We start from the raw sequence: 144,179 nt of genomic DNA on the forward strand, positions 1-144,179 counted from the left end.
TTTCCTGGATGTACATGATTTTGCTCTAATCGTTTTGTAATGTGTATGTAGTTTCTATTCTTTCATATTTGTTCCACTCTCTTCATGGTTTATAAATAATGTCTAAAATTAATCATTGCTCATCCCCTACCGGCAAAAGATAAGGAACCTTAACATAATTGAACTTTTCCTGGATCTCCTCTACACATTATTTCATTTTATTCTTATCTAGAATTTTCTATTCTAATCTAAATTTGTTCATATTACTACTGCATTTACTCTCACAGTAAGTAAATATTTAGGTTTGACATTTATTCTATTATTTTATTTGCAGGCTGTTGTTTTATGCTTTTTACCAAAATCATGTAGCTTTTTTTCAGGGATGGTCTATGGAAGTAAACTCCTACAGCCTTTGTATATCTTTATTTTACTGTCACTTCTGAATGATGATTTAATTGGGAATATAATTCTAGGTTGAGAGTCATTTTCCTTCAGCCCTTTGTTTTCATGTATGTATTTCTGTGGATGAGAAGACTTTTGTCAACTTAATCTTCCTTCCTTTATAAGTTATCTTCATATTTACTTATTTCTTTTAAGATTTTCTTATCAATGTTACACAAATAATTTCTTTCACTGTGTGTAAATTTATTATTTATCCTATTCAGCTCTCAGTAAACATCTTCAATCTAGAGTTAAATATTTGTTTCTAGAAACAAGAAATTATTTCTTGAATTATTTATTTTCCCTCATCCTAAAAAGTACTTTTGAAAAATGCCTAGTAAGCATACATTTAAGTTTATCAGTCTCTTTTCTGTTTCTTACCTTCTCTTTCACATGTCGCATTTCTTTTTACTGTTTCTGTGTGGTTTGCTTTGTTATACATTTAAATATACCATTTATCTTTAAATGAGTGTAGTTTAACATTCATCTCTTATATTGGTCACCCTCTTGTCCTGTAAGCAAAGAGTATACTTTCTATTTCCCAGACTTATTTAATTTCCTTCACCCATCTGCAGACCCTTGTTTGGTAACTTTCTGTTATTGTTGCAGGGACATTTTATCTCTTTAAGAACTACATACATATTAATTCTAATGTCTTTTAAATATAGTTTCACCCTGCAACCTTTAATTATCATGTCTAGTTTCTATGTAGACTTTTGCATTTTATATATATATATATATATATATACACACACATACATATATGTGTGTATGTGTGTGTGTGTGTGTGTGTGTGTGTATATATATATATATGTATACCTTTCATTTTGTCAGCAAGCTCATCATATTTGAGGCTTTATCATGAAAGTGTTTCCTGGTATACAATTTCCATTTGCCTGGGTCCATCTCTCCAGGTGGAACTGGTAATCATACATTGGTTGGTAATCCTGTGCCAGCATTGGCCAAGTTTCCAGTTCTAAATGGCTGCCTCTCTTTCTTCCTCAACTCTTGGGAGGTTATGAGAACCTCCAGCTCTATTTCTTTTTTGACCAAGCTTTGAGGTTTTTTTCTCCTTATTCTTGAGCTTAGTCTCTTCTTCTGATGGGCCATATGGTCACTTCTTATTTAAAACAGTATTTTTTTCTCTTTTTCTGGATGGTTGAGATGATTCTCTTGGTTTTATGCACACCTGTGCATTTTGAACTGATATGTGCTTGTGTATGTATGTACGAGTATAAACATCTTTTTATGCATTCACAAGAGAGAGAGGGAGGATTAAGTTTCTTTTCACTCTGCTATCTTAAGAAAAAATTATAGTTGATTTCTAACTTTTAATTTATAAGCCCCAACTTCTGACACTTTCTACAAATCTCATTATTCTTTCTTTTGTTCACTCATTGTATAGAACTTAATACCATCTGATATGTTGCATATTAATTGGCATATATGTTGCTTAAGGTTGATCTTTCCCCACTTAAAAGACAAAAGTCCTGAAGTTGAGAACATTGTTTACCGATATTTACCCACCTTGTAAGAAAAAGTACTTAAACATAGTAGGTTCTCAAAAGCTATGCCAAATGAAGAAATATATAAATTAAATCACTATAAACAAATTATGGTTATAAAGAAAATGTAAATGTCATCCACATTGGCATTATAAAAGTATAAATCCAGAGATTGGGAAGAAAGGAGAGTCAAACAATGAAGAAAATAGCAGATGCATTAGTATCCTCATCATATAAATTAAGGATCAAAGCTGCTGGCTACAGTTAAAGAAAGGAGAAGGAAAAGCACAAGTATAGTCCTTCATGTTGACAATTAATCAACAGAGGAAAAATTTTATATCATGGTATAGTGGTGGCATTAGGAGGATAGGAGATATTTCCCAAGTCAGCTAAGTTGTCTTCTATTATAATAAGAAGTTAATGTATAAAAATCAAGAAAGTATATTATTAATAGAAATGGAGACAGCCACCTGAAGAAACAGTTCAAAGAAACTATTGCTTAGACTATAGCTCACAGTGCTTCAGGTGAATGCAACTAGTAACTGGAAGTAGTGAAACTATGGACTAACGCTTTTCATTGTAAGCCCTTCGAAATACTTGATTCATTTTTAATATGTGCATATTTTATTTTGATAAAAATAAAGCAATGTTGTTAGACGCAAGGATGGAGCAGGAGAGATTGTGGAAGAAAAATGAAATGAAAAAATAAAAAGAAGAAAGTGTCTGGAGTATCTGGTTTTGTATTCCTTTTTGTTCTGATTTTCATGGTTGATATTCATTTAAAAACCTGAACATTTTTATTTGGGTTAGGGTTAAGCAGCCTAATGATCATAGGAAAACATCATCCAAGCAAGTATAGAAGTAAGCATCGTTTGCTCTTATAAGAAGGAGAGAAAATTCATGGAACGACTGAACAGTTAAAAAGCACAAAGAACACCATTATATTTTGTACATTAGTAGGCCAACAACAGAACAGTAATATTGATTCTTTCCCAACAGAAACCAAGATCAATTTCTTGCCCTGGAATAAATAGATTTATTTCCAACAGAAAGTAAGAATTAATTCTTGCATACAACATTTTCTTGACGGGTAAACTATCCTTTATTTTCCTCAAGTCTCATGATCAATGGCTATAAATTTACTAAACAGAGAGGCAGAAAAAGTTTACTAAAAGCAGCTTTGAAGAGGAAGAGAGATAACAAGCCTGTGAAGACTGCTCCTCTGACTCCCATACATCGCATTAGAGAAGGAAACGTTGTGGTGACAACAGTCAATTAGAAGATCAACACTAAGGCCTAGTGATTCATCATCATCATCAATCCATTGGAAAAGTCTGTTCTGGAACTCTCCGGCTGTATTTGTTCTGATTCATCTAAATACCGAGGTGGTAGGTATTCACTGTAATCATCTTCAAAATTGATTTCATTATTGAAAGCTTTAGCAGTATCATGAATATTTAATGACACTAGAGAAAAAAATAGGCTTTAAAATATATCTCAGAATTGCCAATGAAAATGCTTAGATGGCAAACAACAGTTTCCAAGGTGAAAAGTTTTATCGAATAAACGCAGAGACAGCTGTTTTCGGAAAATGACATTTTCGCCATTCCCAAGTGAGACATGTTCTTACACATCACAACATTAATAGTCACATTGTGTTACTTGATTTAGTGCAACATAATACAGTGTGACTAATGCAGCCCGATGGTACAGATTCATGTAAGAGAAAAATCCATCACCTAGGAAATGTGGAACAAAGATTCACTTTTCTGAAAACAAAGGTTAAATAAATCAAAGTTTTCTGAAGAAGGAAAAATCATGCAAAAGAGAGTTTTATTCTAAAACTCATTTCAATCACCTTTGCAATGATCCCTGGATACATTAGAGAAGGGAATAGGCATCAAACATGAAAGCCTTTAAGCTGTTTGAACTAAGCTGTACTTAGTGCTTCTACAATATTTTCCTCTGTAGTACCAATCTTCTAAAGCAATAGCTCCTTCATCAATCTTATCATGCATTGCCCAGATGACTGCTACACAGGCCCAGCTGACAAGGTGTAGTGTCCTTTCTCCATCAGCATCTCTAAAAATATACTTAGGCTATTGAGGAGATAACAGAAAACCACTTTTAAAGTCCACATTTTATGGCCTACTAAACAGATAGAAATATGGAGGGAAAAAGGGTCACTATAAGCCTATGGTTGGTTTTTGGTTACGTTTATTTATCTGTATTCTTTCCTTGTCAAGAATATATATGCATCCTTTTCTATCTAATAATATGCATTGGACAGGTAACAAGATATAAAAATTGGACCTCTCAGTAAATATTTTGAAACAGGAAAGATTTTATTTTACTTCTCAGGAAGCTGCATTAAGAAATGTAAGAGGAAAATGTCCCACATGGGTATTTGGACTTTACTATCAGCACCAAAGTCGTTATATTCTAACAAAATGAGGTCATTTTAATATCGTCACTTCAGGTATTGCTCAATGAATGTCTTCTTTATTTCCTTTATCTCAACCTGGCAATATTGCCAATTAACTCAGAGAATATTTTAAGTCCAAATGCTAATTGTTAGAAGCTTTTAAAAATTTGTCCTAGAATATATGCCCTTAAGCTTATTTTTCACAATTATTGAGCATTTACTTTTTTGCTCATTACTTTATATACATTATGCTATTTGATGCAGCAAGACTGAAATATGTGTATTATTATTTCAATTTTCCATATGAAGGGGTATGGTAGAGTTGGTATTTTAGTACAAATTTGTCTGGCTTCAAAAATACACTTTTGCATCACCTACAATAGAGTGCTTCCAACATTAGAAATATTCAATAAATAGTCATAGACTTTAAAAGTTGAAAGCGACTAAAGTCTTCATTTACTTCAATGTCCAAACAAGCTACAAAACATCTATATAACATTTTGACAACTGGTGATCCAAGCACAGTAGAGGATTTCATTGTCAGAATCTTATTTATTCAAGGTTATCTGTACTACTGGTGGGCAATTCCAATCAATAGAAAGTTCTTCAAGCTAAACAGAATTAAGCCTCCCCAGACAATGTCTAATGACATTTGCATGTTAAGTTCAATGCAGTCACTGAGAGTAAACTAATTTATTTATATTTATTTATTTATTTATTTATTTTTGAGAAGAAGTCTCACTCTGTCACCCAGGCTAGAGTGCAGTGGCATGATCTCGGCTCACTGCAATCTCCACCTCCCGGGTTCAAGTGATTCTCCTGCCTCAGCCTCCCATGTAGCTGGAATTACAGGTGCACACCACCACAACTGGCTAATTTTTGTATCTTTAATAGAAATAGGGTTTCATCATGTTGGCCAGGCTCATCTCGATCTCCTGACCTCAAGTGATCTGCCTGCCTCGGCCTCCCAAAGTGCTGGGATTACAGGCGAGAACCACCATGCCGAGCCAGATAGTAAATTAATTTAAACAAGCTCTGCCTGTGCTAGATTGTTACACTGGTAGCTTCTAATGAACCACAGCTCCCAGTATTCACGTTCTTGTATAGTCTCCTCTCACACAAAATCTCAGCTTGGTCATGTTACTTGATTTAGCCAAAGGATTAGTGGCAAGCATGATGCAATTGGAGGGTTAGCAAATTGAAACTTATTCTCTTGGAAGCCAGGGGCCATGGTGTAAAGAACCTGAGCTCATCACTGAATGAAGACAGGTCATGTAGCAAGACACCCTGGAGGATAAGAGGTAGTCTTGGACACTGTAGCCTTAGCCAAACTCCCAGCTGATTGCAGCCTTATAAGTGATCATAGCTGTATGATGAGAAATAATTTGTTTTTATTTGTCACTACTAAGTTTGGAGATGGTTTGTTACATAGCAATAGATAATTGGTACACTGCCTTTAAAGGCTCTCACATCTATTAAAGGAGAGATATCCGCAAGTAACTAAAACACACGTACACAAAAGAACAAAAATATATACATTATGACAATAAAATTAGCTTTGCGTTCCTCAAGGCATCCATCCCAACTTCCGTCATGAGATTTTCAGATCTTTTGACTCCCTTAGATGGTGTACCCAGAGTGTGTTATTGAATCAGTTGCATATGTAAGTGGTTCACTTAATAAAATTATCTTGTTAAAGAGAATGTTGATGATAATAATAGTATCTATCACTTATTGAATGCCTATTCTTATTAGGTACCAGGCACTATGCAGATTTATTTAAATTCCTTTAACAGCTTCCTATACATGTACTATTATTTTGCCTAGATTTTAGTTCCGAAAACTGGGGCACAGAGTTAGTTTGTGAGTTTGCACAAGATTATATAGCTATGACTGGCAACCACAAATTCAAACCTAGGTACATCTGGCACTGAAATTTTATCTTTATCCACTATATTCTCCACAGATCCACCTCAGGTAGTACTTTGAGGATACACAGTGAAGTAACCTCAAAACATATACATAAGTAAAATGAATTGTCTTCTGTGAGTTAAAATATGAAATCAATACATAACATATGATATAAAAAGTAAGCAAAGATACATTAAGGAGACAAGATGAGTTTCAGGCTCGAGCAAAATATGGTTGATAATTAATGTCATTAAATACACCTAAGGACAGAGTGGAAGCGATTTAAAGAACAGGCAAATTTAGAAACTGAAAAAGAGGTGTCAAAGAAAAGCAGTGGAAGAGCTAATTTAGAAACTATTCCAGGGGAAGGTATCCTGACAGCTGTATGTTCAATTGATGTTGTAGGTATTTTTCCATGGGGAGATTGATTCATAAGGTGAAACAGAATGATCCAAATATTGATTTGATCCATTCAGCTAATTTTCTTTGTTCTTCAGACACCGTTCTGATTATAATTTGACTTTTCATGACCCATGGCAGATCTGTAATTTGGTGTCCCAGTTTCTGTACTTCAGTCTAATTAAATCTAAAACACTAAGATAACCTTGGCTGACTCCATCAAGGTGATATTGCGCTGTGGTCTTTGGGTATTCAGCCAGTCTTGCCATAGAAATTTGACCTCTTTAAATGTCAAATTTGTCTTTAAATTAAAAGGTATTAGTCTAGTCAGTGCTTGTCTCATCTATATCCACATTTGAGGAAATCTCTAGCCACTGCCCCTATTGAATGAGCAGGGAACTACATACTCCTAGCCTTATTCCTTGCTGAATGAAATGAGGTTGCACAAATCACCTACATTAATAAAGTATAATATAGAGAGGAAGTGTCTGGGCTCCAACAGCTAGCTACCTCTGGGATTCAAATACGAGCTCTGCACAAAGTAATTGTGAATTTCTTTTTTTTTTTTTTCACTTTATTGCCATTTGCAGATACTGTGCTGTTTTGTTCTGGTTTTACAAATTGAAGGTTTGTGGTGAACCTGCATCAAGCAAGTCCATTGGCATGATCTTCCCAGAAGTATGTGCTCACTTCATGTCTCTGAGTTACATATTGGTAATCCTCATAATATTTAAAATGTTTTTATCACTATTATATTTGTTATGGTGATCTGCGATCAGTGGTCTTTTTTCATTTATGAATCATTTATCATGTACTGTTTTCTCTTTTTTTAACTTTTATTTGAGGTTCAGGCATACATGTGCAGGTTTGTTATATAAATTGCCTGTCGCATGGTTTTGGTGTACAGATCATTTCATCATTCAGATAATAAGCATAGTATCAGATAAGTAGTTTTTCAGTCATCAACCCCCTCCCACCCTCCAACTTTAAGTAGACCCTGTTGTCTGTTATTCCTTTCTTTGTGTCTGTACATTCTCATTGTTTAGCTCCTACTTATAAATGAGGACATGCAGTATTTGGTTTTCTGATCCTGTGTTAGTTTGCTTAGGATAATTGCCTCCAGCTCCATCCATGTTGCAAAAAGGGACATGATTTCATTATTTTTTAGGGCTGCATAATATACCATGGTGTATATGTACCACAATTATTTTTTCCAGCCTACCATTAATTGGCATTTATGGTCTTTGCTATTGTGAAGGGTGCTGAATGAACATGCATAGTTGTGTGTCTTTATGGTAGAATGATTTATATTCCTTTAGGTATATACCCAATAATGGGATTGCTGGGTAGAGTATTAATTGTTTTAAGTTCTTTGAGAAATCACCATAGTAATCTTGTGTGATCAGTGACTGAACTAATGACTGAGCTAATTTACATTCCCACAATGACTGAACTAAATTACATTCTCACCAGCAGTGTATAAGCACTCCCTTTTTTGCTGCAACTCATCTGTTGTTTTTGACTTTTTTAATAATAGCCATTCTGACTGGTGTGAGATGGTATCTCATTGGGATTTTGATTTCCATTTCTTTAATAATTAGTGATGTAGAGCATTTTTTCATACATGTTGGCCATGTATATGTCTTCTTTTGAAAACTGTCTGCTCTTGTCCTTTGCCCACTTTTTCATGGAGTTGTTTTTTTTTCACTTATTAATTTGTTTAAGTTCCTTATAGATCTTGTATATTAGACCTTTGTTGGATGCAATCATTTGCAAATATTTTCTCCCATACTGTAGGGTGCCTGTTTACTCTGTTGATGGTTTCTTTCACTGTGCAGAATTTGTTAGTCCCATTTATCAATTTTTTGTTTTGTTGAAATTGTTTTTGGAATCTTCATCATGAAATCTTTGCCAGGGCCTATGCCCAGAATGGTATTTCCTAGGTTAACTTACCGGTTTTTATAGTTAAGGTTTTATATTTAAGTCTTACATCCATCTTGAATTGATTTTTGTATATGGTGTAAGGAAGAGGTCCAGTTTCAATCTTCCACATATTGCTAGCCAGTTATCTTAGCACCATATATTGAATAGGGAATTATTCCCCATTGCTTGTTTTTGTTGACTTTGTCAAAGATCAGATGGTGGTAGGTGTGTGGCTTTATTTCTGGACTCTTTATTCTTTTCTATTTTTCTATATGTCTGTCTGTGTACCAGTACCATGCTGTTTTGGTTACCGTAGCCTTGTAATACAATTTGAAGTCAGGAACGTGATACCTCCAGCTTTGTTCTTTTTGCTTAGGATTGCTTTGTATATTTGGGTTGTTTTTGGCTCCATATGATTTTTAAATAGTTTTATCTAATTCTGTGAAGAATGAATGTCATTGGCAGTGTGATAGGAATAGCATTGAATCTATAAATTGCTTTGGGCAGTATGGCCATTTTAACAATATTGTTTCTTCCAATCCATGAGCATGAAATGTTTTTTCATTTGTGTCATCCCTGATTTCTGTGAGCAGTGTTTTGTAATTTGTTATAGAGATCTTTCACCTCCCTGGTTAGCTGTATGCCTAGGTATTTCATCTTTGACTTATTTTAAATGGGATTGCATTATTGATTTGGCTCTCAGCTTGGAACTCATTGGTGTATAGGAATGCTACTGATTTTTGTACATTGGCTTTGTATCCTGAAACTTTGCTGAAGTTATAAGTCATCAGATTCTCCAAAGTTGAAATGAAATTTAAAAATGTTAAAGGGAGCTAGAAAAAAGAGGCAGATCATCTACAAAGGTAACCCCATCAGGCTAACAGTGGACCTTTCACCAGAAACCCTAAAAGGGGAGTCTATATTCAGCATTCTTAAAGAAATTTCAGCCAAAAATTTCATATCCAGTTGTGAATTTTTTATTTTATTTATTTATTTATTTTGAGACAGTCTCGCTCTGTTACCCAGGCTGAAGTGCAGTGGTGTGATCTTAGCTCACTCCTGACCTCAAGTGATCTGCCCACTTCAGCCTTCCAAAGTGTGGGATTACAGGTATCAGCCACCGCTGCCAGCACCAGTTGTGAATTTCTACAAGTCACTAAACCATGCCCTAGTTTTCATGTCTACAAAACAGAAGTAATAACAGAATGCCTAGCACAAAGAACTGTAAACCTTAAATGAGTCAATACACATAAAACATTTAGAATAGTGCATGGCAGGTAGTAAGCACTCAGTGTTAGTAGTGATTATGGTGATGACGATTATGACGTTGATAATAATGGTATCTGGTTCATCTTGGCTCAAAAAGATGAACTGAGCTGTAAAGAATATGTCTTTTATCATTTACAAAAGAGACATAGAAAAGATCCACCAGTTTCTGATCTGAACTAGATCATGTCAAGCTTACTGTTTCATGAGTAGAATGAGAAAGCAGACAAAGGTGGTCAAGGAGAGGAAAATAAATCACACAAATGGAGACAAGCAAAACTGAAAGAAACCATGAAGCTCCTGAAGCATGAAGAAAGTATCCTTCATTCCAGATTTTCAGTTTTTGGTTAGTTCTAGTGCTTCTGAGGTAAAACTTAATTTGTTTCTTGTTATTAGATGATTATGAAATTGCCAGTTGTGAGTTGTGTCCTTACTGTACACAATGCCCTTCTCCCCAGAGCCATTTAGCTGGCTTTCTCATTCTCGCATCTGCAAAATGTACCTTTATGAAATGTGTATCATTGAATTTTTTTTTGCTACTCCAGTCTTTTCCATCTTGTTCTGCTTCTCTTGGCATTCGTCATTTGAATCTGCCAAATCCATAATGTGAATAGTGTTATAATTGGAAATAAAAAATGATCTGAAATCCACAGGAAATTAGATTGAAGTGAATATAGGAAATACAATCACCTCCCAGACACAGAATGGATTTTTATGGGCTCAGTAAGATATGCCCCAACCCCCAACAGGACCTAAACCAGAAGCATTTAATTACTTAGGGTTATCATTTCATTAACACAAATTCTTGACATTCATATCCAACAGCTGATCCTCAGCTTTCTGTTTATTTCTCTCTTTTTGTCGGCTCCTGTCTGTTCTCTGCCTCTCCGTCTTATCTCCTTTGTTTTTGTTTTTCCTTGGCTTCCGTCAAAGCTACCACTTATAAAGCACTGAATTTTAAGCTCCCGCCTCAAATCTCTAAGGAGTCTGTGCACACTTTCTGGAAAAAAATTAAACTGTATATCATACAGCTTAGATTCTAATGGTTAAAATTTTATTAATGGGAGCAGATTGATGGTATATTGCCACTTTAATTAAAGAGGGTTATGGAATGGCATTTTAAATAGCAACGTCATTTTCTAAATTGACATAGCCCCATTATAAGGGAAAATTCTTAAATTGAACCTCAAGTCAAACAGTCTCTCTTCCAGTAAGATAGGACATTTTAGTGTAAATTTTTAATCTGCTAACAAAATATTCACTACAAAATAAAAGGATTTTCTCTATTTTATTATTTTTGCCTGAATCTTAATACTAGAGAGGCTCTAAAATTATTTCCAGATACTTCAAAAAATAAATTCTAAGTGCTACATGACTAGAAGGAAGCAGAAATACATTTCTGAACAAATCTAGTGGAATAGCTACAAACCACATGTTTCTAAAAATAGTTGTTTCTATTTCTTTTGACAGATACATCATACCTTTTCTATGATCTCTCTTGCATCTTAGAAAGGAGCCTCGAGTCATTGAATCTTAGCACTAGAGAGAATTGTTTGAGATTTACCTAGTGTCAAACAATTTGGTCTGGTAAAGTCAGAACCACAATGCTGGCCTTTAGTTAACAATCTGAGGCATTTTTCAACCATACTTTGCATTATTTGCAAATCAGCTCCAATATCTTATACTACTTATACAAAGTTCTTGACTCAAAAACCTTAGGATGTGGAAGTTTCATTACGATTTTGGCAAGGACATTATGCTATTTTTAAGATAATGAAAAAATCCTCTCCTTTGTCATTTTTAAGATTGGTGTCCTAAAACAAATCTAGGAACATATTTTTTTACAGAAAACTTTTGAATTTTGAGTTTATTGAAAAAATAATTTTGTTTTGCTTTGTTTTCAAATTATAAAACAATTCAAATATGTATACAATAGTAGAGAACATAATACATATATGTTTACTAAATATCCAGTTGTATTAAGTTTTAAGACTTCAGTATCTGTACTTCAGGTTATTTTTAAGATAAAACACAGAGGTGAACCCTCTGTGTATTACTCTGATCCATTTCCCTCTTTCTCTGAAGTAGCTACTATCATAGTTCTCTCATTTATCATTTTCATGAATATTTTATTGGTTTACTGAATGTTCATGTATCTACAGGAAATATATAGTGCTTATATGGTAAAAAATATAATAATCTAAACAGAAGCATGTTGAAACTTTCTTGCAACTTGTTTTATCTTGTTGGTAAGTGTAGCTCTAGTTCATTTGTATAAATGACTGTCATTTCCCATTTTACAAACATGTTGCTGTTTATTTCTTCTACTATTGATAAACATTCTGATTGTCCTCAATTTTTCTTACAAATGATTCTACAATGAATGTTTTTATCACACCTCCTTCTGCATTTGTGTGGATTTCTCTGTGGTATGTACTTAGCAAAATAGTATTTAGGTTATTTGGGGTGTTTTCTCTTCAAAATGGCTATACCAATTTTAGACTCTATGTATACTTAGAGTCCATCAGAATGTACAGAAATTCTCATTTGTCTGCATCTTCAACTACACATGCTATTCCCAGGTTTGTAATTATTTGTGCAACTAATATATATATATATATATATATATATATATATATATATATTTGTTTATTTTACTTTTGATTTCCCTGATTACAATACAGGGGGAATTACTGCATTCGTTTCTCTATTATAATAACTTACCATGAACTTAGTGTCTTAAAACAACAATGCAACTTTGTTCCCTCACACTTATAGAGGTCAAAAGTCTAAAATGGGTTAGCTAGGCTGCATTCCTTCTGGAAACCAGGACAACTTTGCCTTTTCAGCTTCTAGAGTTTGCCTGCATCCCTTGGCTCACAACTCCTTCTTCACATTCCTCCAACCTCTGGCTTTCATCATCACATACCCAACTACTTTCTTATCCTCTGCATCCCTCTTATATGGGGGCCTAGTGATTACATTGTACCCACTCAGATGATCCAAATCATCTTCCCATTTCATTATTCACTTTTATAGAGTCCCTTCTACCATGTAAGATAGCAGTTACAGGTTCCAGGAATTGGATGCAAACAGCTTTGGAGGGGGCCTTTATTTAGCCTACCAGAAATAGAGATTGACAATTTGGAATTTCCTCTAAAAGACTTCATATTTATATCAAGATACCTATTCTTCTCCTAAGTTGTCTTTTGCCTAGGTGATTTGTGAAAGATTTTGTTTTTGAGGGAAAATTTTATGAATAGTGTCAATTATAGACACTAAAAATGTCTTCTAGTCTGTGGTATGTGTTTTTACTTTTGGTTTTGTGCAATTTTAAATTTTTTACTGTTTTTAATTTTTATTCTTTGTGGGTACATAGTAGGTGCGTACGTTTATGGGGTAGATGAGATATTTTGGTATAAACATGCAATGCATAATAATCACAACCTGGAAAATTGGGTATTCATCCCCTCAAACATTTCTCCTTGTGTTAAAAACAATCTCATTGTACTTGTTTAGTTATTTCAAAATGTAGAATTAAATTATTATTAAATATAGTCACACCTTTGTGCTATGAAATACTAGGTCTTATTTATTCTTTCTAACTATTTTATTTTTGTATTTATTAACCATCCACATCTTCCCCACCTCCCCTGTACTCCCCTTCCCTGCCTCTGGTAATCATCCTTCTATTCTCACTCTTCATGAATTCAATTGTTTTCTATACTCATAGAGATACCACTTTAATGGTCCTGGATAAGATCCAGAAGAATTCTTTGGATTACCAGACAGTGACACTTGTTATTTTATCTTACTTTCTCCCAAACAAACAGAGTCTCTCTCTGTGTGTGCTAAGCCACCTGGAACTGGGGATGTGGTGATGCAAGCACCCCTGAGGCTGCCATGACTGGCACTGTGCTAGGTCAGACCTGAAGCTAGCACAACAGTAAGCCTTGTCCAAGGCCCTTCCCTTCAGGGCAGCAAGCTCCCCTAGACCCTGGGAGTGTCCAGAGATGCTGGCTGGGACCCAGAGACTGGAGTAAAAAACATGAACAATTTACCTGATGTTCTATTCTAGTGTGGCTAACCTAGCACTCAAACCACAATACAAAGTCCTTTCTGCTCTTCCCTCCACTTCCCATAGGCAGAAAAGCCTCTTCCTGTGGCCTGGGCCCACCACCTCCAGTCCACAGTGAATTCTACCAGACCACCACCAACGTTCACTTAAAGTCCGCAGACTCTTCCATCAGATTATGGTGAATGCTGCCAAACCTGGGACTGACCCTTCAGGGCGCTGGGCTGTTCTTAGGCCCAGGGAAGGTCTGGAAATCTTATCTAAGAGACTGGGCCTGGACTCAGGGACCCCAAAAGCCTGCTAATTTCTCTGCCCTACTGTGGTCAAGCTGGTACCAAAGGTGCAAGAAAAAGTCCTCTTTACTTTTCCTTCCACTTTTCTCCAACAGAAAGAGGCTTTGACCATACCCAGCACAACTGGGATTGTGCTGGGTCACCCTAAACCCAGCAGATGTAAGAGCCCAAGGCTCACAATGTACTCCCTGGGAATTGCTGCTGGTTTTTCAGGGCCAAAGAGCTCTTCAGTCAGCAGGTGATGATTCCTGTTAGAATTGGCTCCTTCCCTCAATGCAGCGGGCCAGCATGTATGTAGAAATGTGTAGTCTGGAAGCTAGGGCCTCACCAATCTGCCTGGTGCCCTATCCTACTGTGGCTGAGCTGATATCCAAGATGTAAGACAAAGTCCTCTTTGCTCTTTGCTCTCCTCTTTTTAAGCAGTGGGAAGGAGTCACTTTCATTTCTGTGAGCTGCACTGTCTTGGATTGTGGGAGGGATGGTACAAGCACTCCCTTAGCTGTCCCCAGCTGGTAACTCCCTAGGTCATATGCCACCCTAGTCAACTGGCTCTGAGCCCAGCCCAACACCAGGAGTGGCCTAGGAATTGCAGGTTTGGGGTCCTACACTGCCTTTCAAGTTTACTTTGGACCCCAGAGCTCTTCAGCCCATAGTGGCAAGGCTTGCCAAGAAACCAAGTTCCGACTGCTGGGACTGGCAATTCCTCTCTGACTAGAGCTCATCTTAATGCTCCCTCCATGTGTGGGTGCTGACTGAGTCCAGGACGGCATTATTCTCCTCTGTGACCAGGGAAGCACTGAGTTCAATATAAAGACCCCCAGAAGCTGGGCCCTGCCTCCCCAAAATGCACAGATTCTCTTTCTGTGCTGCACAGCTGCTGCCGGGATATGGGGGAGGGGTGGCATCAGTAATTCAAACTGTCTCTCCTGCCCTCATCAATGCCTCTTTTAAGGATATCAAGTTAAAACAAATTAAAGCAAGATGCTGTGGTTGCTCACTTGATTTTTGGCTCTAGTGATAGTGTCTCTCTTTGTGCAGATGGTTGTTAAAATTTGATGTTCCAGTTGGGTAGATAAATGGTGTAGGCTTCTATTCTGCCATCTTGCTTTGCCCTCCCCCACAGTTTTTAATTTTATTCACTATCCCCTAGTTATTAATTTTATAGTCACCTTCTCCTTAAGAGTACGTTCCTTTCTTATTTTTAAAAATTAGTCACACCCCTTTAAAGGTTTTAATGTTCTATTTTCATATTTGTATTCATCCGTTCTCATGCTGCTAATAAAGGCATACCCAAGACTGGGTAATTTATGAAGAAAAGGAGGTTTAATGGCCTCAGTTCCACTTGGCTGGGGAGGCCTCACAATCATGGCAGAAGGTGAAGGAGGAGCAAAGCCTTACATGGTGACAGGCAAGAGAGCATGTGCAGGAGAACTCTCCTTTATAAAACCATCACATCTTGTAAGACTTATTTAGTATCACGAGAACAACATGGGAAAGACCCACCCTCATGATTCAATTACCTCCCACCAGGTCCCTCCCATGACACCTGAGAATTACAGGAGTTACAATTCAAGATGAGATTTAGGTGGGGACACAGCCAAACCATATCAACATTTAAGTTTTTACTGTTCCTAAATTAATTTTTCTGTATAATATGAATAAGAGTAATTTTTTTCCATTTGAATAAATTGTTCCAGCATTATTTATGGAATAATCCAGTCTTACACAGATAACAATGCTGCTTGATTTACATATATTCATAAAATTCCATACTGTTCCCAATGTTCTATTTGTCTTTTCCTGCATTGAGAATACACTATCTTAGTCATTGTAGCTTTAAACTAATTCTTGACCTCCAGTAGAACAACTCCTTCCACCTCGTTATTCAAATTGTGTTGATTCTTCTTGGTTCTTTCTTCACTCTTTCATATAAAGTTAGATGTCAGCTTCCTGGTTCCTTAAAAATTCCTGTTGGATTTTCTTTTTTTTTTTTTTTTTTGAGACAGAGTCTTGCTCTGTCACCAGGCTGAAGTGCAGTGGCGTGATCTCAGCTCCCTGCAACCTCTGCCTCCCAGGTTCAAGCAATTCCCCTGCCTCAGCCTCCCAAGTAGCTGGGATTACAGGCACACATCACCACGCACAGCTAATTTTTTGTATTTTAGTAGAGACAGAGTTTCACCATGTTGGCCAAGATGGTCTCGATCTCCTGACCTCGTGATCCACCCGCCTTGGCCTCCCAAAGTGCGGGGATTACAGGTGTGAGCCACAGCGCCCGGCCTCTGTTGGAATTTTAATTGGGATTGCATTGAATTTATAGATAATTTTGAGGAAGTATCAAAATCACTGTTATTGTAACTTAATTCATGAACACTCTCTCTACATATACATACACACACTGGTTGTTTTTTTCTTCTTATATTTTCAATGTTTTATAATTTTCTCCAGAATGGTTTTGCCATTTTTTTTTTTTTTGAGGCAAAGTCTCAAACCGCTCTGTCACCCAGGTTGGAGTGCAGTGGTGTGATCTCTGCTCACTGCAGGCTTCGCCTCCTGGGTTGACACAATTCTCCTGCCTCAGCCTCCCGAGTAGCTGGGACTACAGGTGCCCACCACCATGCCCCGCTAATTTTTTGTATTTTCAGTAGAGATGGGGTTTCACCGTGTTAGCCAGGATAGTCTCAATCTCCTGACCTCATGATCCACCCACCTCAGCCTCCCAAAGTGCTGGGATTACAGGCTGCCCCTCTGTAATTAAAAATAAGAGGTAATATTGTTTTTGTTCCACTGAGACTGGAATTTTTATTTTCCGCTTACTTTTTCTTATTATTATTGGTGCCTAAAAAACCCTTTTAATAATTTGTCCATAGATGCTATTTTAAGTTCTACATAGATAAGCATGTCTTCAAATAGGCATATTGTTATTGTTTTCTTTCCAATTCTTACCTCTCATATCTTTTCTTGACTCTGGTAAGGACTTCATAGTTTTTAACTGTAAGCACAATCTCATCATCTTCCTGACTCTAAGGAAACCTCTAAAATTTAATAATTGATTGTGATGTTTGCTTTTTTTGATTGGTATTGTTTGCCAAGTTCCCCTTTTCTTTTTTATTTATTTTTTGTTCTTTTTTTATTTTTCTAGTTCCCTTTTTCTTTTTTTCCTTTTCTTTTTTTTTTTTTTCCAGAAAACTAACTTTAAGATTTATTTTTCTAACTTTTTTTCAAGAGGGAAAACAACACACTCCTCGGGGAAAGGTGAGGGGTTGAAAAGACAGGCCCTGGGTAAAAATTCTTATGCCAGCACCTGGAGTTAACAGGCCTGCCTGGGAGAGAACACAGGCACTGCCACACCACCACAGGGAACAGCTGCTGTCTGGGGTCAGCAGACCAGTTCACACGCCACACAAGGTTGCTATAGATCCAAGTCATAAAAATCTTCCAGCTCCTCATGAAACAAGTTGCACTCATCTTCAGAGTCTGTTAGTTCCTCGTCCCCAACTGCAGCCAAAAGCATAAGCAACAACTCGCCCAGCTCAAAGGTGACAACCTCTTCTTCATCATTGTCAAAGGGGCTGCTCTTCTCTCTTTCCTCAATGAGTTCCCAGTAGCGGTTCCTTCATTGGGCCGGGTATCTGCTTGATGTTCCCACTTTCTGTCTCTGTAGCTCCTCTCTACGGCCATCAGGGTACACATGCTTATAAAAACTGTTCCCTCCAAACGGGCAGCTTCCATGTCCATCAAAATACCTGCACGCCTTGTTGCTCATTGCCTCCTTGTATTTCAGAATGAGTTTCTGCTTCTCTTCTTTCTCCTCCATACAGTACTCACTTGGAATTACAAAGTTAGATGTGATCCGACCTTCTGGGCAGGACTTTATGATCTTGCTCTCAAATTGCTTAGCACTCCTCCATTTGCGAATGCACTTAAGACAGTAGATGTGGTTGCAGTTGGAGAGGATCCCGAAGCGGTGCTCTCTGGGGTTGGCTTTCTCATAGATCATCTCCATGCAGATCTCACACACCATTTCCTCGCTGCTCTGCACAGCAAATGAGAGCTCCATGTCCTTCTCATGGGCCTCAAAGCACGATTTTATATGCTGTGATCTCTGGGCAGCATCCATCAGATGCAGGACCTGCAGCCACACGTCACATGAATCTCCATATACACACAAGTTCTCCCGATATCGGCACTCTCCCACTGCAGCATAAGGGCACAGCTGCTTCTTTGTTTCCACGGCAGTTTGCTCTTTCTCTGATTCTTCCTTGGTCACTGAGCCCTACAGGGGTGCTTTAGTGCAGGAAGGTGCAGTGCGGCCACAGTAGGGTTGCCCAGGAACAAACTCAATAGCATTCACCCAGCCCTCTGAACCTGCTCCTACAGTTACAAAGTTTGAATTTCTTGACTCAGCTTCACCCGTATTCATTTCAACAAGTGGTCCAACTATCCATGAGAGACTTGAGGAAGCAGCAAGGGATGACTTTGTAGTTAGCTCTGTAGCAGTTGCTTCTTCCTGTTTCAATGGCTTGCTATGTTCATATCTGCAGCAGTCGCCATAAATACAGTACCCTCACTGCAAACTCTTGTACACTACATTATACGGACTGTCAGAGAGGTCATGCAACTAGCAACAGTTATCTCCTTCCTTACAAACCCCATGCATAAAATACCTGCAGGTGACCTGTTTAGTCCAGCTGCCGCCGCTGCCATCGCTGCCGCCGCCCCCTCGCCTGCCCCCTGGGGACAGAATGGTGACTGAAGGGATCCTGGTAGGGGAGGCCGCTGCGCCGCCGCCGCCGCCGCCACCACTCCCGCTCCTGATGTTGTGGCTGTTGGTCTGAGAGCTGCAGCCTCCGCCATTACTGTTTATCCCACACAGCAAAGGCCCCGGAACTTCCGGGATCACATAGTTCCAGTCCAGCTGTTGGGAGAGGACTGAGAGGCCCGGCGAGGGGAGGGGTAGGACACTGAGGCACCTGCTCGGTCCCCGCCTGCTCCACGTCTAGTTCCCTTTTGCTAAATGCAAGTTTGCTAAAGGTTTTTATCCTGTATGGTAAACTTCATCAAATGTGTTTTCTGCATCCATCAAGATGTTTATTTCCTAATCTTCTTCAACCTGTTAATGTAACATCTTTAACTATAACCCATCCATAAATTCCTAAGATAAACACCTACATAGTATGATCTATGTAGTATATTTCCTTTGAAAACTGCGGAATTCATTTGCCAATATTTTCTACAGAAATCATAGGAGAATTTAGTCTATAGTATTTTTTTCTGGTCTGTCTTTATTTTATATGAAGATTACACTTGTCTACATTCTCTATTTTAAAAATATTTTTATATAAGATCAGGATTATCTGTTCTTAGAATGACTGGTAGAAAATATTTTGTAACAGTTTCGTATTAAGAAAGCTAGGAAGGATAGATAGATGGGTGATAGGCTTGAGCAGAGGGATTTTGATTAATAATTCATTTCTTCAATGTTTGATGATTTATTGACATTTCATGTATTCTTGAATCAATTTTTGTAATATTTTTCTACAAAATATCAATTTTACCTAGGTTTTCAAATGTTCGTACTATTCTCATTCTTTTTTAACCTGTACTATATCTGTAATTATATCCCTCTTCTTTGTGCTTCATATTTTTATACCTCAATCTTTTTAATGGCTTATTAAAATTTTTTTTTGTTTTCCTTTTTATAGACTGCTTTTATAGAACAGTTTTTGTTCCTGTTTAAATCTATATTTGTTTTTTGTTTTGCTAATCTCTACTGTCACTTTTATTGTTTCCTTTAAGCTACTTTCCTTAGGCTTATTCTATTGCTTTTCCCCAGCTTCTTAAATTGCATGTGTAACATATATCTTCACTCTTTCGTGTCATTTCTTTGCTGGAACTCATACATTTTGGTATATAGCAATTACCTTTAAGTTCAGTTCTAAATACTTTTAAATTTTTATTGAGTTGTAAACAAAAAGCTACTAAGAAGTGCAGTTTGTCCCCAAACATATAGTTTTGTTTGTTGTAAAATCATATTTCATCAATAAATCCTGATTTCACTTTTTTTCTGATGAGAGTATGTGGACAGTTATTTAAAAACGTTTTACAAACTAATATGTAGTCAATTTTTGTAAATGCTGCATAGTACTTGGGAAAAATATTTTTTACATGTGTTAGGTATATGTTCTAATAACTAACTGATATGGTTAGGCTTTGTGCCCCTACCCAAATCTCATCTTGAATTGTAATCCCATAATCCCCATAATACCCATGCGTGTCAAGGGAGAGACCAGGTGGAGGTAACTGAATCATGGGAGGCAGTTTCCCCCATGCTGTTCTTATGATAGTGAGTGAGTTCTCACAGATCTGATGGTTTTATAAGGGGCTCTTACCCTTTCGCACGGCACTTCTCCTTCCTGCTTCTTTGTGAAGAAGGTGCCTTGCTTCGTTTTTGCCTTCCATGGTGATTGTAAGTTTCCTGAGGCCTCCCCAGCCATGCTGAACTGTGAGTCAATTAAACCTCTTTCCTTTATAAATTACCCAGTCTCAAGCAATTCTTTGTAGCATATGAAAACAGACTAAAACACTAACTCACAGTTGTATTTTGCTAATTTGGCAACTAAACTATTCTAGTCTTGCAACAGCTTTTCTTTCCTGTTTCATCAAATAGTTTCTGATAAATTTGTGCTAAAACCTCTCCTTTTTCTTCTTTTAATTTTACATCTTTTCTGAGTGGCTACTCAGAATTGTATAAATTTTTATAACAAGGTATCTAATAATATTAAATATCTCTTTCTCCTAAATATCATAAAGGTTTTAGTAAACTTTACCCAATCAAATACAACCATTATTTTATTTAAGTTTTATTTTTACTGTTTCTAAGCATAAAATGGTGTATTGTTGTTCATTTAAATTTAAGTAACATACTTCATCGTTTTGGGTGATTGTGTTATTACTTTATTACATACCTTGCCTCTGAGTTTTCTTTTCCCGTGCTGATGCTAAAATAATCCTTAAACATTCTGTGAAGGTCTAGAGATGGTATACTCTTTTAATATTTACAGGTCTGAAAAGTAACTTTATTTCACCGTCTCTCTCAAATAATAATTTAGCTGGGCATATTATTATGGGTGACCACCATTTTTCCTAAACATATTGACTAGATATCTTCACTCTTTTTTCAGTCTTATACTGTCCCTGCTGAGAAATTTGATAAATTTTTTACTACCATATAGGTAATCTGTCACTTTGCTCTCGTAGCTTTTAAAATTCTAGAAGGCTACCTTTCCTTTCCCCCACTTGTCTACCATCAACTATAAAAATCAACTATAAAGGGAATTTTGATGGAGGGAAACAGACTACAAGATTCAAACTTTTAAACTTGTATTTAATAATAAGATCCAACCTGAGTCAAAATATCCCAATTTACTTAATAAATAATTATGGAGTATTATATTTGCCAGTCAAGCAGCTAGGTATAGGATATACTATGTCTGACATAGTTTATCAAGATACACGGAGGCAGGGGCATAGGCACACAGCAGTTACACTTTATGGTCCTGAATGGCAAAGTTAGCATACACCATTCGTTTCTTTAATGTTGTTTTGTTGAATAATTCTTATCTTCAATTTAAACATTTTTGACTTATTTATATTATGTGATAAGGTTTACCATTAAAGCTCTGACTTAATTTGGCCTAAGAAAAAATTGATGTATGTATGAATAAATCCAGGAGTCCCTGTAAAATAACTTATTTATTTTGCAGCTTTATTAAAGTATAATTGACAAATACTATTATAAATATCTATGATATACAACATAATGTTTTGATATGTGTATGTACTTTGAAATGATTACCATAATCTTGCTAAACTAACATATCCATCACCTCACATAGTTATCTTTGTTTGTATGCGTGTGTGTGTGTGTGTGTGTGTGGTGAAAACATTTAAGATCCACTCTTAGTAAATTTCAAGTGTCTAATATTTCTAGAATTTATTCATCCTAACTAATCTTAATTAATTTTGCAACAAAATGTCCCCATTTCTTCAACTCCCTTGCCCCTGACAACCAACATTCCACTCTGCTTCTATGCTTCCCCACATGTAAGTAAGATCATGCGGTATTTGCCTTCCTTGCCTGGCTTGTTTTACTTAGCATAAGGTCCTCTAGAATCACCCACCTCGTCACAAATGTCAGGATTTTTTTCTCTTTTAAGGTTGAATATTATTCCATTATTCATATGTATCACCTTTTCTTTATCTACTTGTTAGTGAACACTTAGGTTGTTTCCATATCTTGGCTATTCTTAATAGTGCTGCCATAAACATAGGAGTACAGATATCTCTTTGATGTACAGATTTTATTCCCTTCTGGTATATATACAATAGTGAAATTGCTGGATTATAGATATGGTAGTTCTATTTTTAACATTTTTTTAGAAATCTCCATACTGTTTTCTATAATAGCTATAAAAATTAACATTCCTAACAACAATGTACAAGGATTTCTATTTTTTTATATTCTGACCACACTTGCTTTTGTCTGTCTTTTTGATAATAGTAATTCTAGCAGGTATGAGGTAAAATCTCATTATGGTTTTTTATTTTAATTTCCCTTATGATTAGTGATATTGAACATTTTTTCATATACCTGTTGGTCATTTGTATGTCTTCTTTTGAGAAATGTCCAATCAGATTCTTTCTCCAGTTTTTAATTAGATTATTTTTTTCTTCTTATTGAGTTGATTTTCTTATATACTTACTTATTAACCTGTCATCAGATTATAGTTTACAACATGGTTCTTCTTAAATTCTGTGGGTTGTCTCTTTATTCTCTCAATTGCTTCCTTTGTTGTCCAGAAGCTTTTTAGTTTGAGGCAATCTCATTTGTTTATTTTTGCTTTTGTTGTCTCTGCTTTGGGGATTATATTAAAAAATTACGGCACAGACCAATGTCAAGAGGCTTTTTCTTATATTTAAGTCTTAAATAGTATGGTGCTGACATTTAAAAACACACACATATAGACCAACTAAACAGATTAGAGACCACAGAAATAAATCCATCTATTTATGGTCAATTGATTTTCATTAAAAATGTCAAAAACACACAACGGAGAAAGGACAGTTTCATAAATAAACTGTGTTGGGAAAACTGGATATCTACATGCAGAAGAATAAAATTGGACCTTTATCTCAAACTACACACAAAAATCAACACAAAATGGATTAAAAACTTAAACATAAGATGTGAAATGTAAGATTCAAAAACTACTAGAAGAAAGTATGCAGCCCGGATCTACTGGGGAAAGCCTGGATCCAAAATTCACTAGAATCTGAGGCCTTGGGGGCTGGCCTGGTACCAGGGTTCACTGGGGCAGGTCTGGTGCTGGAGTCCACAGCAAAGTTAGGTGCTCACTTTAATCTTCTTTTCCCACACAAAGGGTATCTCTCTCTCTCTGTCTCCATGCTATACTGCCTGGGCTTAAGGGAGAGGTGACATACATAATGTGATACTATCTTTCCTAATCTCTTCAATGCGTCTTATTTCTGTGCTCCATTCAGGTGCTATAATAGCTCACCTGGATTTCTTAGTTCATGTGAAGGTATTTTTGTGCACAGATAGTTATTTAAATTGATGTTTCTATGAGGGGGCAAGTGCTGGAAGTCCTATCCACCATCTTGCTGACATCACCTATAAGGTGATTTTTTTTTTTTTTTTTTTTTAAAAAGCTCTCAAACAAACCAGCGTTTTCTCTAAAATCATTCTGACTGATAATATTAAACACAGTTTAAGGTGAAGGCCCAGCCCATGAGCCACAGACACATAGAACTGCTCTCACATCTATGGATCTGGGACCATAGAGCCAAGTGATGCTGATTTAGCTCCAATTATCTTAGCATCAGCTGTGTGTACTTACGGAGGACATTTGACACAAATGAGGCAAATGAGGTTCTTATCTCCAAATGTGAATTCTAGTCCTAAACACTGCTTATCTCCTACTGCCAATTCTAACTGAAAACATGTAAACTTGACACCTGTGAAGAGGTCACATTTTTCCTTTATACAGAAAAGCAGAGGAAATTGGCCTATAGACACACAGAGAATCAAACATGGGAGATCATACAGCCTCTGAAAGAAAGCCCCAGAAGAAAATACTTGCCTTAGTTACTCTAGGACTTCCAGTAACTTGTCCCAGTCCCTCATCAGGTCAACAAATCATCTTGCCTTTCAGGTTGTGACAGAGCAGAGCTCTTTAAGATATTTATGTATTTTATGTAATGCAATTTAAGTAGATGTCTGCTATTGTCAATCTGAAGAGGCATAAATATATACCCATTTAGTCTACATAATTTTTCATAATAAAGTTCATTGATATTATTGATTTCTTAACAGCGCTATAATGCCTTGAGTTTATGCTGTAGTTAGACAACTCCATGCAAATTTCCCAAAGTGCTATATGAAGACACATCACTGAAGAAATATCTTCTACTCTCAGGGACGTTACAGTCTAATAAGTGATTGAATTAAATATGAAGAAAAACAAAATATTTTAAGAAGTATGTTATGTAAACTTTTCTCTGTAAGCATCAGCATTCCTAGTGCTCATATTTTCCTAAAAAATTTATTTGCCCAAATTAAAGATTCTTGCCAACTTAATACATTATTTGTGAGAGCTTTTTTGATGAAGAAGAAAATGAGATACGTTTTTGTTAATTCAAAATAATATCTCCTTTACTCTGAATGTCACACTTCTGTCAAAAGCTATTTATTTATATGTACCCTCTTAGTTAGCAATAAGAATAATACCATGAGTAAATTACTTGGCAGACGAAGACTTTGAGACCCAGTAAGGTTAGGTGGGTCTCTAAAATAGGAGACCAAGTATGTAAAAGAAGTCTTAAAATATTTTCAAGAAGTCCTTGAGATAATTTTTTCTTCTCTATATTTAAATAATAAAATTAATCACAACACAGAATATGTGATATCTATTACATAATGTTTCCTCTTTTAAAAGTATGTATATTTTACTAAAACCTTGTGATTTATGACTGCAATAGTATATCAAAATTCACCTAGCAAGGAAGCTTCTAGAAATCATATAGAAGAGTTGCCAAAGCTTAAGCTTAATTTTTAATTTTCAATTTTAAGCTATTTTTGAAATGTGTAAGTAGGAAAACATGTAAGTTTTTAAAAGCCATAGAATTCCTAAAATGATTCAATAGTATTAGGCCAGCCATTGGCAGTAACCAAAGGCAAAGAAAGAGGTATGCTGATAAATTCATAAAGCAAACAGTAAAGTCAAAACATTTTATGAATCAGTATCTATAGTCTGTACTAAGGAAGAATCAAAGAGTTAGGCTGGCAAAGAAATACAGAGAACAAGTAGATTTCCTAGAAATCTGGAAGCCTGAGACTTGGACAAGAAGAATCAGGTCAGCCTGAAGGGGATCTTGAAAACAAGAAAAGGCTCCAGCAAAAAGAGAGAGAAACAAAGCAAAGAGCCAGAAGAATAAAAATGGACAGAAGCTGACAGGGCAGGTTTTGCATGAAACATCTTTTCTCTGCTTATTAGGATCTTCAGAAGAAAAGAGCAAATGGCTTTCAGGCAAAGCTTGAGAAGCCAAAGGTTATTAATTCTCTGCTTTATAAGCTATACTCTCATCCTTTTCTTCAAAGGCCTAACATTTTTGTCACTTTTGTATGTCTAAAGACTCACACTACAAATTCTGCAAAGGTGTCCAAACCAACTCATTAAGGATGAAATTATTTTGTGTGAGTAGAACTTCACTCTAGGCTATCAAAGTAATGTGAAGGCAAGTGAAAAAAGTGTATACCTAGTGGCTTTTCTTTTTTTCCCATACTGGGGTGAGGAAACTTTTTTCAAATCCACAACCAACTGTGATCTAGCAGCTAATATTTGGTTTATGGTGGGAGAGATCCATTTTTTAGACATTACTGTCTACTATAGGGAATATAGGATTTTTTTCTGCTTAGAAATGTCAGTTTCTCAGCTTCTTGAGACTGCTTTGAATTCCCTTAGCTTCTGCAGTGATACTGGTGTTGTTTATTCTTCCTTAACAGGGAGGGAAAAGGGCAAGGACACACAGTGGTCCCCAAGAGTCCTTGTAATTGTGTCTGCAAACAAAGACCAGTTTGCTCAGTTTCCTCACCTGGGTACCCTCTCACCAGGTCAGCTAGGAGTTAAACTAACTCCAAGCATTGTCTCTCCATATTGCCTTTACCAAAGTCAAACGGTCAGGAGTCGAGATCTCATGAGAATTGCTTCCTCAGATCACTGATATTGACAGTAAATAACATATTCGCTCTTTTGAAAAGGGGGAATTTTTTATATTTCTTATTACCATCTGAAGATCTATTCCTAATCTTATACTTGCAAAGGATGTTTATAGTGCCAATTAGTCAGAGAAGTTGTGAAGCTAAACATTTACTTTGGTAATACATGACCTTCTTAAACTGGATTCTACGAGAAAATTAGCTCAGTAGGAGATTATTTGATTGGCTATTTTCTCAGTTTTCCAGTATCACATACCACCACACCACATGCATAGAAGAAACGAGAGTTCATGACATATAATAAGTGCATTGGGGCAATAGGGTTTAATTCTCCCACAGAATCCCTTTGGAGAAAGGCTGCATAAGGCTTCAAGGTTCACATGATTTTGAAGAACTGTGAAGGACAGGAGATTTTATCCTACTTGTAGGCTAACAAGTTCATTTGCCACAGTCATTTAGATGCTGGTATAAGACATGAGACTCCTGGATCAGAAGCACAGGACTTTACTACTCACAGCACAGCACAGCACAGCAGGCAGCATTGGTTTCATGTTTACATTGTGATCCTTCGCCCTCTAAGTTTCATGGGGATAATGAGGAGCAGTTCAAATGGGTGTACACGTTCTCTAGGTTCGTGTAACTGCTAAAGAACCCTAATTTTTTCTGCTAGCATATCTGCCCAATCTTTTACCCAGAGAAAAATATTGTCTTTACTATCTTGGCTAGGGAAAAATTCAGGCTTCTACTCCAGAGAGAGACAGTAACTCTGTCTTCTGAAACTATTTGCTATATCAATCTCCTTGCAAAAAAAAAAAAAAAGTTCAGAGCAAAAGTCTTCATGGCATCTTCACAAGACATGCAGAAACTCAAGCAACCCATGGAGAATTGTTGTCCAACAATGATCAGCCTCACAAGATGAAAGATGTTTCAGTCCCATGGGTATGCTTCCCCCGTTCTCTGATTAAAAAAAGCTATATAAAGAGGAGTAACTATGAGTGAATATCAGTCATGGCAAACAGTCGCTGTGCAGAAATTGTCTCTTACTTGAAATAACTGAGAAACATTAATCTTGGTAAATCCATAGCAGAAAAATTCAGGTTGGATATAGATAGTGCACACTCTAAACTATGTGTATTTTTTTAACCTCTTACCAAGAACAGCCACCATACTACATGAATAAATGAAACATTAGAGATAGCCTTCATAAGGCTACAGTGTTAATTTCTTGATTTGGGGGCCTATGACACAGGATTGCAGCTGTGCTAGTCATCAAGCGACTGAGAACTGTACACAGTTTTAGCAGCCTCTGCAGGCCAGCAGTGAAAGAAATCAAGTAAAATCTCTTGTTACTAAAGGACCCCTGGCAAAAAACTTGTCAGTTACACTGGGAGTCAGGGGAGAAATTTATTACAATTTCAGTTTCTGCCATAAAATTTTATTTGTGGTATTTTCCTTTTTTGGTTAATGAGTGAGATGTCTGAGAGAATTCTGAAGCCTGGGCCATATGTCCCATAGTACAGCGGAAGACACAGGAGTTGACCCTCATCGCTAAAAGAATAAACAAATAAAATTAACACAAAAACTAACATATGAATATAGTCCTTGTATTGAACCCCCAAAAAATTTTTTTAAAGACTTGAATTAAATGAATCAAAACTGATGAATGAAATTCTCTCATTATAACTTTGTTAACATATCCATTTAAATGGCAAAAATCAAACCTCAATATGTACATATTCGAGAAATACATTTATTGCTAACAGCCTGAACTACCTCACGTATTCTCTTTAGAAAATGACAACATAGTCATTAAAAGTATCCCTAGTTAAAAATTAATGTACCTCCTCCAAGATCCTGATATTGGCTATAATTAAATATCACATAGAAAAACAGTAGTTACTGCCCTTGTGAATCTATTAGTTTGAATCATTTTTTCATTCAGTATAAAATTTAACTGCCAAAATCATGTTAAAAGAACTCAAAGGGAGTATTAAGTTGATTCAGCCAACTCTTTTAATATAAATATAATTCTATTTCTCTAATATTTAGGATTATCTTTATCATTTTAAAATTACTTCCCTCTTAGAGTTACTGTTTTGCTATCGGAAACATATATAGGTAGATAAAATCCAAAGATAAGTTGTTTTATGTTTTCATAAATATATTATTGATAAATTTATCAAATGTATAATTAAGTCATACCATTCAAATAATACCAGGAAACAGTTAAGAACTAGAAAACAAATGAAAATTCTATACAGGCAGGTCATGTATATCTGACCTAATCTATGCAATAAACCATACATAGCCATACGTATGAGCACACACTCATTTTGGTTTATACACACTCCTAAGAAATTTAAATATGTGGTTTTCAGGATTGCAAAAAGATTAAAAGATCAAAATAGTAATAGGGAAAATCATATTGCAATGCAGACAAGTGAAAATGAAATAAAATAGGCCAACAAGCACGTGAAAATTTTCTCAGCATAATTAGCATCACAGAGAATTACCACATGACCCAACAATCACAATCCTTGCATATACTAAAGATAAATGAAAATAATCCACACAAAACATTATATATGAGTGTTCATGGCAGAATTCTTCATAATAATTGAAAAATGGGAAGAACTCAAATGCCCCATCAAATGTTGAACAGGTAAATAACATGGGTACATCAACACAATGGAATATTATTTGGCAATAAAAAGAAACAAAGTACTGATTCATAGGACAATGTGGAAAAACCTTGAGAACATTATGCTATATGAAAGAATGATGTCATAAAAGCCCACATATTGCTTGATTCCATGTATATAAATGTCTACAATAGGCAAAGCTACAGAGACAGAAAGTGGATTAGTGGTTGCTAAGGAAGGACTAGGGTAGTTGGGAGTAACCCAACTGACTGTTAAAAGGTTAGTACTAAAGATTTTCTTTTGGGGGTGGATAAGGTTGTTTTAAAATTGATTGAGTGCTGGACATGGTGACTCGTGCCTGTAATTGCAGCTACTCAGAAGGCTTAGACCAGAGACTGGCCTAAGCAACAGCAGAGTGAGACCCCATCTCTACAAAAAAAAAAAAAAAAAAATTGATTGAGGTCATAGTTGTGCATCTCTGTGACTATACTAAGCATCACTGAATTGTACACTTTTTAAGTGGGTGAATTGTATACTATGTGAATTTATCCCAACAAAGCTGTTGCAAAATAAATAAATAAAAATAGATTACATTACAAACAACAACAAAGGACACCATTAAGCTCTCTGTCCTTTGTCTAATAGAGTTTCTAAAGGCAGAGCATTTCTTCTATAATTGTATATTTCTGTTAAAGAAAATAATAATTATTCTTGTTGTAAAATATTTCTAGCATCCCATGCACAATTAATGTGATTTTTAAAAACGCCACCTTAATCTCCGTAAGTGAATTGAAAAGAAAAAATCTATACATTTCAAATAAGATATTTATAAATATCTCCTAAATAAAACCATATATACTCTACTTCCCAAGAATGTATAATAGAATACATTATTACTTACACTGTCCCTCTAGCAGTAAAAAACAATGTAAAAAAAGAAAAATGTTTGATGATGGTATCGTGTACATTTTTGTATATTCCATTGCAACTATTTTATTTGCTTCTCTAGGCTCTTCACTGAAAAGAATGCCAAATGCCTCTGGAAGTAATAAAGAGACTGAACTAATCTAAAATTCTGTTTGAAACACTCAAGTCATTTGGAACCAATATATGTTGTCATTATCCCATTCCAGTCTATCCTCATTCCTGTCCATCCTCAATTACTGTAAGTAAATGATACAGTGTTAGGAAAACTAGCCCTAGCAATTTCTGTAACACAGTGTGCTTAATATGGTTCCCCATAAGCTCTATCCTTTAAACATTTGTTAACTCAGCTTCCCTTAGTCTTTCTTTTAAGTGATTGAAATGGAGCAGTAGACACAGCCACTGTGTATTAAAATGCACAGTGAAGTATGATTCTTCTTTTACCAATGGTTTGCATTATTTAAGGATTAGAAGCATGGAAGCAATTTGCATATTTTAGAGAATATTAAGTAAGGATACATGTTTCTGAATAGATTGTAGATATATCTGTAGGAAATAGCAACCTAAACCTAATATACACACCTACACACACACACACACTCACAGACAGTATGCTCATACACACACACACATAGACCATTTGAAAAGAAGTAAGAATCTCAAAGGATGGGACCACCCCTGAGAACAAACCAGGCTGTTGTTCCCCAGGCTGGAGCACTGAAAGAATCTATGAAGTTTTCAGCCTGAAATAGCTAATGGCACCTGCAAACAGCTTAGAGCCTGAAAACTATCAAGCACTTGTCTGTGCTCTAAGGATAAGACTCTAAAAAAGGAGAATCAAAATCATTTACTCAGAGAACTTTTATATGCATCAGAAGAAAATGACATTACACAAATAAATACACAATACACCATACAAAATCTCTTAATAGTATGAAGAAATAAAGCAAGGAAAGAGAATGGAGAACAATGAAATGTGTGTGTGCACACATATGCACGCACACTAATGTATATAGGGTGCACAAGAAAGACTACCAGGAAAAGGGGTTATCAAAGTAGAAATCTGATGAAAATGAGACAGTGAGAAATGCAACACTACGGAGGAAAAAGATTGAAGGCAGTAAGGAGTACAAGTATAGTCTTTTTTTTCTATAAAACATTGATTTTTAATTTTATAATTAATGTGACATAGCGAAATAAGAATGTTTTTATTTCTAACAAATATTTTAGTCAAAGTTGCATCAGAAATCAAATATTTCTTTGACCTTTTGCAAAAGACTTATTAACTACCATTATAGTTGTTAGTATTATATAGTAATACATTGCTTAAAATACATTATAAACCTTCTTTCTCTTTATATATGACATAAAATTATGAATTTTGTAACATGATTCATATTTGAAAACATTTTAAATGGCATGACGACTTTCACAGAAAATGCCACTGGAATCACATAAAGTGTTCAAATGCTTGGAATGTTTCAAATTCTTGAAAGTGCCAAACATAATGCTTGACACATATTAGGTACTTCACTTTGTTCACTCATTCTCTCATTTACTCATGTACTTATTCTAAGAAATTCAGGATTAAGGAGACATTGTACCATAACAAGAATTACAAGCACAGTCTTTTATCAACACATTTGGCATTTTGACAAAGACTTTGGCAATGGAGTGTGGAGAAGATGAGAGGATGATGATCAAGATTTCAAACTGCTTGGCTAAATTCTACCAAGTAAAGCCCTGGTTAAATACTCATTGCATTTCTAAGTCCAAAGCCTTCATGGCAGAAAGAAGATTTGATTTCTTATGTAGAAAGGAAGGGCATTGTCACCAGAATGAAATCAACAACGGAGAAAGTAGTTGAAGGTGAAACTAGTGAAATATCAAAAAAAAAATAAAGCATGATTAAGATTTTGTGCTAAGTATAATGACAGAAGAATTTTAACAGCTTTTAGAGGACAACTGATACAAACTGAGCTTCACTTTTAAAAGACTACCCTGGCAATTTTGTGGAGAATAGACTCTAAGACAAGAGTGGAAAAAGGTAGATCAGTTAGAGGAAGATCTGGGCACACGAGAAGGATAGCTTGAATTAGGATTCAGAGGTAGGATTGGCAAGAACAATCAGGCTGGGTGTCTATTTTGTATACTGATTCAAAATCATTTATTGATGAATGGGAAGTGGGTAAATGAAATAAATAAGAAATTACACCTTTTCTTCCATGACTGATTGAGTGAAGGAGGGTGCTATACACTGAAATGGAAAAAACAAAGAAGAATGCATTCAAAGAAGAGTTAATCAATTGTTCTTATTAGCAGACATTCAAGTAACAATGTTGAATAGGCAATTGGATACATGTCTGGGATCCAGAGCAAATGTTAGGATTCAAGACAGTTTTACAGGGCATCAGTTTATGGTTGATACCTTTGTTAGGGTATAATCTAAGCTACTATTACAAAAAGATCTAAAAATATAATGACAGAAGTTAATTTCACTTTCATATAAACGTCCAGTGGCAAGGGGCTACCCATGTAACTCTTGAAATTAGCATATTTCTAGTGAGGCTTACTTGATTTGACTCACCAACCCTAGGCAAAGCCGTTGCTATTTTAGAGAGAAGGAAGTTCCTTTCCTGATTTGACCCAGAGTGCATCTCTTTGTCTTTGAACCATAGCCACTTTTCACATAGTGAGTCCCATCATCAAATTAGGTATACTGTTGTTACAGCACTTGTGTGTTCAAACTTATACACCTATACAGTGCCAGGCTCTGTGGTAGACTCTGAATATACAATAAATAAAAGAGATTTGGTGCTTGCTTTAGAGAGAATGAAATCTACAAGGGAGACAGAATAACATCAAAAAGTGATTCAGTCTACAGGATAAATGCAATGTTTAATAAAGATACCTAGGAGACAAATGCCCTTAAGCTCAACAGGTTTCAGCTTATAGATCCCTACCTGCTGGCTTACAAAATCCTTTGTTTTCTTTGTTTTCCAAATTAAGACCTTCCTATCTATCCTATATCTGGTATTTTTCTTAAGTTCTACATTTCATCATAGAATACCACTCCATTTGGTCCAAGTGAGTTTCTTTCTTTTTCTCAGAATAGATGAAAAATTATCATCTTGTATTAAGCTTGAACACTTAAGAAGGAAAAGGGTTATATCACAAGAGGCTTACAATCTGTGTAGCAAGCAATGTCTGTAGACTGAATAAATATTGTATCTTGTCTACATTTGGGGCTGAATATCAGCTTCCATAATGACTTATTGGAATATTTTTTGCTAAACACTTTTGTTTTTTTTTTTCTCTTTCCAACTTTTATTTTAGGTTCAGAGGGTACATGTGCAGATTTGTTATGTAAGTAAATTGCATGTCACAGGGGTTTGATGTATAGAGAATTATGTTACCCCGGTAATCAACATAGTACCTGATTGGTAGTTTTTCAGTCCTCACCCTCCTCTTACCCTGTACCCTCAAGTAGGCCCCAGTGTCTGTTGTTACCATGTTTATGTCCATGACTACCCAATGTTTAGCTTCCACTTATAAGTGAGAGCATCCTGTATTTGCTTCTCTGTTTCTGTGTTAGTTTGCTAAGGATAATGGCATCTAGCTCCATCCATGTTGCTGCCAAGGAAATGATTTCATTCTGTTTTGTGGCTGCACAGTATTTCATGGTGTATATGTATCACATTTTCTTTATTCAGTCCACTGAATATTTTGAATATAACCCCTGCCTATACACACTACTTACAAAATCTATATGAATGCAATTGTAATTGTCACAAGGAAGACCATGTTAAAGCATTAATAAATTCACTATAGCTTTTTGATAGCATGTAGTTGTTGAAAAAAAGAGTACAAAAATGGCAAGTATTACCCAAAGGACTATAAATCATGCTGCTATAAAGACACATGCACACGTATGTTTATTGCGGCACTATTCACAATAGCAAAGACTTGGAACCAACCCAAATGTCCAACAACAATAGACTGGATTAAGAAAATGTGGCACATATACACCATGGAATACTATGCAGCCATAAAAAATGATGAGTTCGTGTCCTTTGTAGGGACATGGATGAAACTGGAAAACATCATTCTCAGTAAACTATCGCAAGGACAAAAAACCAAACACCGCATGTTCTCACTCATAGGTGGGAATTGGACAATGAGAACTCATGGACACAGGAAGGGGAACATCACATTCCGGGTACTGTTGTGGGGTGGGGGGTGGGGGGGGCGGGGACAGCATTAGGAGATATACCTAATGCTAAATGACGAGCTAATGGGTGCAGGAAATCAACATGGCACATGGATACATATGTAACAAACCTGCACATTGTGCACATGTACCCTAAAACCTAAAGTACAATAAAAAAAAAAATGGCAAGTATTAATTTTCCTGTTTATATTTGTGTTTCTTATAGTCTATTCTTCCCATGGCAGCCAAAGTAAATATATTAAAAATAAATCCAAATCATGCATTCCACTCAGAAAACTCAACTGACTTCCCATTTCATTTTATAACCCACAAGTTCCCACATGATTTCTTCTTGTTCCTGCATTCCTCATCTCCTTCTATTCTCTCTCTTGTTCACATGATTCTAGTCATATTGGACATAACGCAGTTCCTCAAGCTAAGCAAGTTTCAGTCTCTTGCAATCACTGTTCTCTCTACAATGTTCTTCTCAAAGATATTTAGCTATCTTTCTTCCTCACATTCTCATTACCTTCTCAAATGTACAAGAAAATACTGTTGGAATCCCATCTAGACCCCTTTGACAGACTGCAGCACCATCCTCAGCTGCTGTTGGTGTTGACTGAAAAAAACTTACATCTGATCCTCATTTATCCAGACCATTGGTCTCAGCCAAAAGAAGGTGCCTTCCCTCTAGGTCATGCCACACCACCTCAGCAAGCAACCAACTGACACAGGCTACCAAAAGCCCAGAGGCTACCTCAAGAAGGGATGGACTCTGTAGTACTATTGCTGCTCCAGAATTTCCTGTGGTTTACCTGAAAGTCTCCAGCCAAACCCACGTTCTTGCTGATCTTTCACTCAGCTCTCTCCTGTTTCCCTCACTTCCCCTGTGCCCATAATCCTTTTCCTCAAATAAACCTTTTGAATATGAATGTCCATCCTAGGCTGTACTTCTAGGAAACAGACCTAAGAGTTGCCTTCCTTAACCACCACACACCCAAGAACTCCCTGTCTCTCTTATCTTACTTTACTTTTTACATAGCACTGATTGCCATATTGCATAATATGTTTTTAAAATTTATTTTTGTTTATTCACTTTTTCTTTTGTAAATGCCATGTGGTCAGGGACTTTTTTGTTTACTATATTCCCAAGCCTACGAAAGGACTTACTTATTATAGTTACTCAATAAATACGCATTGCTGAATGTATGAATAAATGAAATGAGACAATGAATATATTTTATCATTACTTCAAGATGCCTTGGCCAGGCGCAGTGGCTCATGCCCGTAATCCCAGCAATTTGGGAGGCCAAAGTGGGTGGATCACTTGAGGTCAGGAGTTCAAGACCAGGCTAGCCAACATGGTGAAACCCCATCTCTACTAAAACTATAAAAAATTAGCCAGGCATGGTGTAATCCCAGCTAGGCTAAGCTAGGAGAATCACTTGAACCCAGGAGCAGGAGGTTGAGGTGAACCAAGATCATGCCACTGCACTCCAGCCTGAGTGACAGAGTGAGACTCTGTCTCAAAAAAAACTCCAAAAAACCAAAAGTGATGCCTTCTTCTTGGAAACACTGGGAACCAATGACCTGAATTAATTTCATCTACAGTAAAGAATGACTCTGTTTGGAACCACCATGTGTTCTATGTTCTTTCAAACTACATCAACACTGGAATGCTGTGAGAATTGGTTCATTAGCATGTCCTTCACAAGCCTTCCAGACTTTAAACTCAAAGTCTTTATCTTGCTGTATTTTCATAGTCAAATTTCCCTCTGGATCTCTTAATTAGCCTATGTTTCTTAAAGAAAAATTTATTTTTTCAATCAATAATATTTTAAACTCAAATCTTAAAAGCTCATACTGGAAACAACTAACTGAAAATGTATATATTTTTACAATGAAAGCTATTAAATAAGGAATGCATTATAACTATAGAAGGGCCAGTGTGCACATTACTCATTTAGTCAGAGACAATTCCTAGAAGGAGTCTAGAGAAGTTTCTGAAAATTGATTTTAAAATAAGGTAATAGTTTATTTTATTACAGACATTATTTGGCTGTAAAGCCAGCAAAGAAAAGGAACAGAGCCTACATCAGAGCTTTTATATGAAGAAAATACTGAAATTGGATACGACACTTCAAAAATATTTAAATATGAAACTACAGAAACTCTGGCTAAGTTGCAGCCTCTTCAGTTCACATGCTCTCTAACAGAACTCAGTCTTGATGAGTGTTTGCAGAAAATTGTCTTCATTGTCAACCACACTCCACAAAATGATGGCTAATTTGACTTTCACAGATTTAAAAATTCGGAAAGCATTTGAGATTGCCTACCAACTCCACAGAACTCTTTTCATTAATCAATAAATAAAGTTTTATTTAATTTTTTCACAAAGAGAACTTTGTGGTCATGAACGCCTGCTGTCTGCTCCATTAAAAATAAATCTTCTAAAGAGACTCTCTCAAACATATTCAAATACAGGAATTGGGAAGATATTTCATTCTAATTTAGGAGTACATAATTAATGTACTTCTTTGCAGCTAGCATTTAATGTCATTGCTTTTATGGCTTATGATGTAGTTTGTTTCTTTTTACTTAACAGAAAGGTCAATGTGACTAATAATTAGAACTATGACTGAGAGAAGAAGATTGTAATTAGACTATTTTTCAGTGAATAATAAAGTGTCAGAAAAAAAGAAAGTGAAATCTTTGTGTCAGCAAAACTGGTTTACATAAGGACAGGAAAAGTGAGTCTTTTATATAGATGCACACTTAGGTGACCTTCCAATAATCTAACTTATTGATAATTTAATAATTATAAATATTCATAAAGAGCATGGTCTAGATATTCAAAATAAAGCAATGGTTCTCAACCAAGAGTGATTTTGCCCATAAGAGATTTGGCCATTTCTGGAAACATTTTTGCTTGTTATGACTGGAGGAGTGCCACTAACTTTTAGAGGGTAAAGTCCAGGAAAGCTGCCAAACATCTACAATACCCAGGCAGTGCCTCACAACAAACAATTATCCAGTTGCAATGTCCATAGTGCCGATTTTGAGGAACTCAAAAGTTATAAAACCTTTTGATTTTGAAATTAATGAGTAAGCTTTGAAGTAGTCCAGAGTAATTGGAGCTCTATGCTGAGATGGCTATCTATTGACATTATATTGTGAGATGCATTTTGTAACCATTGTAGATTAAATGGGAAAAAAATGAAGGGTGCTATACTACTTATAACTGAGCATTCTGAGACAGTACTGAGATTCAGTACACTTAGATCTCATGTAAACGCCCATTGGGGCTATTCATTTATTGGGTAAGAGGCAGGTTAGAAGCATTCTACCACAAACTCACTATGTAGCAGAGTTTTAGGGGAATAAACAGTTATGAAGATCTTCATATCTTCATTGATCCAATGACACAGTCAATGAGCAAATATTTGTTGAGGGCTTAGTCTCTTCTGGATACTGTTCGTGCTTTGGCCAACATGGTTAACGTGATCTGTGCATAGAATTCCCTTTTCTAATACTGGTTTGCTTTAGGGAAATGTTAGTTCTTTCATTCAAAGTTATTGTTTTTGTTTCTTTTGCATTCCTGTAACTATTTTCTGCACATATTTGGGGCAAATTCAGGGTCATCGTGTAAAAATTAAAAAATGATTTAGAGAAGGCTTACTTTTCACTTTTCTGGTTTCCCACACACCAGAAAGGCTGGAAAGCATTTATGCTGACCACCAGATATTTTCTTCCTCTGGAGAGCTCCTGGCCCAAAGACAGGCCAATGTCCCTATTACAGGCTGAATTGTATCTACCCTATTCCCAAATTTATATGTGGAAGTCCTAATGCCAGAATGTGTACGTCAAAATGTGACTGCATTTGAAGATGAGGTCTTTAAAGAGGTAATTAAGCTTAAATGAGCTCATTAGGCATAGATTCCAATCTAATATTACTGCTGTCCTTATAAGAAGGGGAGATTAAAGCACAGAAGCAGGCACAGAGGGAAGACCATGTGAGGACACAATGAGAAGGTGGCCATTTACAAGCAAAAGAAAGAGGGCTATAAAGAAATAATATTGCTGTGCCCTTGATCTCAGAGTTTTAGCTTCCAGAATTGTGAGAAAATAAATTACTATTGATTAAGGTACCCAGTCTGTGGTACTGCATTATGGTAGCCTTACAAATAAATAACACTGGATGGGTACTGGATGAGCAGGTACTATGAAATTTTCTGGACTTCCCCCAGCTGAAAGTGTAAGCCTGGACAAGTTATCTAAGTTATGTAAATCTCAGATCCTCTATCTGTAAAATGACGGTTAACTCAGTGATTTCATTACTTCTGAAGCTAAATTGCTACATTTTTAAGAAAAAACACATCATTAAAAATATTCTTTTACCATGTTTCGAACTTGTTTTTAATATCAAAAAAAATTTAAATACATAGCCAAACCTCACCTTTGAGAAGTCAGTAATATCAAAAAATGTAGAGCAAATGACTTGAGGTTAATTACTTTTTTTTTTTTTTTGAGACGGAGTCTCGCTTTGTCGCCCAGGCTGGAGTGCAGTGGCGCAATCTCGGCTCACTGCAAGCTCCGCCTCCCGGGTTCACGCCATTCTCCTGCCTCAGCCTCTCCAAGTAGCTGGGACTACAGGCGCCCGCCACCGCGCCCGGCTAATTTTTTGTATTTTTAGTAGAGACGGGGTTTCACCGTGGTCTCGATCTCCTGACCTCGTGATCCGCCCGCCTCAGCCTCCCAAAGTGCTGGGATTACAAGCGTGAGCCACCGCGCCCGGCCGAGGTTAATTACTTTTATAAGCTAACATTGTGGAAGATCTTTGAAAGTTTTACCAGTTTTAGAAGCCAATCATTTATACATCAAATTATTAAAAATATTATTTTTACTAAGAAACATTGCCTCTAAAAATGTTACATGACCAATGAAAGAGTTAAAATTTCATAAATACTTTGTCAGATAGATTGACATAACTCGATTAAAACACGAAAATCTTTCGGGCATTTATATATCTCTGTTTTTCTTTGTTTAATTGCATCTCAATCTATGTACTATTTATACAGGCTAAAAATAATTAGGTGAGTAACAGCTAATGAGTTTTCCTCAGCAGGACTTTGAATAACATATTAAAGAAAAGTGTTAAATAAAACGAGTCAATAAAAGTAATAGGGTAACCAAAGGGAAGATTGCAAAAGGTGGCAAAAACTAATGGCACTTGAATTACTAGAGAACAATGACAAGGGACTATGTGAAGAAAGTAATCGAAGAAAACAAGTATACTTTCAAATTGCCTTGTCCACAATAACAAACACTCTAGCCATTAGCTTTAAGTATAAAGAAAATAAAATATTTATCTGCATAGTATTTTATATTTTAGTCATAAAATTAAAACTGAGCATCTTATTTCAGATCTTGACTGTATCCAGGGGAGGGGAAACAATATGAAAAAAAAAGAAAAAGAAAAACCATTGGCCCAAAAAACAAACCATCTGGTGAAGTCATGAATGACTGAGTTGAACAGCAGGGGAGCCTACTGTTAATCATTTTTGCAGTCAATTAAGAATTCTGCAGAGAATATATTAAAGAGTAGTATAAAAAATACAGTGACCCAAATAAATTGCTTAAGGAAAAAAATCAAAATCAGTTAATGGATATTGCATTACTTTCAACTTGAATAATTTTAAAAATTACCAGGAAAATACAAGTGTTTGCTTATTGCCATGATGGAGCTATGTCCTCCAACTTTTAAGACTCCTCTACTTGATTATGTTGTTGATGACATTCCAAGAGAATGGGAAAATTTTCTATGGCCTACACTTAGTAAACACCAAGACATAATTGTTATTAATGCTTCAATTTTGAAACACAGGATAAAATCTATCCTTAGTTGTAGGCAACAAACTGTTTTGAAACTGAATACAATTAAACGTTCTTTGTAAATTAATCTTTTATGTCGCTAGCTGTCCTCACAAATTCAATCTTTCCTTCTCTTCTTTCTTCTTTGTTTTGTTGTGGTTTTTTCAAAAAAAAACAACAACAACAAAAAAAAAAAACAACAAAAAAAACCACTTTATTTTAGCTTACATGGAATTAGGATACACAACTAAACTACAGATTTGACTTTTAATCCTTCCTAGCAGACATGTGTGGCCAAGGGATTAAGTTTAGGTCAAAGAGGATGTGATCACAAAAGACATGTGCAAGTATAGTGTCACTGCCTTGAAGATGAAGTTATTCTGAACTTCCTTTCTTCTGTCTCCAATCCATGTGGAAGGGGATCATACCCTACATAATGATGGAACATCAAGCAGAATATTATCCTATTCTAAACATGGATCCATGAATGACTCTCTGAAGTAGACCTATTCTACTGGTCTTGATCTTTCTCCTTTTGTGAAAATATGAGGAAACAGCCTTCAATTTCATGTAAAATAATTATTTTTGGTTCATTTGTTATAAAGATTTATCTTATAGCCTACCTAATATAAAAATTTGATCAGAGATGTGAGATACCACAATAATAAATACTCAAAATATTTGTCATTGGCTTAACAATTAGGTGGATGAAGAGGAAGAAACAGATATTAAATTGTGAGACGGTAATAACCTACTTATTCCACAAAATCAATAGGAAAAGAAATGCGACCTGTGAGAAATTGGAACTCCAGCAACATCTATGCTGATCTTACTGTTCCAGAAAACTGATTGGAAAACTCAGGATATTGGTGAGTGTTTATGGCTCCCTGCTTTTTTTAGAAAAGTCCTTCAGGATAAAAAAGAGCTCATGTATAACAGGCCAGCTTTCAAGAAGAGATTGAAGGAAACAGGGCTTTCTTTATGGACACCTTTTCTGTCTGCAGCATTTCATCTACTTTGACTGAGAGATGTGTGGCTTTGCAGGACTAGAAAAATCAACTGCTTTTGTGCTTGAAATAGCAGAAGCTAAGTCTATCCTTCAGAGCCTTTCTTAAAATCCTCCCAGTAAGAATTTTTAGTCAAATAATGAGAGCAAACTAGGTTCGAAGTTCAGATTAACTTCCTAGTTAAAGTCTGTATTTTTAGATGACCTCTGTATTAGTCAGGGTTCTCTAGAAGGACAGAAATAGATATATATTTATATGGGAGTTTATTAAGTATTAACTTACAAGATCACAAGGTCCCACAATAGACTGTCTGCAAGCTGAGGAGTGAGGACAGCCAGTCCGAGTCCCAGAACTGAAGAACTTAGAGTCTGATGTTCAAGGACAGGAAGCATCCAGCACAGCGCAGTAGAAAGATGTAGCCTGGGAGGCTAGGCCAGTCACTCCTTTTCACGTTTTTCTGCCTGCTTTATATTTGTTGTTGGCTGATTAGATCGTGCCCAGCAGATTAAGGGTGGATCTGCCTTCCCCCGCCCACTGACTCAAATGTTAATCTATTTTGGCAACACCTTCACAAACACACCCAGGATCACTGCTCTGTATCGTCAATCCAATCAAGTTGACACTCAATATTAACCATCACAACCTTAGACTAGCCAGTATTATATTGAAGATGAGAGGGAGGGCTCAAGCACAGAAACAGCATGTAATAGAAAATCTCACAGGCTTCAAAACTATGAATAAAAGAATCTTTTAGTGTGGTGACTTTTACATAAATTTTATTAGACACAAGTAGGCTGGAATCTTAATGAGATTTGAAAAAGGAGACCTCATTGCAAAGAAGCCCCAAATCTGACCAACAAGAACCTACGATTGTCCCTAAAGCAGTGCTTATGGAGGGCATATTCTCAATGCATACTTTAGTTGTGGCAGAGAAAGGTAACAGAAAGAATAAAAGCTTACCCCAACCCAAGAGGGAAGAGCCATGTGACTTAAAGGACAATGGATCAGAGAGTTTCTCTCAGAGATCAAGGCAAGAGCCCAGCTGGAGAATTTAGTCCAGTGCAAGAACAAGGGCCTTAAAATCACTGCATACCAGATTTTTGTCCTTTCTATAAAGCGGTTGTCTGCTCCTATTCTTCCTATTTTTAGTAACAGGAGTTTATCATGGTGGTTCTTATGTTCCAGCTTCCCATTACATAGTAGGTGTCAGGGGCATGCAGAATTTGTATATTAGTGTGTGAGTTATCAGATTGCAAAGGTCAAAGTTCAAACTTGTCAGAGAGGAAAGTGCAACACTCAAACAGCCTCAATTTTTATGTGAATAAGATAAAGGAACATTGACTAGCTGATTCTGAAAAAGAAAGAGTATGCTGACATGTGGGGAGAAGGTACTCACGGAGTGGTCAGAGGAGCTGACTGAGTCAGACAGTTCACGAGTATTTGTTGCCTAATTTTTCTTTTAAAAGACAGACTCTTTGGGATTTTCACTGGCCATCTCTTCACCCACCTTACAGACTATGCTTCCCAGTTTTTCTTGCAGCTAAGCAGGACATTGTGTCTAAGTTTGGCCAATAGGGTGTGAGAAGTTATGTGAGTACCTTCTGGATTTTCCGCTTAAAAACAAAGATGTTTGCCTTGGATTTCCTCTTCCTAGTTATTGCAGTTAGATGGTGGACATGGTGATCTACCTTTGACAAAGTAGACGAGAACATCCTAGAGGATAATGGAGCAATAGAATGAGTGAAACTAGGTCCCTGAATGACCTAGGAAGGCACAGCCACCCCAGCCAGCCTAGACTGTTCACTTCTGGATTGCTACATTCGAGAGGAATAAACTTAGGCTTCAAGTTTTATCTTGGACTCCTTTATAGTAGGATCTTCGTCTACATCCTCACACAATATACAAATTTAACCTAATAAACTCATGACTACAAAGAACAGTTAGGATTGAGAAATAAAACCAAATTTATAAAGGCATGTATCTGAAAGAAAATAGTAAACTTTTATATAACAGGCATGATGAAAGACTATTTTTGGTGGAAGCAAGGAAAGTATCAGATAGTTTCTGGAAGACCTGCTGTGATGGATGTTTTCCACACAGATGTTAGACTCAGGCACTTTATTTAATTTCAAAAGGTGCACCATATGTACATCTGTCTCTATAAACGATCATATTTTATAATTATAAGACTCTTTAAATCATCTGTCAGACACATCCAGATGCCAAATAAGTCAAAACCTTCAGTGTTAAAACCACTACTCAAAAATAATTTATACACTTGGGAAATGAAAATCAATAATTCAGAAGGCATTTCTGAATGTGCTGTTATATGCCCAATATGGTACAAAGTCTTCAGGACACGGACAAGTAGGGACAAAGTCTTCAGGACATTGTACCCACAATCAAAGATGTTCTAACCTTACTGCAAGTACAATAATCCACTTTAAACTATTTTTTAAGTTGCTATTTAAAATTAATGCTTCTAGCTATAATTTAACTGAAAATTATTAGTGTTTACATGTAATATACCAGTGTGTTAAAAGCTAAATAACTAAGGCATGGCTCCTCTCATAAAAGAACTTACAATGTGAGATGGGGGTGGGAAAGAGAAAGAAAACATACAAATATAGTCTCTCACACAGACACATACAGATACATGCAATTACACACATAAATAATATAAGGCAGATGTCAAAAAAAAGAACAAATAAAATGTATCAATTCCACAGATAGTCTGGTAAATTATAGGCACCAATATTCCTAACCATTGTGAAATGGTTAGGAATAGAGAACATTTACTTACCCATCCATTCAACTTATGTTTTTAAAAGGCATTTATTATGTATCATGTATTATGTTCTAGGTACTAAGCTCCTGCCAATGGCCACAACAGTGTCCACCAAACAACAGCTTAGTTCTGCAATGCAGCTATTCTGGCCAGGAGCTGGGGATGCCCAGGTCAGTGGGAATGCACAACGCTCCTCTCAAGGAGCTTACAGTTAAGAGAAGAAGAGGTAGGGGTAAGAGAGAGAGCATTGCCCATCTGCCCATCGAGAAGAGACAAAATAATGAGAAAAGTCAAAGAAAAGGACAAAGTTGAGGAAGGAAAGTAGCATAGCAATATTCTGACAAATTAGGGGAAATATAGAAATACAATAGAACTCAGCGTCAAGCATTAGGAATAATATATTGTAAATAAAACTATAAATAATATTTGAGAAGCTCATAATCTAACAGAAGAGGTAGAATTGGAAACAAACTATTATAAAATACTAAGATAAGTACTTTAATCAAAGACATGCAGTATCATGGGAGCAGAGGGGTCAGATGGCTTCTGCTTTAAGAGAATCAGGGGTGGGTGAACAAATTGTTTACTGAGTATTGTACTTATTTTTGACTGAATGAATGAATGAATGAATAATTAATATTTATAGTCCTTCATTCTTCTCTGGTTGGCACCAATGCGTGTGTGAGAGAGAGAGAGAGAGAGAGAGAAATTCAAGATGTGTATTTAAAGTGATAAAGCATACAACATAAAAGGAGCCAATAACTAGAAAAGGACATCTACATTTAAACTTTCAGAATGAATTTGTTTTTGTCAGCCCTATGTGCTATCTTACTAACCAAAAATACCCAGATTAAAAATTTATTGTGCCCCAGACGCCAGATAACTTCTTATTCTCTAATTCCTATAGCAGCTTACGCTACATTTGTGCTGACTTTGGCTTACAATTCAATACTTCTTTGAGTGATCCTGAAAGGATATACTCATGCATAAGTAAAATTAATGATTAGTTTACTGATGATTCCAGAAAAGACTCAGAGGAGGGCATTTACATCCTCTCTTCTACAGTAATCAACCTAAAAATTAATATCAGTCTTTATGTATATAAAATTCTCTTCCTGAATATTCTGCCATCATGAATTATATTGGCCTTTCTCTCACTCAGAGCCCAGACTAGATGTTTCCCTCTCTCTGATCTTCTTTTCATTATGTTATCCTTATTTCCTCTTGCCCCTTCTAAAGAGCCTGAAAATTTGCTTCTATGTCTACTGCACAACAGTTTAGCAATAGTATTTTTTTCTCGAGCATGTATTTGGGGTCTTACATTCCACCTTCATAGACTAAACAAAGTACATTTTCTGAAGAAATGCTGATAATTTCTCTTAAGAGAATTCCATTGACCAAGATGAAATTTTTCATCTTACTGCATTATGAATCATCTCATGTTGTTTATTATTGTTTAACAGGGCCTATGTATTATAATCAAAAAGTAGTAGACATTCTTTCACATACACAAGTTAAAAGTCCTGCTAGTACTATAAATGGATTAAAACAAACATAATAAAGGGTCCTCTGTGTCCTTCTGGTCTTTGATCCTTGTCTACTACCCCACATTGTGAACCCTGACCAAGTGAACAACCATTAGCCTTATAAAAACAGTTCTCAGACAGTACTCTCCTTACAGTTACTAAGATGGGATTGCACTAACAATTCCAAGCAAGAGGCATAAAAATGAGATTAAACTTCAGCTGAAAGTTTTGCAGGAATTAAAGACAAAAACTGTTAACCTGAGCCAAACCATAAGGACACATGCCCGTCTCTTCTCCTTTCCCTATAAAACTCCAATCTGGTTTCAACTCAAGAAGCTACCTGATTTTTAGACGCTCTGAATATGTATCAACTGTATCCTATCTTTGAGTCACTTAAATTACATTATTTTGATAGCACAGAAATACAGTGATAAGCTGCACCAAAAAACAAAACAATAACACCAAAAAAAAATAAACATTATTTATCTTGTGATCAGTGGCTTACAGGAAAAGTAAAAAACCTCCTTTTCTTCATTTCTACAATAGCAGATGGCTGGTCTTGTGAACAAGTCATTTACTTGAAATATCTGAAGATGAGAAAAGTTGTACCAATTAAGTCAACCTCCTTCTTTTCATCTGAACTGCAATCTTCGCTATGGCCCACTTCCTGGTGCCAGCACATCTCGTTCTTCCATCCCCACTCCAGACATTACAGGCTTATGGCAAATTTTGGCTGCCTCCTAACTGTCATGTAGAGTCTAAATTTCTAGCCCTGCACCCAGGGGCCTTCTCTAGAATCACAGGAGAGATCTTCAGAACTTATTTTTATTTTATTCTCATTCTGTTAACATCTTTTTCCTGTTTCCTGTGAAACTTTCTCATTTGTCTGCAAAGGATAACCACCAGTTTCTCTTGGATCTTTTTGCTTACTCGTCATCAAAGTGAACTCTATACCATAATCACATTGTGAATTGCTCTTAACGAAGATTTCCAAACCCCTATCCTCATAAACATTAATGAGGATCGAGCGCTATGAGGTTTAGAGTAGATTTATCCACAAGGAAATTTTAAGGCAAGAGAAGGTAAGGCAGAAATCACATCCCAGACAAAGGAACAGCACCAGCTAACAGACCAGAACTTAGAAGCCTGCAGCACCCTGCTTAAAAAGTACTCCACTTAGACTTTCCCACTGAATATTTATAGTGATAAAGGGAGGATAAAAAAGGAAAAGCAAGATGTAGTCATATTTTGGAAGAATCATTATACAGGATTGAGACATTTTCTTATAATTTAGTACATGATGATAAACCATGAATGTTTTGAAAAGTGGGTAATAGAATCAGGATCCTCATTTGAGAAGATTAATCTAGATGTCAGGTACAGAAATGATTGGAAGAGAAAGGTTCAAGAAGAAAGCAGACCAATTAGAAGCTGTTGAAATTTTTAAAAGGAAAAAACCAAAGGAACATAAAAAATGTAAGACCTTCAAAAGTTGACAACTTTGATGTTGAAAGGAAAGGAGAAATGGAATCAAAGATGCTGGATGTTGATCCTTAATAACAGAGAGTACGTCAGTGCTAGAGAGAGTGATGAAGGAGGATGGGGGGAAAAGGCAATATATGATGAAATCATGGGCACTCGTGCTGGAATTTGAGATTATGGAGAAAAAGTGACTTTTGTATTTTTTCTGTAAACTGGCCTTTCTCCAGAGCCCCATCCGTTCTTGGGAATAATTACATGTGCAAAACAGTTTAAAAATTAGTTTGAATCCAGTATCTCTTGGATAAAATATGTTCACATGATTAATCCCTGCTTCTGGGAGAGGAGTATGGCTTACTGCCTTTATGGCAAGAAAGAGGAAACACGGACTTCTCTGATGCTTATGGTGTCTTGCTCTTACTCCTCGGTGGTTCAACAGTGCCCTTTGTCCTCCCAGATTCTGATTGCTTTGCTCTCCTTTGATGCTGAAAGCCTATGACTAACACATCTCAAAGGCCATGGCCTGGCACAAACACTGCTGCTTGTGAAATTCATATCTTACTACCTTCACCACAAATCTTGCTGTAGAAACCTCAGAGGTCTACCTGCAACTCTTATTTGGCCCTGGTTGGGGTGGTCCTTCCTTCAGTCCTTATTTGGGAATCACTTTATTTCATCAATAGTAACCTTCTTCTGGCAAGATCCTTAGGGGACCAAGGGTGCCTTAGAAAAGCCACACTTGGGACCACTTTTTTACCTTAATGGGCTGCACTGACACATCTTGAAGTGATTCTGCATCAGTGTTTTGCAGAACCCCTGCAAGTATCTTCCTTCTCCTGAAGTCCCAAATGGAAAATAGGGGTCTCTCTCTGACTTTGCTAGTACTCTCTCTCTTTTTTCCCACATATCTCTTGTCCAGAGCCCAGAGAAAAGAAAATGTGCACCTATAATTTGTTGTTTCATTCTACTCTCTCTGTCTCTTTCTTCTTTCCAGAATCCATGGGACAAGACTTCACAGAGAGCAGGGTTATGCTCTTTAAATTATAGAGGAGCTCTGAATTGACTGCTCCAAGATGGATTATTTATTTGCAAATATAAGGAATATAAAAATAATGGAACTCCTCTCTACAGAACAGCTAACAATCTGATTTATCATTATGGAGGCAAACCGCCAGAACCAACCTCAACCCCACGAAGCCTTTCTTTCGTCTTGCTTATTTATCCTTTCTCATTTTTATTGTTTGGGTGCTTTCTGTTTGCATTTCTACTGTAACAAATCCTAATCTTCCTCAGGCATATTGTTGCCTCAGGCAAACTAGGACAATTGTCTTGTACTGTGAAAGGCAAAATAAAAAGCACATCAATAATTTTTTAAAAACATTACCCCCACTGTACATGTTGAGTTTAAACTACCTGCAGAACATTTAGGAAAGTAAATCCCCCTTGGTAACCTGGAGAGATTTGTTTTCCCTTTTTAACTTAAAGTCTAAGCAATGTTCTAGTTTTTATTCAGCCTCTCATTATGATTAACCATCACGAATAGAGCTTGGCCATAAACCAGGAGGAGTTTTATATCTTTAAACTCAAATGGTTTAAAGAACACACAGGGTTTCTTGGAAAGTATGGTAAGAATTTAATATATCCGATCATAATTTCTGGGTACTACAAGTCCCAAGACAAACCCTTATTTAACAATGGTAATTATCTTGTAGTGCCAGCACTGTAAAAATCAGCAGAGAACAGAGACAAACAGGTCATCAGATCTGAAAAACTCCTAGGAAAGTCAAAGGAAGAACCACAGAAGAGAAACAAGATAATCAGATCACAGCCAAGAGTCAAATATTTCATAAATACCAAGGTCAAAGCAAACGTAGACCTAGGAACAGATACAACAAAGTCAGAGCCAAAGGGTGCAGGAAGAAGACAGATGCCACACTGTGTCAATTGGGAAACATTTACGCTGGCAAAAAGTTAAAAATTGCAAAAGGCTAGTAGGCACCAGGGTGAAATAGTTTTAGGAAGCCATGGGGATGAGATAAAAATTTAGATTTAAATTTCTAGGTTATTTTTTCTCATAGGAATGGGTGCTAGGCTGGCCTGTGGGCAGTTGAGAGGCAATGATTATTTTTCTTGCGGCTGAGTTTACTTCTGGCATTTGCCCCACACAATAACTAGATATTCTAGGTCCTAACTGAATGAGTCAGGTTGGACTTTACAGAGGAACAATTGAGATCCAAAGACAGAGAATCCAGAGTGCTACAAATGGGGGTTACCTTTGAGTTGGCAGTACTTTAAGGTGAAGGGAAAATAGAGATGGGATCAGAGTTCAGCAGAGAATATGGGAGCCTTGGGTGGTTGTCTGGAACACTAAGTGGAAACTAGGAGCTCCCTGTGGGCCCGACGATTCAAGATATATAGGTTAGTCAAAGGAAATGTAATGTGGACAGTGTTCAAGCTAGAGCAGTGTGAGCCAGGAATTCAGAGAGATTAACAAGACATCTGTTAAGTGGCCTTAGGATAAGGAGACTATTACCATTAAGCAGGTTATTATTTCATTTAGAATAATGAAAACAATTTACATCAAAAATGATAAAAGTTTGGCCAGGCACGGTGGCTCACTCCTGTAATCCCAGCACTTTGGAAGGCCAAGTCAGGTGGATCACGAGGTCAAGAGATCAAGACCATCCTGTCCAACATGGCGAAACCCTGTCTCTACTAAATATACAAATATTAGCTGGGTGTGGTGGCACATGCCTGTCGTCCCAGCTACTCAGGAGGCTGAGGCAGGAGAATAGCTTGAACCCAGGAGGCAGAGGTTGCAGTGGGCCAAGACTGTGCCGCTGCACTCCAGCCTGGTGACAGAGTGAGACTCCGTCTCAAAACAAACAACAACAAAAAAATGGTAAAAGTTCAAGTCCTATATGGTATGAGAACAGGACAGATTTCACTTATCTAGGCATTTTCAAATCTGTGTATTTCAACAACAGTAGCTCATTAAACTTCTTTTCCATGATAATCAATGTGAATTTAAATGTCATCAACACAGCTGGGCATGGCAGCACATGCCTGTGGTCCCAGCTACTCAGAAAGCTGAGGCAAGAGAAGGATTACTAAACCCAAGGTTTCAACGATGTAGTGCACTATGACCATGCCTGCAAATAGCCACTGCACTTCAGCTTAGGAAACACAAGGAGACCATGTCTCAAAAAAAAAAAAAAAAAAAAAAAAAATGCCAACAATAAGCAGTTAAAATCCCTCAAGTTAGCAGAAAGTTAAGTTCTTAATTGACACCTTTAAAGGGTTTGAAAGTATTTCAACATTTGTGTAAATACCACTTTTTACTGAGTTACTCTCAAGGACATGAAGTCAGATACTTTCCTCCACATACCTGTTACTTTTTCTTTTCATAAACCATCATTTTATATAAAACATAGAGTATTTAATGCCCCCTCATCTAATCAACACCTATCAGTATCTTCTTGATGTATAATATGACAAGCATTCAGTTCAGTGCTGTGAGGGATGTAAAGATATATGACATATGGTCCTTCTCCTGAGGACTTTGGAAAAAAATATTATACCTTTGACTGGAGATAGGATTACAGGGTTATGTTGCAGAATTCCATTTCTTCTGGAAAAGGTGATGTTTGCTAGGACTAACAGCAGGTTTAACAGAAAAACAAATCACACATCTTCAATAGTAGCAGTTAAAACTTCAAAGTACCAAAACTGTTTACGTTCACAGGAAAAAGAAGACTAAGGAAACTAATGATCTTCTATATGCAGTTCAAAAGGAGACCTCTCAAATTACCAAGGTATCATGAGATGAGGAGATATAAAGAGGACTTTATCATTTATCATACTTATCTTTCATGAAAGCATTCATAAATCACAATAATTGTTATCTATTTTATTGTTTATGCAATGCCTGCTCTTCCCATTTGACTGTGAGTCCCAGAAGGGTAGAGACCACATCTGCCTTGTTCATCCTTGCACAACCAAGCCTAAAAAAAAATTGGAACATGGCAAATAGCCAAGAAACATTTATGGAATGAATAGAATTTGACCTAAATTTCAAGACTGTGAATATGACACGAAGGAGGCCCAGATGAACTCTCAAAGTCCACAGTCGCTGGGGATTGAGTTAAGAGCAATATCGTGTCTCATTGAGCCTGAGCTCATCCCATATTGAAAGATGCCAAGAGACCAGATTGGTTTCACAACCCCTAGAAGACCTTGATCCTTTCCTGATCACCCATGCCAGTGAGCACACAGGGATTTCCTGAGGGACCTTTGAAATAAAGAACATTTCATGGCAGAGGGTCACCCTTGACATTCTGCCTCCTGACACTGTAATAAAGCCATTTAGCCAGGCAGCTTCAGAGAGGAGGTTCAGCCCAGACTATTTTCTATGCTGTGTCAGATTCAACTCCTCCATGGATCAGCATATTCAGGTCAGTGAACACTGCCCTTCAACCTGTTTGAAGCATTTCCTAGTTCATTCTTGTTGGGGAATAATTGCATTCTTTCCATTTTAAATTAGTTTCCCTATTGTGTTTTAACACTGAGTTTTTATCTAACATTCTAGTAAGATCTCCAGACACCCCAGCAGGGGGTTATATTACGTATAAAATTGTTGCTTAACTGACATGAGTTTTGGACCCCTGCCATTTGGGTATAACTTCTCATTTTTGCCCTTCAAATGAACTATATATAAATAGACTCAAAATAAACTCATTACGGAGATGGAAGTTGAACATATGTCTGAAATGTCACAGCATTCTTTGTAGCCACTGTAAGATTGTCTACAGATTACCATTTTTATTTTCAATAATAAAAGCTTTTACTTTGAAGCTAAGTTCTAGAGTTTAAAGCATAGCTCAACAAATTTTTGTTTGATACAGAAACACCATTTTTTAAAGTCTTATTTTCTGCCAGTGGAGTATCACTGGGAATTTTATAATAGTTAAATGACAAAAATCCATGTCACAACTCTGTTAACACAAATAGCTTTTTCAAGAGTTCAGCAACAATCTGGCTTTATTTGCCCATATTCAAGTGTCAAAGATAATATAAATCAAACATGTTCTAATGTTTATGTGTAGAGATTCCTCAATATAAATGTGTTCAACAAATAATTGTAAATGGAATCAAAGTTTTAGGAAAGAAGAGGAAACTTAGATGTTTGGAATAAAAAATTTGAGCTAAGACCATATAGGCTCCAAGTTCAGACTACTGATTAATCTGTGAGCTATAAACTCATATTAAAAGAAGTTTTGGGGTTTAAAGAAACTTATATTAGTCAGAATTGTCTATATTTTGCTTTGGTAATGAATATCACCAATATCACAGTGTCATGATAACAAAAGTTTATTTCTCACTCAGATAAAGGCCACTGTCCAGGTGACTTAGATGTGTGGCATTTCCTTCTCAACACCAAGTTTCTGGCATCACTGGAACAGAAATACTCGTGGAGACATCCACATCAGCTCCTCAGCATCTAACTCTCAAAGTAAGTCTTTTTTTGTTCGTTTTGTTTTGTTTTTTGAGATGGAGTCTCGCTCGGTCACCCAGGCTGGAGTACAGTGGCGCGATCTTGGCTCACTGCAAGCTCCGCCTCCCGGGTTCACGCCAGTCTCCTGCCTCAGCCTCCTGAGTAGGTGGGACTACAGGCACCCGCCACCACGCCCAACTAATACTTTTTTTGTATTTTTAGTAGAGACAGGGTTTCACCGTGTTAGCCAGGATGGTCTTGATCTCCTGACCTGGTGATCCACCCACCTTGGCCTCCCAAAGTGCTGGGCTTACAGGTGTAAGCCACCACACCCTGCCCAAAGTAAGTCTTTTAATTGCCAGTCTTGGACCACTGTGCAAGACTAATCACAAAGTCCCATGCAATGCAAAGGGGCTAGGAAATGTAGTTTCCCTAACTACAAAAAGGTGAAGAGAACTGGTGACATTGAACACTAATAATAATAATGTTTACCTCAAAACTCCACCAAAATAAGACAAGTTTGACTTGAAACTGCCCCTGTCTGTACTGGGTTAAATAATATTACTCAAAGTTTATGTCTACCAGGAACTTCAGCATAGGATCTTTTTGGGAAATAGGGTCTTTGAAGATATAGTTAGTTAAGAGGAGGTCATACTGCTTTAGGATGGGCCCTAAACCCAAAGACTGGTGTCCTTATAAGAAGGTCATGTGAAGATTTACAGAGGCACAGAGGGAGACTATCTGTGACAATGGAGATAGAGATTGAAGGGATGCATCTACAAGTAAAAGAATGCCATTGATGGCCAGCAGCCACCAGAAACTGGACATGGAAAAGATTCTCCTCAGATCATCCAGAAGAAGCCAGCCTTGTCAAAACCTTCATTTCAGAATTCTAGCTTCTAGAACTGTGAAAGAATAAATTTCTGCTATTTTAAGCCAAGAAGTTTGTGGTAATTTATGGCAACCCTAAGAAATTAATATACTATCCCCTCCAAAAAAAAAAAAAAAGTGGTAGGTAGACAGTTTGATCACTTCTCACTTGTTCTTGACCTACAGACAAGTGCAGAAACACCGTCACAGCAGCTCCCCTTAGGGGCTTGGCTTTGTTTTAACTCAGGATATTCATTTTGAAGAAATAGTCATAAAATACATTACACTGAACTATTTAAACTCAACGGGGCATCATTTAATGTTCGACCAAAGGATCCATCTGCTTTCCTTAGGTTAATATTCTGTTAAAGTATTTGTTCTGGAACTCTGGAAATTTGTGAAGAATTTGAAGTCTCCAGGGAAGCTAAGAGCATTTAGAATGGAACTAATGGTCTGTACATTTCATTGTATTTTTACTGCTTCAGCAGCAATGTAGAGGTTAGGCATATTGAGTTGGGGTAAGAAACTAGGGTTAAACACTTAAAAGAATGTCAGGCATTCTGTGCCAAGGTCACCATTTAGCAATTTCACAAAGAACTAAATGGAATGCCGAAAATAGGTTACAATAAAAATCAGGTCAATGAGAAGATAGAAATGAAGAACTTAAATTATTTATTTCTTTTAAAGATATATCAGACATCCTGTAAGATACCATCTCTGTTCTGGAGAATACTTTATTCTCTACTCCAGTTGCAGTCTTCCAGCAAGAGATTAAATCATGCCATTTCCAGAATGTTTTTAGCCTGTTTTGCTTTCCTAGGATCATTCTCTACTGAATGTTTGCAATGAAGCAAAAATAAACTACAAAACACTGCAATTTCTAGTACATCAATTTATTGACCTTAATATTTAGTTTCACTTTGCAAATGCAACCACCTTTGAAGCATGCTTATTGTTCTTTGCTGCATTTTATTTCAAGCTAATTTCTATCAATGTAGGTATCTGAGGTTTTGTGGCATATCTAGTTAAATGAAAGAAAAATCACTGAAGTGGTCTACTGCAACAATGAAATACATCCAGGCATTATCTGTGTAACACTGCCATTTGTACCTCTAAGGGTCTAATTTACTTCAGCAATGTTCCATGAAGGGCATTGGCCAATGTAAAAAATCTGTATTGAGGATTATAGTCAAATATATAATTTTAACATATCCAAATGGATGCATGTGTAATTACTGAATCTATAATAACTAATATCATCATATCTGAAAGGTGAAAGGTAGGATTTTCATGCTTGTATCTCCAATAAATTGACATGGTTTTCCTTAAGAGTGAATTGATTTTATATTACCGTAACTGGACTAGAATAGACTGAAATGTTCTTTGCGATGATTGTCATTAAGTGAAACAAGAACATTAAAATGAGTAGCTAGGCAAAAAAACAGCCCTCTTATATCTCTGTAGAATATAGTACCTATTTGTTTTGGAATGTAAAGACCAGAATCAGTATCAACTTTCTTGATATAATTCACATACCTAGGTGATTTATGTTTTTCCAATTTGCAGATAATTCAATTGTTCTTCCATTTCTTCCAATCTTTCAAGTGCACCCTGGGTATTTTTTCATCATTTAATAGAGTCTAATTGTTTTTAACCCACATGTCAATACTGTCCAAAAGTTTGTTAAAAACATTCCTTCAGAATTTGGATCTGCTGAATTGAAGAGACCTGATTTCAGCTCCACCAGATGCAGAATTGTGTTTTGTTTTCTGGTTATCACTGTCACACAGCTTAAAACATGTATGCTTTTCATAATGTTGTCTAGGCAAACTGTCAGATGTATGAAATTCAATATTGGTATATGCAAACACCGCAAACTTTTCTTTAAGGAGTAGATGGGAGAATATGTTCACAATATTAGGAATCCTAGACTATATTTTCAAGTTATCTGAGCAGCTATGATTCTCAGGTGGAAGTGTTATATATAATATGTTAAAAATATTTTGCTTTCGTTGCTAATGATGTGTTCCTTTAAAATTCCAATTTGAATAATTTGTCATGTATCATTATTTCTGTTAAATGTATACAGTATTTAAGATGGATATTTGGTGGCTGTCTTTGTTCTCATATCTTATGATCTAAATTATGAGGTACCAAGATTGTTTCTCTGTTTATTTTTTCAAGTTATGTTTAGAAATACTATAATAAATATGCATTAGTGATATAAGATTAAGAATTATATCAAATATAATATAAAAGCCATTACCTATGAACTCATCCATGCCTCATTTTGTGTAAGTTTTATTTTGTGATCTCTTGTTCACTTAGTATCTTATTAAATTCTGGTATCTCAGTCTTTCTGAAGTCCTGAAATGGTAATTGTAGCAGTTCAGAAAATGTCTTTCATTTCAATCAATAAAAAAATTCTGTAAAAAAAATGACTGAATAGACAACTGTTCCACATTTATGCTTATTAAAAACTGACATAAACATACACAATCTGTACAAAAAATTTCCCACATCCCATGTCACTTTGGAACAGTAATCTTGAAAGACATTGTCGCTTGGGACCTGCCACGGCCATGTCCTCTTCCTCTACTTCTGCCTCAGCCTCTTCCTGCAACAGTTTCCCTTTTCTTAGATTTCACCTTAGGTTCACCATCCACAAGTAGTGTATCCAGAGATAAACTGCCTGGTAGAATAAAATATCAAATGTTATTTCTTCAAATACTCAGTGTTTCCAGCTGTACAGTTTCTCTGTTCTTCAGGGTCATTTTCACAGCTTTAAGATGTGTATTCATGCTGACATCTACACCACTGGATCAGTGGGTTCCAGTGATTAATCTCCCTGAATGGTGATGGCATCTGAATGAAAATAACTGAACCAAATTGCACTGAAGTTTTTGAAATACCTTTTTAATTACTCAAGCAGTTACTCCCTACACTGACGCAAGGAGTACAGAAACTGATGTCAAGGAGGTGAGTGAGTTCAACTACATGTTCTGGGGGCCTGGAGAGAGATGACTTTGCAAATGGAAACAGGTGAAAATGAAGAAAGCTGTGTTGAAACAGAAATACAAGTCAAAAGGAACAGCAATTACAAAGAATCATGCAGGAAGGAAAACTATGTATTGATTTAGAATGGTTGAGTTACATTAAAATAAACCAAATATGCTTTGCTAAAGTTTAAATGTGCAGCCATAGTTTGAGTATTTTTGGTTTATATGCCCTCAAGTAAAGGAAAAGCTGAAAGAATTAATCGTATTTGAAAACCATATTTTACTGTATTTGGATTAGACATTAAATTTTCAGTTTTATTATAAGTTGTACTATGTTATTTTATGACATGAAAACTTATTTATGCTGTAAATTTAGACTGCTATAGATTGCTTAGGTCCAACTTCAAGCAGATCCACATTTTTTATGTCATATTAAATATTTATTTTCTGCAGACTGACTTTGGAGTAATTCTTGAGCCAGGAGGGGAGGAATTAGTGTTGAAATTGCTGAGATCTTAGGTCAAAACGCTACAGAAAAAAAATCACTATGTAAAAAACAATGGCTTAGAGGCAGTCACCCCTTGCCAGCAATTCCAAGAGTTGAGGCTTCATGCCTCAAGACATGGTGACAAGAGTTGAGTGAACCAGAAATTGAGACAGTGAGGGCTTTTACAGGGAAAGAAACAAACTGTGGGTGTACGGGAGCAAGGGAGGAGGGTGATAGACTGGGGAAATGATAAAGGCCATTTTGGAAGCCCACAGGGAAGTGGTCTTGGGAAACCTGGAGACACTGGCAGATTCAGAAGGCCAAAGGGATCCAGCTTATACTTTGGAGGCAGGGTGCTGGGAGTGAAGGCACGTAAGCCATGTCAAGAGCCTGGGAGGCAGGGGAAAATTGGAAGGGGACCAGGTCAAGAAGGGTATGGGATGGGGTGCAGAAGTCCATGGAGATGACTGGCTCGACTGTTTTTGTTTTGTTTTGTTTTTAAATGCAAGTTGACATTTTATTAATATATTATCATTTTGAACATGTATTAGCATAACTGTTGTGGTTGTAAATGGTGTAACCATCACCCTAAAAATCAGAAGCAAGACAAAAACATATGACTACTATTAGTCAACATTGTTCTGAATTTTCTAAATGAACACATTCAGAAAAAGAGATCTACAGTATAAAAATTGTAAATATTGCCATTATTTTCTGAAACTGTTTACCTGGAGGATCACTTATAAATAATTTACTAAGAAATCTGGGAACAAAACAATCACTCAAATCAATGGATATAAAAAAGACACAACTACTTCTATGATGAAAATATTTATGAGAATAAAATACGAAAGTAGAGGAAAGTATGAGAGGGCAATAGCCTTCAACTAATTTTCAAAGATAGTAGTAAATGAAAATAATTAAAGCAATGTAGTACTGATGAATTCACAGACAGATCAGGAGAACAATATAGTGTGTGTATCTACTTCTGTATCCCTTCTAGGTATCCACATATCTTTCTATATGTAAGATATGTATCCATGTATCTTGCACCTGATGGAGAAGGAAGGATCTGGAGCTTCTGCCCAGAATAAATACAACAGATACCACTTAAAGAAGCAGTGCCCTGCCCAGAGTCAGAAAACATTAATTCTATGGAGAAGTTTATTCAAGTGAAATAGATAAATTTCAATTTCTACTTTTCATGTTTTTGAAATCAGTAAGAAACTGCACTGGGAACTGAGAGTCAGATATACATGTAGAAATGTTGCTGCCTACATCACTCTGCCAACAATCAGGCATGGGAATGGCCAAGTCCTTACTTCAGGGAGTGGGGAGAGTGATAAAGTTAAAAACATTTAACAGAAGTTTTTCTTAAATTTTTTCCTTAAAAATATTTGCTTTCCATGTTACAGAAATGCTATATGCTAATATTTGGTTTATTCTGTGAGCTTTCAACTCTGACTTTTATGTAATGGGCTTGTATATTTTCTATTTGATCATATCTCTGTCTCATGTCCCCACTAAAAAGAAGAATTCTTAAGGTCAAGAATGATTAGCAAGATTGATTCTTTGCCTCAAGCATTGTAGGACTATTTTTTTAAATCTCATGATATTGACAATAGTGCTCAAACTAATAGGAGTAAAAAAAAATGGACTTATCTGGCTCTTAGAACATTTTATAGAATTATGCAACAAGAATAAATTTAAATATTTTTAATGACTTCTGCACAACAGTTACTGAGGATGTAATTAAGGAGGCAAACATAGTACCTGCCTTCCTTGATTTTAGAGTCTAGGGAAGATTTTAAAACCGAAAATAAACCAAACATACTTATCTTCTATTCTTTGGAGATAGCTCTCTAAACTGCTCAATTTGTGCTACTTATAGGTTAACTGAAGATAATACTAAATACAATGTTTATTTCTTTCCATTCCTTATCAGATTATCTCTTCTAGAATTTATTTCTACACTGTTTTATCATATCAGTTAAGTGCTTTTTGAGATTCAGTAATACCTGACAGAGAAAGTTAATATATACTACACTATTTAATTTCTAACCTATCGATACTATTTAATTTGAATTGCCTTTAAGGCACTCACAAATAATAGACCACCTACCATTTAAATTCCATCTCAGCCTCCGAATATAATTAAAAGAAAAGTAAGAACAAAAGTTGATTTTCCCAGAATCTGGGAACAACTTACAATGTTAGCATTAATCAATGTTAAACATGATACTATATTATTAGCATTTACTTCTTTACACTGTGTGGCTATGCTATGTACTCAACCTATTATGCTGCAATAATCAATGCAAAAGCCTCTTTATGCAGCCTTTTCAAAGCATTAAAATTCAAATCCAAACCATTAAACATTATATTTCATAATGTTTGCCTACTCTTAATCTGCAATACAACAATTAAAAACCATAAAATAGTGATGTAAAATCTATAATGAACAGAGTTATTTCCCTCTGAGATTTGACTAATATTATGACAATCTGCTTTCTTGTTACTATACATTTTAAATGAAGTGATGTGTCTTGTGCCAGTATTTAAAGACTCTCTTTTGGATTCCTACCAAAAATAGTACTTCAGGCTAAACCTCAAAGACAAAAAACATTTAGTAGATTTGTTGAAATAGAGTTTAATATTCACATTAGTTGAGGCTCCTTTTTTGATAGGTGATGTAATTATAATATAGTCTCATTAGAAATTTACAGTAAAAGAGCACACCACAACTTCTTGAGAACAACTCACAGTTATTCTCTGAGAACAATTTGGGAGATATCATAGAATATTATACTTTTTATAAATATTCTTGAAAAAAGTGAAGAGTCTAATTTTAACGTGGGATGAGGAGTGAGAAAAGAACAAGTAATATTTTACCACTGAAATTCAGAAACATATTAATTTTTTATTCCTGTAGTAATAAACTAAAAAGTAGAAAAGCAAAGATTGTTAGACATATTCTAAAAGCTTTGAAAATCAATTTTATTAAGCGATCATTAAATTACATTCTTATTTTTCTATAAAATTAGGCATCTATTTTGCTTTAAAACTTTTAAGTACATATAAGTTCTAATTACTGAAGATACTGTCCTAAATATTCTATTGTTAAGAGAATCAATATCTTTCCATTATACAGATAAAAAGCACGGACAGAAACACTGCGCCAATAAGAAAGCACAGAGAAATATAAGCTTTCAGGATGCTAGGACTGTTGCAGACACCTGGGACAAATCCTATCTCTTCCTGTGACGATACAGAAAATGAGAAATTGATGTAGTTTCTTCCACTATCAGCCAGATTATTGAAACTAGAGCCCAGGAACAGGAACTAAGAAATCATAAGCAAGCAGCAAGCAACAGCCTGCGCCTAAAATATCAGCAACTAAAAATCTTAGAAGTTCAAACTTGCTATCTTTCTGTTAGGGAGTAATCTCTTTGCCTGCTAGGTAATGGAAATTTTTGGAGAAAATTTGTACGTATGCCAAGTGCCACCTTCATTTGGCATACGTATAAATCTCAACTACAGCACAGACATCAAAAGTCTGCTATAAAATGGGTGTCCATATCAAGTCTCATAAATACAATGGAAGCATTTTTGGTTGAAGTTAGAGCATGTCTCCCAAGGTAACTTACGACACTCATAATGCAAACTTAAATGTGTCTGTCCTCGCTAAATCTTATTGTCTTCATTACAAAGATACTACGAATTCAATCCACAGTGAGTAAATGAAATTTATGAAATAAATGTGCACATGGATGCCCTGAAATATTTAATAAAGATCATTAATCTCCTCTCCAAAAAGGCAAGGGCACACGATACTTCTGAAACAGATTCTAATCTTATCCACATGTAACATTCAACTAAATTAAGACAAATAAATAGAAACAAATTTTTAAAAATAGTCAAATAACAATATTCCTGATAGAAAACAAATTATCAAACATTTCTGAGAAGACAGCAATACTGAGAATGAAGGACTCCAGTATTAAATGAATTTCTGAAATGAATAGTAAAGGGCATCAATATAAATCTACACATTTTAAAAAATTATTGCAAAACATTATCTTTTCAGAGCCAGCCTACCAGAACCTTCAGTGTGTTCTTTAGTCAGACCCATCCTAACCCATTTATTAAAATCTGAATGATGGACTGGGTAAAGAAAACGTGATACATATATACCATGGAATACTCTGCAGCCATAAAAAAAAAATGAGATCATGTCCTTCGCAGGGACATGGATGGAGCTGAAGGCCATTACCTTTAGCAAACTAATACAGGAACATAAAACCAAATACTGCATGGTCTCACTTACAAGTGGGAGCTAAATAATGAGAACACATGGACACATAGGGGGGAACAACACACACTAGGGTCCTTTGGAAGGTGAGGAATAGGAGGAGGGAGAGGATCTAGAAAAACAACTAATGGATACTAGGCTTCATACCTGGGTGATGAAATAATTTATACAACAAACCCCTATGACACAGGTTTACCTATAACAAACCTGCCAATTTTACCGCTGAACTTAAAATAAAGGTTAAAATAAAATAAAATAAAATAGAATCTGGCTAGTCCGACCCACAAAAGCAAAAGATAAACAGTCAAAGCATAAATGCATAGTCACATCACCCTCTTGCTCCCTGTATTCCAGCTCATTTGTATGAATATTACCCCTTGCTTTCCAGTCGCTCCAAGGTTCACTCTGACTCATTCACAACAAGGGCACTATCTTTTGACAATGCAGTTTGGTCAAGTACTATGTCCGACCTCAGATTCCTCTCAAGGATGACCTTGAGTCTCCCTTCATGGCCATGCATCACAACTACATTTGACATCTACAGAATCCTATGGGACTGACTTCCTGGAAAGCTCCTAGCCTACGAAATAAGATTAAATACTAATTCTATGGATCAAGGTGACCCCAAGGGTCTCATTGCTCTGGGAGGACATATTGACACAGTAGTGCTAGTCCACTCCTTGGAGCTGGTGCGTATCACTTCATGAGGACAAATAAGAAGCATCTCTTCTTGTATTCTGTGCAACCCTGATAAGAAACACATACTGTTTCTCTCACAGCACAAGGTCATACCTAGGTATGATGGAGTTTGTAAAAGAGTATGTAACTGCAGAATCAGGTAAAGCAAAAAGGAAAAAACAGATATGGGAATAAGAAGAAACTAGCAAACTGTCCCAAAGGCATTTATTGTTTATGAGGGACTTTGCATGTACTTACTTAATATTTAGCATAACCCTATTAAATAGAAACTACTAGTATGGTCCCAAGTAACTTGCTCAAAGGTGCAATAATAGAAAGTGGAGGACTCAGAATTCAAACTCAAGAGTCCATACCCTCTGCGTATGTCTGTATATGTGAGAGATACATTGTGAGAGATGTAGATGTAGGGAAGGCTTCATGGCCCTCTCATGTCTTATTACCCTCATGCTCAGGAAGTTTTTGTGCTTTTTAACCCCTCTGAGAACATCTGGTAATCCTGCCTTCTACAAAGAGGACAACCGTGAGATCTGATTCTGGCTGAGAAATGGGGTGTGGGAAAATTGGAGTCAGTGACCCATTATATTAACAAACACCACATCCTTGTGCTGAAGTTATGGAAGTAAGATCTTGCACTGGGAGCTCAATTTTAAGGCTTTAGTAGAGCACAATAGCCAAATCTACTGAGCTTCCCTATGTTTGCAGTTCTTAACCCAAGGACAGCAACAGAGCTGATGTTTTGCATGTCTCTTTGTTGTCATCATTGACAGTTTGCTCGCCTTACTCAAAACGCTGCCTTCTAAACATTAAGAATTATAGAGCTCATTTGCATCATATGTTTACTGGCCCCTGGAGGTCCATTCTAGAACTAGGTGTAAAGATTAATGCATATACCATACTTTTTTATCACACTATTTTGCCCAGACCCCTTATCATAAAGAAGAATCGGTTAGGACCCAATCACAAAATCTGATACTCAACCATGTGAAAGAATAAGAGTAAAGCAAGAGTCAGAGAGAAAGCGTTCCATTTCCCTGAAAAGTAAAGATGATAGGATTTCATCTAACAGTTGAAAGAAGATTGTTGGCTCAGTGTTATCTAGCAGCTCTGTGGACCAAGCCTTGACTGAGAGAACTCAATTGCTCTTTAACAACAAAGTTGTAGGAAGATAAACATCTGAGTCACTCGTTCTAAACCATTACACATTATTCCTTTCTTTCCTGCTTCTGTGATTCCAGCTCTATATCTCAATGACTGAGTCACATCTAAACTATGCCTAATTTTGATGATTCATTTTAAACGAGATACTCTGCTTCTCACACCTTTTTCCCCCCATTTCTCCTCACCACATAATGTGAGTTCATTAGACTAAAATCATTTTCTGTTTTGTTCACTACTAAATACTCAGTGTCTATAACAGTATCTAGCCCTCATAGTGTAGGGGACGAAGAAATACTTTCTTAGAAGAAATGGTAGACCCTTCTAGGCTCCTTGGCTGGGCTGGTCTGTGAATTAAATTGACATGAGACAGGTTAAAAGAAAAAAAAACAACAACATGGATTACATATGTATGCACAGGAGTCCCACAGAAATATGTGGCTCAAAGATGCAGCCAGATGATTGAAGCTTTTATATCATCTTGAGCTACAGAAAGGAATAGGAATTTGGGGTTTCTGAGGGGGTGAGTGGAGGCAAATTATGTGAGAGTCAGGGACAAAATGTATAGTAAGTAAAAGTTGTTTATTATGCAAATAAAAGTTTCTCTGGTGATAAAAGTTGTCTTCACCTGAGAAAGAGTAGCTCTCTTCCTGGTACATATACCTTTACTACCTCTACTAATGAACATTTCCTTTATACATGTAAATAAAGGGGGAGTGTGACACTTCATTTCAGGTAGCTGAAGAGAAGTAAAGAGCTTTTCCTGCTTTGGCTGGTTTTCAATTTCTTTCTGCTCAAAGTAAGCAACATGCTGAAGTGGCAAATTTTGAGGTGGCATAATCTGATCTCCTACAGTCATATTTTGGGGTGGTATGTCTTTAACTATCATTTGCACTCTATAAATAATTGTAGAGATAAAATGAAGGGTACCACGAACTGTAATTACGGATGAGACGCTCCTCTAAGCATAGTCTCGGGCTTTTCAATTGCCAGCAGGGATTGTTTCCTGCCAGACATATTTTCCAAGGAAAAGAGAACGTTTCCATTCATGTATGATGAATAGCTTGCAATCCAGAATTACTCAAAAATAACAAGCCCTGACACTAAGCACATATACGTGAAAGAAGTAAAGATCCAAAGGCTGCTCCTGCATCCCTACAATTGCTTAATACACCCTTTAAAATGAAGGGAGAGCCCTGTTTGGTGGCGCTCTCTCTAAAAGTTTAGATGTGTTGCTGAACAAATAGAAAGTATGAACTAATTGACAAGGAGTAGCTTCTAGGCAGTTATACTACAATTCCTTTTATGAAAAATAACAGGCGAAAGAAGCATTTGATTGTTATTTTCAAAAGGAAAATGGACAATTGCCATAAATGGGAAAATGCCAACTGGTTTATTTCATATTGATTCATCAACTATTCAAATATTTTGCAGTTGTGACCTTCAAAAACTGGTGGAAAAGATTATACAATTTCTTAGCATGAACACCTATATTTTACACTTGTGATTCATTTAGCCCAATATTTCAATATATTTATACATACAGTTACAATACTTTACGATAACTCATAGGTTAATGGTGACTATCAGTTACTAAAAAAGTCTAAAACATTTTATTTTTATTAACATTATGTCACCACAAAAATTAAAATTTAAGTACAAATTGTCCTTTCAAGTATCTTGTATAATTAATTATCCAGATAAATTCATTCCTATAGGTTCTGAATAGCTAAAGTCATGCTTTAACATGAGTCTCCAAATATTTGAAAACATGTGATCAGATAATACAAGAAAATATTGATAGAGGGAGGGGAAATCTTGATTCTGATACTGCATATACCACATTAAAAGTGTGTGAGCTTGGACAAATCACCTAAATTCTCTGAGCCTGAGATTTCTTAACTGTAAAAATGAGATAAGCTCTCGAGCTTGGTTTTACAGGATGCTATGAGAACCCAATGCAAACATTCATATGAATGTTCTTTATAAGACATCAAAGAGTAATATAATTATTGGTTTCTATAGCTTCTATTTAGTTTCCAATATTATTTCTCATTACCTTTATGAAAACTGGCAATTCTATCATTCTTGTCAGCTTTAGTATTGTGTATTTCATATTTGAGCCCTTCCTACTGCACGAATCAGTAATTATTATCTTTGTTCCCATTATTCTGTTGAGACTCTGTAGCAATCAATATCTAATGAGTCTCCTCCTAACTAGAATAAACTGAAAACATGAAAATTACTGCTATTCTTTCTATTCTTTACCACCCTGCTCAGGTAATCACCAGCATACTCTGAAGAATACCTTCTAAAAATTACATTTTCAATGACTTTCTTTTAAGGGGCTCACATATTAAAAGAACCTAAGAAGCATCTAGAGTCTTGGAGACTTTTACATTTCCCTTCGTTGCATTCTGTCTCAGTGGAATTATTAATCTCTAAATCGTTAGGAAAATTAGAGAGCTGAAAACCATTTAAATAGATCTCAAAGAAAGACCAGTGGAATGGATGTCAATTGGTTAATAGTATAAAAGTAATTCCTGGTTGTACTAAAGGAACTCCACTAAATTTTGAATTAGCAAATATAAACTCAGTGAAGATGTACACATTTAACATCTTTGTTTCCTATATTTTTAGTACAGCTATGAAAATTAAAATTGGTTGTTGCAAGTGGAAATAGATTTTTTTATCAGTACAAAAATAATAAATTAGCTCCCTTGAAAACCTAAATGGTGAAAGTAAAAAATAAATAAATAAACAAACCGCTAAAACTAATTCCAAAGTGCACTTGTGGATGTGATTGTGAGACAGGACCATAAACTTGTGGCACTTTTAAATATAAAATTGTAGGGGTGGACTGATGTGTGTGATTATGAATGAACATCTGCATCTTGGCCTGTCCAAACCAATTTATTTGTGAAATAGAAAACAAACCTGATAATCATCAAATTGGCTTATGACTTCCCTAATAAACTGACTGAATACTTGCTATGGAAGATAGTATTAAATATGATTGTCAAACTCATAGTAGATGTCAGTTAATAGAAAATAATAAAATGAAATGTGTAATTATATATGTTAGAAATGTGATGATACTCAAGACTGTGGAATAGTTTTAAACTTTTTTCCCAGTGGTATATCTAACTAAAGCAAAGTTCCTAAAAATAGATTTTCTTTAATTTGAATCAGAATTTTTCCCAAAACAGAGGAATAAAACCTAGAATAATGAATTTAAATTATTAAAATTATCCAGTTTGTCTAGCTAATTCACTTCATAGATAACAGAGAAAAAAACCTAACCAGGGCAGATCTAGGAATCACATTACCTCTCTTGAGTCCAGTGCTGCTTCCATTACAATTTGCTGCTTAAATGTGTGTCTGTTGGTTGTTGTGTTGTATTAAAGATAATGATATTTGATTATATTGTATATGAGAAATTATTCTACAGACTAAGATAGTATCTCCATTTCTTCACCTAAAACACAATCTATTCTTTCAAGTAGCTCATTTATTTTTACAAACATTCTTTTATTTCAGTTTGTTTTCCTTCTTACCTCAGAATTAAAATTTGTTAAAAGCCCATTGAAAAATTATTTCCAGAATGTTTTGTTATTGCAATACATAAATTTCCCTCCCAGTACTGTGTATCTTCAATGGAATTTCATGATTTTAGTAACAAATCACTTCTAAGATTAAGAAGTTTAACAAGTAAATCAAGTATCTTTCGGATTATCTTGTTCTCCATAATATAGAGACATAGAATACAAGTTGAAAACTACCTGTCACTTTCTAATTCTTTTTAAAACAACCATTTTTATGTTACTGACTCAATCCCTTTTGCTCTGATATGCTTGATGCTTGATAGATGATGATATAATAGACATATCCCCACAGTTATATGCAGGGTTATACCAAATTCATAGAGCAACAGTTGTAGATTTACCCTTTTCTCATCAACTTTAAAAAGCACATAAGAACGTAAGCAAGTGAGGGTATTTTCACAAATATCCACACTTAATATATTTTTAGTTGCAAAAAACTCTTAACACACCACACATGAATTGTCACATCCCAGGATATTTTGACAGATATCTAGCTCACTTGATAGATAGGTAGGTAGATAGATAGACAGACAGATGATAGATAGATAGATAGATAGATAGATAGATAGATAGATAGATAGATAATAGATAGATAGATAGATAGATAGATAGATAGATAGATAGATAGATATAGATACATAAGTAGGTAGGTAAGTAGGTAGGTATGTAGATAGTTAGCTAGATGGAGATAATTTTCTAGAATGATAGTAGTTTCAGAAGGAAAAAGAGGAAGTATGGCAATAAAATTATGTTGGCATTAAATCCTTAATTATTAACCTTAGGAAAATTAACTGATGAATTACAAGGAAGGACTGTTGCTTTCAGTCATGGTGGAACAAATGGTGCTGGGTTTCCCTTCACAGTGGAAATAATTATACACTGTCCCAACCATACAAGGCAACTGTTTTTAGGCATTAGAAATTGGCCGGTGCAAAACTGTGATCTTTGAAAGTAGGGGAACACTTTCAAAACGTGAGCCCTGTATTTTCCCAGCTTTTTATCCAAGAGTGCCTTCTGGACCATGATGTAGGGAAGCAGAGCACAAGAAGTTCTGCTTAGGTTAGAAGGCAAAGACTGAAGTTTGGGCTACTGTAGAGGCTAGGAATTGTGGAGCAAATTTTAAAGAACAGGAAAGTGACAAAGGAGGAAACAAAAACATTTGCATGGAGATTCCTGTCTCTGAACCAGAGTTGGGCTAAGTTAGTACAGGGCAAGAATCCACAAGGTCTGGTGGAGAATGTTTTATAATGGATAACTGAATAGAGCTATCAGAGGTCATGCAATATTGGGAGATACTGCAGTTCCAGCCAAGTGAGAACGAAGAAATCTCACACAGCACTTTGGGTATCCAGGTGAGATTTTTGGAAGGCTGTGTTTTAGAATGATGGCTTAAACCCTAGTGTAAGGAGCACACATTAGGACAAGTGCAAAACCAAAACCGATTACCTCCAATAAAGATAAAATCAAACATAGAAGGATCAAAACTATTATCCATTGTTAGTCAACAGGGGTATGCAAATTTAAAAGCCATAAGATGCCTTTTTACAGACTAGAATGGCCAAAGTTAAAATGATTGTCAGAAACAAACACTGGCAAGGATGTAAGGCAACTGGAACTCTAATTTATTCCTAGTGGGAAGATGACATGGTTTGGATTTCTGTCCTCACCCAAATCTCATGTCAAATTGTAGTCCCCGATATTGGAGGAGGGGCCTGGTGAGAGGTGATTGGATAATGGGGGCAGACATCCCCCTTGCTGTTCTCATGATAGTGAGTTTTCATGAGATCTGGTTGTTAAAAAGTATGTAGCACTTCCCCCTTTGCCCTCTCTCTCTCCTGCCACTTGCTTGCTTCCTCTTCACCCTTCTGCCATGATTGTAAGTTTCCTGAGGCCTCCCCAGCCATGCTACCTGTACAGCCTGTGAAACTGTGAGCCAATTAAACCTCTTTTCTTTATAAATTACCCAGCTTTGGGTATTTCTTTAGAACAGACTAATACAGAGGGTAAAATGGAAGAACTATTTTAGAAAACCATTTGGCATTTTTGAAAAGTAAACATACATGGCCTTATAACTTAGCCATCCCACTCCTAGGCATATATCAAAAACAAATGAACAGCGTGTTTCCAAAAGCCTTCTACAAAAATATTTATTGTGACTTTATTCATAACCGCCATTCATACTTGCCCCAAAAATGGAAAAAAAACAAGTGAATAATAATAAATAAATTGCATTCAATCCATTCTATATTCACTTAGTGAAATACTATTCATGAATTTTTAAAGAAAGAATAAACTATCCATACATACAAGAACATAAATTAACCACAAAACCATAATATTGAAAGAATTCAGACATAAGTGAGTATATACTGTATGATTTTATATTTATGAAGTTCAAGAGTAGAAAAAACTAATCTATGATCTAGTTATTATAGCCTTTTTCACCTATGGTTTAGGAATTGCCTGGAAGATTAACACAAGAGAACTTTCTGGGAAAATGGAAATGTTCAATATCTTATTATTATGTGATATTCATAACTTAATAATTGGTTAAAACTCCTCAAATGATACACTTTCTGTTTATCTCAATGTATGTACATTTTACCTTAATTTTTAAAAGGGTAATATAGAAGGACTATAGAAAAAATTTTCATTAGTCAAAATGCCCTAAAAGAGCCTAGTAGTAAAAATATGCTTCTGTCTTGTTACTGAAATAAAATTAGTAAGAAATAAAAGAAAAAAATGGGATATAAGATAATAGAGACGGAGAAAGAGAGAGAATTCCTTAGGAGAAATGTTGGAATCTCAGAAGACAGGCTTTATATATACGAAAGGAAAAATGAGACCTTGGAGGCCAGAAGTAAAAGAGAAAAGAGTTGATTCTTCTTCAAAGGAGAAGGAATAAAACAAAGGAAATGCAAAGCCAGGGGTATATCCCACTCAAAAAATAAGTAAGAGAAATACCTCCTAAAGCCTAGAAATTCAAAAGCTGAGGAGAGATGGTCTTGAGAAGTAAATGGCAACCTTAGGGTTCTAACTGAAATCCTGGTATACAGGATTCAAAAACATCAACAGCAACTTCAGCTCAGAAATCCACTAGAATAATTCTGAAGTTAAAAAGTAAAATAAAGGAATGAGGGAAAGCCTTCCCTAAGATCCAGTTTCATATATATAAGCAATTGTAGAGCAAGAGCTAGTGAAAGCAGCAACCGTGCAAAACAAATGCCAGCTTGCACTGGGTGCGAAAGCTGCATCATGAAAGAGAGTTCACGTTTGTCATGATTTTGGCATGTCCAAGTTCAAAGAGGCTGTGTAAATAAAGAGATCTGAATATGCTATAATATATAAGAAAGAAAAGCAGTTTACTACATTCTAATGTCTGGGACCTCTAGTCTTACAAATACATAAGTACCTCAAATGCCCCCATCTGAGAGAAAAGGTACTTTTTGTTTGGTATGGTAAATGTACAGTGCCACTGGGTTCTCAGACACAAAGTGAAGATAAATCTAGAAATATATTATCTACTTTCCTTCCCTTGTACACACACAAAAAAAGTCCTTCCTATGACCTTTAGCCAATGGTAATGTGCCAGCTCTTTCTTACTTTCTGCTGACAGCTTATTGACCATGGTTCATACTAAATATAAGGGTGGTTATATAGTTCTCCCAGGGGACCTAGAGGTTAGGACACAAAATGAATTCTAGCCAGTGGAACATTTTTCCAAAGCCAACAAATTTATAACATGAAGACCAATAGTGGTTAAGATCAGCATCTAGGGTCAGAGTGCCTGGGTTAGAATCCTGGCTCCATCATCCAACAACTGAGCAACTTTAATTTTTATACGCCTCAGTTTCTTATCTATAAAATAGAGAAAACAATAATACCTATTGCATACAATTGTCATAAGGATGCAAAGAGTTAACACCCATAGAGCATGTACCACAGATCCAGGGACATAGAAAGTGTACCCCTGGATCCAGGGATACAGAAAGTTTCCCCTGTATCCAGGGATACAGAAAGTGTTCAATATATATGTTGGTTTTAACAACTTGACTGTCCTTCAGCTGGGTAACCTTCTACCTAGAGGTGAAATGGTTGCTTGTTCTTGGCTGCAGTCTCTCAACCTTGCTTTTCTGCTCAACATGAGAAATATTAAGCCACAAAAAATATTTTTCTGAAACAATTTGATCTGATTCACTTAAAAGAAAGTTCAGCTAGTAAATGTAATAATTTGAAATAACAGATTTTTCTAAAATTGAATTCAAACCCATCTTAATAGAAAAAAATAATAATAGCAGCAAACATTTGTATAGCTACCATATAATAAGCACTTGACCAATTATTTCATTTAATTTTTACAATCACTAAGGGGAACAATTACTATCAATAACTGTATTTTATAGATGAGGACAACTTTGGTTGGAAGACTTTATAAAACAAACTATTAGAACAGTTCCAGGTACTATGTCACAACTGTGGTTATCACAGCCGAGTTGAGTGTCAGTGAACCAAGAGTGTCAAAGGATCTTTATTTCTGCTGAAGAAATAGCTTACCAGACAGGGTAATGGTGATGTGGGAAGAGTCTCAAATCACCTGTTTTAGTGGAAATATCAGTAGTTGACAGACTGGAGTTGAGCTACTTATGATGAGTTGCTCACTCATCACAAGTCAGAAACTATGGAGAATGCAAACAACAATTAGAATTTATTTGGCAATGAATGTAACAGACACTTTAAGACCTCCCCAAGAACTAAGCAGTAGCTGGGAGGGATGGAGAAATATGTACTTTTTCAAGAGACTGAAATTCGAACCAAAGAATTTTAGGTTTAAATGTGATGTGGCCTGAGGACATTTGGGTCATAGATATTGTATGACAACTTAATCTGTTCTACTAATAAAGAATATATTCATCTACTGCATGCAGGCTTATTGCCAGTGTGTGCCAGCCATCCAAGATGAAGAATTAAGAAACACAGTCCTAAATAAAAGCAGAATATTACTTAGCCTAGTGTAGCAGCCCAAAAGCCAGCAGCATTGCTTAATGGGATTATGTTTAATCTGAAAGAACACCACTAGAGATAACGTAAAACATCCAAAGGCCTGAAGTGGCAGTGAAATTATTCAACTCCTGGACTGGAGGAGCTTTTAATCAGGGCCCCTGGAATGCTGTGGCAATTTAATAAGTTTAAATTGGTTTCACTTGGCTAGATCCAGATTTGTGTTGCAGATGTTATCCCACCCAAATCTCCTACACAGGTTCATCAAAAAGAGGATCACGCCTAAGCAATCTGTGGAAATTAAAAAAGAAGTAAATGCCAAAACTCGAATCTAGAAAAAGAGGAAAGTGTCAGATAGAAAAGTTTACCAAAGAATAAGCCTGTGAGTGTTCTGCCTTTAGACTAAATAAAATGTCTGTAATGCTTAAGTTTACTAAATCATTCTTTGTTCCAATTTATTAAGTGTTTGTACAACATTTTAACATAAAAATATTAGTATACATATGTGAGATAAAACTATAAAAATCAACACAGTCAAAAATTGAAATGAATTCAATAGAGGTGCACACACAATAAGAAATGTATAGAGTGTAAATTTAAATGTAAAAAGTTGGTCTTCATGCAGAAGAGAGAAGAGGTGATTTTTAGGGGTCAAAGGTTCTGCATAAGCAATCTCTGTCCTTAAGCTGTGGAACAAAATCAATTCACATCTATACTCCTAAACTGAATTAGGATTTTAAATGCCTATCACCGTGCATAAAAGAATTCATCTCACTTCCAAACAGAGAACACTGAACAGGGCAACAATTAGTTGATTAATTATTCATCAGCATTGCCAATGTTCTTACAAAGATGGAAATTTACAAAGTGATCGCCTACATTTTCTCACTTTCACAAGGGCATTTGCTAAGTGCCTATTAAATGAATGTAACTAATCATGGTATATCCGTGCAAACTGTGCATAAATGCATCAAAAATCAAATCACCAATCCATTCAACCCGTAAAATCCAGCAGGTGGTATGAAGAACATTTAAGAACAACTAATCTACTAAGCAACCTTCATCACCCACTAAATAACCTTCAGCAAGAGCCTTAATTGTATGCAGGTGCAGATAATTGTACCCAAAATAGTTAAATGGTCACATCCAAAGGTATTAAGTATACATAATTTTGAAATGAAGGATAGAAGAAAAAGAAACTTACCTTTATCCCTAAGCTCTGGGACAAAACACGTTACTCCAGATCATAAACAACCTTGATGGCTAAGGTGTTAACTTAGGTCAGTCTAACACCAAAGTCAAAATTCTCACTATGTCCTTCCATGTAAAAAGTCATTGATCTACTTAGAAATCTGCCTCTACTTGAGTCTTGTCTTAAGTCTTCTTTCTGGGTGCCTTGTTCAAAATCTAACCATTCTAGTTCCCCCAATAACTACACTGTGATATAAGTTATCATTTGAAAGTACATTCCATGCTCATGGATAGGAAGAATCAATATGCTGAAAATGGCCATACCGCCCAAAGTAATTTATAAACCAATGCCATACCCATCAAGATACCCTTTACTCTTTACTTTCTTCACAGAATTAGAAAAAACAGTACTTTAAATTTCATATGGAACCAAAAAGGAACCTGTATAGCCAAGACAATCCTAAGCAAAAAGAGCAAAGCTAGAGGCATCACACTACCTTACTTCAAAATATACTACAAGGCTACAGTAACCAAAACAGCATGGTACAGTTACCAAAACAGATATATAGACCAATATAACGGAACAGAGGCCTCAGAAATAACGCCACATGTCTACGACCATCTGATCTTTGACAAACCTGACAAAAACAAGCAATGGGAAAAAGATTCCTTATTTCATAAATGCTGCGGGGAAAACTGGCTGGCCTATGCAGAAAATTGAAGCTGGACCCCTTCCTTACACCTTATACAAAAATTAACTCAAGATGGACTAAAGACTTAAACATAAGACCTAAAACCATATAAACCCTAGAAGAAAACTTAGGAAATACCATTCATGAAATAGGCATGGGCAAAGACCACATAACTAAAACACCAAAAGTAATGGCAACAGAAGCCAAAATTGACAAATGGGATCTAATTAAACTAAAGAGCTTCTACACGGCAAAAGAAACTATCATCAGAGTGAAACAGCAACCTACAGAATGGAGGAAATTTTGGCAATCTAGCTATCTGACAAAGGGCTAATATCCAGAATCTACAAGGAGCTTCAACAAATTTACAAGAAAAAACAAACAACACCATCAAAAAGTGGGTGAAGGATATGAACAGACACTTCCCAAAAGAAGACATTTATGCAGCCAACAAACATATATAAAAAAAAGCTCATCATCACTGGTCATTAGAGAAATGCAAATCAAAACCACAATGAGATGCCATCTCATGCCAGTTAGAATGGCAATCATTAAAAAGTCAGGAAACAACAGATGCTGGAGAGGATGTGGAGAAATAGGAATGCTTTTACTCTGTTAGTGGGAGTGTAAATTAGTTCAACCATTGTGGAACACAGTGTGGCAATTCCCCAAGGATCTAGAACCAGAAATACCATTTGAGCCAGCAATCCCATTACTGGGTATATACTCAAAGGATTATAAATAATTCTACTATAAAGACACATGCACATGTATGTTTATTGCAGCACTATTTACAATAACAAAGACTTGGAACCAACCCAAATGTCCATCAATGATACACTGGATAAAGAAAATGTGGCACATATACAACATGGAATACTATGCAGCCATAAAAAAGGATGAGCTCTTGTCCTTTGCAGGGACATGGATGAAGCTGGACACCATCATTCTCAGCAAACTAAACAGGAATGGAAAATCAAACACCACATGTTCTCACTCATAAGTGGGAGTTGAACAATGAGAACACACGGACACAGGGAGGGGAACATCAGACACTGGGGCCTGTTGGGGGGTGGGGCACAAGGTGAGGGATAGCATTAGGAGAAATACCTAATGTAGATGACGGGTTGATGGGTGCAGCAAACCCCCATGGCACATATATACCTATGTAACCAACCTGCATATGTACCTATGTAATAAGTTCTGCACGTGTATCCCAGAACTTAAAGTTTAATAATAACAGAAAAGAAAGTACTGCAATAAGGCTTCCAGATTCATGATGGTATAATACAAAAATATCTCTACCCACTTCTCGTCTCAAAAATAATCCCCCCAAAAATCAATAACCTAGGAAGGAAATACAAATCCATCTTTAAAAAAATTCTAGATGATGTCTGTAATTCCAAATTCAAACTATGGAGACTGAAAGAATACAAGGAAGAGGTAAAATTACTTAGCATAGGGGAGGAAGAGCAATCCTAAGTACCTGGAGGGTAGGTGTTTTGGTGGATTTGACCCCAGATGTTCCAGTTTCCTTATCAATAAAATGAAAATAATAATAGCATATAACATTATTGTAATAATCAACTGAGAAAAGAAATTTGGTGTGGGTATAGAAATGGGGTATAGAGATGCTACAGAAAATCTCACTGCAGAAGTTTACTAGCCATATCAGGGTAGTTGGAGATGTAGCCCTTAAGCTCCTAAGGACCATCAAGGCTACTGATACAGATTTGGGAGCTACCAGCATACAAATTACAGTTAAAGCTGTGTGGTGAGGTCTGTGGGATAGGGAAGGAGTACAGCAGATGGGACAAATAAACACCCGATAAGTAAAAATAATTATAAGAATATTTAAAGTAATAGTTGCAATAATTCAAATTTGAGAACATAGGACCAGACACTGAGCTAACCATCTTACATTTATTTCTCCTTACTTCTGGCAAAAGCTACATTTGGTGGATAACTCTCGTTTTGATTTTACTGATGAGAAAATTGAAGATTGTATGCTAAGTTTTCATTGCCATTGATATTATTGCCTTTCCAAGCTATAGCTTGAGTGATGATGATGTGCCACTCAGGTTGTGTTGAACTATACTATATTGTGCTGTGGGAGATATAAGGCATTTTAAAGTCCATTGACCAGTCAGATGGAAGGGTGCAGATAGTCAAGCACAGCTGAACAAACAGTAGCTCAGTAATATCTAGAAAATGAAGGAAGAGAGTATCTTGAGATAAGAAGAATTTGAGCCATCTCAGACTCCTCTTGGTATATAATGATGACCTCCCCTTCAGGAATATGACTTTAATAAATGGCTACACATGAACATAAAGGAGCTGGACAAAAAAAAAAAATGGCAAGAGCCAATGGTATACATTAAAGTCAGCTAGATAAAGGCTGAATGGGTGAAATATACCAGAAATAAAACTAGAAAAAAAGTCATTTGTTTAGAAAAGATAGTTTCCTCTGTCAGATCAAAGCCAAATGAATCTATTTTAGCAGAATAAGTTTAAAAATAAACATATTCATATAAACGGAGTTTGAATCAGTCTGTGTATTTCCAGGGTACTCAGAGATAAAGATGAATGTTATCCAGGACCTTAGCATGTCAGAAGATATTTTCAATTAATAAGCCTATAACAAAGCCATAAACTGTAACCCGTTCTCCAGACAGGAGTTATATGAAATGCATTGATCATAAAGAGGACAAATTTGTAAAGGTGTAGTTTTAGAACAAACGTTGGAAGATGATTCAGTCTCAGCCACACTGAGAAGCATATCAGAAGCCTTTAAATGCTTGCATTATATTTCTTTTCCTTGCTTTTTCTGTTTTCTCTTAATTTGATATAGACCTTCATTTATTTTCTCCAATATTCATCAAACCTGCTTTCAAGAAAGGATCAGTTATTCACAAATTGTTCTCAAAAGAGCCAACTGTTTGACTAAACACAGAAATCCTAAAATATAAAACATTTAAAAACATATTTTTTCAACGTAGACCTAGACAACGTGCACTAGTCGTGAATCACCATATCACTTGAAATGTAATCACTAATTCAAACATTTAGTATAAGTGGAAGTATGTCAAAGATGGCTAACCAACCACAGAAATTGAAACTTCCCCTGTCACAGGGAAGCAGAACCTGAACATAGCAATACGCTGCCTCCCTTGCGTTGAGGCGTAGCTATAGGGCTCGATTTCACCAGCAGAATAAAAGCAACAGTGATGTTGTTTGTACAATGTGATCTGGGTTCCAAGAATTATAGGAAGATGCTACTTGGGTTCTTGGAGGCTGCCCATCAACAAGAAACATTTGCATTTATAGTTACGTAAAAGAAAATAATCTTTGATTTTGTTAACTACACAATTTTGTTTTTGATGTTCTTGCTGTTTCAGAAGTGTTGCTAACTTGTTTTCTATGGTTCTAATGTTATTTGTTTTTTGTTTTGGTTTTGATTTCATTTTTTTAACAAAAAGTTTTGATTGCTATAGCAGAATCCCTAGAAGTTTCTCACAGTAGAAAACTTCAGGAGGTTGCAAACATGTAAATATTCTTGGAGGCAAATAAATTATGATTTATCGGTTATATGCCACTGCTCAGCACATGTCTAAGCATTTTCCATGTATTACCCCATCATAGCCTCACAGTAGACTGTAGAATGAAGTAGATTCTGAATTCTCCTAATTTCCTCTAATATTTGGCTACAAATTTCCAACTGAGAACAAAAACTGCTCTGTTCCTAAAGCCCTATAGGCTGTAACTAGTTGAATTTTAAGGGATAAGACTCTTTTTTGATATATGGGTCACACAGAAAGTTCATCCAACCACCTGATGTCATAACCAGAGACATTCAAACTGCAAACCAGGACAGGGAGTTGACATTTTCACACAGCTGACAGCTTTCCCCAAGATATCAGAACAAGACTCCATGTCACAATGAGGCTCTTACCCCCTTAATGCTACCTTTTTCACTTGACAAGATAATGGTGTAATTGAAATTTCACAGTCAGTAGCTTCTGCAGATAACTTGACAGAACCTGACCTAAGAGATCTGTTAGTATCTGTTGGCTAAATAAGGAAATATCTCTGCTATTGCTAATACTATAAATTGTACCTGGATAAATTACTCTGGGAAAGTTGAGACCCACATACACTGAAGAAGAAAACAGGCCACATAGCTGTAACAGGTCGCCCTAATTTCTCATGATCATTTGATTTTTTTTCAACTGGTTGCCTTTAAGCCTAGGCTCATGGCTCAAAACTATTATGCAAAGTGGAATTGTCATATAACCATTAATTTTACTTTGTATTTTCCCTTTTTAAACTTTGTATCTGAGACTTGTTAAATTGTCTTAGAAGTACAACTCGTAAGACAATAATGCTGGCCCAACACCTTGAGATGATAGGAAATGCCTGTTAAACAGACAGAACTGAACATAATGGACAACTCCAGGTAAACATTTTCTCAGAGCCACTCCCTTTAAACTGCATTTCTCTAATGTAGCTGAAAGAATTTTAACACCAACTCCTAGTTGCCAATAACTTCTTCCAACATGGAACCAGACCAGCAATCCAGGAGAGGTCTATCTTGGCACAAAGGGACAATCAAAACCTAACTACAGGATGATCGATCACTGATGCTTTCAGAGAAAGATTGTGAAGAGGGAAATGTAAAAGTTGTTGAAATCAAAATGGAGTCACTTGTGGTCGGTTGTGGGGGTGCAAGGGGAACCTGACAGAGCCAAGAAAGCCCATGAAGGGAGGGTTCTCAACTTAAATGCTTGATAGCAGAAACTATCACAAAAGATGGCAAAACCCACAGTCATACACTGAAGCCATTGCAAACTTGCACAAAAAATATTTCTGCAAGAACATCTTCCCTGCAATTACCTGTCCAGCCTCAGATGGGTGCCACTCGTTATTAATCCTTGTAGCCAATGATACCTGTCTTAAAACAAGTATGTAATCCTCCTCATTTTTCCTTTAAAAACCTTAGTCTTTTTTTTCTTCCCTGAATATGCACATAATTTATCATGGCACAGGAATTAGCATCACAATGTCCTATTTCCCCCAAAATATTGTTTTCTTTTACAAAGCCTCTGATTGTTATTTAGGTTAAAAATATCACAAAATCAAGTAAGCTCAGGATCAAAACCTACATTCCTCACTCAAAAAAACGTGTACAATTCACTGGACTAATTTATTATTTAGTCAGAATGACCACCATTTACTTCAATCAAGCAAAAACCCATGAACTTAAAGGGTTTATTAAGTATTCATTCAGCCATATATAATATACTTCCTAAAAGAATCTCTGTTAACTGTAACTCTCTTTATCCCCTTACATTTTCAATGGTGCCACAACATTCCAACAATGCATTAAAGACCTCATAGATGGAGGCTCAGCCAGCTTCCCCACTGGTCACCCATCAATATTGCATTGAGTGTTTTAGTGTAATAGGTGCAGTTAATCTCTTAAGTTCTTTGTTTTTACCTCAATTATGGCTTGCATAAGTTTTGTCTCAAAATACTGTTATTTGTGTACTTATCTCTTCTTTCATATTATAGATGATTTTAAAAACAGGGACAGGTTCTTGTTTATCTTTGCACCTTACTCCGTTTTTAACAATGTATATATTGTATAGAGTTATCTGGCATGATTCACATTGAATAAAAATTTCAGTGTTTTCAAATTGAAAAACGTTGAAGGTAGAGAGGAATTACCAGAGTTCAAGATCTTAAAGGGGTAGACATCCATCAAACTGATCAAAACCCAAGGATGTTTATGAAGTGAATGGCTGATTTTTGATGTTGAATGTAATTGGGGAATTTGAAGAATTCTGAAAACAAGGTATTACAGGGCTTGATTAATATTAAGGACTCTTAATTACTAAAATAATGTCTAAAGTTGGAAGTAAGAAGGAAATTAAAAGATGGGTGTTTATAGAAATAAAGGATAAAATATAGATGCTAATAGACAACAGTCATAAGAAAAAGGACAAGTGTTATGATCAGACAGTGTGGACTTTTCCATGGTGAGCAGGTATAAACAAACCCACCCAAATGTTCCAAGGGAGCTAAGGGGCTGAATAAAGAGGCTAACGAATCCAGCTTCTCAGAAATAAATATTCAATATGGCCTTACAAACAGAAGTGACGTTCCGGGCAGTTGCAAGATAGTGGACCCCCACATCCCCCTCCAGAAAATATTCTTTATATGGCAAGCTTTTAGGGTAAAACATGTGCAGCTGGTCATATCTTCAGAGCTTCTTGCCAAGATTCATGACAACTGAGGAGTATAAATTGGTATCTTTATAAGGGGTTATCTATGCCACAATCAATGTTTAATGACCTTACTGCAGCACACCTTGGTATGTGAGGGTTGCACACCTTGGTATGTGAGGGTCAAACACCAGTCCTTACAGTGGTTTTGCTTCAAGATGCCATCACATTTGCCTTGCAACAGTCTGTTTTCCTACATGAACCAATTTTTTTTAATGGCCCAGTCAGTGATGGTGTCATATCAATAATCTAGACGTGATGGCAGAGAACATGGAAATTATTATCTTCATTTTAGTTTTATAAGAGTTGAAGATTTTATTGCAAGTAGGACACAACACAATGACACTCAAATAGATAAAAGTTAGAACTCTTTGTTGCATAAAACTCCAGTGTAGAGCAGCCTGCCAGTCAGGGCCATACAGGGATTGCTCCCCAGGACAGGGTAGCAGTTAGCTAAGCTGGAGCTGTAAGGGGCATCTAAAGTAATGGCAAGAAGAGTTGAATTAACCCAGTTTCCAGGGCTTCTGGCCCTGTGGATTAGCTAATTGAAATAATTTTAGTTTTCAGCTTCTAGGGCATAGGGGCTGTCTCCATGGAGAAGCAGCAGCTTCCTTTCATGCCAGGATTAAAATTCATAGTTGGTTGCTCCATTTATCTGTTCTTCACTTGAGAATTTTGGAGCCACATTAAGGGAGAATCTGAAAAGCATTTGATCAAAGTCTGTATCATCATGAATAAACCTTTAACAAATCATACAAATACAGAATTAAAGTTATCCCTTGAAACTTCAGAGAAATATTTTTAGAACATAATAAAGTAAAATTGTTCAAAGTTAGGACTATAAAGTATATGGAATTCCTAAATCTGAGTCCTCAATGTATCAACTGCAGACCTACTGTCAACAGATCCCCTGTTAATTCCAAGCATATTGACTGAGATGGGACATATCCTGATGACGTTATGTGGGAACTCTGAAGAAATGCTCCTCTATTCTGACTGACCTCTCAGAGTGCCATCTATACCCTCATACACACACCTACAAACAAACTTACAAGCCAGACCCCTACTAATATTTTTACTGGAGATACTGTTTATTGCAGTAGCTTTGATCATCTATCCTCAAGAGGAGATAAAAGAATAATGGTCATATGTACAACTATGGTGTTGATTAACTTGTGTATAATATTTCCATAGGAATTTATGAATATATAGAAAGGGTTGAAGTATATCTTAAACATTTGAGGTTGAAAATCATAAGAAAAGCCACATAAACATCCTTAATGCCACTATTAGATATTCAACACTGACCTAAATACCCACTGATATTACCTAATTTAGCATATTTTTATGTTCTGATATCTATTTTTTTAAAATAAAACATGTTTGAAAAAATTGCATTGGACAAATTAAACAGCAAGAAAAAAATTCAAGATGATTGCAATAAAGGAGAGATATTTAACTCAATTGAAATAAAAGACGAGACAGTTTTTAAGCACTAGGGTGAGCTATTGGAAAAATACTGGAGGATTTTAGGGAGGAAGCTTCGTCAGTGTGATTAGACCCTCTGTGTTTGCTAACTGGCACTTACTGAAGTTAGACTCCAATACTCCCACAGACAGTGGGAGATAGGGGCCCTATCTTGATGATTACATTTCAAGGCATGGCTCCTAGGTCCTTGAGAAAGACATTGCTGGGTTGTAAAACTCGCAAGAAGATTTACATCGAAAAGAGACAAAGAATTTACACTTGCAAGTTTTCTAAAGTAAATGCTCTAAGAAAAGGAATGTTCAGGGACTTACAGTCAGGAAGAAACCTGTCTAGTCAAGCTGAGGGAAACTTTTAAGCCATCTTGTCACTGAGGTCACTTGAAAGAGAAATTTTTATCCTTGCAACCACATTATAAATTTTAATTGTTTATTTTCTTAGCTATGTGAACTACTGCCCCTTCACACAATATTCATTCATCAATTTATTCACATACGTATCACATGTCTACAAGCACACACTGGACTTTTTTTTTTTTTTTTTTGAGACGGAATCTCACTCTGTAGCCCAGGCTGGAGAGAATGCAAACTTTTATAAGGAATTTAAATACTCACAAAACAAAGAGAGGAGTAATAAACAAAATTACCCCAGGAGAGTAAGAAAAGTATAGTTGCCAATACACGTGTTCTTGTAAGTTAGGTATATGTTTAATTTTCACAGACTATGATATTTCAAGTGACTTTCAGGTATTACTTACTATTAAAAAAATGGACTGAATCATTTCACAAAGCGTACATTTTTTTCTAAATCATCTATCTTTTAAATATACATTTAAAAATCAGATGTTTCTGAGGATGAATTCATATTCTGAATTTTTAAAAAAATCTTACAGATTTTATAAAACACAGAGCTATATTTTTTCAGATATTTATTTCATTAAAGAAAATGTACTTTGTTTGGCTTTTTATTTCCTGTTTTGTTCCATTCTTGACTTGAATTGCTATTGTTGTTGAAAACTGACTTTAAATACTATTTTATTTGCTTTAGCTACAAGTCATTTTTTTTCCTTAAAACAGGAATTGCTTTTGTAATGCACACTTTTTGATCTTTGTCTTAGTCCATTGTGTTTCTGTAAAGGAATACCTGAGGCTGGATAATTCATAAAGAAAAGAAGGTATCTGGCTCACGATCCTGTTGGCTGAAAGATCGGGCATCTGGCAAAAGCCTCAGGCTACTTCCACTCATGGCAAAGGCAAAGAGGAGCGGGTGTGTGCAGAGACCACAGGACGAGAGGGAAGCAAGACAGAGAGGGGAGGTGCCAGGTTCTTTATAACAACCAGCTGTCATGTGAACGAATACAGTGAGAACTCCTTCAAGGGAAGGCATTAATCTATTCGTGAGGGTTCTGCCCCCATGACCTGAATACCTCCCATTAGGCCCTACCTTCAACATGGGGAGTCAAATTTTAACATGAGATTTTGAGAGAACAAATATCCAAAACATAGCAATTTGTCCATCTTATTTTCCCTCCTAGCTCAGCCAAGCTAAACCACAGATGAATTTGGTTCTAGGTTCTGGTCATCTTGGTCATTCTAGAAATGGAAAAGTCACTTGGCAGTATGACTTTAAAGGATTCCTGCTGTTGACTAACATATACATATGTAAACAATCCATTATTTATTAATGAAAGCCAGATTCCGAAAAGACCAAACAGAGAAGAGAGGATGAATATCTATCTTTGGAACTGAGATTCTTAAAAGAGATTTTTATGGAAAATGTTTTTAAAACTCATTTATTTTCACTAAATGTACCCATAGTTATGAGCAACGAATACACCGGGATGTAGCAATGGAGATGCAAGAAAAAAAAAAACAGGCCATTTTCTGCTTAATTGCAAAACAATAAGAATTTCCCTGTGTCCCTTACATTTTTCAAACACTAAAACTTTTTACATCCCCTGGGTCCCTTACATTTTTGAAACACTAAAACATTTACATAACAATGTGATGGAGTAGCATCACATTGTAATGCTTGGAATGTGTATAATTCACTTTACAATAACTAAACCAACTAAACATACACTGATATTTTACACCACATATGTATTTATTGAATTTTGCTTCTTGTTATAGGAGATATAAAAAAGCCTTATAAATTATTGAATGCCTAACAAAATAACTGAACTTGACGATTTTCTAAAACTACTTATAAAAAATTCAAGCTTTCTGAGAGCTAGGCTTTTCATTTGAGTGGTAAGGGGGAACCATTTTAAGACAGAAAACAAGTGAAATGTTTCATATATAAAGCGAGGTTATTGATTTTTAAAATGGTAGCGGTGATATGATTAGAGTGCCACCTAGTGGTGAAGTATATTAGACCAGGTGTGTTTCTGCAGTTTCTCACAAGGCAGTTCCCTTATTTTCCATGTCTAGGAGCAGAGTGAGTTGCATTGCCTGAGTACAAGATAAAGCATTAGGAGATGGTTGTAGTTCTGATGGGAGAGCTTCCAGACAACACAGAGGAAAAATATATACAACCTGAAAGCTAACAATGTCATTTTATAGTTTCTTCAAACCTGGCAGTCTGGAGGTGATTCAGAGAAGCTGAGCTCATCTGGTCATTTTTCCCCACTACCTTCAGGCAGTGATTTTGGCTGTGCAGAAAGTCAAAGACTTCACTAATCTACAGAAACAATAGTTTCTTGGCTTCCCTTAGAAACACTTGCCAATACTGAGTCACTCTCACTGCCTGGAAACATGTCCTTATTTCTAATTAAAACTCAGAATGTTATAATCTAAATTATTTTATCTTGTTCTTTCCTCAATGGGATTAGAGAAAAAATTAGACAGAGTCTATGGATCATCTAGTTAGAGCTGAAAGAATGCCTGGAGATACAATAGGCCGTTTTATAGATGACAAAATAGAAGCTGATTTTTTTAAAGCAAATTGCCTAAATTGGAAGAGAAAATTAATGCCAGAGCTGGGTGAGCATCTAGACCTGACTTAAAATCTAGCAGCCTCTCTACCTCCTAACAGTATGCCACCCTACTTTGGGAATGGTCATCTTGATCATTGCAGTCAAATACACAAGATGCGTGGTTTGCTCTCAGGCTTTCTTCTTAAGATGTAACACTATTATTCTCTCCTCTGACACTTGTCAGAATTTCTGCCTAGTTATTTTTATTCCTATTATGTAGTGTCTAGCACAGCATGAGCACACTGCAGTCATCTAATATTTATAGATTAGCCCTTCCCATCTTAGCTACATCTCTAGCCATCTTTCCTTCCTCTTGTGCTTATCTGAGATATGCTCAACAGAAGAAAATAGTCTAAGTATGGCCAGGACTTGCAATAAGTATTGTTTCATTTTAAATAGGTTAAGAGCAAATCATCCTCATTTTTACAGCCCATCAAGTTGGACTTAAGCAAAGTTTTATATCAGATACAAAATGTGAATACCAACTTCTGTGGATTAAAAATGGCAAGTAATGATTTATTAATGAAAAAAGTGTAAAATCTTCATATTTTCTTATGGTTTCTGTAAATATAAAGATAAAATCCTTACTGACAGAAATTACAAATCTATTTGGTGGTTCCTCCTACCATGGGTATTAGCCATGTTTATACCTATATCCACCTTTTGCTCATTGACTTATAATATATATGCCTTTGTTATATGGTTTCCGGGTTTTGCTGTTGCTCCTAGAATCAAATTCCTAACTGTATGTAAAAATATTAATTCATTCAATGAGAGTTTTCTAAGATATTGGCTGCTCTTAAATGTTACATAAGGTCTTTCAAAGAATCAAGCTACTATTGGTTTTGCTGCTTTTGTTGCCACTTAGAATCACTGACCTGTAAGACACTTATATCTAGAACCAATTGTTCATTTTGTTGCCAACTCAAACATACATGAAATGTCAGGTAAACACCCTGGCATGAAAGAAGAACAACACTAAAAAAATAAATCACTGTACTTTCAAGAGATGTGTGAAAGAAAGCCTGTGAAATTGAGTTATGTGCAACAAAAACCTGAGTAGGATTACATAAGACCCCCCAAAAATATCAGCCAAAGAAATTCTCATCTATATCTTACAGCATATTCTATCATGATTGTCTTCATTTCTCTTTGACTGAAAAAAATACATGCAGGGGTATGAGGGGTAGGGAGATGTTGATCAAAAAATATATAATTTTGGTTAAATAGGAGGAATAAGTTCAGGAGATCTATCTTACAATCTGGTGATAATAGTTAATAATCTATTGTATTATTTAAAAATGCTGAAAGGGTGAATGTAAAGTGTTTTCATCACAAAAATGATGACTATCTGAGGTAACGTATAATTAGCTAGATTTAGTCATTATTGCATATATACTTTGAAATATCATGATGTACATTTTAAATTCAAACAATTTTGTATGTCAATTTAAAAGTAAAGGATAAATACATAAAAAGAGGGGCCTAAAATAAATAGCTTGGGAATGAAGGTTCTGGAAAGAATCCCCCTACCTCAAAAAATACGTTTAAAGCCCAATTCACAAAATGTTCCTTAATATCTGAAAATCACTTTTAAAGTCTAAAGTTAACTATAATGTTGAAAAAAGATGTGTAGTCTCTTGTTCAAACAAAACAATTACAAAAACAAATAACCTGGAAATGAGAGCAACTTTTCTTTAACAATCAAATAATTCTTTATTGAAGATTACTTTCAGCTGCAAGGAAAATATCAATAAGTAAGAGCACAGACTTCTACCAGTACATGTAGAAAACTCTAATTTAATTATACCAATCTGTTTCCCCCACTACTCTAAGCCCCTGAGGGACTATGTCTTATTTTTCTTCATATCCCCATCATTGAACATACTATCTGTCACAAAAATTCAATAAATGTTTGTCCAAATAAACTACACCAAAGTGCTTATTGAATTGGTGATTAGAGTCAGAAAAGCCTTGATTTTTTTTCTCCTCTTAGAAATGCAATAATCCACAGAAGTTGGTATTTACATTTTGTATCTGATATCAAACTTTACATAGGCCTGGGATGTAGACGAAAAAATAGTCAAGACTTTTGTTTCATTTTGTACATGTTGAATTGAACCTTACATTAATAAAAGGAATAAGAAGCTTCTTTTTATTCCCCTAATATGTCCCAGAAGTTCCTACCTCTGAGACTTTTGTAACATTTATTTTCTTACTCCAGTAAATATCTCTCCCTGTCTCACCACCTAGTGTTATCTACAACTATTATCCAACACTCAAGGCCCAACTCCAATCGCACCTCACCCGCGAAGTATAGCATCATGTCTGTAAACCTTGAAATCAAATGGAACTGTGTGTAATTTTCCAAGTTTTAATTTTTCATCTGTAAAGTGTATGTCATTGTGAAGAATACATTTTAAGCCTCTAACACTGTAGCTGAAAATACATATTTCTGGCACTTTATGTTTTGGGGTATATGATACCATAACTGACACCTATATGCATTCAACAAACTAGTATGAATCTCTGGAAATTTGTCCCAGAATTTACCCTGCTAACTTTATTTACCTGGCTGTTAATATTTTTGTCCTTGTACCCTTCTCTTGATACGTGCCTTCTTGTTGAGTATTGGCTTGGCTTGTTGAACTTTATTCCTCCAGTCTCCTCAATCCTGTTAATTTGTGGTCATTCTTGGCCTTAGGTGAAAAAACTCCTCCATTTCCAACACCTTGTACTATTCCCTTCAGCTCCCCTACTATTAGGAAAGGAGAACTTGGGGAGTAAGCACTGATCTTTGAGCAGTCACTCTCAAAGTGAATCTAAAACCTTGCCTAAATTAGATAGAGACCAAACCTCTCCTACCTATAGAGAGTTTTGATTTCAAGGTAGAAGGCATATACAAGCCAGGGGAAATTCTAGAAAGCTAAGACTTCTAGCAAGACGATTGGTCCCAGCACTGTAGGAGCGGTATAAAAGACGAAAAGTAAAGAGAAGTACTACTCCAGATAATCAGAAAAAGACCAACAGAGGACAAAATATTTGAGTAGAGACCAGAAGGAAGTCAGGATGCAAATCATGCGATTACCTGAAAGATAAGCAGTTCATGACAGGGGAAAATATATAATTTCTGGACATTGAATCTTTTTTTATATTCAAAGGGTAACAAGTAGACGAGTGGGCTGGAGAAGAGGGGCAGGCAGAAGAAAGGGTTTAGGAAACAGGTTAGAAGAGCCAGCTAATATAAGGCCTTGTAGGTGATGGTAAAAACTTGAGATTTTAGACTAAGCATGATGGGAAACTATTAAAAGGTTGAAAACACGAAAGTGACATGAACCAATTTACCATTTGAAAATAATTCTCATTTAAATATGTGTGTAGGATTCAAAATCGCACAAATAAGGAACTCATTCAGGTAGACATAGAGGACAATGTGAAATCTATAAAAACCAACAACAGAATATCAAATGTTATATTGAATATACACAAAAATAGGTTATTTTCCTCTAGTATTTTACTAAGATTGACTATTTCAACTTAATCCTCAGTAAAGTATAAACTATAAGTATAGGCTTATTACTGTACTTTTCTTCAACTTTTCTTAAATATTTAGTGAGTAAAATTAATACACATAAACCTAAAGAAAAATATTTTTATTAACACTTTTGAAGGAAACATTTAAATTTTTCTTAACCAACTCATCTAATACATTCAGTATTTTGAAAAAGTAAACTTGAAGTATGAGAACTTGAATGCTCTTTTCCACTTAAAGGAAAATCAAAAGTGTAAAAATGGATTAGCTAATGCTGAACAGGTATATAAAGAGTAGTAGAAAATGTAGAAAATGAAGAAAATCAAACATTTTTATCAAACATATCTAAAATAGATGGTATATATCTGATAATAAAATTCGACCATGAAATATAAATAAATGGAAAGAAAAGTACAAAAGCTAAGGATCAGTTTTTCTGAGTCTGTTACAAGATAAGGTAGAACTAATCTTTTTTTTTTTTTTTTGAGACAAAGTCTCACTCTGTCACCCAGGCTGGAGTGCAGTGGCGTGATCTCGGCTCACTGCAACCTCCGCCTCCTGGGTTCAAGCGATTCTCCTGCCTCAGCTTCCCGAGTAGCTAGGAATACAGGCACCCACCACCATGCCCAGCTAATTTTTGTATTTTTAGTAGAGACGGGATTTCACCATGTTGGCCAGGCTGGTCTCAAACTCCTGACCTCAGGTGATCCACTTGCCTCAGCCTCCCAAAGTGCTGGGATTACAGGCGTGAGCCACTGTGCCCAGCCAGAACTATTCTTATAAGTTTAAAACTTAAAGCATATCATTTAGAGTCCTTCCATTACTGCTTCTATAAGGCCAACTTCTGTTTATCTTTCAAGGGCCAGCTCAAATGTCACACATCAAAGTCTTTCTTGCCTATCAGCAGTCTGCCATAATAACCCCGTTAATACTTTCTTATGCATATTACAGCTCACTAAAAACTGAGAACAAGGCAGTAGAGCTCAAAGAAGTCCCTCACAAAACATTTAGCTTCCACTGTAGGGCGCACTGCAGCAGCCCGCCATCTGAAGGCTGGGAGCTGAACATGATATCTGGAAGAAATGCCCATTAGGTACTCTGAGCTTTCAGAGCCTCTTCCAAACATTGAGAGCTTGTCAACAGGAGAAAGAAGAAATTCACTGGGGCAGAAAGCTGCTTGATTAGCAATAAAGCATGAAGTGATCTCTTGACTCAGGTGATCAGATTCCAAACCCTGCTGAAAGGAAAATTCCAATTCTCCTCTTAACATATTTAAAGCTAATGGTAAACTAAATTTAACTGAAGTTGTAACAAAACGTACATCCAACTTAACCACACATTATAACTATTTATCCCCATCAAACTAAAAACCTAACAAAAAGAGAGGCATTCCTTTTTCTGGGGGTAAATATTACTTCAGTCTCTACTATTCTTTTAAACATAGTGTCAAACATACAATAAAAATTACAAGACACTCAGAGATCCAAGAAACTGTCATCTATTGTCAAGAGCAGAAATAGCCAATCAAAAGAGAACCAGAGATAAGTCCATTGTTGGTATCATTGGACAGAGACTTTTAAAACAAACAGATAAACATTAAAGGTGAATGAAAAGCATGTGTGAATATATGGTATTTTCAGCAGAGAGAAAAGAACTATAAAAACAAGTTATATGAGAAGGCTAAAGGTGAAAAAAACACAATACCAGAAATAAAGAAATTTTTTCATAGGCTTGAAAAAGACTTCACACAATGGAAGAAACAATCAGTAAACTTAAAGAAAAACATAATATAAATTATTCAACTTGAAAGAGCAAAAAAAAGTGAAAATAAAATAAAACAATGTCTGAGATGCGGGACAACATCAAATAATCTAACATGTTTAATCAGACTCTGACAAAATAGGGAAAATCATATAATTGAACAAATATTTAAAGAAGCTTATTATTGTAAGCTAACAATTTTTCCAATGTTGTTGAAACAAAAAAGTGACCGAAATACTCAAAAAGCTGAGTGAATTATAGGAAAGTAAACACAAAATAATCACATCTAGGCACATCATAATCAAATTGCTGAAAACAAATAATAAAGGAAAAATCATAAAAACATCCAAAGAAAAAAGATGCATTACACGTGGAGAACCAGTAATAAGAATAAAGGTTTAGTGCCCATCAAAATAATGAAGTTCCAAAGACAAAGACACTGCATAATAAAGTATTAAAAGAAAAAAAATTAATCTAGAATTCCTTAACCTATGAAAATAACCTTCACAAATGGAAATGAAATAAAGATATTTTCAAAGAAACAAAAATTAAGAGAATTGATCTTCAATTCAGATGTGTCCTACAAAAGAAATACTAAAAAAAAAAAAAGAAAAAAGAAAAAATCTTCAGGCTCACTAAAGGGAAATGATGACAAATGGAAGTCTTCATCATAAAAAATAAAATCAAGCCAGGCACAGTAGCTCATGCCTGTAACCCCAGCACTTTGGGAGGCCGAGGTGGGTGGATGACCTGAGGTCAGGTGTTTGAGACCAGTCTGACCAACGTGGCAAAACCCTGTCTCTACTAAAAATACAAAAATTAGCCAGGCGTGGTGACATGCACCTGTAGTCCCAGCTAAACGGGAGGCTAAAGCAGGAGAACCGCTTGAACCTGGGAGGTGGCAGTTGCCGTGAGGCAAGATCACGCCATTGTACTCCAGCCCAGGTGACTGAGCAAGACTCTTGTCTCAAGAAAAATTAATTAATTAAAAGAAAAATTAAAAACACCAAAAAGGTATGTTGGTTAAAATAAAACATATCTTATTACTACACATGTTTATTTATATACATGTTTTTAATTTTCTTTAAAATTTATTCACTACTAGTTAAAAATAATATTGTGTGATTCATTGTCATAGAATTTAGATATATGACACAAGAACGTAAGTTGTAAGGTTTTGAAGGTAGTATGTGGTAAGATAAGATATATATCTTGTAACCTCTAGTGTAACTATGAAAATACAACACAAAGAGATGTAGTGAAAAAGGCACCAGATAATTACCAAAATTCATCAACCACCACCTAGGATCTATAAATTTTATTATACTTAAAGTATAACTTAATTTTTAAAAATATTACAAATATCTCTGCATTTGAAATCAGAAAACACAACTAAATTTAGGCTTCTCTTGATAGTCAAGGTCAAAGTTTATGTACAGGGCTATAAAATTGAGATACATCTAGAAGTTGCAGGGTATATTACTCAGCTCCTGATCATTAGAACTAATTATTCCAGACAGGTATGTTTTTCTAGGCCATGTGACTGTTTTATAAATTTAATCTATTAAAAAATGAAAGAATTTTTACAAAAAGACAGCTATTAAAGTATTTTTTTACGTGCATAACTATCCTATTTAGCTATGTGTTCCAAGCCAAGGGAGGCAGAATTTTTTATTTATATTTGGCTCCACAGATCAAGCCCAGTGATTTGACCTTAGTAATATTCAACAGGTCTTTCATGGAAGAAATAAAATAAATGTGTAACTATGACAATGATATTGTTTTTGTTTGTTTGTTTGTTTGTTTGTTTGTTTTTGAGACAGAGTCTCGCTCTGTCGCCCAGGCTGGAGTGCACTGGCGCAACCTCCGCTCACTGCAAGCTCCGCCTCCCGGGTTCACGCCATTCTCCTGCCTTAGCCTCCCAAGTAGCTGGGGCTACAGGCGCCCGCCACCATGCCCGGCTAATTTTTTGTATTTTTAGTAGAGACTGGGTTTCACCGTGTTAGCCAGGATGGTCTCGATTTCCTGACCTCGTGATCCGCCTGCCTCGGCCCCCCAAAGTGCTGGGATTACAGGCGTGAGCCGCCGCGCCTGGCTGACAATGATATTCTTATCCTTAGCAAACTAACAGAGGAATAAAAACCAAATACTACATGTTCTCACTTATAAGTGGGAGCTAAATGATGAGAACACATGGGCACATAAAAGGGAACAACACACTGGGGCATGGTGGAGGGTGAGGGGAGAAAGAGGATCAGGAAAAGTAACTAATGGGCACCAGGCTTAATACCTGGGTGGTGAAATAATCGGTACAACAATCTCCCATGACACAAGTTGATCTGTGTAACAAACCTGCGCTTGTATCCCTGAACTTAAAAGCTAAAAAATTAAAAATCACTAAAGATTAAAAAAAAGTTCTCACATCTTTGGAAAAATATGTATGCATAGAAAAGGTGATTATGGAAAGAGCAAATAAATAGATGATGTGTATGCAATATGAGTACTCCTAGATGTCTCATAAATGAAGCAGCAGTGTGAACTTAGTCTCATCACTCGATAATATATAAATCAAATTAAATAGTTGAATGTCTCAGTTCAAGAAATCTGCGAAAAAAATCAATAGCATTTGTTTGATATTTTAGGCTGAAAGGATTCAATAGTTTTAGGCATTTGGGAGTTACAATACTGGCAATGTCACAAATGAAAAAGACACTTATCCACTGAGAAGAGCTATAGGCCATATTGCTTTTCCAGAGCATTAAGGTAATATCTTTAGATAAACTTCCCTGCAGTGATGGATTTATTTATACCAATTCTTAGATCATTAAATGTTCCGAAGTGATACAGAGGGAGTTTGTATTATAACCCCTTTTAGGTTATAATCTTTAGGCTCTACTATAATTTTTTCCTTTTAAAAGAGAGTGATGGCCTGAAGAGTATCTATCTAGGCATCTCTCCACCCATCCATCTATCCTAATATTTTTGGAATGATTTTTAATGTATGTGCATTTATTAATAATGTTAACTCTTTTGCCTTAATTCCCTGGAAAAAAAGTAGAGGACATGGCATAGGGGAAGCTGGATCAGAGAGGAAGAAATAGAGAGCCGGTCCCTTCCTCCCTCTCCCACAGGGGGAATATGGGAGGATACAAGAGACCAAAGTAGTATAAGAGGGCAGATTCCGGGGTTTTCAGTTTTTCCACTTCTCAAGGCTTAGCTCCATATGGGTCGTGTTTCTATCCAATTATATATGGGAGTGGTCAAGAAACAGGAGGTCCACTTCTGCCATATCTAGGGAGGCCAAGGCCTTTAGAAGAAATCTACCATCCAGCTAAGTGTTATGTCCATCACAGTATACAAGTAGTAGTACCACAAGTGGCAGAGAAAGGTATCTAATAATAGAAAAAAAGCCTATGCAGTACCCTGACTCCTCATGGCTTGCACAGGGCATATTAATGATTCAGGGGTTCCATGAACCCTGGTGAGGGAACATGAGGGTGTAGGAGATTTCAGAGGCTGCAGTATGTGACAGAAACATGAATGGCTTTGGTCATAGGTGCCGCCTACCACTTTAAAATTGCCAGAGAATATCAGAACGCAGGCCACCTACAAAAGGAACAGGATTTAGAGAATATCACCTTTCTTTCCCACCCAACTCATATAGGCCTCCTTTACATTCGATGTCACCTTGGATGGAAGCAGATTGTTTTAGAAGAAAATATGAAAAATCAAGTGTTTCCCCAAAGGAGACCAAGTCTTCCAAGGGACACTATTTAAATAAGGAGAAATGGGTGCCCTGATCATTGGTATGTTTAAAGTTTCCCTCCCAACTTAATACCCTGTGGGTTGGGGGTGAAAGAAAACAATTAGGTCTATTATCAAGGCAAAGTTTTGATTTTTTTGCACATTTGGATTGTAAACATGAGTAAATATTATCTCCTCACTACTAACAGAAAAATAAATAAAAAATCAAGTGGATAGATAGATGATGACAGCAGACAGATATCAGAAAAAAAAGATCTAATATATAAATACAGGTGGTTAATAAATACATGGAGTTAAAATGGAGATATAAACTGATGTAGAGGTAGGTATATTTATAGAAGTAAATATTGATATAGACACAGATATGAAATATCCCACCATCACAACAAAAAAGAATTAGTTTTGCAAGGACAAAACTAGAGGACATTGTGCTAAATGAAATAAGCCAGGCACAGAAAGACCAATACTGCATAATCTCACTTGTTTGTGATCTAATGTGGTTGAACTCATAGAAATAGAGAGTATAAGGGTGGTTACTAGAGGATGGGAGGAGAGAATAGGAAGCTATTGGTCAAAAAACACAAAGTTTGCTAAACAGGAAGAAGAAATATGTTTTTGATATTTATTGCACAGCATAGTGACTATAGTAAATAACAACGTGTTGTAGATTTGAAAATTTCTGAGAGTAAATTTCAAGTGTTCTCACCACAAAAATATCAATTATATGAGATGACATATACGTTAATTAGCTTGCTTTTGCTCATTTCACATATTGAATTATTTAATCATTCCATTTATTTAAACATCACATTGTACCCGATAAATATATATACTGTTTTTATTTGTCAATAAATAATTTTGTATAAACAAATATTATTTCACAGATATTGTTCATGAACACAAAATTGTCACTGTGACTTTTCTACCCATTCCCCCTCAAAAATAAAGCTTAAAGGAAAGAAATTAACATAGTTGAATATCTCCCTTTTGTTTTTTGTTTGTTTTTTGAGATAGGATCTCGCTTTGTTGCCCAAGCTGGCCTCTTGTGACTCTGTCACAGCCTCTGCAGCCTCAACCTCGTGGGCTCAAGCGACCTTCCCACATAAGGCTCCCAAGTAGCTTGGACTACAGGCTTGTGCCACCATGCCCAGCTAATTTTTACATTTTTTGTAGCAACAAAGTTTCATTATACGTCCTAGGCTTGTCTCCAAGTTCTGGGCTCAAGCAATCGATCCTCCCACATTAGCCACCCAAAGTGCTGGGATTAGAGGCATGAGCCACCACGCTCAGCCCACCACAGAACATCTTAAACATACCAGGTTCTTTCCATATTGCTATCTCATTTAGTATTTAAACAACTTTACCATATAGGTATACTATTAGTCCTATTTTGTAGTTGAGAATACAAAAAAAAAGTTAAGTAACTTAAGGCTGTAAAGCTTACAAAATAGAGCCAATGTGAAAACCTCATCTGTCTGAGTCTGCTAAGTCAATTTGACGACCCCCCCAAAAAAACTGAGGAAAATCAAATAACCTTTTCTTTAGGATTCTGATATATAGATTCCCTTAGAATATCATGATACAACCTCAAGAATTAGTCAACTTTTTTTTTTATTTCCCAGACAGTATTATTGTAAACTTTTGAGGATTAAAGATTCCTATGCTCCTTTTTTAGATACAGAGCAATTGCACTATAATTTCTATATAGTGGGGAAAAAAATAGACCTTCCAAATAAAGAAAGAAAGTTTTAAGTTTCAGACTTATAACTTAAGTTTGCTTAAAATTGGAATTTGATGAAGTCAGAAAGTCGGCAAAAGTATTAATATTATGTAAAACATAAAATATTGGATCTTAGACACTAGATCAATAGTCAAAACAAAAAACAATCTTACTACTTAGCAGAAGGTTAAAGACCATGAAGAAACTAAAGTTAATCGTTCTCTTTAAAAAAGATCAATTGTAAGTGATTGTAGGGTAAGACAATTCTGAAATTGTGGCAGATGCTTTTCTAAGAAACAATTGCATTCTGGCTGTTTGTGCAGAAAACAAACAAACAAACAAGTGAATAAATAAATGCATCCACCTCCTCACGACCATATTAAGGACACAGAAGGAGAAAGCAGAACTTCCCTATGCTGATCTATGAAAAGACTTAGAGAACAATGTGTTCACAAGTAGTGCTGCTTTATCTTGTGTTTTCTTCCGAGATTTCTTAAGGAGGAATGTTTAAAATCGATAAATAACACAGTGTGATTTTTCTTTTGAAATGATAGAAAAAAAATATTGACATAACCTCTGCCTGACTTTCCACTCAGATCCGAGGATGAGATGTGTCATGCCACTACATACAAACAGAGAAACTAGGAGGTGTAAAAACAAAATCGAACTAAAAAGTAAATAGCAATCCCTTTCACAAAGAAAACATAATATTCTCTAAATAATTGGAGACAAGGCAAGCAGGTCAATTCATTTTGTCCATTAAATCAAAGATAGTCTTAGAACCTAAGACTCATCTGTAAGGTTTCATTTTAAAATCCATGAAGCAGAATTAAGTGTTATTTTCAATGTTTCTTATTGGTATTTTCTATTTTTTTCTTAGCAAGTTCCTGAATGGAATGTAAATAAAGTTATAGTTTTTTAATTTATAAAACTATCAACATTATTCCTTTGAGTTGAAAAGTTCATTGAAAATCCTAGTTTTCTGACAATTTTAGTTGTCTAGAGCAAAGCTACTCTAAGTGTGGTCCATGGACCTATGTAGGTCTTTGAATTGTTACTAACCTGCTGTGAAATACATGGAAATTTAGAATAAATGTTTAGAAACCTTTATAGTAACTTAGCAATATCTTTGAAATTTAAAAATGTCTTTGAATTTAAAAATAAAACATACAGGCTTCCATTTCATTTTTCTAGCACTTCCATTTCATTTAGATGTTGTACTTTATAAAATCTTAGGCCTGCAACAGAATGGAAGGAGAAAAACAGATACTTTCCCATAGGTACGTTTTAAAAGCACTGCTTAAGGATGAGTTTTGGCAACAAATAGAAATTGTTTTGAATACCAGCTCTAATTGCAGCCAAATTCTAATTATATGACATTGGGAAAGTTACTTCATCTCTCCAAGTTTCCATTTCCTCATCTGAATAATGAGTATCTACTTTACATGTTTGTTTATGTGGTCCTGAATGAGCAAAATCAGTGTCACCCCAGCACTTGGTAGAAATGCAGATTCTCAGATCTTTTGCAGACCTAGTAAACCAGAATCTTCATGTTAACAGCATCCCTAGTGAAGTATCTGCACAAATACGGCACTTGACTTATAGAAAATGACCAGGAACTATGAGCTGTTGCTGGTTTTATTCATCACAGTAATATGTAAATAGTATTCCTTGAAATAAAGGGTTATATTTAGAACTTGTGTAAACACAGACATAAATGTCAAACAATTATCTTTCTGATATTTTACAGGTACCTAAAAAGTTAAGAATATGATACAGATTCTGTTGATATTAATAACAAAGAACACATGGCTCTCACCCTCAAGAAACCCATGTGATAAGACATAAACCATGGACATCTAATAGAAATACGAAAGTGTTCTGACTTGTTGGTACAGCCATAGAGAAATTATTTACAGAGAAATGTTGAATAAGGCAATACTACTTTACGATAGTAGTCTTGCACAAAAAAATAAATTCTATACTTGAACTGAAAAAGACGAAGGCAAAAAAAACACTCTGTTCTCAGCCAATAATACTTGTGTATACCCAGTCTTGTATCAAAAATAACTTGAATGTTCAAGGGTTGAAGTGTTAACTCCAGCCAAATTTCTTGTCCTTTAAAGTTACCCCACTGTGACTGGCGATACAGAGGTCACGTACCATTTCAGCTGAAATAGCAAAGCTCAGTGGGAAGTAAAGAATGATATTGCTTGCTACTTATCTCTGATCCTCTGTCCAGGTTTCTGAGAAACCATATCAGGGCAGCAAATATAGCTCCATAGTGATTTTTTAGAGTCAACCTACGAGGGTTGAGACAGGAAAGAAAAAGAGCACATTGACATTTGCCATTTTTACAAAATAAAGGTGCATCCCAAAAATTTTCATAAGAAATGTGTCTCAGCCTAATACTGCCAGTGATGCTCTGGAGGCCACAGTGGATACCTAATAGAACTAGTTCAATATCTAATACCCGTCTGATTGTTTTACTCTGTTCAAGCCAAGTAAAAGGATTGCCCAGGGCAGAGACATAAACACTGATAAATCACCATTTCACCTACTTTAATTTTCTTTTCAATTCCACATAGCTGACTTTTGTACAACTAAACTCTTACAAAATGGAAACTTCAGTTAGTCACAGTGAAGTATTTTTCTATGACGTCAAATACCAGGATATGTTCGTAATGCAGTTACCTAGTGTTCACTCTGTATCACACACTGTACTAGAGACTAAAAGATGGATGCAAAAGAAACAAGAGGAATTTTTTCTGACTGAGATTTTCTGGAAGTACACAAGGGGCTTTTTCAAAAATGTATACTATTTTATAGTGAAAACCTGATTTCCTTTCTCAATTTCCATTCACTTTTCATTTTATATTACATTTCAGCATAGTATAAACACAGACAGCTTCTTGAAAGTCTAAGCTTAAACAGATATATTCATAGTTTGAAGATTTATATGACACTAAAAGAATTGATTTATAAGTTTTTACATTTGACACTGGATAAAATTGTGCCATTTCTCAAATGTATAGGAACAAGGCGCATTTTCTTATAACTTAAAATTCTTTATATATTGCAAGGGAGAAAATCATTTGATTATATCATAAGACTGACTTAAAATATAGTGGCATTATTTTTAGAAATATGAAACATGGATGCACTAATACAATTCAAGAATTAGTTTCATATGCCATTCTTATACATGGTAATATAGAATGCCATTTTAGAAATGGTTCCAAAACTCAAAATTATAAGACTGTATTATCATTTTGTTTTAGCCCAAAAAAAGTAGTGGAAACCTTATTTTAGATGTCATGATTTTGTCTAATTTTCATTGTAAGAATCCTCCTAAAGTACATGTGAATAATTGTGTTAAATTATTCATCATGGAAGCTAATTTGACAGTTAATTATAATAAAGGAAAGAGTTTTCTGAACATAATTCAGGGCTTTAATGCCTAAAGGATAAACTACACTGACGGAATTTGTCCTTGACTGTGGTCTTACTGCTACATGCTAAGCCCAAAATTAACATTTTGTACTTTTGAGAGCTTAAAAAAACTGCTGATTTTTCTCTTGGAGAGAAGCATTGAATAGTAAAAGTTGAACAGGCTTAGGACTAAATTCCTCATTTTGCTTTTCATCAGCTCTGTGATTGGGGAAACTAATTTAACTCTGAACTTCATGGGTTTTGGTGTGGTTTTTTTCAGCTGTAAAATGTTGATAAAATATGCGATTTTGGGCTTTATTGTGACAATTAAAATAAATAAAAAGCAGCTGCCTCTGTTCCTTAAATATAGTAGGCACTTAATAAGTGTTAGCTCTTCCTTTCTTTTTTTTTGAAAGGGAATGGGAAGAGGGAATATTTGTAATTTCTTCAGTGCCATGAATAGTATTTTCAAAAATTATATTTTATGACATTTATTAGCTGATAAATTGTTGTCACATGCATTGCTATTTTAATGTTTCCAGTAATATTATGCTGGAGGCAAAGCAGATAACTATTCTGTTTTTACAGGTTTAAAAGTTTGGGAAGTTAAATTAACCAAGTTTATACAACTAAAAAGTAACATAACTGGGATACAATCTCAGATTTGCATGAGTCGAAAAACCCATTCCTTACCCCAGTATACACACTAGTATTCAGTGGCAGAAAAATATTCTCTAGACTGCAGCAAAATTAGTAAAATTAGCATAATCAGGGAGTTCTTCATAAAGCAGAATATATTCCTATTTTTAAATTCAGAGATTATGCCTTTTTTTCTGGATAAAATGTCTTTTTATTATGAAGCAGTGGCAAGAATAGATGGCAAATGTTTTTCATGTCTTTTTTAGCCAGAATTTAAAATTGTCAAAGCCCACTTGTCTCCTTTTTTCTTTTTGAAATTTTACTGGACTGTGAAATGCAGAAGTCTGATAATAGTATACCAGGGCACGCTACTTTATTACTCTTCCTAGTAAATATGCAAGGTGATGGATATGCTATTTGGCCTATTTTGATCACTCCACAATGTACACTTGTATTAAAACATCACATTATATCCCATAAATACATACAATTATTTGTCAATTAAAACAAATACAATTTTAAAAATTATATTATGCTGAAATAGATGAGGATTCCAAATTAAGCTAGTTCTAAAAGAATGTAATATGATGCAAACTCTATTCTTATTATATATGGACTAACAATTCCAAAAAGGGTGTTTTCAACTTTTTAATAGATTGTAGTGGTGGTAGTTTTCGCAGAACTGTGAAGTTTGGTGGTGTCAAATTATGCACTAGTAACAAGTTAAATATTGATAGAATAGAAGAGACTCCAGTGACAGTGGTTAACTATTACCAGGTAAGTCAGCACCCAGTGGAAGCATGCCAAGCAGAAGGCAGCAACATTTAATGATGGCTTTCTGCAGTGACACGTCATAGGGTTTTCAGAGCAATCTGACGGTATCAGGGTTAGCAGGGCACCAACATTGCACTGTTCTGGTTTTTTAGACTTTTTTCTATGTCAATTTATTTTCCACAACGTGAAATTCTCACTCCTCATTTATTCCTGGCCACTCCCTTGAATATCTAGCTGATAAAAATACTGTTTCAGAAGTCTAGATTTCATGACCTGGCATTAATGCTTGGGTATGTACCCTGTCCTCCTTTCTTACTCAGAAACAAGAATGGGTTGCCCTGACATACTGTTCCCTAAATATCCTGTGCATGTCACTGTCATTGCCCTTCCATGTTATTAGTATCAGACAATTCCCTCATTATCGTATATATCATCAGTGCCTATATGGTACCTGGCACTTGACGGGCACTCAGAACATGATAATGAATGAATAGTGTCTATAGTACAGGTATATCTGGAGCAATTTTAGTAGCTTTCCTCTACAGAGAAAAGATCTAGTGATAACACTGCTTGAGAGTTCCTGCTGAGGGCAACCTCAAAACATTTCAACAGAAATTCAGGGCCACTGAAACACCACCAGAATTTGAAAACCCAGTTCCAAATTTGGTCTACATTTATAAAATTTGAGAGATTTTACACTGATACATGAAAGTGTTGTTTTTATAATTACAGAATCTTTCAATGAAATATAAAGGAGAAGAAAGAAAAATATCTCATTTGACCTACCTTTACCAAGGGTTCCTCTCTCAGTAGCTTTCCCTAATGATATAAAGAACCATATGTGATCAGGCTTTGAATAAAATGGCACTAAATACATTCCCAGTGCAGGATCAAATGCTTGGCATTGTTGAAAGCCAACCTAGAGATAGCAGAGTGGATTAAAGCTCGTATAGATGTAGTAACTACTTTTAACAGATTAATTTTCTTTCCAGAGGGAATTTTAAAGAGCAGACCTAGAAATGGCTTTGGCATTCTTTTAAATTAAGTGTAAATTAAAAAGAAATATAAAAATCCAGGGCATGGGCTAAACGTCAAAAGGAGTCAAATCATGTAACATGTGCTCATGACTGAATTTATCAGAAGTTCCTGAGACAATAAAATAAGATGCAATACACCAAAAGGCAAAGTTCTGAACTTTGGTAACACAAGTACTTTTCATGTGTGAAAGAACTTCTAGTATCAATTTTAGGATACTTTTTATCTGTCTGAAAAAGACACACTAGAGGCCGGGCGCGGTGGCTCACGCTTGTAATCCCAGCACTTTGGGAGGCCGAGGCGGGCAGATCACGAGGTCAGGAGATCGAGACCACGGTGAAACCCCGTCTCTACTAAAAAATACAAAAAAAAATTAGCCGGGCGTGGTGGCGGGCGCCTGTAGTCCCAGCTACTCGGAGAGGCTGAGGCAGGAGAATGGCGTGAACCTGGGAGGCGGAGATTGCGCCACTGCACTCCAGCCTGGGCGACAGAGCGAGACTCCGTCTCGAAAAAAAAGAAACACACACTAGAAATATTTTGTTCAATTAAGCAAAATGAGTTGAATATGCTCTATAAAACATGTTCATGAGAACTATATCTCTACTAAGTAAAATGTACAAGTTTCTCAATGGCTTGGACCCTTTTAAAATCACAATAATTTAAAGTCATTATGGTGCAGACAGAAAGAGGATCTGTAAGTTATTATAAAATTCATTTAATTTCTGATGCATTCTCATAAGAAAATTCAATATTCAAGAAAAATCTTAAGAAGGCAGAGAGAGAAGCATGTAACTCTGGATGAAAGGGTGCAATGGAATTGGTGCAATGCTTGGAGATAGGAAAAGTTAGAGAGGAATTCACAGGAAACCTAATGCTTAAACTGAGTCTCAAAGAATTAGTGACAATTTTCCACATGGGCAGTGATAAAAAGAGCATTCTAGGCAGAAACATTAGTATGGTATATTATTCATTATGCTTGTGTGTGGCCACTCTTGTAGCCACAAGAAATAATCCAAACTGTCTTAAATAAAAAAGGAACTATTAGCTCAAAGACCAGCCAAGGTACATACAGAACAACAGAAACTGTATCAGGGATTTCAAACCGAATGCATTTACTACAGGGAATTGGTTACTCTGATGTGGGAAGCGAAGAGGGATGCTGAGTTAACCCAGATGTTAGTAATTTCAGGACAAATCTACCATCCCTGAAATTGGTAGAACAAAAGCAAACCCGGGGGGAGGTCCTCCAGATGTCTAGAGAGGTTGAAGGAGGTCCTCCAGATATCTGGTGCCCGGATCTCTGAGGACACAGTGCAGCTGGGGCTGGAAGCAAATTGGAGCACAGGTTGACAAATCTGATACTGCTTTACATGTCCACTAGTGGGAGCTAGGCTTCTCACTATAGGAGTGAGAATTTGCAGATAAGAAGGTAGAGAAGTATAGAATGATCAACATGGTAATGGACTAGAATTGAGGCAATGAGCTAGGAGGCAATTACCCTAATATAAAATTAAAATGATGAGAGGCTGATCTAAGAGGCATATGTAAGACAGGGAGGGAAAAGACATGTACAGTCATAGCAATGCCAATGCCTATTGATTCACTGAGTGGGCAGGACAAGAGAAGAAAAGATCTAGAACAGGGATTTTAAAGCCTAAGTGAATTTAGTGATTTTCTGGGAGACTTGTTAAAACACAAATTAAAATGCCTCATACTCAAATATCTTGTTTTAAATGATATAGGATGGAAGGGTTTTTTTTTTAATCTTCATTTTTAATTAGCACCCCAGGGGGATTCTGAGGAACACATGTTGAGAACACAGGTTTAGGATGATTCCCAGTTTTTTGATTTAGGGAACTGACTTTCCGGTTCTGTTAACTAAAATTTTATGAAGAGGAAGAGGAGCAAGGTTGAAAACGAGTGAGACATCAGTTATTCCATTTTGCCTAACACTGTACCAGCACCAGCACTGAAAGTCCTCTGTCCTGGAAAATCCCTCAGCCCTGGACAAAACTGGGCAGTTAGTTTTCCTAAATTTAGAAGAGAAAAAAAAAATGTATATAATTGAGCAAGAGCTGCTTGCAGAATGTCTAAATATAGATGTCTAATTGGCAATTATAAATTTAGAAACTAAGAAAACAGATAAAAGCTAGACATACACATTTAAAGTCACTATTATATAGGTACAGATGCTACAAGTAATAAGATTAGATGACACCAGTCCAAATTAATTCCAAAACATAGTGCACTAACAGTGAAGGAGAGGAAAAAGAAGGAGGAGGAGAAAGACTGATGACAAAAATTTTAATGAACATCAATATTTAAGAAAATGTAGAAGAAAAGGAGTCTGCAAAGAACAATGAGAAGATACTTTCAACAAAGAAAACCACGGAGAAGACTAACTGAGCCATCAGTGCACATGATTATGACTGGAACAAAATGAGTCATCCAGAATATTAAGCACTGGGGAGAGGTAACCATTGATTTGAGTATTTAGGAGATCAGAAGTACATTTAGGAGGAGCAGTTTTGTTTATGTAGAGTTTTACTTACAGTTTAATTTATGCAAAGCTGTATTGTAATGGCTTGAAAAATTAAGAAGAGAGAAAATGAGGGCAGTGATAATCTTTGACAATGCAAACTAGCAGGTGACAGGCTGAATTAGCCTGCAGAAATCTTTTAACAGAGCTGCAAATGTTTTGTCTTCAACTTTGCTTAGTTTTATTAGTTAGATGGTAGCATTCAACATTTAAGATATTTTAGACAAGTTCAGATTTCCAGGTTTTCTTGGAAAATGGGAAGTTCTGGCATTTGGATCTGTGCTCTCGTATGGAGGGAATCAGTTGTGGCCGGGCTGATGGTCACAGCCTCTGTAATTTTCTGCTGTTGCCCCCGGATTTCGCAGCTCTCTTTGCCATCAACAGCCTAGTCCCTGCAGGCATTTGAGTGTGAGACCCAGGTATAACACACACAACTCTGAAAGGAAGAAGAGAACGTATTTCTAAGGATGATTAAGTCTGGTGAAACTTTTGGCTTTGTTTTTCTTTTTAAAGGTGGGATTAGCTTGAGGCTATTTATATGCTAACTAGAAAAAGAAGAGGATAATTATTGAAGCAAAGTCAAAGTGTGAGAGGGGATGTGATGTAGAACAATAATGGAGAAATTAGCCTTGGATGAGTGGAAAGACTCTTCCAGAGAACCTAGCTGTACATATAATGAAACTATGATTTAAGAATATGCCATTGAATATAAGTTAACTAGACTCACTTGAGATGGATAGTCACTAACGGTTCATGGCAGCCCTATTCAGATCACAGGTTTGCAATTAAGTAGAAAATAAAAGCCCCAATGTTTTCAGTTATACCAAGAAACTAGTGTTCAGTTCCCTAACAGGCCCAGAGCATAGCTCATGCTTTTGTGTTTCTGATGAATTACACCCAGCAGCCCTCTGCTGCAATACTGTGCTCTCATACAAAGGAATGGAGAGAAGATTTTTGTGTAAAATCTAGAGAGTTTGTAAATCAAGACTCTGCTACAACACAAAATGATCCATTTCCCAGCCTTGCCAAAAAGTATTTGTTTACATACACATATCCTCATGAAGTTAAAAATTGGTTTTGTTCAGGTTGATGTACTGGGGCCAAATGTAACCACAAAGAATATTACTTGAGTTGCACTTTCATGTGAATTTCAGTTCTTGGCAATGGCATGACTCTAAAGAGTGAACTAGAATTTGCGAATGCTATAAATTAATTATCTGGTGGTTTTGGCATATCACCCAGACTCCTCCAAATAAAACCACACATAGTATATGGCTTATCACTGCTACACAGTTAAGAGGAAGCTTCTCAATCTAACATTCAAAATCATCCACAACACAGCTTGCATTAAATTAAATAGGTAAAAATTGAAAACAATCTACTATGGTCTTATCTATTTGGCAGATCAAATTGTTTTCTGGCACATTCCATTTGGTTCTGAATAGTTGCTTTTTTTTCATAACAGTGATGGGCTAAATGTTACATTTGCCTTAATGTTTCTGTAGGATCCATATAATGACAATGCAGCATCATTATTAGTTCAGTCATTGCAATACTTAGGGATTATAAGTCTAATAGCTTTCCCATTAAAAACAATGTCTTAATGCAAGCATGAATAAAATACTGTAATTTTTCCACCTTAAGAGAAACAAACTTGTTTAATTTCTACAAGTACATCTGAACATGGAAATATCTTATGGCTACTATGGCAATATTAAAAAATGACTGTATCCAAAATGTCAGTGTTTCTTTAGACTATAGACTCTTAATGGAAAGATTTCGTAGTAAAGAAGGAAAAACATACATCATAAGATGTGACATGAAAGTGAAATGAGAGACTTTTGAACCAATCACCTCATTTTCAAGCAATTTGCTTCAGTTATATTGAAACTATGCAAGTTAGCCTAATGTAGTCTTATCTGGTAATCAGTATAAATGAATAATCTTAACATTTCTCCACTTTTTGTGCATATGCCTCTAAAGTTTCCCTAAAAGATTAAGTAAAATTTTGGACCCAGCATGCACTTATTCTTAGTCTCTTTCAAGCTGATTCACAAAGGAGAATGCTCAACAGTCTTCTATGACCCAGTAGGCATAGCAGGCCAGAAGTACTGAGAAGAAAGGTGAGATCAGAATAAGCCCCTTGCTCTTCTATGCACCTTTTAACAAATCTCTCTAGGTTCATTTAAATTTAAACAGAATTTTGTTCCCGTGTTCTTTTTTCAACACACTATTTCTTTACAAAGGTTTGATTCTTCTCCAAAAGATGAGAGAGAAAATGAGAAAGTTATTGAAATTGAGGAAGAGTTATGATCAAGTTATACCTTCCTAGCCTGGATATGTTTTATAATTCCCCAGTCAAATATCCTAACTGCTAACCTCAAACATGCTATAATTTTCTAGCCCTCACAGAATCGATGGCATCAGTATATCCATCCATTTTCACCTCATTAGGCCTGACTCAATAAGAACTCACACTGTTTGTCTACTTTTCTTCCCTGTTCAAGCTTTTGTCTCTGAATACAGTTTTTTGTTGCTGCTGTAACAAATTACATCAAACTTTCTGGCTCAAAACAACACAAATTTATTATCTTACAACTTTAGCAGTTTGAAGCCTAACATGGGTCTCACTCGGCTAAAATTAAGGAGTTGGGAGAGCTGCTACCCTTCTGAAAGCTCCAGGGAGGTATCCATGTCCTTGCCTCTTCTAGCTTGTAGAGACCCACATTTCTTGGCACATTGCCCCCTTCCTCCGTCTTCCAACCCAGCAAGTCCTTCTCACATGGCATCACTCTGACATTGTTTCCATCATCCCATATCCTTCTCAGAATCTGACTTTTTACCCTCTTCCACTTTTACAGACTCTGGTGATTTCACTGGGCCCACAGAGAAAATCCAAGATAATCTCCTATTCGAAGGTCAGCTGATTAGCAATCTTAATCCTCTCTGCAATTTTAATTTCCCTTTTCATGCACCCTAACATAGTCACAGGTTCTGAGGATTAAGTTGTGGACATTTTGGGGGAACCATTACTTCACCTACCGCAGTCTCCTAAAGTTCCTCTAGCATTTCCTTCTGAAAATTCATATAAATGCAATCTTGACTCATTAGTACACAATTTTACTTCATTCCTTCAAAATTTTCCCAAGGTAGTAGCTTCTTGACAGCATGCTATTGTGAAAAAGTATTAAGTAGGACTCAAAAAGTTTAAATCCAAGTCCTGGCTATTACACTAATTTGATCAAGATATTTAACATTTGCTAACCTCCATTTCTTTGCTTATAAAATAAAGGTAGTAAATGTGTGATGTTACACATTCATGATGTGACTAGCTCACAGAGTGTTGTGATAACCAAAAGGTTTGATGACTTGGAAGTTCCCTTGAAATGATTCCCTTAAAAATTCAACTTAAAATGGTTAAGTTGGATAAAGTACAGGTCAAGGAACAGTGATATGGACTGTAGAGATACACTGACCTGTATTGAAAATCTGGCTTATTCATGTGATATTGGGGTAATTTCTTAAATTCTCCAAATAAGTTTTACCATGTATAAAATAATTCTACCTCTTAGGGGCAATGGGAGAATTATAAAATATAAATATGTAAAAGTATTTAGAAGAACACTGATAGTGCTTTATAAGCTCTCATTAGTTTTGATAATTAGTAAATGATGAACTAACTTTATTGTGACATTTTCCTAAATTTTCATTAGTTTTGATAATTAGTAAATGATAAACTGATTTTATTGTGGCACTTCCCTAAATTTTAAGGGAAATGAGATGTATCTTATCTTTCACCTCTACTTACTATGAAGTTAGCATAATTTCTTTATAAAAGATCTTAAAATCTTCTTTGTCCCTTTTAAATCAGTAAAAACAGATTTTTAATGCATTAATGCCAATATTTTTGATATTCTACTTGTTCCAAATTTGGCCATATGAGCTTCTTCAAGAGAGCAACTATTTTAATTTAAACATAATTTTGTTCCTATGTTCTTTTCTCAGCACCAGTAGTATTGATTTCCGGCTTTCTGGTAAATCAAAATGCTCTAAATCACATGATACTTTTCCTGCCACAAACCAGGAATCACCCATTTCTCAAAAAGTACTGACTTCTTTTAATGGGGAATATTATTTATAAAACCAAGATCTAGTTTCTAGATGGTCTCATTGTAAATAGTTTATTATTGATTCCAACCCCATTCCATGCACAGAGCTAAAAAATATATACATATACATACTTTGTTTCTTTACTTAGACTGCTACTATTTAATTGTCAAGTATAATTATAACTTTGATACACCCCATTACTCATATGACAATGAGTTTATTCAACTTGTTACTTTATTTCACTCTCCTCCTCCCGTTTTTTAGTTGCATTATATCCACTTTGTAATTATACACTCTTTTTCTACCCTTTACCTCCTCATTTTTATTCTTGCATCTGCACTTAAATGTATTCCATGTTAAACATCTTTCTTCGTAACTAAGTTTTCAGAGTTAACACTTCGTTGGATGAAACCACCCTGTAGTCAATTCCTTTGGAGGGGCTCATAAGTATAGTATTCCCAGAGGTATTGCATGTTTGAAAGTGATAATCGAGACTTGAAAGCTGAATAACAATTTTGTTGGCTAAAACATCCTTAATTCTTTTAAGTTTATCAAAAGAGTATTCAAATAGGAAGAGAGGAAGTCAAACTGTCTCTGTTTGTGGATGATGTGATTGTAGATTTAGAAAACCCCATCGTCTCAGCCCCAAATCTCCTTAAGCTGATAAGCAATTTCAGCAAAGTCTCAGGATACAAAATCAATGTGCAAAAATCACAAACATTTCTACACACCAATGATAGACAAACAGAGCCAATTGTGAACTCCCATTCACAATTGCTACAAGCAGAAAAAAAATACCTAGGAATCCAACTTTCAAGGGATAAGAAGGACCTCTTCAAGGAGAACTACAAACCACTGCTCAAGGAAATAAGAGAGGACACAAACAAATGGAAGAACATTCCATGTTCATGGATAGGAAGAATCAATATTGTGAAAATTGCCATACTGTCAAAACTAACTTATGAATTCAATGCTATCCCCATCAAGCTACCATTGACTTTCTTCATAGAATTAGTAAAAACTACTTTAAATTTCATATGGAACCAAAAAAGATTCCATATAGCCATGACAATACTAAGCAAAAAGAACAAAGCTGGAGGCATCACGCCACCTGACTTCAAACTATACTACAAGGCTACAGTAACAAAAACAGCATGGTACTGGTACCAAAACAGATATATAGACCAATGAAACAGAATAGAGGCCTCAGAAATAATGCCACACATCTACAACCATCTGATCTTTGACAAACCTGACAAAAACAAGAAATGGGGAAAGGATTCCCTATGTCATAAATGGTGCTGGGAAAACTGGCTAGCCATATGCAGAAAACTGAAACTGGACCCCTTCCTTACAACTTATACAAAAATTAACTCAAGATGGATTAAAGATTTAAATGTAAAACCTAAAACCATATAAACCCTAGAAAAAAACCTAGGAAATACCATTCATGACATAGGCATGGGCAAAGATTACATAACTAAAACACCAAAAGCAATGGCAACAAAAGCCAAAATTGACAAATGGGATCTAATTAAACTAAAGAGCTTCTGCACAGCAAAAGAAACTATCATCAGAGTGAACAGGCAACCTACAGAATGGGAGAAAATTTTTGCAATCTATCCATCTGACAAAGGGCTAATATCCAGACTCTATAAAGAACTTAAACAAATTTACAAGAAAAAGAAACAAACAAACCCATCAAAAAGTTTGCGAAGGATATGAACAGACACTTCTCAAAAGAAGACATTTATGCAGCCAACAAACATAAAAAAAGCTCGTCATCATTGGTCATTAGAGAAATGCAAATCAAAACCACAATGAGATGCCATCTCACACCAGTTAGAATGGCAATCATTAAAAAGTCAGGAAACAGATACTGGAGAGGATGTGGAGCAATAGGAACGCTTTTACACTGTTGGTGGGACTGTAAATTAGTTCAACCATTGTGAAAGACAGTATGGATATTCCTCAAGGATCTAGAACCAGAAATACCATCTGATCCAGCAATTGCATTACTGGGTATATACCCAAAGGATTATAAATCATTCTACTATAAAGGCACATGCACACATACATTACCACAGCACAGTTCATAATAGCAAAGACTTGGAACCAACCTAAATGCCCATAAATCTTAGACTGGATAAAGAAAATGTGGCACATATAAACTGTGGAATACTCTGTAGCCATAAAAAAGGATGAGTTCATGTCCTTTGCAGGGACATGGATGAAGCTGGAAACCATCATTCTCAGTAAACTAACACAGGAACAGAAAACCAAACACCGCATATTCTCGCTCATAAGTGGGAGTTGAACAATGAGAACACATGGAGACAGGGAGGGGAATATCACACACTGGGGCCTGTTGGGGGGTAGCGGAGTAGGGGAGGGATAGCATTAGGAGAAATACCTAATGTAAATGACGGGTTGATGGATGCAGCAAACCACCGTGGCACGTGTATACCTATGTAACAAACCTGCACGTTCTGCACATGTATCCCAGAACTTAAAGTATAAGAAAAAAATAATAATCATAAAATGTTGTGCTACTATTGTCTTGTTTTGCATCCTGCTTAAGAGGTTTTATGCTAACTTGTTTTTATGTATTTCCTTTAAAAGTTTTTTGTTTTGTGTGTGTTTGCTGTCTGTTTTCCTGTAGTACTAGAGGATGTGATGTATTTAAAGTGTGATATATTTATTAGAGTATATCACAAACATGATCATTCTTTATTCATGATTTCAGGGAAATGATAGGCTCTTTTAACATTAAATGTAAGCCTTCTATTTTCAGAAAATCTTATTTGATTATACTGTTAAATATTAGTGTTGCTTATTTTCCTGAATTTCTTCTTCAGACATTCTAATTATGAATATATTGGTTCTTTGTCTATGCTTTGTATCTCTTTCTCTTTGATCTTTTAAATTCTTTTATTCATTTTCATTCTGTTATTTTAATTTATTTCCTCATCGGACCTTCTCAAATTTTCAGTGAAATCATTTTTTTTCCGTGAGCTTTTCATACATCATTTTGAAATGATTTCTCTGTATTTTTATTTCTAACATGATTTTGCCTTTTTCTTCCATCTCTTTCCTGAGTCCAGTCAACTCTCATTCTATATCTCCTTTTTTTGTCCCTTTCTGTTCTAAGATTTTGTAGTTCCAATGTAAAACGTTCATTTATATCTTCAGATACTTACTTAAAGCTATTTAATTACAGTTGGAGACGGTAGGGTTGTGTTGCTGATTCCTTCTGACTCATTGTTGGTTTTGAAGAAAGAATATTCATCAGCTACAAACGTTTTTATTTTTTTTTCTTTGTTTTGTGTTTGTTTGTTGCTTGCCTGCAGTACCAGAGGACGTGATATAGTTAAAATGTGGTACATTTATGAGAGTATGAAATCATGAAATCATGAAGAAAGAATGGTCATGTTTGTGACATACTCTTATTCATAATAGCAGTTTTGTATGGATATTACATGCAATTTTCTGTTCTATTCAGTTAATGTTCATTTGATATTTTCCTGGACAAAAGTAACGAATTTAAGTAGACCAGTACTGGAAGTGTAGATTGTATACCACGATTGTTAGTTCAACATCCTCCTCCTCTGTTAATACAACAAAGTGAAGATGCTTTAATAATGGTATCATTATTTTTGGCACGTTTCGAGGGTGAGCAATGATTGATATTTCTTCTGATATTGTAAGTCTCTTTACATCCGTGGGATCTTTAGCTTCCACTGCTTGCTGCCTTCCTTTCTTTTACTGACAAGACTCCAAGGGAAGTTCATCACTCCAAGTCTCCCCACTCTAACCCAGAAGAGGTGGCTTTGCAAAATTTTCACCACTGGTCTTTGCACTTTCATAGTTTTTTTTTCCTTTTTATCCCCCAGTAGCCATAGGTATGACCAACAAGGTATCTGACACGTTCTTAGTGTTTCTCCACTGAGGATGTTAACTCTCTTAATGTGCTTGATTTTATCCATGTTTATTAAGTCCCTATCCCTTTTTTTAAATTTTCTGCTCAATCTCTGATTGACTCATTGGTTCATTTTGAGTTGCTATACCAGAATCCTACAGATTAGGTAATTTACAAAGAAGAGAAATTTATTTCTTAGAGTTCAGGAGGCTGGGAAGTCCAAGATCAAGAGGCCCACATCTTTTGAGAGCCTTCTTACTATATCATCTCATGGTTGAAGGCAGAAGGGAAACAGAATATGAGAGAGCAAGAGAGCAAGAAGGTGCCAAATTGCTTTTATAACAAATGCACACTTGAGACAACTAACCCACTGCCAAGATAACAGCCTTAATCCATTCATGAGAGCAGAGCCCTCTTCACCTAATTACCTCTTATTAGTTCCTATGGCCCAACAATATTCCTTTGGAGATTAAGTTTCCAATACATGAACTTTGAGGGACACATTCAAACCATAGCATTCTGTCATACAGTGACATGAGTTCTAAGAATGAATCTGTTGGATTTGCATGTTTATTTTACTACTTACACATAATTTGAAATCTGCAGTAGTCTTGGTGTTCTAATTATGCTGTAGATATTAATTATGAGTAATTTTATTTGCTCCTCTATGACCTGTGTACATGATTTTTGGAGGGATATTGAAAATTTCTGATTTAGATAGCTGCCATTATCTATAGAAAACTGGAAGTCATAATTATCATTTCTTATTCCTTGGAACTACTTGGTATGGTAGATAAAACAGTATTAAGGAAAACAACTAATTCAGAATTCTACGGATCTAGCTCTTCCTCAAGAAAATGTCTTAAACTATAACTTGCCTTAAGCTTCCCATCTGGTGTATGTTGGCTCAAAGCTCATTCATTACTGATTTCTTGGCCCATTTCTTCAGCCTTTTAACTCCAAGTGCTCTTCTGGCATTTTCTCCTGAATTTATCTTTCCATCACAATCACAATTTTTTGGACTAGTTTCATTTGTTCTCGAAATTGTATCACTCAATTTACCCATCTTATTGCTTGGGAGAGTCTGCACAGGCTTCTCACCCTTCTCTACTGCTGGGAAGCTTTAAGAAGTGAATTGATATTTGAAAATCAAGGTACTTTGTAAATAGAAGGGAATACTATTTTATCATAAACCTCGCTTTACTTTAGAATAAATAAATTTAGATGGTAATTGGTATATTAAAATTGACACAGCAAGTTTATAAGAATGTCTAGTTCTTTGTTATTCTTCTCTTTACATGCATTGCATCCCCCTAATCTCAAGTATTTTAAAGCTGCAAATGAAATTGAGTTTCTCAGGCTCTAAGACCACCAACTCCCAAGTACCTTTTCTAAGCTTTGATGTCTAAATATTTTAATATATTTTCCATCTTCCCAACTGGACTCATCATCTCTCCATCCATGTCACTCTCATTTTATACTCTATTTTTGCATCCACCATGTCTATTTTAATGTCTAAGGGTTTTTTTTTTTTTTACAACTTTTAGACAAAGATTCTCTGCTTAGTTTTTCCTATATTGCTGCTTTCTTTTTTTAACTGCCAACCTCAATCAGATATTTTTCATATGCCAGAAAAACTCCCGGAAGCACATTTATAACTGGGAAAATCTCCTTCTCCTCCTTGTCATTTCTGCTCCTACACACTCCCCACATCCATCATCATGGCCCTCTTTTTAATCCTCCTATACATTTATCTAATCCTTCAGCATTTCAATGCTCACTTTTAGTAAGGATGTTAGACGAATAAAAAGAAAATAAGTAAATAATTCTGGATAAAAAGCCCATAGAGCAATAAATTTCTATTTTCTAGTCTCTCCTATGCCCTGAGAATATATTCAAGAGCAAGAAAGCAAAATATGGTTTCAACTTTCAGGAGTTTTGGATTAATCTTAACACCAGATTTGTTTGCTATAATTTTGTCATTTAGTCTAAATCAGTAAAAAAATGTGAGTTCTAAGGCCAGCAAATTAGAGAAGACATTGGAGGCACAGGTCTATCCATTACTTCTGACTGTAGGAAACATACAAAAACTGGAAAATGATAATTTGGGGTATAGCAGAAGCATATTTAGTTGCTACAATTGCATATTCTATTTAAGTATGTGGTACCCTTAAATAATTCTGGGTGGGGAATGAGAGGAAACAAGAAGAGTTTTCCAGTAGGTATTGGGATATGGTGACAACTTTTTTCCACTTGACTCAGGCTCAGTGTAATTGTAGCCCTGCATAAGAAGAAAATAAATTAATATTCTTCCAGATTCTAAAAGGAACCTAAAGCATTTAATAGAATTCCATTTTTCCCAACATAATGCACATTTGGCAGAACTACTGAGCTGTAAAAATAATAGTCATTGTAGACTTTCTGCTTCTATGTTCACCAAGTGCACTAAGAGTTGGAGACACATTACTCCAGTTCAGTTTCAATTATTTTGACTTCTCATTAGCGAAAGGATTAATAACTACCATTTTGCTAACAGCATATAAAGCTTTCTGTGATCTAAATTTAATTTAGGCTAATTTCCAGCACAGTGTGAGCTACTGTATAGTTCATAGAATAAGACAACCTAATTTTCTCACTGCATGCAGTTAGCTACATAGAGGCTGTGCCATGAGCTGTTTGCCATTTGCCATTGACTTAGTGTGTGGATCTTAGTTCACTCTCATTTATCAGTTTAATATAAATAATAATTTGCCTGTTTGTAGAGCCAAATGTTCAAATTAAAAGAAGTAAAGTTTTACAAACAGTTAGTCCAAATATTTTTGAACCATAAATGGGATGAGCGTAACTCCAATTTTATGTTTTTAATTTATAACAAGTTCATTGTTAAGTATAACCATTTCAATCATCTGAGTATACACCATTACTTTTCTTCTAAAACAGCATGTTTAATTATAAGTTAGTGTATGATACACAAAGCACAAAGGAAATATTAGGTTAAAATAAAATTAAATATGCTTCTCTTTCATAAAACTTCTGATAACTTTTAATATGTTAACGTGCATTGTGAATCTCTAAGAGCAATGTAAAGTAGTCAGTGTTTCTCAACTTCATTTGGCAACAATATCTCTCTTTTTTTTTTTCTTTAATTACTGGTCATCTCCAGGACCACCAAACAGGAACTGAGAAATGCAGGCCAAATTGAAGCAACTTCGTTTTAAAATATATGAGAATAGGCCAGTCCTCTCTCATTCCTGCAACAGACCATAAATCTCCAGGTTCAAGAATAAATAAAACATCCCAAACAACATCTAAATTGAACTTAGACATTTAGTCAAAAGGCATATGATGAAGTATGATCCTCCATATGGTTATATGAAGAATATAAACCATGATAGGCCTTTACGTTGGTGCACAATGCAAATACAGCATGATCTCATTTGCATGTGGAATCTAAAAAAGTTAACCTCATGGAAGTAGAGAGTCAAATGGAGTTTACCAGAGGCTGGGGGAAAAGTGGGAGAACAAGAGATATTGGTCAAACTATACAAAATTTTAGCTAGACAGAAGAAATCAGTTCAAGAGATCTATTGACATGGTGACCATATTTAATAACAATGCATTGTATTCTTGAAAATTGGTAAGAAAATAGATTTTAAGAGTTCTCACCACAAAAAAGTAATGTATATGCGAATTAGCTTGATTTAGTCATTCCACAACCTATACATATTTAAAAACAACATGTACATAATAGATACAGTTTCCATTTTTCAATTAAAAAAGGGAAAATAATGTTAACAAAATTGATGCACAATGAATACAAGTAATAAGCTTATGTAAGATGTGCTTCTTGTATGAATTGTTCTATTGTAAAGACACATGCATGTGTTATGTTCATTGCAGCACTAATCACAATAGCAAAGACATGGAATCAACCTGAATGCCCATCAATGATAGACTGGATAAAGAAAATGTGGTACATATACACCATGCAATACCATGCAGCCATTATAAAGAATGAGATCATGTCTTTTGCAGGGACATGGATGGAGCTGGAGGCCATTATCCTTAGCAAACTAACACAGGAACAGGAAACCAAATGCAGCATGTTCTCACTTATAAGTGGGAGCTAAATGATGAGAACACATGAACACATGGAGGGGAACAACACACACTGGGGCCTACCAGAGAGTGGAGGGTGGGAGGAGGGAAAGGATCAGAAAAAAACAACTAATGGTTTCTAGGCTTAATTCTTGGATGATGAAATAATCTGTACAACAAACCCCATGGCACACATTTACCTATGTAACAAACCTGCACATCCTGCACATGTACCCCTGTACTTAAAATGAAAGTTGTTTTTTTAAAGAGACAACCAATGCAAAAGGAAAGAGATTGATGCAATATTTGGAAAGGGTAACACATTAGTTAGCTAATGTTTCAGCCGGGAATTTTTTATGGACACATTATAAAACAACATAGTCTGACAAGAGGCAACAAAATTATGAGAGATATGGAACACGGGTATGTTACACTGGGAATGGGGTGGTAGCCAGTGCATTGAACAATGAGGGAAAATGCAAAGCATCAACTATTGTCTCAAAATAATGAACCCTGTAGCAACAGGCCTTATGAAGGCAGAAGCACCCCTGAAACCTCGGCTGCAGAGATACAGCAAGGAGCAGCAATCAACAGAAAAAAAACATAAAACTATCTGCCAACTTCACAGTTTTGCTTGTGAGTAGTCTTAAGAAACAGAAATGTAGAATGAATTTTTTTTTAATTCGTTCCAAAAGCTAGGAGCAGCCACTTTTGCTCACACTCCTTATTTCATTTTTCTGGATATACACAATTATTTCCCATAAGCACAGAAATTCAGAAAGTAAAGGAAGATATTCAACAAAGACTTATTGTGCTAGAGTGAGGCTTTCAGTAGCAAGAGGTTCAGATTCACAGAAATACACCTAGGAGTTTAGAAACAAGCAAAACTATAATGATAATATAATATTAATCACCATATGAAGGCTAACACATAATATTTACTACATAGCATGAACAGTTGTTCTAAAACACATATTAATTGATTTAACTCGTAAGACAGCTCTCTGAGGTAAGTACTTCCATTATTCCTGTTAAATATAAGAAATTAAAGTCCAGAGAGGTCAAGTATAGTGTCTCAATTTGGAGACAGGATGTGCAGAAATAGAATGTAAACCCATCTGTTAGATTCCAGATTTTTTGCTGTTAACTACAACAACTCCAAAACCTTTCCTGAAATTTTTTAATTGTAAGGAGTTGATAAACCTAATAAAAGTAGCTCATTTTAAAACTCCTAAATGAATCAATTAATCATGCATCTTCTGCATACAGACAATCCATTACTTCCTGGTTTTTGAAAACCTATTCCAAAATCAAAAGGCAAAGCCCATATGCCATATGAGGATATTTATGGCTCTCTATTACAGAGAAAAGGAGCATTTCTCTTCTGTCAAGATGAAGCTGAAATGGAAAGACAAGAAGGGAGAAGTTTGACTTGGTTTTTGTTTATCTCAGGAGTTCTCTGACAATCTGCCGAGCTGTTGTTTTATGCAGTGAGACTTTGCAGACCGTGACAAGACAGCTTGCAGACAACTCATTTTTTATTTAGGAAATGTGTGCTTAATGGCTTCAGTGTCTGAAGTTTCCTTTGAATCAGATTTTGTGGTGCACTTGCTTTGGTTTCATTTCATTTGGAATTTGGCAGAAAAGGAGTTGTGAATGAAGACTCTTCTCATTTATGTACCTTGAACACAGGAGAGACAGAACATGAATTAATTATGACTCCAAGTGAAACCAATACCTAGGTGACTGAAATCTTGATGTGTCTTAATACATCTTATTGTAGAATTACATATTGTGATTGTATTTTACTTGCATTTTCTCCATATAAAGCTACTACAAAGAATTTATATTGTTGTAGTTTAATATTTTATAAGAATTGATATAATTTTATGGTATGCCAATGGTATTTTTTATATAAAATCATGAAGATACATAGTTTACAAAGCCAGTGTGTTTTAGATTCTAAAGTCAGTTTTTTCTTTTGCTTTTCTCATGATATATTTCCTATATTCATTAAGTGAATAATAATCATAGAATTTTGATATATTTCCTATATTCATTAAGTGAATAATAATCATAGAATTTCTTAATTAAGTATCCATCCAGTGTCTGCTGATTAAATACATTTGATAACCACACTTATGCCAAGCTCTATATAAATTCTATGTAGGTAGTAATTCTCTGAAGACATTTACAAGTCCATCTCTTATTTCATTATCAAGACACTCAAATTTGCTTTTGAAGTCAGTAAATTCTGTACTATAAATCCTTTTTCAGAATTATAAAATGGACAAAAAACAGTCTCAGGGACATTTGATATTATTGATCACAGCTTGTCATGATCATTCAATTATGTGAGTGAAATCTAACTTGTCAGAAGATATTTTCTTATTGTAGTTGATATGATTCTCTCACTGCAGGTTCTTAAGTTTTTAATGCCTGATATGAATGCTTTGATTTCTTTTCAAAGATAGGAAGAATCCTTTCCTAAGAGCCATGCAGTTGGTAAGCAAAAACTTTAATGATTTTAGAAAATGGGTAATTAAGCCTCATCATTACTTGACAATGTAGCTATAATAACTGACCATAGGATTTACTCTGTCATTAATTTAGGGATGTTTATTATGAGCCTGAATGCACATAAGGTAACACAAAACAAATGTGACAGAACAAGTTAAAAATATGTTTGACACTTTATTCAGCTTTGATCTAGAATAATAATCAAATCACATTATCCCCAATTAATAACACATTGTTGATAACATCAAAATAAATTCTGCATATTCTCTATAATGTACTTGAAATAAAATTTTATTAGTTATCTTCATTTTTAGCAATAAAAGATGAAAAGCTGAGATTTAGAATTAGAATATTCTATAATGCTTAAAGAAGTAAAATTCAAGATAGGAAAATCAGATACATGACAATCCCAGAATTCATACAGGGGTTACACAACTTACTGAAGAGTGATTCTAAAATATTACAATTAAAACAATTAACACATATTTTCATTCAGGTTTTTTATAATAAGTAAATGCAACATCAATAATTCATTAAAAATATAATGAAATTATTGCAGTACATCTATATAGTAAAGCATTGCTATCATATTCTTTAGGTATACGAAGAAATTCTATCAATATAATGATAAATTTCAAAAATAACATACCAAATGTTGTATGTATTGTGCCTCTTTGTGATGGCAAGGTCCAGATGCAACATTTGTCTTTGACCTTGGAAGGGATATTTTGGTATTCCTTAAACCATTAGACCTCTTGAAATTTTACCAAGGTTTCAGGCCCCTGAATTCCAATGAGATTTATTTCCCACTTTCTACTACATATTTTTCTTACCCAGGTATGTAGGGTAGTTGCTACTTCCTGCCTACCAGGCCCAAGCAAAATGTAATCATTGCAGTGGACCAGAGTAATTTAGTTAAATGGAAGGATAATCAAAGTCCCTATGGACCAGATTATGACAGAAGGCTAAAGAATTGATGCAATCCTGATGTAGGACAGCAAAAGTGTATGCTGTCCATGACAGCCAGAGTAAACTTTTACCATTCTTTACTAATGGGTATAGAGAAAGTAGCATTAGCCAGATCAGGAGTTACATACAAAGTGCCAAGGAATATGTTGATTTGTTCAATCAATGAAACCACATCGGGAATAGCAGCTGCAATTGGAGTCACCACTTGATCAAGTTTACAAAAATCCACAGTTATTCTCCAAAATCCGTCTGTCTTCTTTGATGAGATACACTAATTGAACAGAGATACAATGAAGATTCACATTCTTGCATTATTCAAGCCCTGGACACTGACACTACCTACAGAGATTCAATGTTGCTTCTGGTTTACTACTTCAGTAGGTAGAGATAGTGTTAGTAGTTTCTGCTTTTCTATCCTAACATTCCTCACTCCACAGGGCAAGGAACCAATCTGGGGGTTCTGCTACCTTTTGGAGTATGTTTTTTAGCCAATGCCAAAGACATAGGCCATTCAGAACATACTCCTTTGGCTCTGCTGCCCATTAAGGTAGACTTGCCCACCCTCCATCATCTAGGGCCAATAAGTACCACTACTTGGTCCCTGACTCCATGGGCTACTGCTGTCCCCTCTCAATTCAGAGAGCCTATTTCAGTGGCAGTTGTTCTCAATGCTATTTGTTGCTTACAGAGAACACCTCTACAGATCTTCTCTTGAGGAAAATAAAAGCCTGAAAAGATGAGTTAAAGAATCAAAGAGTGTTCATTTCCTAGTCCTGGTATATGCAGAAACTTGGAGGGATGTATGGAATCCTGACACATCCAGCTGCAGGAGAAGCACCAAAAATGAGAATAAATAGAAATCTGTCAAAGGTGCTTGACTTTCCATGGCTACTACCTTTGTGAGTTCACAATAAAGTATGTCATGGTAGGCCTAGCTGCTATGGAGCATGGACAGTTGGAAAGATTCTGGACAGTAACGGGGAAAGAGGACAAAGTGGATCCTGGCCAGATCACTGCATTGATCTGTCATAATCTCTAATCCACAAAGACCTCAAAGTATAAAAGCTGTAGCTTCACTTCTGCTTATCAAATATCATGCAACTTCACTTTTAGCTGACAGTAATCTGACTGTATATCAAGAAGGAGAATCTGGGAAATAGAGTTTCTAACATAAGCATCTTAACAATAGAATAGTCAAGCATATCAAATTAAGGGGTTTACTATGAGACAAGCCCTATGCTAAACCTCCTATATTTAATATTCACTTAATCTTTATAATAACTCTATGAAATGCTAACACAAAAATAAGAAAATTATTCATAAATCCACCACTTATCGCTACAAAGAATTACAAACCTAAGAACAGGAAAGTATGTCCCCTCCCTCCTTCCAACCCCTCTTCCACCTGTGCACCAACCCTCAGTGTAACTACGGTTAGCCTTTTGGTGTATATACCTCCTAGCCCTTTTCTACTCTTGTGGAAGTATAAGAATTTCTGGAGTCATTTTAATGGCTTATAGATAAAAAAATGCATCCTACATTTGTGAACCACATAAACCTCCAAGATTGTTTTGTAGCTTTCATTGAGGCAGTGAGAACATGGAATATGATTCTGATGTAAATCCCAAATAGCATAGGGATTCAGAGTCTAATATAATTTAACTTAAAGAAATAAAGAAACATGGTATTTACTTCACACCTGAGTTTATAGAGTAACATTTATTCTGGTTATTTTAGCTAGGGTTCAGAAACTAGTTTTTTATTAACTCTCTTCCTCTGCTGAACCACATATATGGTATAAGAATTACTCTAGTCTTTTGACATATATTAATATCTGGCTCAGTAGGTACCTCATTGGATCCATGATCTTGGCCAACACCTCAAACTTAGCCTTCTTTTTCTTACACCTCTATTGTTATTAAAAGATCAGTAAAGAAAAATCTAAGAAAGGCATCTGTTCCATCATTATTCTTAGAGTTGATTTTTATTGTTTCACAATTCTTCCATCTTTGCTTTTGCTATAGTTCACTTGTGAACAGAGTATTATACCTTTCTATCTCACTTGGGCTTGGCTATTATGACCTGCTTTAACCAATGGAATCTGAGTAGAAGTTATAGTGGGTAGTAATGAGGAAACAGTTGGTTTTGACCAACAGCCTGAAGAAAAACTCCTCCAGCTTTCTGAACGCTAAGTGGGAAACAAGTGTCTATGTTGAAAACTATATGAGTTTGCAGTTGATAAATGTGCAGTATTATCAGAGTAATAACTAGTCTTTCTAACTACAGATGTGGAGAAATAGATTCTTCTTTCTAATAGGTGGATAGAGAACTCAGTACCATGTATACATTAATAACAGCATGATATCACATTAGCGATCACATTCAGGGATATAAATTCAATAATGAAGGGTCAGAAATAAAGATTTCTAAAATAAACCACTATTTTCCAGGTTTTAGTTCCTTCTGAATACAATGGTAAATTAACTATTAAACTATAAGTGTTGTAGTATGAAGTTATACCAAAAGAAAAATTGATAGAATTAAATATTTTTATTATTAAATGAAAATGAATAAAAGCAAGTAGCAAATATCTAGCCCAAAAAGTTAGAAAGAGGACCAAAAACAAACAAAAGTCTAAGGAATATGAAAGGCAGAAACAATAAAGATGAAAACAAATATTAATAAACTAGAAAACAGAATAAAGTATAAATCTAAGAACCAAATATTTTATGGTAAAGAAAAGCATAAAATAGTCAAACATCTAATAAATTTTATCAAGATAATATGAAAATAAGAATACAAAATATGAATAAATAAAATTAAGAATGAGAAAAAAATATAAAATTAATCATGATAAATAAGAGATAGTTTGACATGAGATAAAATTAAAGTATCATTACATAATCTCAAAACAACAAAATACAAATACTTTAGCAAAGTTCTAAAAATATTTTTAACATAAAAAATACTATATGTCCTAAATCAGCCAATGACCTCATAATTAACAGGAAAGCACTAGAGAAATTCTCATTAAAATCAGAAGCAGCTGTAAAAGTTTACCCAGCATCATCACTATAGTTTAGCATTTCACTGAGTGTCTTAAAACAAGGCTGGAATAATTGGAAAACCATACTACACACCCAGCTGAAGAAAAAATACATGCAAAATCTTCTCTAATTACTATGTAGGTTTAACGCTATTCAAATTATATCCCAAGTGATTGTTTTTAGACATTCACAGAATGTTTCCGAAGTTTATCAATAAGAGCCAATGGATTGAAAGATCCAAAAAAAAAGTTTTTTTAAAGAAATGAGGAAAATTTTCTGTGACTGATATTTAAAATAATTAAAACTGCAAAAGCTCCAAGAAGATTACTATGCAAGAATTGACAAACAGATCATCAGAATGGCATAAATTGTACAGAAAGAGATTTTCACAATGATATTAGAAAACAATGAGAGTGGTATTATCAATTTATAGGTGGACAGGCAGATAGAAAGACAGAAAAGATGATTCAATAAATAAGGTTGGGAAAAAATAGTTACCTCTTTGATAAGGAAATACATGCTCACCTAACATCATACCAAAAACTCAATTCCAAGTTAATAAAAATATTAAGTAAAAATAAAATCATTAAAACAGAAAATATTTACTAAGTATTTGTCAGATCACAAGGTAGAAAAATACCTTTTGTTAGCTAATGCCCTTAATCTTTTCATTTTAGAAATTGATAAATCTGCAAAAAGCAGTGTCCATTATTCAGCAACCATTATTCATATTCCACAACCTTCTGTGACATTGATAAGCCAAGTTATGCAGGAAAAATTCTACATGTTTTATATGTATAGTTAGAAAAAAAATAAGCCAAAAGTATAATGGCCTATTTTTCAGGTTTTTAACAACTTGATAGAGAAAACATCCTGCAATAATTAGCTAGCTAATTACTATATTTTATATTCAATCTGAAATTAATGAAAACAAAAAAATAAAAAAATAGCATCTTGAATTAAATAAGACAATAGCTACAAATTTAAAACACAGGCTAACAAAAATGTCTGCCAAACACAGTGCACTTCAGAACAAATTGGGAGAGGATATAACTTTCTAGACTTTAGGGAAAATTTATCAAGAAGTAAATGGTACACCTCTGAAAGGTCCTAGCATCATTTACTTAGACTGGTAAGAATTGTGAGCATGAACCAGGACAGGAAGAGCAAACAAGATCCTCATGGGGACTCAGTTTCATACTGTAGAATAGCAGAGTGCCATTCTGGAAGTCAGTGCACTTGTAAAGGGAAACAAGAAATAAAAATGCTGAGACAGAAAAGACAAAAAACCATTGTTTGCAGTATATATGACTCTATATTTAGAAAACACAAGAGAATCAACTAAAAAAATTGATGTGAAACAATAAGAAAAAAGACAATCAGGAGACAGATTGAAAGAAAAATAAAATATAAAAGCAAGAGCATTTCAATAGATAAACCACAGCAAGTTAGAAAATTTAATGGTTAAATAAATCTTATTTTCAATAAGAATAACAGAAGATAAAACACTTAGGAAAAAGTTTAACAAGAATTGTGTGGGGTGATATAAAGAAGATTTTAAAACTCCACTGAGGCATATTAAAAAGCCTTGAAAGATAAATGGAAACATAACTTGTGGAAACCAAAATTTCACATTGTAAATTTGTTTATTCTCTGAATTCACCTATTGAATCAATACAGCTTGAAACAAAATAATTTAAAGTAAAATGTTAACTTTGACCTGGTAACATAAACATGCAGAAATGGGCAAGAAAATTAAGAAAAGAAAAATGAAGATAAGAGCCCTACGGAATATTAAAACGTCATTGAGTTACACAAATTAGAGCAGCTTGGTACAAGTGAAACAATATCCTCATGGCCCTCAAACAGCACATAAGAATCACCTAGGATGCGTATTAACTCTTAATTTCCCTGTGGATCAAACATCTCAAAATTCTGATTTTCTAGATCTGTTCTGTAGCATGAACATATGCATTTTAACAGGATTCCGAGATGATCGCAACACAAGTAAAGTACAAGGATCCTTCCCATAACTAATCCACCGGTTTAACTGAGGACCTCTATTTGCACTATAAAACATACCATATGATGTCCCCAGCACACTAAAAACATTCAATGGGCCACACTGTTGCACTCAATGAATTTCTTTCCATGGTTGAATTCTTCGTTTTCTTTCTCAGAACTAAAACTGGAAAAACTAAGAACTATTTATGCCCATTTACACCAAAAAATTACCCAATTGAATTAAATATTCTATAAACTCATGAAATGTGAGTTCAAAAAGGTTTATATTAAAACTAAATTAAATGTTTTAGAAAAACACAAAGTAAATTGATTTTAAAAAATTATTTTAAACTGTTGTGGGTGAGAAATCTATAACAGGCTAGGACACAAATTTTTTTTAAAATTCAGAGATTACTCACAAAATCTTTCTTTAAGATCTTGCCCATATTAAAGATAGGAACATCTTTATTGCAAGATTGCTAACACAAAAATTAACAATAGGTGCATAGTCAAAAAACATGCCTGAAATCTAATTAAATAGATTGGCAAATGAATGTGCACTTATATGTTTTAAATTAAAACATTAGGGGCATTCTGTATTTTTATATGTCTCCAACCAGTTTTCTCTTTGTTTGTTTATTAACAGACCAAATACTATTACCAATCATGTTGGCTAAGGGGACATCTTCCTGAATGCAAGAACCACAATTTGAGAAACATTATAATAGACAAATAAATGAAACAGAATAGAATGTTCAGAAATCAGTCAGTTAAACAGGGAATTTGAAAATATATATTTTAAAGAGAAAAGATAGATAAATCAATAAACAATATTTAAAATATCAATAGTCACTTTAAAAACTGTTATAAAGCTGGATCCTGTTCTTACTCTTATAAAACATTTTAAAAGACAAATATAATATAATGTAATAATTCAGGCCATAAAGGGACAAAAAACAATAATCTTTTAAATAAATGATGTTTATAATAGAATTAAAATGAGAGTGATCTTTTAAGTATTATATTATATATAAGCCATAAAAGAAAAGATTTATGTATTGACTATATGCATATTTTAATTTTACTGTGAAAAAAGTCAAAGACAACACAGCTAAAAAATAACAAGCCAGGAAAAGCATTCTTAACATATATGACCGAACGAAACTTAATTTTTTACTATAAAAATGCTCTTATAAATTAATAAAACACTCCATTTAAAAATGGACAAAGCCAGGAGTTTATGACCAGCTTGGGCAACATAGACAGATACTATAAAAAAATGGACAAAGGACATTACAAATAGTTTACAGAAAAAATAAAATTAAAATAAGCAATAAAAATGTGACTCATACTCAGTCACAGTCATAACTAAACAAATGCACATTAAAATAAAAATGAGTTACAGTGTTTCACCGGGTAGACTGGTAAGATTAAAATTATTACTAAAGTCCAGTATTCACAGGAATTTGGGGAACTATAACTTTCTGCAACATTTTTGGAGACTAATTTGGATACATATATTAAATTTAATATGCACGTGTACTCTGACCTCTCAATTCCATTCACAGAATTTGTTCTATAGATATAATATCACAAGTTCCCAAATAGTTATGCCACTAACAATCTTTTTCTTGCTTAAATTAGCTAAATTTGCAACTGAGAGTCCTGGCGAATACAATTTATCTTACATAAATATGGCTAAATCACTAAAAAAACTGCTCAAATTTCAATCTTAAAAATTAAGTGCTCTGTAGGAACAAATAGTCCCTCCCTAGACCATAAATTTCTCCACTACAGGTTATGCACAGTGAGAATGAGAATCACATCCATCTGTTCACAGTTGTATCTCCGTTGCCTGTATCAGTGCTGACAGGTAAAAAACGTTCAATTAATAGTTATTAAATTGAACTGAGAAAAAGAAACATTCTAATAATATAAGAAAATTTTTCCGATATGGCCAAAGTACACATAACCTTTGATCAAGCAATTTCATTTTTCAATTATTTTCCTATAGAAACACTCACAAAGGTGTGATATAATGTCCACAAAAGTATCATTTGCAATACTGTATTTGGCAAAAGCCTTATAACAAGAACAAGCAAGTTCTGTAAGTCACACTTCTAGGTTAAAAAGGAAACCCTTGTACACTGTTGATGCAATTGAAAATTAGTACAGCCATTACAGAAAACAATATGGAGGCTCCTCAAAAAATGAAAGATTGAACTATCTCATGATCCAGCAATGCCACCTTTGGGTATACATCCAAAAGAAATGAAATCCGCCTCTCGAAAAGATGTCCGCATTTCCATGGTCATTGCAGCATTATTCACAGTAGCCAAGATATGGAAACAACCGAAGTGTCCCTTAGTGAATAAATAAAGAAAATACGCTACATATACACAAAGGAATATTATTCAGCATTTAAAAATAAGGAAATCCTGACATTTTCCACAACATGGAAACCTAGAGGGCATTACACTAAGTGAAATGAGTCAGACACAAAAAGACAAATACTGCATGATCTCCCTTATACTTGGAATATAAAAACTTCAAACTCACAGAAACAAAGAATAGAATGGTGTTTACCAAGGGCTGGGCAGGAGGATATGGGGAATGTTGGTCAAAGAATACAAATTTTCAAGATTAACTGCTAGAGATCTAATGTACAGCATGATGATTAGTTAATGATAATGTGCTATATGCTTAAAATTTACTAAGAGACTAGATCTTAATGGTTCTCCCCAGGGAAAAAACAGAAACGTAAAGTAAATATTTAAGGTGATGGATAGGTTAATTAGCTTGATTGGGGGAATCATTTCATAATGAATACATACAACATCACATTGTGTACCTTAAATATATGCAAGGTTTATTTGTTGATCATGCCTCAGTAAAGCTGGCTGGGGGGGAAGATGCTGAGGAGTTTTTATAGAATATAACTTCAAGTGGAGCTGCAGGGATTTCAATGTGTCTAGGTAGTCTGGCAAAAAAAAAAAGTGGCAAGTTCCCACAGTAATCAAATTACAAAAACAAATCAAGGATTCTACTGAGAGGAACTTTAAGGGACCAGAGAGTCATGAGTATTGACTAATTCCGAAGTTGTAGGGGTATAAAAGGAAAGGCCATTCTGATACCGTTAAAGAAAAAATTATTAAATGATACTTGTTAAAGCACAGTAAGACAAGCTTTATTCAGGACCATCATGATAGGTACAGGGACACTACAACAGGGTCTCACAGTGGGAGAAATTGGGCTTAACTCCAAATATAGCCAAAGAACAGTGTGGGAGTCGGTGGATGGAAAATGACTAAGAGGAAACATCAGGAGTAAGGGGGTTTCTGGCTCAACTGACCAATTGATTCTTGCTGAAAACAGGCCAGGGTGATCAGACATCACCTAGTAGATGGTGGAGGATGAGGAATTTGATCAGATATAGAGAATAGGAGGTTGTTGCTAGCTGACTTAGCAGAGTTATTTGTTAAAACTGGATTTTATAAGGAAATATGAAACCACCTTTGCGAAAAATAACAGTGAGAAAATTACGACAGTGAAAGAGATCTGATATAACCAACCCCGATCATACCTCTACCTTCCTAACTGCCCTCAGTCATTCCTGGGCTTCGGCCAAGCTAACTTTGGGAGAAATTTAGCAGATAGTTTAAATGATAACAGCCCTTCTCCAGACCTAAACCACCTTTGTAAAACTAATGAAAGGCCACCAGGTTAGGAGGATGACAGGAGCCTGAATTCTCCTGAAGTATAGACATAAATGATTAGCAGCTATTATTCCAGAGATCACAAGATTTGCAACTTCTCCAATTACTCCTGTAGAGAACATCACTATTGTAGAACATAAGATTGGCCTTTTGAGATGTCTTTCTCCCCCTGAATTTGCCAACCAGTCCCGTGGCTTCACCCAGGCGTAACTCAGCATGCATGAAGACCATTTTCCACACTGCTATAGCTATACCCCCTCCCACAACCAATCATCAGCACCCATTCCCTAGCCAGTCTCTTTTCCAAAAACCATCTTTGACGAGCCTTAGCCTCCAAATTTTCAGGGAGGCTAATTTGAATAATAATAAAATTCTAGTCTCCTGTTTAGCCAGTTCTATGTATGAAAAACTCTTTATTGTATTTCCCCTGTCATGGAAAATTGGCTCTATCTGAGCAGCAGGCAAAAAGAACCCATTTGATTGTTACAAGTGCACACATGGGCCTTTGGTCAAAAGCCTGACCAAAGTTGGCCAAGCAAAGAATCTTTGTCAATACATAACAAAAACCATCAAACAGATGTATTCCTGCTGATATGATTTGGCTGTGTTCCCACCCAAATCTCATCTTGAATTCCCACATGTTGTGGGAGGGACCTAGTGGGAGGTAATTGAAACATGGGGGCAAGTCTTTCCTGTGCTGTTCTCAGATAGTGAGTAAGTCTCACGAGATCTGATCATTTTAAAAAGAGGAGATCCCCTGCACAAGCTCTATCTCTCTTTGCCTGCTGCCATCCATGTAAGATGTGACTTGCTCCTCCTTGCCTTCTGCCGTGATTGTGAGGCTTCTCCAGCCACATGGAACTCTAAGTCCAATTAAATGTCTTTCTTTTGTAAATTGCCCAGTCTCAGGTATGTTTTTATCAGCAGCATGAAAACTCACTAATACACCTGTCCTACTCTCATTTTATGGTGGAAGCAAGTTATTTGCAATTATAAACAACAAAAAAAAGCATTTTAAAAGAAAATGTGCTTAACGTTGGGGCCCAAATATGCTGAGGAAAACATAATTTTAAGGGCTTAGAGAGAGGTCTAAGCTTTCCTTCTGCCCAAAGTATAAGAATGTTGATACTTTGGGAACTCCAGAGAGATCAGAGCTGCTGGGACCCCACAGAGGAAGCAGTAGGGTTCATTGTGAGAAAACAGTGCAATAGCAATACCTAAGGGAAGTGATTTTGACAGATAACACTGAAGGGCTATTAAAGCTCAGGAAGGAAGCAGGTGGTGGATGTTACATAGTATCCTGTAAAACTTATACCCAGACTTATAGGTCTGGGTAAACAAGAAAGTCTCCCTACAGTGCAGTTGGGGGAAAAAAATAAAAAAACACATGGCTAGGAAGATATGCAATACGATCCTACATTGAAAAGTAAAGCTGTATATATCTATAATAATTTATAAATAGAAAATGCATAGAGAATGCAAATGTAGACAAATATGGGCAATGTTAAGAGTAGTTAGCAATAGGTGATTGAATTATGTGCAATTTTAATTTTCTTTCTATAATTTTCTGTTTTGGAGTTTTCCTATGATTATGAAGAAATCATTATAAATTATGATCTTCATAATTATAATAGGTTATGAAGTAGTCTACTATAATATGTAATGCATTGTAATAGAAAGCATCAAAAATATTAAGACAATTTTTATGTTTTTTCTTATTTGGCAGATAAAAATCATAAAAGACTTTGTGCATCATCCAGATCCATTGGAAAGACATCCAAGAATAGCTTTAGAAATTCCAAAGTTACTGGATTTTCCTATTTGAATTAACACTTTCATGTATAAGGTCCATGGTAAGGTCCAGCATTTGGCTTCAAGTCGTAGATTAAGTGTTCATAAAGTCTTTCTTGCTCTTGTTGTTGGAACGCATATTTACCTACTAGTTAAACTTATTATTTTTCAAAAGGAAAAGCCTGTTTATTCTTTCAAGATAAAATTTTAAAGGTTTGATTTTAATCATATTATTGTATAAATTATATAAATAACTACTTCTCCAGATGAACTTTATCTTTTATTTACCACCCAGATGCTATGGGAAAAAATTAAGAAATAAAAATTCTAGGCTATATAAAAATATTGCTAACATAACATTTATTCTCCATTTAAATAGCAATGCAGGCACACTGCAGAGGAAATATTTCCATATGGCATGCATAAACACCCTGGTTATTGATCCCTTAAGAGTTTCTGTGCTGTGATATGTTTGAAGACTGGGAGACTATTTCTATAGCATTCCCCACATTATTACATTTTTTCCTATTACTATAATTTTTTCATTTTAAAATTTTAAATCATAGGTTTTTATTACTACTTTTTGTATCATATACTATTCTTAACCACTATCGAAACTGTTGAATATCTTAGGCCAGTGGATGCTATTTACTTTTAAAACTAGAAAACTGATTTTTAAGAATGAGAGATATGTATGTATTTATGCAAGTATGTATGTGTTTGTGTGTGTGTATATATACATACATATATATGAATACATGTATTCACATATACATATATAGATGTACATACACACAGGAGATCATGGGGGTTATGTTTCAAAAATAAAACAAATTATGGCAGAATGAATATCATGTACAGAGAGAAGTGACTGGGACAAAACGGGATTTGCAAGGAGAGAATATATGTGGAGTTTAGGCAAAACAGGTTAGGGTGTTTTTTTTATTCTCCACTTTCCCTTTATTTCTTAATACAACTCTGTTAACATACGAGTTCTCATTATGTTTTTTAGAAGCTTCATCTCTGGAGATACTAGTAAGATTTTCTTTAAAAAAACTTATGGTTAAGACATCCGGGGGAAAGTTAGATATTGTATTGCTTTTTGTGAGTCACAGAATACCTTAGAATGTTAAAGGATCTGGTCATTCCTGTTGAATTTTTTCCAAACCTTTATTACAATGAAAATCTTTTAAACATATTAATAGTCTTCAACGGCATCTATAGAAACACATTATCCAATCCCTGTCTTTCGTACTCACACTTATCATTTAAACAATTCCTAAGTGTTCTAATTTTTAATACTACGATTTTTCTGTTTTGTTCTCATTCCTTTTTTGAAAATATTATTTACATCTTTTTCCTATATTTCTTTTTCTACCAATTGCTTTTGTGCCGTTCTTCAACTATTTTACTCATTTATTTGTTCATTTAGGTATATTTAAATCACTGTTTATTAAGTTCCTTTAACATGTTTCTTATTTCTCTTCATTCCTTTCTTTGTTGAAGATTATCTTTTTTTAAACTTGGAGCATTTTTGTGGACCCTTCCTTCTGTTTCAATTATTTTTTCCCTTTCTTCATTTTGCAATGCATATTTATCTGCCCTCTAACCATCACACATACACACAGAGTTGGCTGTATGCACTGTGTGCTACCTTGGTTCTGGTTGGTTTCATTGTCACAGCACTTTCATGTAAATGGCCTTGCATTTGTCTCTCATACTGCAAGCTCTGAGAGGTAGGAACCATGTCTGTCCTTTTTAATGTCCCGTGCTCAGACTTTATCACAATGCACAGAATATTTACAGAATATTTAGCTGTTGAATGAAAAAAATGAAAGACTGATAATGTTTACCTGTTGAGTGAATAAATGAATGACTGAATAATGCTACTAACATGAGTATATTCTCTAAAGATGCTTGAACATGTTTAAACAAAGAGTTTATCATAAGTATTTCATTGTGAATACAGTTGCTGAGGTAAATGTTTTTATTGTTGAGTAGTTTGGTGTTTTCCATGAATGAATAGTAATTTGTTTATGGAGACCACTGATTTGATAGAGATAGGTAAAAGCACTCATTTGTTTGGGTTTAACAAATTTTTTACAAATATTAATCTGGATCAATCATTTATTGAGAAGTAACTTTGTACTGATTGACATACCTAATTAGAACAGTTAAAACATTTAAATATGGTTGTGTATAAAGCAGAAATTTTTTGCTTGTTAATACAGACACACACAAAAAATCCCAAAGATAAATGTAAAGCCATTTAAATGTGAATAAGAAATGTATGATTATTAACTACATTATGTGCTTAGTTTGCTTAAAAGAACAAATTAAATATGATATAAGGAACAAAAAAGCCTATTCACTAAAAGAAGATTATATCTGATTGCAGTGCAGCACACTAGAAATTTTAAACACACAGAAGAACAATATCATTTTTAAAATCCTCAAGAAATAGATCACTTCATTCTAAAAAATATTAAATATTTATTATAGCCTGATAGGTTGATTCATTTGGGTAATCAATAATTAATCACTCTGAAAGCTTCAGATCCTTTATAAATATCAAAGACATTTAGTAATTGCTTTACAAATCCTAAGTAGCATAGAGTCTACAGACTTTATATATCAAGGGAAATGAATACAAGTAAAGAAGATGGGTGCTTTAAAATGAATAAACTAAATGCCAAATGTTCACATTTTGAAAGATTTTCTCTTATAAAAGAGATCAGTGTGGTGATAGAAAAGTAAAAGTAATGCCATTCTAGGCATAGAGAGAGCATATAGATGAGTAGTAATGCCAACAGAGCAAGTCCACTGCCAATTCGCTTTTTGGAAGTATTAAATATACGTCCAACACAATTAACCTGGATATATGAGGAAAGAATAATGTACATAAATAAATTTCACAGATTATCACTTCAGCATTTGTACTAACCCTATTTCCCAACTATATAAGAAATATTACTATTAAACATATTGAGTTTCGATTCCTTTATATGCTGATCCTTTAATTATAATAGCGATAATTTTGAAAATAACTGATGTCTATTTTACATTTATCAAGTATGCAATCTGCTACACCAAGAACTTTACATCTATATAATCTCATTTAATTTTCTTAATAACTTAGTGGTAGTTATTATTATAGTAAAATCCCATGACAATGTAATAACTGATGTATAAAAATTTCAACTGTGTAATAAATGAAGTAATGTTATTGCAAATATAATTAAAGGACTAGGTTGAACCTGCACAAGGTTTCATGTGACGGAGTTGTGTCAAGATGCAAGATGTAGCCATTCTGGTCCCAACTATAGCTTAGTGCCACCTGGTAACAGTTGTCAGCTCTAGCTGAAATATCTCCATGAGTCTGGGTCCTGTAGTTGGCTTGGACTTCTAGGTCATAGGCTGCAGTTTCAGGAGTTTTTCAGGGTCATTTTTGGTTGACTGAGTTGAGAAAATACTGGGGACTTGGGAACTTATTCTTCCCAAAACGAGCTAGCCTGCGACTCACCTGGGCTTTTGCTCCCATCCAAGTTTCCAAAATGGCTACCCTCTGCATTGGAGTGGCCATGATGAATGAGAGCTAAACAGAGAAGAACTCAATACTACTTGCATTATCTGTATTTGTACTATCAACAGATATTAAAATAGTATCAAATCTGTTTCAAGGTGAATGAAATTAGAACTTAAAGAAGTTAAGTAACTTAAATTGCTCACCAAGTGACCAGAAATTGAAAATAAATCCCAGGAATCCTCTTTGCAGGTAATAAAAATCAATACTAGTTAACTTGAGGAAACACAAAAAGAAGAAAAATGGTTTATTACAGGGATTCAGGTATCATCTCTTTACATTCAAGGTCAGAATACAGTCAGGAATAAACTAGAACAACAGAATAGAGTACCAGAGTGAACAAAGAAACACCTCCTTCTCAGTCTTACATCTCTGCTTCTCTCTGCATGTCCATTCCGCTGTTGTTACAAATCAGATTTCTTTGCTTCCGTTCCCTACAGCAGAAATAGACATCCTCATCTTCCAACTATTTTTCCTATTTAAGTAATCAGAAAGACCAATATTCCTCAGAGCAGCCTCACAGCTATGGAATTTTCCTGTTTAAATCTTTCATAAATTTCTCATATACCCTGAATAAAATCCAACCCGTTACCACAGCTTACACTTTTAACAAGAAATAGTCTTGCTTATGTTTCCACTTTCCTCTCCTGCTGTTCCATCCCTTGCTCCTCCCATAAGCCAAGCACATTCCTACCACAGAAGGCCTTTGCCTTTACAAATCCGTCTGCAAGGAAGGTGACAAGCCTACACCTTGGCTGATTTCTTCCTGTAGTTTATATCAAGAGTCACCTCTCAAAGAGGCTGTCCATAACCAAGATATTAAAAAGCACTCCCTCTTTAGTTACTCTTTATTACCACGCACGTTATACTTTTGCATGGCACTTAACACGAATGTATATACTTGTTTACTATCTGTGACTCCCACATAGAGTCAGTTCTTGAGAGCAGGAATTTCATCTATTTTCTTTACCACTATGTGCCTAGAGTGTAGAATACCTCCTGGCATATGGCAGACATTCTATACAATTTTTAATGGAATGAGTGAATCAATGTACAGTATATCAGACTGGCACAGGGGAGGGCCCTTGGGCAAACCCAGAGATTGATGGAAAACTTACTGGAAGAGAAATTCCTCTTTTGTCTTTTATTCTTCACAGTGAAAATCTCAGATTCTTAAAACTACCTTTCATGATAAGATTTCTAAATCTCACCAGCTTCACAATCCAAATGGCCATTTGGCAAATTCCAGTTTTAAGTCTTTCTCTTAAAATGAGACTCAAAACTGAATACAATAATCCCAAAAAAGTTTGTCCAGCACAAAGACTAGATATGTACTTTGGACGACCTGTTCCTTGGATTCCTATTAATCCAAACTGATTAGGCTCTTAGGCATTAAACCATCAAAATACCATTGGTTCAAATAGAGATGATGGTGAACTAAAACTTATAGTCACATTACTGCTGTTAAACCTCATTCTGTACTGTGACAATTTTTTTTATACCAAAGTTCTGATGTTTACCTTTATCTCATTAAATTTTGCCTCTTTTATCTAACCCTTGTATTCTAAATTATCAAGATCATTTCAAATCATCATTTTTGTCATCCATCATATTAGTTATTTTACCCAGTTCTTTGTCAGCCACAAACTTTAGCAGCAGTTACTGTCATGCTTTAAATTATTGATTAAAATGTGGCTAATCAATATTTCTTTATTATTAAAGAAATATTAAATTCCCTTGTATTTCCTTGTTTATTGCTAAACCTGCAATAAAGAAACTAGCATCCACCTTGAAATTTATCTTTGATTTGACTGCTGTATCTGTTTTTCTACAATGATAATAAAAGATTTTGTCATATGCCTCACATATCATCAGCTTCAAAATTTTTAATGAAGTTTTCTCTACTTTTTCCAAGGTAGAGATTTTCTAATGGATAAAAAAGATAAAAAAAAAAAAAAACAAAAAAAAAAACAAGCAAAACTGAGGCATGTGTTTTAACATAAATGGTCATCTATTTCAACACTTGGAAAATGTATTTCTTATATGTAACTATTAAAAATATAATTTAACTATGTTTTGATCCAAATAAATACTGATTTTTATTTTTGCATGTTGATGTTACAATTTTAGATGCTAATTTGAAATTATTCACACATTTTGCTGTGCCAATGAAAGTAAAAACTTTTTGAAGCTTAAAACAAAGTAAAGATGAAATTATTTAAAAGAGAAGCAACAAATTTGAATTACTTTTTACTAGGAAATATGAAAATCTGAAATAAATGAATAATTTTTTGAGAAAATACAGCTTACCAAGACTGACAATAAAAGATAAAAGGTCTAAAAAGAAAAGTTCCCCACCAAAAAATATTTTTTAAAACTATCGAAGAGATACTCTACCCTCCATAAAAAGCATAAGTCCCAGATGACTTCACAAGAAAAATTACCATGGAATTTAATCTAATTAGGATAACAAGAAAAAGAGGAAAGCTTTCTAATATTCTGAGCTGTATCAGAAGTCAATTTCCTTTATATATAAAAAAGCAACCATTAGGAATAAATAATGGAAGAAATGACTGCAATTAAAATGATAGCAAAAATGATTAAATGCCTAGGAATAATCTCAAGAAAGTTATACTACAGTAATAAATGCCCTCATATCTTATTGAGTTATGAGGACAAAGATTTATTTCTCATTTATATTTCATGTCCTTGTATACTTGCCCGCTTATATATTCCATTTTTTTTTTTTTTTTCATTTTGAAACTCAAGTTGAAGGAGCATCACCTATCAAGACATGTTCATCTCATGACAGAGGGAAAGGCTGGTGGTCCTTAAATTTCATTCAGTGAGTAGCCTGTGTCCCAATTGTCATATGGTCAAAGCACATATTATGGCCAAAACTGACATAAATGGAATGAGGAATTATAACCCTTCATATACATAGGTACAGAATAATTTGTACAACAATAACAAAATCTACCCTCTGAATCTACTGTAACTGAAATTAAACCTGATTTTAAAAGAAATATACAGTTGTATCTCACTTATGAATACTGATGCAAAATAATCAGAGAGATGATTGAAAGTCTACTACTTAAACCAAGTGGGGTTTGTTCCAGGTATTCAAAGATTAACAACAGAAAAACTGTTAATAAAACTCATCTTGTTAATACTTGTTAACTTTTTAATAGGAAAAAAGTATGATAAACTCCATAAACACTGAAAAAGCATTTGACAAAAACTTAACACAATTTTTTTTTTTTTTGATACAGGGTCTCACTCCTTCGCCCAGGCCAGAGTGCAGTGCTGCAATCACAGCTGACTGCAGGCTTGACTTCATGGGCTCACGTGATCCTCCCACCTCAGCCTCCCAGGTAGCTGGTACTACAAGTGTGTGCCACCATGCCTGGTTAACTTTTGTAGTTTTAGTAGAGATGGGGTTTTACCATGTGGCCCAGCCTGGTCTTGAACTCCTGACTCAAGTGATCTCCCTGCCTCAGCCTCCCAAAACGCTGGGATTACAGGCATGAGCCACCACACCCGGAAACACTTTTAATTTTAAAAGAATCCTCCATAAAATAAGAACTGATAGTTTCTTACAATAACATGCCAGTGTTATACTGAATAGGAAAACACTGGAGGCATTTAAGTTAAAGACATTGATAAGGCAAACAGGTTTCCTGACAGCACTGTAATATAACATTTTACTAGAGGTATTAAACAATGCACTGATATGAAAGAAGAAAATTAAATATATTGAAACATTAAAATAGAAGAGATTAAACTGTAATTACATGTGACTGAAATTTTTGTGTGCCTAGAAACCAAAGAAAATCAATTATACAAGATCTACAATAATAGGATAATTTAGTTTGGTAACTGAGTTTTCAAGTAACATCGGAAAGCAATTGTCTCCAATATATGCAAAGAATAGCCATTAGGAAGCAAACCTGCAAAGGAAGCAAAGGTTGCGATTATATTAGCAATACAATGAAAAAATACCTAGGAACGAGTGTAACAAGATATATACAAAGTTTACGTGAGGAAAGACTACTTGTCTGAGCTTTTAGTAAGATTTCAATGAATGATAATATTTTCCATATTTGTAATTTTAAAAACTAATTGTACAAAATGAGAGAGAAGCATTGCCTAAAACTAGTAAAACATGAATTGAGTATTTAATAAGTTATTAAACCACACAGGTGATTTGTGAGAAAAGTAAAAATAATAACTATCAAAACATGGGAATATAGCAGAATCCAGACTGAAGTAGAAGAGTAAGATGGAGAAATACAGAGTAAATTTCCATCTTTTTTAACTTTTATTTTAAGTTCATGGGTATGTGTGCAGGTTTGTTACATAGGTAAACGTGTCACGTGAGTTTGTTGTACATATTATTTCATAAGCCAGTTATTAAGCCTAGTACCAATTTGTTATCTTTTCTGATCCACTCCTTCCTCCCAACCTCACCCTCCAATAGGCCCCAGTGTGTGTTGTTCCCCTCTATCTTTTCCAGAGAGAGTTTAATAAGTTGCTAGTAAAGTGGTATAAATATATTGTTTAGATTTTCACAGGTAGCCACCAGAAAAAAAACAAAACAGAAACACTGAAACAGTTTACCTCTGGGAAGTCCTAGCTAGAACAGTGAGGCAAGAAAAGGAAATAAAAGGCATCCAAATAGGAACAGAAGTCAAACTATCTCTCTTTGCTGATGATATGATTCCATACCTAGAAAACTCTAATGACTTTTTCAAAAGAATCCCGGGGCTAATAAATGAATTCAGTAATGTTTCAGGATACAAAATCAATGTACAAAAATCAGTAGCATTTCTGTACACCAATAAGGTTCAAATCAAGAATGCAATCTCATATACAATAGCCACAAAAGAAAATAAAGTACATGGGAATACATCTAACTAAGGATGTGAAACAGCTATATGAGAAGAACTACAGAACATTGCTGAAAGAAATCACAGATGACACAAATGGAAAAGTATTCTATGCTTCATGGATTGAAAGAATCAATATCATTAAAATGGCCATACTGCCCAAAGCAATCTACACACTAAATGCTATTCCTATTAAGCTACCAATGTCATTTTTCAGAAAACTACGGAAAACTATTCTAAAATGTATATGAAACCAAAAAAACCAAAAAAGCTTGAATAGCCAAAGCAATCCTAAGCAAAAAGAACAAAGCTGGAGGCATCATATTACCCAACTTCAAACTATACTATGAGTCTGCAGTAACCAATATAGTACTGGTACAAAAGCAGACACATAGACCAGTGGAGCAGAATAGAATGCCCAGAAATAAAGCCACACACCTATAGCTATCTGATCTTCGACAAAGCCAACAACAAAAAAGCAATGGGGAAAGGATCGACTATTCAATAAATGGTGCTGGAATAGCTGGCTTGCCATATGCAGAACAATGAAACTGGATTCCTACTTTTCACCACATACAAAAATTAATCCGTGAAGGATTAAAGATTTAAATGTAAGTCCTCAAATCATAAGAATACTGCAAGAAAACCTAGGAAACACCATTCTGGACACTGGCCTTGGTAGATAATTTATGACCAAGTCCTCAAAAGCAATTGTAGCAAAAACTAAAACTGACAAGGGGGACCTAATTAAACCAAAAAGCTTCTGTGCACCAAAACAAACTATTGACAGAGTAAACAGATAACCTACAGAATGGGAGAAAATACTCACAAACTATGCATCTGACCAAGCTCTAATATCCATAATCTATAAGGAATGTAAACAAAATAACAAGCAAAAAACAAATAATCCCATTTAAAAGTGGGCAAGACATGCAAGGGACAACAAACACATTTTTAAAAGTTCCACATCACTAACCACCAAAGAAATGCAAATCAAAACCACAATGAGATGCCATCTCACACCAGTCAGAATAACTATTATTAAAAAGTCAAAAAATAACAGATGCTGGTGAGGTTGCAGAGAAAAGGGAGTGCTTATACACTGTTGGTGGGAATGTAAATTTGTCCAAACACTGTGGAAAGCAGTTTGGAGATTTCTCAAAGAATTTAACAGAACTATCATTCAACCCAGCAGTCCCATTACTGGGTATATTTTCAAAAGAAAATAAGTCGTTCTACCAAAATGACACAGGAAATCTTATGTTAATCATAGCACTATTCACAATAGCAAAGGCATGAAATCAACTTAGGTGCCCATTAACAGTATATTGGATGAAGAAAATGTGGTACATATATATCATCAAATATTATGCAGCCATAAAAAAAGAACAAAACTTTCACTCGCGTCCATGTGAAGAGACCACCAAACAGGCTTTGTGTGAGCAACAAGGCTGGGTGCAGGCGGGCTGAGTCCGAAAAGAGTCAGTGAAGGGAGATGGGGTGGGGCCGTTTTATAGGATTTGGGTAGGTAAAGGAAAATTACAGTCAAAGGGTGTTGTTCTCTGGCGGGCAGGGGTGGGGGTCACAAGGTGCTCAGTGGGGGAGCTTTTGAGCCAGATTGAGCCAGGAAAAGGAATTTCACAAGGTAATATCATCAGTTAAGGCAGGAACAGGCCATTTTCATTTCTTTTGTGGTGGAATGTCATCAGTTAAGGCAGGAACCATGTACGTGCAGGTCACAGGGGATATGATGGCTTAGCTTTGGCTCAGAGGCCTGACATTCCTGTCTTCTTATATTAATAAGAAAAATAAAACATAGTGTTGAAGTGTTGGGGTGGTGAAAATTTTGGGGGGGTGGTATGGAGAGACAATGGGCAATGTTTCTCAGGCCTGCTTCAAGCCGGATTGGGGCGGCGTGGGAAGCTACAGTGGGAGAGATTAAGCTGAAGGAAGATTTTGTGGTAAGGGGTGATATTGTGGGGTTGTTAGAAGAAACATTTGTCGTATAGAATTATTGGTGATGGCCTGGATATGGTTTTGTATGAATTGAAAAACTAAACGGAATAAGAGAAGGAGAAAAACAGATATTAAAGGGCTAAGAATTGGGAGGACCTAGGACATCTAACTAGAGAGTGCCTAAGGAGGTTCAGCATAGCCTCGCCAGCAAAGATTATTTATTTACTTTGAGAGTGAGTTGAGAGTGGTGGTTTGGGGATAGCATCAGGAGATATCAGCTGTGATGGCTTAGAGAAACAGTGAAAACCGGCAGTGTAAACAAGAGCAGGGCATTTATGAGTAGTTGAGAATGGTGAATAGGAGTATGACTAGACAGAAGATAGTAGGGATGACAAGTTTTTTGGGGTGCAGTCCAAGTTGGTCTGGTGTCTGGAATGAGGCTGGGGCCTAATAAAAAGGAGTGTCTATACAGGCGCTTAAATGGGCTGTACCTTGTAGCTTTCTGAGGACAGACTTGAATTATGAGAAGGGCAGGTGGTATTGTCCAGTCCTTTTTAAGTTAGTGACTGAGCTTGGTGAGGTGTGTTTTTAAAAGACCATTAGTTCACTGAATACTAAGAGCCTGAGAAACTGCTTGGGTGATTTGACTAATAAAGGCCGGTCTGTTATCGGACTATATAGAGGTAGGAAGGCCAAACTGAGGAATATGTCTGACAGAAGGGAAGAAATGACTGTGGTGGCCTTCTTAGACCTTGTGGGAAAGGCTTCTACCTATCCAGTGAAAGTATCTACCTAGACCAAGAGGTCTTTTAGTTTCCTGACTCGGGGCATGTTGAATAAAACCAATTTGCCAGTCCTGGGCGGAGGCAAATCCTCAAGCTTGATGTGTGGGGAAGGGAGGGGGCCTGAATAATCCCTGAGTAGTAGAGTAGCAGATGGAACACTGAGAAGTGATTTCCTTAAGGATAGATTTCCACAATGGAAAGGAAATGAGAGGTTCTCAGAGGCGGGCTAGTGGCTCATACTATAGCGCAGCCTGCCTTTGCTGGTGTGTGACGATTAGGCCTGGTGGAACTGCCACCAATAAACCAAATGTGATCAGGGTGAGCAACAGGAAAGAAGGAAATATGGGGAAGTGGGGTGAATGTCAGGTGGATCAGAGAGATACAGTCATGGGGGTCAGGTGTGGTATCAGGAATAATGTGGGAGGCCAGATTGAAGTCTGAGCCAGGAACAATGGTAATTGTGGGAGACTCAACAAAGAGTGAATACAGCTGAAGGAGCCAGGGAGCAGAAAGTATATGTGTCAGGTGTGAGGAAGAAAATAGATTTTGGAAGTTATGAGAACTATAGAGGTGAGTTGAGCATAGTTTGTGATTTTAAGGGCCTCTAAAAGTATTCGGGCAGTGGTGGCCACCGCACGCAGACTTGAGGGCTAGGCAAAACAGTAAGGTCTAGTTGTTTGGATAAAAAGGCTACAGGATGTGGCCCTGGTCCTTGTGTAAGAATTCTGACGGCACAGCCCTGCACTTCAGCTGTGGGTAATGAAAAGGGTTGGGATGAGTCAGAGAGAGCTAGGGCGTGGGCAGTCTCTAAAGCTGTCTTCAAGGAACAGAAAGAGGAGTGCGGAAAGGATTTAGGATCTATGGGGTCAGCTAGGTTTCCTTTTGTGAGTTTATATAATGGTTTTGTTAGGACGGCAAAATCAGTTATCTAAAGTCGAAAGTATCTAACCATGCCTAGGAAGGAAAGGAGTTGTTGTTTTTGTAGAAGGTGTTGGGGTTTGAGAGATCAGTCAGACACAATTGGCAGGGAGAGCACGTGTGTTTTTATGAGAATTATGCTGAGCTAGGTAACAGATGAGGAAGAAATTTGGGCTTGAGTGAAGTAATGGGGGCTGTCTGTGAAGCCCTGTGGTAGTACAGCCCAGGTAATTTGCTGAGTCTGATGAGTGTCAGGGTCAGTCCAAGTGAAAGCAAAGAGAGGCTGGGATGAAGGGTGCAAAGGAATAGTAAAGAAAGCATGTTTGAGATCTAGAACAGAATAATGGGTTGTGGAGGGAGGTATTGAGGATAGGAGAGTATATGGTTTTGGCACCACAGAGTGGATAGGCAAAACAATTTGGTTGATAAGGCACAGATCCCGAACTAACCTGTAAGCCTTGTCTAGTTTTAGGACAGGTAAAACGGGGGAATTGTAAGGGGAGTTTATAGGCTTTAAAAGGCCATGCTGTAGCAGGCGAATGATAACAGACTTTAATCCTTTTAAAGTGTGCTATGGGATGGGATATTGGCATTGAGCAGGGTAAGGGTGATTAGGTTTTAACGGGATGGTAAGGGGTGCATGATCGGTCACTAAGGAGGGAGTAGAGGTATCTTATACTTGTGGGTTAAGGTGGGGAGATATAAGGGGAGAATGTGAAGGAGGCTTTGAACTGGGGGAAAAGGTGGCAATGAGGTGTGGCTGCAGCCCAGGAGTAGTCAGGGAAGCAGATAATTAAGTTAAAGTATCTCGGCTTAATAAGGGAACTGGGCAGGTGGGGATAACTCAAAGGAGTGCTTAAAAGAGTTGTCTAAGTTGGCACCAGAGTTGGGGAGTTTTAAGAGGTTTTAGAAGCCTGGCCGTCAATACCCATAACGGTTATGGAGGCAAGGGAAACAGGACCTTGAAAAGAAGGTAATGTGGAGTGGGTAGCCTCCGTATTGATAAAGAAGGGGACAGACTTACCCTCCACTGTGAGAGTTACCTGAAGATCGGCATCCATGATAGTCTAGGGGGCTTCCGAGGCGATTGGGCAGCATCAGTCTTCAGCCGCTAAGCCGAGAAGATCTGGGAAGGAGTCAGTCAGCCTTGGGCCAGAGTTCCAGGGGCTCTGGAAGTGGCTGCCAGGTGAGATGAACAGTCCAATTTTCAGTGGGGTCCTGCACAGATGGGACATGGCTTAGGAGGAATCCTGGGCTGTGGGCATTCCTTGGCCCAGTAGCCAGATTTCTGGCACTTGTAGCAAGCTCCTGGGGGAGGAGTTCTGGAGGAACCCTTGGCAGCTGCCGTTCAGGTGTTTGGAGTTCTTGTTTGCTGGAGATATGGCTGGGGTTTGTCTCACAGTGGAGGCAAGGAATTGCAACTCAGAAATACATCGCTAATTGGTTGCCTCTACTTTATTATTGTACAGTTTGAAGGCGAGGTTAATTAAATCCCGTTGTGGGGTTTGGGGGCTGGAATTTAATTTTTGGAGTTTTATTTAATGTTGGGAGCAGATTGGGTAATAAAATATATATTGAGAATAAGACGGTCTTTTGACCTTTTAGGGTGTAGAGCTGTAAAGCATCTCAGGGTTGCTGCCAAATGAGCCATGAACTGGGCTGAGTTTTTATATTTGATGAAAAAGAGCCTAAACGCTATCTGATTTGGGATAAAGAAAAAGGAGCATTAACTTTGACTATGCCTTTAGCTCCAGCCACCTTTTCAAGAGGAAATTGCTGGGCAGGTGGGGGAGGGCTAGTCATGGAACGAAACTGTAAGCTGGACCAGGTGTGAGGAGGGAGGTGATAAAAGGATTATAAGGGAGGGAGGCTGAGGAAGAATTGGGGCCTAGCTCAGCCTGGCGAGGGACAGCCTGGGGAGGAGGGGAGAGGTCAGATGGATCTGTAGAAAAAGAAGATTGGAAAGAGGAAAGACTCAGCAATGCTTAGGGTTGGGACTGAGGGGACAGGCGGGAGGGAAGGAAGGAAGATTTGGGATGAGTTGCACTGGGAACAGAGACTAGAGAGGGACTGATGTGTAAAAGAATGCCTGGACGTCAGGCACCTCAGACTGCTTGCCCATTTTATGACAAGAATTATTTAGATCTTGTAGGATGGAGAAATCAAAAATGCCATTTTCTGGCCATTTAGAACCATTGTCAAGTTTGTACTGGGGTCAAGCGGTGTTGCAGAAGAAAATAAGGCATTTAGGTTTTAGGTCAGGTGTGAGTTGAAGAGGTTTTAAGTTTTTGAGAACACAGGGCTAAGGGAGAAGAGGGAGGAATGGAGAGTGGAAGTTTGCCCATAGTGAAGGAGGCAAGCCCAGAGAAAAGACAGAGCAGAGACACAGAGAGATGGGGTGGGGGGTGCTTGTCCCCCAGGAAAGTGGAGAAGGGTTAGAGACACACAGAGAAGGGATCAGGTGTTCTTG

The 144,179-nt window shown here is 35.7% G+C and overlaps 2 long non-coding RNA genes and 1 pseudogene across 3 annotated transcripts; 2 read left to right on the forward strand and 1 right to left on the reverse strand.

Annotated features, from left to right (window-relative positions):
• Positions 1 to 3,280: 3,280 nt before the first annotated feature.
• Positions 3,281 to 48,337, forward strand: LOC116479066 (uncharacterized). Of its 2 annotated transcripts, XR_004250924.2 has the most exons (7): positions 3,281 to 3,313; positions 13,994 to 14,264; positions 30,164 to 30,319; positions 33,415 to 33,444; positions 40,935 to 41,028; positions 44,030 to 44,124; positions 47,954 to 48,337. It is a non-coding gene; the product is annotated as an uncharacterized LOC116479066 (long non-coding RNA). The 2 variants fall into 2 exon arrangements; XR_009209071.1 differs by lacking the exons at positions 3,281 to 3,313; positions 13,994 to 14,264 and adding an exon at positions 12,217 to 12,278.
• Positions 17,627 to 19,071, reverse strand: LOC116479064 (E3 ubiquitin-protein ligase makorin-1-like; annotated as a pseudogene).
• A 2,364-nt stretch (positions 48,338 to 50,701) lies between the features above and the next one.
• Positions 50,702 to 53,311, forward strand: LOC131380824 (uncharacterized). The gene is made up of 3 exons (XR_009209072.1): positions 50,702 to 50,774; positions 52,345 to 52,471; positions 53,168 to 53,311. It is a non-coding gene; the product is annotated as an uncharacterized LOC131380824 (long non-coding RNA).
• The last annotated feature ends 90,868 nt before the right edge of the window (positions 53,312 to 144,179 follow it).

Source organism: Hylobates moloch, unplaced genomic scaffold (genome assembly GCF_009828535.3).
Source record: "Hylobates moloch isolate HMO894 unplaced genomic scaffold, HMol_V3 SCAFFOLD_12, whole genome shotgun sequence".
In the NCBI taxonomy this organism is placed as follows: domain Eukaryota; kingdom Metazoa; phylum Chordata; class Mammalia; order Primates; family Hylobatidae; genus Hylobates; species Hylobates moloch.